This window comes from Dermacentor andersoni, chromosome 8 (genome assembly GCF_023375885.2).
Source record: "Dermacentor andersoni chromosome 8, qqDerAnde1_hic_scaffold, whole genome shotgun sequence".
NCBI lineage: Eukaryota > Metazoa > Arthropoda > Arachnida > Ixodida > Ixodidae > Dermacentor > Dermacentor andersoni.
Window position 1 is genome coordinate 30,046,056 of NC_092821.1, and position 138,145 is coordinate 30,184,200.

At 46.8% G+C, this 138,145-nt stretch overlaps 1 protein-coding gene and 1 pseudogene across 3 annotated transcripts; one reads left to right on the top strand and one right to left on the bottom strand.

Moving 5' to 3' along the window:
• Nucleotides 1-3,117: 3,117 nt before the first annotated feature.
• Nucleotides 3,118-6,894, top strand: LOC126526204 (putative nuclease HARBI1; annotated as a pseudogene).
• A 30,225-nt stretch (nt 6,895-37,119) lies between these two features.
• On the bottom strand, nt 37,120-105,307 carry LOC126526194 (uncharacterized). 3 transcript variants are annotated; one of them, XM_055068034.2, is made up of 6 exons: nt 104,904-105,307; nt 69,379-69,457; nt 58,774-59,676; nt 54,623-55,921; nt 50,948-51,184; nt 37,120-37,992 (listed from the first exon to the last, which is right to left on the bottom strand). In XM_055068034.2, the coding sequence occupies exons 3-6, from the start codon at nt 59,386-59,388 to the stop codon at nt 37,798-37,800; spliced, it is 2,346 nt and encodes a 781-aa protein (XP_054924009.1). In that variant the 5' UTR covers nt 59,389-59,676; nt 69,379-69,457; nt 104,904-105,307; the 3' UTR covers nt 37,120-37,797. The 3 variants fall into 3 exon arrangements, with proteins under 3 accessions (XP_054924009.1, XP_054924010.1, XP_050030092.2); XM_055068035.2 differs by having other exon boundaries at nt 69,364-69,457; XM_050174135.3 differs by lacking the exon at nt 69,379-69,457.
• Nucleotides 105,308-138,145: the final 32,838 nt, after the last annotated feature.

Below are 138,145 nucleotides of genomic sequence, written 5' to 3' on the forward strand. Positions count from 1 at the left end.
AGTTGATAATTTATCCTTTTCTGCGCACTGTTAGTATTTTAGGAACTTGTTTGAATAGTTCGCCGAGATAAAGACATTATTAAAGGGTTCTACAAGTATATTGGCATGTGCGCTTGCTTATCTTTATCGGGTGACCAGGTTTCACCGCCTAACATGTTATCGCACAGCGCAGGACGCGCCTGCATGTATCGGAAGTTTCTCGAATGTTATCGATGGTTCTATCGACTGTGTGTTGTCAGCGAACTTTTGTAATGTGATTTCATGTATGCGCGACGCGAATGGTGTAGAACTTTCTGGAACACACACGGTGTTACGTTTCGCCTACAACGCGCGGTAATGCCGGCGCGGATGCAACGGACGCCGGGGCTTTGTTCAAAGCGGCGGACATTTTGGCCCGTCCGACGCCGCCGCAACGCCTACCCGCCAAGCGTGTCCAGGCGTGTTTCAGTGCCACGTGTCTTCGTGTGTGCGTGTGTGTGTGTGTGCCCTCGCTTGTCAAAGCGCGGCAGCCGGGGAGCGGAGTTCCCCGAATGAGGAGCCTGGACGTCTCTCGGCTCAACTGTTCGCGCCGTCGTGTGGGTGAGGGTTGGCGATGCGTCACTACACTCGGTTCAGCAGGTCTCTCGGCTCGACAGTTCGCGCCGTCGTGGGGTCATGCTCCGCCGTCCCGTGACCTTCATCCCGTGACCTTCATCCCGTGACCTTCTCTTTTGGACCGCGACGCCGAGGGTATAAGAGCAGCTGCCCCAGGACGCCAGGAGAGAGACTCCGATTTGTACTGTTGAGTTACGTGCTCTCCCGTCTCTCCACTTCGGTCGACCTGACCGGCCGCTCTTTTGCTATGTTAGAATAAACAAGTTGTTCTGTTACCAGTCTTCTCTTGCTTTGCCGGGACCTTCGGATGCTTCCAGTGCCCCAGGCCGCCAGGCCAACGCTACCCTTGGGGCTTGCGACCCATTGGCAATAACGGGCGTCAGCACCGAGACCCCAACAACTCGTGCCAGCGGTGCGATTCCAACAACGGGCACCAGCGCTTACTTTGGAACATTCGATGACTGACGTATAAAAGCCGACGCAATTGACCCGCTGATCAGACTTGCGACGATCGCAGACTGTGTTCCCCGCTATCGCTGTTCTTTGAGCGTAACTTGCTCTTGAGTACACAGGTTCGCCGAATGAAAGGCTAGTTTCGTCATTCGCAGTTTTGCTGCCTTTTCGCTTGTTCGCATATTTCGCTTGTTTTACACATTCGCTTGTTTGTGTAGGGTTGCCAGGGTGCCTGAAGCTGTAAGTAAGGGTATCGTGTATTAGTAGTAGTTCCTCCAAAGCTTCCTGACCTGTTCCCACATCATTTTGCATGTGATTTGTTCAAGATACATACTTCTCGGGCCACGACAATTTGTCCCCTTGTCTCCGGATGTGTCGAGCTGTTACTTTAGCTTGTTTCAAGTTCGGGAAATTGCTACGCGTTGGGTATATACAGAATATCCACAATACCTTATTTTGCGGCTTTTCTGCTTCCATGCGTTCATGTGTCCACCAAATATTCAGCCTTTTTTGAACAATGCCAGAAAATTGAGGAGTTGCCTTTCCAGGTGCGGCGATTATACACTGAGTAAACACTTCATTGATTTCATCAATGCTTAGATCCATCAAAATGAACTCCTCCGACCTGGCACTTTCCGTGAAAACAGACCAGTCTGCCCTTTGTAGTTTCCAACGCTACAGTTTATGAGATTTTGTTACGGGGATGTTGGGGGTACAGACAGACTGTATTTACAATATATATAGAAGCAGCGTCAATGTGGCTAAGATAGCTAACCAGCAACAACACGCAGCAGCCAGCGTCTCACGATCTTCTTCTTCCTTTGCTTTCGTTTATCCTTCCGTAACAATATAGTGAGCAGTGTTGATGAGAATTTGATAATGGCAGATAAGTCATCGCTGCCATATGAAGTGTTCAATACTTCCCATTTAAAATTGGTAAAACGGACGGTGAGCAAAAGGCTAAATCAAGATAACTTAAGATGCAGGAGCTATAGTGAAAAATATGTTGGCCCACCTGAGTTCAAAGGACAAATGTTATTAGCTACAAAGAAATCTTCGTGAATTTGCCCTTTTTGGTCAGTTTTATCGCTGCCCCAAAGAGTAGAATGAGCATCAAGATATCTCATGAAAACAAAAGGCTCCGGCAGCGGTGCGGATATGCTTTCTAGTTCAACTGCGGGGTGTTCAAAATTAAGCTTTATGGTTTTCTTAATATAGGCACTGGGATGCACGCAAAGACCACCTGTGCAAATAACTTGTGTGTTTTGGGGGACACAGAGTGAGATGATAATTATCGCTGTTAGCAGCCCAACTAACTAAAATGGAATAATTAACTTTCTGTTGACTGTAATAAAGGGGTATGTTTGTAGTTAAAACTTAGAGGCAGTCATTTTTGTATACAGTATCAGTCCGAAGAATTATTCGAGCGTGTCTGTGCTCCGAGATATCCGACTCCAAATCTTAGTTGTTGTTCGCATGATTACACATGCAGGAGAGTTAGGATCGGCGCAAAGCTCCTCCCTGATGTGACGCGGTTGTTGCATACGGTGTTTAGTATGACAACGGGGCGGAGGAATTGGCAAATATGACAACTGTTCCCCTTCCCCTCTCGGTCACCTCTCAGGTGACGGTAATAGCACACTCCACTGTCCCAACGGTGACGGTTGACTTGTGTCACCACGAATGCTGTTCTGGTGCTCTTGATCATTGGAGGTAAAAGCGCGAGCGAAAACGTGGAGCTCTTCAGCATTTCTTGCTGCGGCAGAAATGGGCGCGCATATTCAGCTTACTCTATAACCTGCCTTACGTGGCAGAAATAAAAATAAATAATCACCCTCAAAGTAAAAGAGAATATTTCCTTTCATGAAGCGAGAAAGCGCATTCCCTTCCTTCATACTGCAGGGTATGCTATAGCGGCGCGTAAGGAGGAACGCCGCACCAGACTCCGGCACCGGCCCGGACTACAAGGAGCGCGGCTGCGGCAGTGCCACCAGCACCCCAGGTTACGGCAGCCATCTCTGCTGCGCCATCTCTGAAGGAGGGTCCACCGCTTCAGGAATGAGAGCTTTGATGAGCGAATTTTATAAGTTAGGCAAGTTTCCCGGTGTCAGCGGGTGCATTGACTGCACCCATGTGCCAATTAAGAGCCCTGGTGGGGACCACGCCGAGGTTTACCGCAACCGGAAAGGATATTTTTCGATAAATGTTCAGGTGAGTGCCCATTTCAAATACCGAAATACAAACAGAAGCGGTACAGAATACCGCTGGTAGTACGACTCTGTAAATGTAACAGACGTAACACAAAGTAAACCGCCCGAATGATTTACGACGCGGTTTCACATCGCCAGTGTACATCTGTGCAACGACAGTTGTCGATGATTCGAATTTGCTAACCCGAATCTGCACCAACGTCTTGCCCCTCATTAAAATGCAAGTGCCGTGACCAGCACTTTGAACCGGCAACATTTTCCTCAGAATCGTAATGTCGTAGTTCCGATGAAATCACAGCGTCGCCAGTATATAACTCTTTATGTTTTCACCCAGTATAATCTCGATTGTGTGTGTATATTTAGGGACATAAAAAAATATCAGTAGGTTATTAACCACAATGTAACGGAATGTAACGAGAACAAGCACGCCTGAAAATTCGGCAAGGATACATATAATTGCTAAAGTCAACTTTGTCCCAATACAGTGCTGTTATGCGGCGAAGATTGCGTCATGAAATTTGGTGAAGCATATGCACGCGTTCGTTAATTATTCACGGTCGCAAGTACCGCAGATCACACGACGACTCGGCTCTTCGCATCACCCAGCGCACTACGACAAGCGGTTCTCAACATCTGAAATTTAGCACGTTGTTAGGCTAATGTAATTGGGCCGGGACGACCCAAAAATTCGTATCGATCATGATCATGTAATCGAGATTCCACTGCATAACTCTATCACAGAGCTACACTATCACGAGAACAGGATTATTGGAGCACCCGCTTTTGTTTTACCACTCTGGTTTCAACAAGTGTATTCGCGCATTTTGCGCAATCAATATGAGCATTACTGTGGAGCTTTACAGTAACGCTCATATTTACTTACGACAAAAAAAGTCAACCAGTCTGTCGGTTAAGAATGTGATGCCACCACAAAATGCTTACCTGTACAGAATTTTCTCTATGTGCAAGTACATTTTGGATACCTACCGCCCTTATTAACGAAAGTTGCTGTTTTGCAGGACATCACGGGCCCTGACCTACAATTTTATGATGTAGTGGCCAGCTGGCCAGGGTCTGCCCCTGAGAGCAGAATTTTCGACAGCAGCCGTGCCAGAGTTCTCTACGAGACTGGTGTCGTCCCCGGGATTCTTCTCGGAGATATGGGCTATGCCTGCAGGCCATACCTCATGACTCCACTCAAGGATCCTGACCAAGGCAGCCCAGAGTACAGGCAAGCTAGCTAATTTCTACGGAGCAGTGCTGCAGAATATCAGAATTATTTTCAAAAAAAAAGTGTCCTGCAACAATGGTCGAAAAGCTTCTTGCATGCAAAGCAACATATTTGAACATGCAAGACTGGACAAAAGCCAACACAGAATTGAAACACTTTTTATTTGCTCATTTTCAATAATGTTCTCGCGATTCATTTCAAGAGCTCATCACTGAAAGGCAAAATGCGTCAAACAAAGGAAGACAAAGCACTGTTCGTATTACATCAATAGCAACTGACTGCCTTTCTTTCTGTTAATGTTTTCACGGCAAAGAAATATAATGCAGCTATTTTTTTCAGGTACAAGTCACAAGCAAAAACATGAAACAGCGTGGAACGTGTGTTTGGCATATGGAAGAGGAGGTTTCCGTGCTTCAGATGAAGCTGCAGATTGAAACAAAAACTTCACTTGTAGTTATCACTGCATGTGCGGCGCTTCATAACCTCAGCAGAATTCTGCGTGACCCATGCCCTCCCAATGTACAGCCCCTCACTGCACCCAGTGTCCACCAGCCTGCACCAACGTTGCTGAATGGACAGCCACAGATTGCAGTACAAGATTCCAGCGGCTTTAGAACCCGTGCACGTATTATTGCAGATTATTTCTCGTAAATCCACATAAACTCCGCATTCACTTTATATTACACTTTAATTAAAAAGAACAAAAATAGGCAGGTAGGTAGGTTTAACTGGTGCATTCAGCAATACAGTAGGTTCATTTCCGGGCAAACAACTGTAGTGTTATGTTCTTGCATGCCTCGTCGTGGAACGTCAGCGAGGATGCGCTCTTTGTGCGCTGCCCCAAAGCTGTCGGTAATCTACGCAGACGGTTTAAACGGGGGAAAAGATTCTCGGCTCTTGTAGCATGTGTAGTGACCTTCATCAGCGCGGCATCTGCACGCTACTCGTAACCGGACGGTCCGTTGCTCTCTGTCCGCGAGGGAAGGGGGAGCGCAGCGTCCTGGCGTGCGCCGGCTTTCCAACACATGCCTACTTTAAACTTGCACTGTGTTATAGCAGCTGCATGCAGGCTGTTTCACAACACATGTGCGAATAGAACATTCGTGGCGCTTCGCGACGAAACCAGCATCAAGGGTGGGAGATAAACATGCACCTTCCATTCAGCGTGCTAACACGAAGGAGCTAGCAGTAAATCAAAATTCAGGTTTGGGCGACTTCGTCTATTCATAACGTCTTCCAAGACCAGTTACCATCTGTCTATCTGCACCCGTCCCGTCTTTGTGTGTTCGTTGCCCCGACCTTCTCGCGGTGCGTTTAGAAAGCCTGCTAGCAGCAAGTCATCCTCTCACTCATTCTGTGGCCATATACAGTAACTACGCAGGCCAAACTGCAGGGCTGGCTGTAGCACACGTGCTGAACGCCTATAGAATGTATCAAGCTAACCTGCACTTGGTACAGTTGACGACAGGTTTTTCGGACCCTCAAGGGACCACAAAAATGTCAGAAAAATCAGGTAGTCCAAAAAAAAAAAAAAACAAATGTGCCCCCAAAAAACTCAATTAATTGCTTACTATTGAGTTAGAGGCTGGAAAAAGTAATTAATGATCTTCTGAACCATGCTTCGCTTGAGTGCAAGCAGGTCCGCCTGAATTTTGGCAAGAGTTGTCGTGTCGCCGTAAGCCGACGAAGGAGTTGCAACCGCTTGCATCAGCTCAGCTTAGGTCGGCTGCGCTGCTGCAGGCGAGTCGTCGTCGCTCTCGGACTCTGCAAGCACTTGGCGAATGATTTATTCATCCGTGAGTCCGGCGCACAGTTCCAACTCGCTGTCCACGTCCGTGAACTCCGAAAACGAAACGGTCGAGGGAATTTTGACGCCTGCAGTGCGAAGGTTGTCGATGTGGTGCTCACTGCCAGACAGCTGCTCGACGACACTATCCTCGTCCAAGAAAGCCGAGTCGCTATTCAACACAAATCCCGCGTGGAAGCAGTTGCGCAGCGTAGTGGGTGGCCACTGACTTCCACGCATCAGCGAGCATGCTGAGTGCTCCAAGCAAATCGACAGAGTAGGCTTTTCCACTGTCGAGGCACAACACCAGATGCGAAAGCAAGCGTGACCGATAGTTCACCTTCAGGTTGCGTATCACGCCTTGGTCCATCGGCTGTAGCATACTTGTCGTCGCGGCCACTGGTGTTCGTGCAAACATAGGCTGCACAGAACGCCGGTATGATTGGCCCACCACTTCAATTGACGCTGCGCACGTTGACTACCGCTCTACATACACACAAAGGAATGCAGGGTAGAGCGAAGCAGATTATGACGCCACGCACGCAGAAACAAGCACGGTCAGGCATGGTCGCGGTGACTGCGAAGGAACGAAACACCAGTGTTGACGTCACTATGCCGTGGTTTCCCGTCTCCGCTGACATCGTCAGCGCGCAGTCATTGACGGGGGGGGGGGGGGGGAGGTGGAGCGACAGCGCAATTTTAGCCGACGATTACGTCACTCCTAAATGAAAAGTCCCCCCCCCCCCCCAGAACAAAGAAAATTTTACCTGCATGGTTTATAAGGTTCTCACATCCGTATATGAGCGTCTTATTGAATTCGGCAGACTCTTCAGCTTTCCTTTGATATGCAGTTGGCAGTTGTGCACTGATTATCATCAGCAACACAGTTTTCCTAGTTGTCGTATGCCTTTTCAACAATCTCCATTAATAGCACCTAACCGTTGCCAAATTCAAGACTGTTTACAACTTTTAAATATGCTACTTCCCCACAAAGTGATCCTATGCACTTTGGCTGTTACGAATTCAAGGCCAGGAGCGGAAGCTACCTAACATTTCTTTGTTTTTTACATGTGCAATGACATTCAAATTGCACAACAGAACATTTCAGCGATACAGTTGTCTTGTCCAATGGATTCAACGCAGTGAGACATGGTTGTCGCGTACAAAGCCTTTGAAATTGGTGGTACAAAACATCACGCCTGTGTTTCTCAGGAGACTAGCATTAAAAATGTGATTCTTTGCACATGCGTGCACACAGCACAACAGCAATGTTATCAGCATGCTCTGCACAGAATGAAATAAACAGTACTCATTCTTGTTTCACATATTTCTCGACATGGTGGCTTTTGTTGCATTGAGATTCATGTATACGTGAAGCTCTATCTTGCAGAAGATTTTGCCGTGACGTGTTACATGAACTACATTTAGATGCCGCTTTCATCCCTCGGCAGAATGCTTCTTGTTGAAGCCTGTTTCAAAAACATGCAACAAACAATGCGTCAAACAGATATGAATTAGATGAATTGTGTAAGGGCCTGTACTTACTCAATCTGCCTTTTGCAGGTGGTCGGATGAGGCTGGATGGCTGGCCAAATGCCTTGAAAAATGTGTTGACTTTTTGAGAAGTCTGACAAGACAAGGCACGTGGAACACTAGTCAAAACATCCACACGTGCTTTTCAAGGCGTCTAGCCAGCTGTCTACACTTGTCTGCCTGCATGCAGAGGATGGCGCAATGAGCAATTACAGGACCTAAAATCCATGAAGTTTACCCGTGATGACCATGAGCTTCACATGAAATTTACCATTTCTGAATGGCTGTGAAAGGCACCAACGCCTACAACTGCCATTTTTCAATCTATTCATTTGTTGATGCTGCAAATACAGTGTGAGGATCACAAGAGAGAGAGAGAAAGACTACAAAGCTACAATGTACGAAATCTGAAAACACCCTTGTACTTAGGCGCACGTTAAAAAACCCCAGGTGGTCCATATTCCCGGAGTGGCCCACTACGGCGTGCCTCGTAATCAGATCGTGGTGTTTGCACGTAAAGCCCCAGAATTTAATTTAATTTTCAGCTACAATGTAGGCAAACTGGCACTAGTTCAGTGGCTATATGTTGGGCTGCTGAGCTCGAGGTTACGCGTTTGATCCAAGCTGCGGTAGCTGATCCATTCTGATGGTGGCAGAATTGCACAACGCCCATGTACTTTGATGTACACGAAACATATATTACAAGACATATCGTATTTACTCGCATAATGATTGCACTCGCATAATGATCGCACCCCTGAATTTTGTCGTCAAAATTCGATTTTTTTTCTTTCCCCTGTAATGATCGCACCCTGAACTTGTCGCAGCGATATGTCGTGTGCCAAGTCTAGCTAATGATGATCGCACTTACCATCTGTCCAATGCTACTCAAACGATTCTTGAAAACAAGCATGCACCCAACATTCTTAAGCAGATGTCCCATTTCATTTTATCGCTTTCTGCACTTCCATGGAAAAAAAAAAGCTACAACCAAGCTTGCCTCGGCTTTATTATTTGTAGGCGTCATAATGGATTCGGTCCACAACAAGAACATAAAGGGTGCCTTTCGATTCCTCTCGTCTGCACTCGTGGGCACGCAACAAAGCGCGGGCGGCAACGATAGTGGCCACGTTTACACTGATATGTTAGAAATGTACCCTATTCATAGGCCGACGCTTGTAACGCAGCTAAGATATTCGCCCACCCTGAGCGGAAACGTGCCGTATTAGGATAGCAGTGAAGACATATGTCACAGTTTCCACAGCATGCCCGCTATGTGTTTCTGTGTCACTGGCAGCTAAACGTGCCCATCTCTGTTTCTATCCCTTCAAACTGGACATGGCTATGTCGCAAACTTGCCGATATTAACATTATTCATTACTGATACGGAAGAAACTGTTTCAATGCGCGCAATGTACTCACGAGAAGAAAAATAATCGCGTTCAGCGCGTTCGGCTTGCTCCGCCAGCCGTCATTTTTGTTTTGGTGTCCCGCACTGACAACGACAGCCGCCTGCTTGTCATCGCGCTGCAAATGCGGGATCGAAAAAAAAAAGTTTCTTTTCGTGGGAAATTTAACCCGCACAATAATCGCACCCCTGGATTTGCATCAATCTTTTTGAAAAAAAAGTGTGATCATTATGCGAGTAAATACGGTATATGATCATATACGAAAACGTTTTTCTGCCTCACTCGTTCTGTTTTTGCAGAACCTTCATTTTTAAGTCAATAAGGGCCTTTTCTGCTTTAAGTTTTTCCATTACTTGTGCATGCTCTGCCTGCCTTTTCTCAAGTCTATCCTTATGATCCTCACGAGCGAGTTCCATGCGAAGTGCATGATCTTCGCGAGTTAGCTTCATCTTAAGCAAGTGCTCTTTCCTTTTTCTTTGAGCATCTTTTGTGATAGAAGCAAGCCGAGCGCCAAGTTCACTCCTCACAGCATCATCCCTTAGGCAGGATTACCGGCTTGCGTTTGTCCGCCTTTCACGGCGGGCTTTCGGCACTGGCGGCACAGCAGCTGGCAGGACTGCAGATGGTGGGGCTGGAGCTGGTGGGGCTGGAGCCGGTGGGGCTGGAGCTAGGGGTGATGCTGGCTCTGGTACAAGCTGAGTAGGTTCCGCATTTGGTGGCGCTGCACACTGCAAAGCCGCTGCTTCGTCCTGGTTTTCAATGTCCCACTGCCAGGAGTCATCATAGTTCATGTCGGCATCTGCAAAGTTGTTGCAATCAGAGTTGACATTAGTGTCGTTTCCACAGTGCTTGTACCTTTTACAATTCACTTTTACGAATGCGCTGTGAGCTATACACACATTTTTGCCTTGCTACATAATGCACCGATGTTGCTGAACAAAATACTGCACTGTACTTACTATTAGGACATACTAAAGAACTTGACACAATGTAAGCCCGTGAGCACACAACAATACAGCATGTTCCTGCTGGTGCATCCAGCTGAAGCAGGTTGAATGAAACGGTGACAGTGATAACTATGTGGTTGCATTCAAACTTTTGCATACAAGCCGCTCATCCTCATATTAGGACTCATTCTCTGTTTCATGGGCCATGAAATTAACTAAACCAATGGTGTTTATGCTGACACTCAATGCTGGCACTTATTTGCATCACAGGTAGGCTTTCTGTGTATATTGCTTTCCTATTGCTAGGAAATTATGGGCACCATTGCATGGGAAAAAGAGGCGCTTTGGAAACGCTAGAGAGGTTTGCCCGATAGCAAGTCTACCTGCTATTCCACACGCATGTGGCAACAAATGAAACACACATATGACCACAAACACACAGCATATGCACCCATGATCATACACAGCTAATCATATATCCAGTACACGACACAACATGGTCAATTTACAGTCATCCCCACAAGGCATGGTCCCTCTCGTATGTTCAGTGCAGATAACATTATGACATCTCTTCTGGATGCAGACAGTGCAAGAGCATATCGACCCATGTGTACTGTACATTGCACACATACAAGTTTGCTGATGTAACCACTCCACTGTAAAAAATAAGGGATTTCCACTTGCAACACTGACATGAAAACAATGAAATAATGCACAAATGCAACTACAAAAACCAGTTTTGGAAGCCTTTGAGACAGAACCAGTGACTGCATCATTCCTCGTTATAGTGTCCATTATACCAAAACAAAAATAAAACCCTTCCTGCGCTGCTCCAACCTCATCACCATGATGCCCAAAAGGAATGTCAGCACTCCGACGTTAAAAAGTAGCTTAGTTTCTTGCAATACTGCTGTGTCAAATGCGTAATCCAGAATGAGTTGTTCATTAGCCACCTGCAATGCCTCATTTGGTGCCTTTCTGTATTAGCAAATCTAGTTTCCTAAATAATTAGTCCAGATATAATATTGCACATTAACTCATACTCACCATCTGCATCAGTGCTTCGTCCCGGCTGTGACGAAGCCAGCAGTGCTGCTACAGCTGGCGTCGGCTCTGCGCCAGGCCCAATTCAGTCGCTGTCAAATGGTTTGACAAGGCGTGTGGCCATGTGAGTTGCCACCGCACCGACCCTGAGCAACTCATCAGGGCGCCACCACCTTTGAAAAACAAATATCAGCAGTAGCAAAATTTGACGATCACTGAAAATTCAACCATACCTCTTCAGTTCCACTGCTTCGAAAATACTGGCAGAAATGTGCACACATCATGATGTAGCTGCTTCAAGTCATTTCATTTTGGAGCCCTGCTAGATGAGCACAAAGGAAATACAGACACAGGTCGCCGTGCTCACAGGCACATAGCACCAGGCACATGCTAATGAACTGCAACTGTGCCCAAGTTTTCCTTGCCCCTGGTATTTCATTACAGCACACGACAAGGCTACACACAAAGCTAGTTGATCGCGTTCGGCCAAGGACTGCATTAGCACGCTTTGCAAACAAATAAGGTAGCGTTTCTTTCATAGCGAGACATCCTTTGAGGTAGCAAACGACGCCTTCAAGAAACCAAAACATGAGCAAATTTGCCGGTCGTGCAAGTGTGCCGCGGAAAACAAACATGCGTAGGCACATCCTTTGTTTGCCTGCTTGTTACGATCGACCAAGTTTACTGCAACGTTATTTTTGACGATGAATTTATTATGTCTTCGCCGCTGTTCCGTATGCACACGCACAAGCTGTTGCAGAGTGCGCTAGAAATCAGCTGTAGCGATGGCTTCCCGTGCTTTCATCAAATTTATATAGAAACAAGGTGCAGAAATTTCAGCACATGAGGAATAATGCTCACCTGTTTTGAATATCTCACGCGTGTCTTCGGCTTTGGCACGGCGCCACTTTTCTTTTAGGTTGTCCCAGCACTTCTTTAATTGCTTGGACGTTCGTGGCCGCACGTTGTGGCGACTGTTAAATTCGTCGGCCAACTTCTCCCACTTCTTCTTCTTCGCGTGGATGGACACCGCATCAGTCCTTTTGCACTCAAGCACATCGCGGTGCCTCTCCATCATATCCATCAGGATGGTGCGCTCTTCGTCCGTAAAGTTAATTTTGCGCCGCTCCATTCTGAACGCGGTGTACCAAAAGAAAAGTTAATACTACGACTTTTTAAACAACTAAACTGATGAAAAATGAGTAAAATAATACACAGATAATTATAAATTAGCAAGAAAAAGCGAAGGAAGTAATAACAAGGCAAAACAAGACGGACGAAGGAAATACAAACACAATGCGGGCAAAACCAATTCGAGAAGACGGTACAAAAACGTGCGCTGCGTCGAGTGGGTTAGACCAACGTGGCCAGACGTAAATGGCGGACTCACCAAAAACGGCGAGCGTTTCATCACTTTTCATCAAGCATTTATACATTATTTATGTACGGATGCTTGTGTGCATGCCATTATTGCTTTCTCATAATAAAATCAGTTTAAACGTCGTCAAAGTATATATTTCGTAACAAAAAATTCTCTAGCCTCGCTCCCAGGTAAAACACTTAACGAGTGAAGGGTGCCTTTCAAAAGGCACACTTATGGCGCGTTAAGGTGCGTTTTCGAAACGCACCTTGTTCTTTCCTTACAATTATACTTTTCTCGTCCTTTCATAAGTGACCTTATCGCGATAAGTTAAGTTTGGTTTGTGAATACGGGGGCAAAGCTATGCTGCGCAAACACGAAGTGTTTTAAAATCCCGTTTATGAAGGAAAAGGCTGTGTTAATATTCTATATTTTATTTAAAAAAACAGTGTCATCTAGAAATTTACGGACGTCACATAATGGGACCAGCGGATCATCACCTAAAATTAGAGCAGGGTGTAAAATTATGTGTAGTTGATATAATTTGTGCAAAAGTGCTCGTCTGTGTGCTTCAATATGCGTACATGCTAGTAATATATGCATAACTGTTAGTGGCTCTTGACATTTCTCGCATATTGCTGTGTCTTCTTTCGTAAGTAAATAATTGTGTGTGAGATGTGTGTGCTCAATGCGTAGTCGGCATAAAACTACGTCGCTGAACCGCTCCTGATAACATGACTTCCACTCGCCAACTATGGGTTTAGTGAGATGTAGCTTGTTGTCGGCACAATGATCCCATTCGCGTTGCCATTTTGCCGTTAAGGCTTTTCTAATCTCACGGATGCTATCTTTGTATGGAAGTGTTGTGTTTGTTACCTCTTTGTACGCTGTCATCGATGCACATCTATCAGCTGATTCGTTACCGGGTATCCCAACATGGCTTGGAACCCAGCAGAAACGAATTGACCTCCCTTATTTGTTAAGCGCCACCATGTTTAAAATATCTCCTATCAGGGGTTCACACTCAGATTTCAGTTGTAGAGCCTTCAGTGTGCTTAAAGAGTCAGTGTATATGAGTGCTTGTTTGTGTTTATCAGTGATAATCTCTTTAACAACAACCCATATAGCGTAAACTTCGGCCGTGAAAACAGAGGCGTGTTGTGGCAATCGAATACTTGTTTCCCAATTTTACATTACGGCCCCCACACCCACGTGATTTTTTGTCTTCGAGCCATCAGTGTAATAATGCATGTTATTTTGATATTTGTCCTGAAGTGCACTTAATTCTTGTACAATGTGTTCGTGTGGGATGTCTCTTTTCTTTAGATGTGTTAACGTCCAATCACATAAGTGTGTGAAATCGTACCACGGGGCCAACCGTTGTGGTTTTTTTGGCAACCTGGAGGACTTCGTGGTGAATGTCATAATCCCAACAGTATTGCTCATACTGCAGGACAAGTGGCCTAATCATGCTCGGTTTATTTGTATAGTGTAAGCGTGAGTTGCATTGTGTGAGAATGTGGTAGCATATGTGTTGCGGTGATGACTGAATTCTGAGTACGTAAGTACGCAGTGGGCGCGGCAGCGGTGCTACTATGCAGACCAACCCGTTTCTATACCTTCTGCAGGTTTCGCTCAGTTTGCTGCTTGTGCCATCGGGACCGACAGCGAACATTTCTACGCTGGATCTGCTGCCGCCTATCTTCGGATCTACAACTGGGAGCCAGATTGATAAAGCCCTGCTTGACATCAGCATTGCGGTGCCACCAGGAGCCACGCTATCAACATCGGAAACGGAAAGCGGATCATCGTCGACGTCATACTGCCATGCTATAAATACAACCTGCAACAGGCCGTCAACCAGTGGGCGCGGCAGCGGTGCTACTATGCAGACCAACCCGTTTCTATACCTTCTGCAGGTAAGAAAACGCTATGGAAAAGTTTACTGTAGTAACAACGTCTGTCTGCTCCTGCTGCCGTGCCCACGGCCCTTGATCGATACACTTGTGTACTCGATGCATGCTCTTTTTCAAACTCTTCTACTACTTAGCGGGGACGTTGAAACAAATCCGGGCCCAGATGATGTGACCATTGCAGAACAGCTGAAGTCTATTGCGAAAGATATCCAAGAAATAAAGAAAGGTAAAGCAGCGGCTAACCAAAAGCTTAATGCAATCGACAAAAAACTGGAAAAGATCGGAATGCTTGAGAAACAAGTGACTGAGAGCAATGAAAAAATAGCTGCACTTGAAGAGAATGTGTCCTTTCTGGCAAGAAAGGTTGACGAACTGGAAAATAGAAGTCGTAGGTCGAACCTCATCATCTATGGGTTGGATGAAGAAGAGGGTGAATCCACTGAAAGTTTCCGTGGGTCTGTAACTAGAAACATCTTTCAGGATATACTACATATTGAAGTCGAAGGCATTGAAAGGATTCATCGTCTGGGGCGAATGCGAAGTGACAGAACAACAAACAGGCCAGTCATGTTGAAACTTTTAGACTATCGTGATAAGGTGAAGATCTTCAAATGCTGCTCAAAACTAAAAAATTCAGGATATTCTATCAGCGAAGACTTTTCACGTCCTCTCAGGGAAATCAGAAAGAAACTATGGGACACAACTAAAACAAACCGTGACAGAAAGGAGAAGGTCTTCTTAATGCACGACAAAGTAAGCATCAATGGCCAGCTTTTCAAATGGGATGAGGAAATAAACGACTTGGTCGAAATAAACAAAAAAAATGCGAAGAAAATAGAAAAAAACGGAAATGCGAGCAATCCATCAAAAAGAACACGCAGCTACCGATAACCCTATTAAATATAAACGCGCGCAGCCTTCTAAATAAGATTGACCACTTGGAAGCTACCCTTCTCGCCTCTAATCCAGATATTGTTGTGATCACTGAGACTTGGCTGCACTCTGGCGTTCGAGATCATGAAATCGTTCCCCCGGGCTATGTCATCATTCGCAAAGACAGGGAATCTAGGGGTGAGGGAGTGGCCTTGGTCTTAAAACGTGATCTACCCTTTACGCAAATGCCTGACATTCCTGGTGTAGAAGCCGTTTGGTGCAAAGTTCATTTGAAATGTAAATCTGTTAATGTGGGCGCGGTCTACAGGCCACCAAATGCTGAAACTGTGTATTTGGATCTTCTGTTTGATTACATGTATAAATATGTCTATGGCTCTGTGATCATATTAGCGGGCGACTTTAATTGTCGGCTAGTTAACTGGAATACTTTAAGCTCAACTGATGCAACAAGTAAGGCCATGTATCGTATCCTATTCACTTTAGAACTTGTACAAATTGTTAGAGAGCCTACTCGTGAGCAAGGATCATCCAATTCTATACTAGACTTGGTGTTTGTTAGTAACTACTTCAGAATAGATGATTGTAAAGTTGAAGTGTCAAAAGGAATTTCTGACCATGAAACGGTACTGTGTACGCTGTTCTTGCCAAACTTGGGTCGCCAGCGCGGTCCGACGAAATATGTGCGCGCATTTAACAGAGCGAACGACGCGGCTGTTATGACGTATCTTATGCATGAATTTAATGATTTTTATGATTTGTATTTTCAGAGTACCGTAACTGTTGACGCCTTGTGGGTACAATTTAAAGAACACGTGATGCATTGCATCACAAATTTTATCCCTTTGAAAAAGAAGGTAACATGCAAGCACAATCCGTGGATTACTCGAGAAATAATCCACATGAAACGGAAAATTAATAGGTTAAGGCAACGAAATGGGCAACGACCAAACTCAGAACTAAAGGTAAACATAATTTCGCTAACAAAACAATTAAAGAATAAAGTACGCGAAGCTAGGAAACAATTTTGTGGCAATACACTTAACAACTTCATTAAAAATTCGCCGGCCAAGTTCTGGAGGTATTTAAACAGAAAGGATGTTACTGCTAGTTCACCTACACGTGGAAAGCAGCAAGCTGACTCATTTAACAATTACTTCCAGTCGATATTCACCGCCGATAACGGTGTTTTAGGAACATTAGCGTGCTATAGTAATGAGTCTACACAACTTTCTGGCGCTCCGGCCATAAGTGTACCTGGGATTCTTTCTCTGTTGTTGAACCTAGATGAAAGAAAGAGTTGTGGTCCTGACGGAATTCCAAACTGCTTTCTTAGGCGCTATGCCGAACCAATCAGTGAATATCTCTACCTCATATTTTCTAAGTCACTTCAGGACAGCTGTCTGCCCGCTGAATGGAAGGTAGCAAAAATTGTGCCTATTCACAAATCAGGCGACGTAACGTCCCCGTCCAATTACCGGCCTATATCCCTCACATGTACCTGTTGTAAAATTCTTGAGCACATCTTGTTAAAATTTCTTAAAGAACATACTGAGACTAAAAACATCATTCACCAAAACCAGCATGGCTTCAGAGCAGGGTTGTCCACTGTTACCCAACTGGCAGAAATCTTTCATGACCTCGCAGAGGGAATCAATCATCAAAGTCAAACTGATATAATTTTCCTTGATTACTCAAAGGCTTTTGATCGCGTGGCACATGCTAAACTGAATTTCAAACTAAACAAAATACTTGGCGATGGTCCCGTTACGAGGTGGATAGCCAGCTACTTATCGGAACGCCGACAATATGTGCAATACAATGACCATGCTTCTGATATCGTTCCGGTCATTTCTGGCGTGCCGCAGGGCTCTGTGCTAGCACCATTTTTGTTCATTTTATACATAAACGACATAACATACCACGTTGATGTGAAGGTGCGTCTCTTTGCGGATGACTGCGTGCTGTACCAAAAAATAAACACTCATGCAGACCAAATAAGGTTAAACACAGCTTTCGGCAACGTCATAAAGTGGTGCAATACATGGCAAATGGCAATCAACATGGAAAAAACTGTAGTGATGTCTGTCACAAATAAGAAAACAAAACTTAATTTCCCTTACGGTACTGGCAACGGCGTTCTCAGAACAGTAACTGAAAAGAAATACCTTGGTGTGATTATTTCGGATAATCTCAGCTCTAAAACCCAAGTACAAAACATTACCAAAAAAGCAATGAACAATTTATACTTCCTTAAGCGCACCTTGCGCTTTGCGACTTCAGATACCAAGTTACTCGCATATAAAGTCCTTATCCGTCCAATCTTGGAATATGCAAACGTCGTCTGGTTTCCATATATGCAAAAAGATGTACACATGCTCGAATCAGTTCAACGAAAAGCTGTTCGTTTTATCTACCATAGATACCGGCGCACTGATTCTCCCACAGAGCTGCTTTCCAACGCAAGCCTAGACACCTTATCAAGCCGCGTCACGCTCCATAGGCTCAAGTTTCTTTATCAATTAATTCATAACGCATTTAACATGGATCCTGCTACTTACATTAGTTTTAATCGTTCTAGAGAAACACGTCACAAGCATGACTTTACGATTAATGAATACTCTTGTGCTAACAACACATTACTTTTCCCTTTTCCCTCGAGCCATAAGAGAATGGAACGGCCTAGATAAATCTATAACTGCGCAGGATTCCTTGAAAAAGTTCGCTGAGCTCGCTGCCTTGTCAGTCTTGACAACAATCCAGACCTGATGATCACGTTCAGATTGTATTGATTTTGTGTTGTTGCCCACTCGGTGCGTAACTGGCATATTACTATACTGTATACTGTTTGTATTATTGCCTGCTTGATGTGTAACTGGCGTATTACTGTACTGCACTGTATTCCTGTATCTTGCTGATAAATCCACTCCTGTAACAGTCCCAGTGGGACTAACAGTATGTTAAATAAAAAAAAAAAAAGGTGAGTAATGCTCTGCGCTGCTGTAAGGAGTGTTCATTACACTCGACGTGTAAACTTTGAATAGGTGAAGTTGTGTAGGCACCACTTGCCAGTCGCAGTCCAAGGTTATGTACTGGATCAAGTCTTTAGATGTAGTACTGTCTGGCAGAGCCGTAAACCACAGAGCTGTAGTTTAAAAGGCTACGCACAAGAGACGGGTAAACACGTAAAAGGCACGTTCGGTCGGAACCCCAGTGCTTATGAGACAAAACTTTAAGTATATTTAGAGCTTTATTTGCTTTAATCTTTAGTGCTTTTATGTGAGTTAGGAAGTTAAGTTTGGTGTCAAAGGTTACTCCTAAAAACTTATGGTCTTGTTTCACCGGCAGTATGGCGTCATTCAATTTTAGAACTGCATCGCTGTGTAGCCCTCGTTTCTGAGAGAACAAAACAGTAACTATTTTTTGTGTGGAGAAACGAAAACCATTTTTGTTAGCCCATTGTGTAAGTTTATTTATTGTCATTTGAAGCTGCCTTTCGCAAGTTGGCAAACTTGAGGCGCGGCAAGCCACTTGGAGATCGTCTACGTAAACAGAATGCATAAGAGACGACGCTATAATCTTATCAACTGAGTTCATTTTTACTATAAACAGTGTCGTGCTGAGAACACAGCCTTGTGGAACGCCATTTTCCTGTGTAAATGTATGAGAATGTACTGTACCCAGACGTACCTGAAATGTTATATTAGACATAAAATCAGCTAGGCAGTTTAGCATTTTACCCCGGATGCCGAGGTAAAAATTCCATATCTCCACGTCGTATCATAGGCTTTTTCTAAATCGAAGAAAACTGCAAGACAGTGCTGTTTGTGTAAAAATGCATATCGAATTTCATCTTCTAGACGGACAAGATGGTGAGTAGTTGAACAACCCTTTTTATATCCACACTGGTGGGGGTCTATGAGGCTTCTTGATTCTAAAATAAATGAGAGTTTTATATTAATAATGCTTTCATATGATTTTGCCAAACAGTTTTTGAGGGCAATGGGTGTGTAGCTGCTTGCGGATGTTCGGGATTTACCGGCTTTTAGAAATGGAACTTCTATTGCTTTTTTCCACTCTTCGGGCATAATACCAGATTCCCAGATTATGTTGAAAAATTTAAGGAGAGCATCTACAGATGCCTGGGATAGATGAGCCAGCATGGCGTAGGGAATACGGTCGTGACCTGGCGCTGTTGTTTCCTCTGCAGAAAGGACTCTGTTTATTTCTTGTTGTGTGAGGGGGGAATTGGATGGTTCATTTGACGCGCCAGTAGTGGGCAGCTTGTGTTTTTCAGTAGACTGTGTGTACTGTAAAGATGCCTTTGTATAGTTCCCTGAACTGGATACAGCACGCAAATGTTCGCCAAGTATATCTACCTGTTCTTGTATTGTTGTTTGTGTGTCTAGACTTGTAAGTAACGGTATTGTATATGATGAGTAATCTCCCCGAAACTTTCCAATCTGTTTCCACATGCGTTTAGACGTGACTGAACTGTTTATGGAAGATACGTATTTCTTCCACGATGGTTTTTCTGCTTGCCTTCTGATAAATGGCGCCTTGGCTTTGGCCTGTTTAAAGCATAAAAGGTTGTTATAGGTGGGGCGTCTTCGTAACATACCCCAGGCCCTATTTTGAAGCTTTTTTTGTTTCTGTGCCCTCGGCAGTCCATTAGGGGAAATTTTTTTTGCTCACAAGGCTGGATGTTTGAGGTATTGACTTTTCTGACGCTGAAATTAAAACTGCAGTGAACTTCTCATTAATTTCATTTACGCTGAGTTCATTTAAAAAGACTTCTTCGAGTTTTGCATGTTTCATAAAAAGCGGCCAGTCGGCAAGATGTGTTTTCCAGTGACGTGGCTTAGAGTTTATGGTAGGTAATGTGGATGATAGCTTGATAAATGCCGGCAAATGGTCACTTCCATATGAAGTGTCGAAGACTTCCCACTTAATATTGCTAAAAACGAACGGTGAGCTGAAGGCTAAATCTAGACAGCTAAATTTGCGTGCGCTTGGTGAAAAATATGGTGGTGAACCCGAGTTTAAAAGACATATGCTGCTCGACAAAATAAAATCGTCGATTACTTGCCCTCTTTGGTCTGTTCTATCGCTGCCCCAGAGGCTACAATGGGCATTAAAATCTCCTTCTAAAATAGAAGGCTCCGCCAACTGGTGTATTAGATTTTCCAGTTGTCTAGTAGTAAAAAAAGTATGGGGTGGGATGTAAAGTGAACATATGATGATGGTTTGATATGATAGGACGGTGACGGCGACAGCCTCGAAAGAAGTATTCACCTGAACATTTCGCGTAGGGGTGCCGCCCTGAACGACTATGGCGACTCCTCCTGACAAACGGCTAGAGTGTTCGCGGTCCCTTCGGACAAAGGTGAAACCTTTGAGAATGTTACTATTTTTTGAACCAATATTCGTTTCTTGAAGACACACTGCAACTGGCGAAAAAGTGTTAATAATGTTTTTGATGTCACCTATATTATGTATAAGACCTCTGCAATTCCAGTGTACAATGAAAGCCATGGTTGGAAAATGAAAATTGTACTGGTGTTTGCGAACATAAAAAATTAAAGGTGACATGCGATATGGGACAGTACACGTTTAATGCGCGGTAACCGTTCAGGCTGCCTGTCCCTTTTTCTGTAGATTTATAACGACCTTGTCCTTAGGGCGCTCAGAAGAGCGCTGTTCTTTTGGCGTCAATGACACCGGGGTTTTGTTGTCGACCTCCATAGCCTTCTCTGAGGCGCTGGATGATCGAGAGCCAGGCGCCGAGACACGCGCCTCGGGCCTTGGCGTTCTGTTTAGTCTTGGGACCTGCGGAACAGCTGTCTGCAGGGCCGTCTTAGATGATGGTGGAGCAGCACTAGCTGCTGCCACCGAGGGGGCGGATGGAGTTGCTACAGGACCACTGACTGTGACCTCTGTAGACTCCTGAGACCGATGTGGCGCTACCCCCTGCCGGGCCACATTGGCATAGCTTATTTGAGGTAAGAGCGAAAGCCTCTTCCTTGCTTCAAAAAATGAAATCTTCTCTTTTACTGTAAGAGCAATCACTTCCTTCTTCCAACAGGGACATGATCGTGAATACGCTGGATGATCCGCTTTGCAGTTTACACAGCGTGGGGGAGCGTTACAGTTTTCAGAAGGGTGATCGTTGGCACTGCATTTCGCGCATGCTTCTTTGCCTCTACATAATTGTGATGCGTGGCCGAACCTCTGGCACTTGTACACTGCCTTGGGTTCGGTATGTATGGCCCCACATTTATGTTTAGGTATCCTGCGTCGAGAGAGGTGGGGAGGATACGAGTACCAAATGTGAGGATCACATGTTTGGTCGGGAGTTGTTCATTGTTTCTTCGGATTGCAATTCTTTGCACTTTGATCACATTTTGTTCTTGGAACCCCTCGAGGAGTTCCTCGTCACTCAAGCTGAGAAAATCTTCCTCAGAGATAACGCCCCTGCAAGTGTTTAATGAACGATTGGGAGAAATTGTCACTTTGATTTCACCGATACGGACGAGTTCGGACAGATTTTGCACTTGTTCTTTCTTCTTCAATTCAATTAACAGGTCTCCAGTGGTCATTTGGGAGGCTTTGTAGTCTTTTCCAATTTTTCCTATCAGGCATTTCGCCACCAAGAAAGGAGATAGCTTACGCCTACTTGGTCTTCCTTCACTATGCAAGACGTGGTAACGTGGAAAGTTATCTAGGTCGGTTCGGAGGGTAAATTAACAAGGTGCATCGGTGCGGCCTCTTTTCAGAGGCCGATCTGGAAGTCGCGGAAGCGCTTCTGCCATAATATGGTTTCAAAATACGGCGTCGGTGGTAGCCACCCACCACCGAGCCCAACAAGGGGAAGCTACAGGTTCTGAGCAACCTGCACACGCCAGCTATGCACCGCCGCTATAACCTATTGCTTATAACCGAGACTGGATATACTACACATGGTTAACCCTTGCCGCCAGGAAATTCGGGAGTAAGAAGAAGTGAAAAGAAGACAGGAAAGATGAAAAGGCTAAAGAGAAAGACGAAGATTGAAGAGGAGGACAGGAAAAGGCGACTGCCGATTTTCTCCAAATGGGTCAGTCTGGAGGTGCCGTCTGCGTGAAGCAGAGGCCAAAGAGGTGTGTTGCCTCCGCTGGGGGGGCCTTAAAGGTCCAAACACCCGTCATCGGCTCAACCCCAAGGATACCCCTTTCCCCGGACATGGCAAAGCCGCGCACGGCTACACGCGAGAGGTTCCAACCCTCGTGTGCTCGGGTACATGGTGTCGCAATACACCAAACGCCTGCTGACGCAGACGCCCCTGCGGGGATACAGAAACACGCACGAACGTACATATAAGGGGTAGGACCCCCTCGATCCCCCGAAATAAAATCCTGACTATGCCCGTGGCTCAAACAGCTCAAAAGTTCGCGTGCGAACGCGCTGCACCTCGCAAAATAACGCGGTGCAATGTTTTCCAGCATGCATATAAAGTTTTGTCACCGAGGCTGGAAAGCAAGAAATGTTTTAAAGGCTGTTTCAATAAAACTTCACACACGTAAGGTGGACAATTATGTGAGCGTAGTTTGGATGCCGAAACCAGCCTATTAATGAACGTTGCCAAGGGAACTAGCGTGCCTGTTGTAGTGTGAGGAACCGTTACCAGAGCGTCATTTATCACTAACCGTCGTTCACAGCAGCTACACATACATTTAAAAGCGTTTCAAGTGTTCACATGAACACACTTTGTGCACAGCTTATTTTTATGGTTCAGTCATACTGCAGACTTACCAGCTGCTTCGTGGCAGCAAATATTCAAGGGGAAAAAGATTAAAGATGGACGGGCGTGAAGATTAAATTTATTTGGTACAAGAGAATGGATGACCAATGGCTGCAGGCAGAAGGGCAAGAGGGCTGTTTCTTGGAGCATTGTGGGGCAGAATACAAAGCAACTGGAAAGGCAAAAAGCTAGTAAGAGTAACAACAGGTTATTTTTATTGCACTAATCACGTCAAGATAGCAAACTTGCAAAGTAATTATTCACACATTGCAGACTGTAGTATGACTAATTTTTCTTGATATTTTCACACTACTCGGGTCAATTTTCTACAGCACGGCGCTTATTGAACATACAAGCATAATTTTACATTGCTCACGTCGACTAAGGCCGATCGAACAAGTAGCGTATGGCGGGCGGTAAGTGCTGAAATGATCATGCAGTTGTCTCGTAAGCGGGAGCACGCGAGGTTTTCGCTTACTAGAAAGCAATGAATTCTAGCACATCAGTCGACGTTACATGGAAAAATCAAAACGCCGACAAAAAATTAAGCACAGTCGGGAAAAACCAGCGTGCAGCGGGCAAATTCTATCCGCTTGTACTTACTCTGTATTGAAAACACTGTTCTAGAGACGCATAGGCCGAACAATCGTACAAGCAAGACCGCAAATTGGGCTGGTTGGTATGTAACATTCTTGGCGGATATGTGCAGTGCGACACAGACATGTCGTTCATTCTTTGTCTCGCGTCTGTGTCGCGCTTCACATATACGCCAAAAAACGTGCAGGTGAACAACCTTTCAGGCCACCCGTACGCATATCAGCGTAAACAGCGGTGTTACTCGAGATAAATGTTGCTTTAGTGTAAACAAGGCAAACTCACCAATGTAAATAAGGAGAACGCATCTCGCATATTGTTGTCCCTTTCGGAGTAGGCCGGTCTCGGCTGACACGCAGTAGCCATACTCGTCGCCGACGCACGTCTCCCCGTTCGTGCGCACCGCGTAAAAAGCTTTGCCAGCTTCTGTGCGGTTTGTACACTTTGGTGCGTTACATCCCGTCATACTGGAATACAAATGTCAATGTGATGTGTTTCGTAACACTTCACCAAGGTCCTGGACATAATATCGTCGAATAGCGTAGCTACAGCCCGGAGCCGATGTATGCAACGCACGCTCGACGGTCCGCTTATCGGTATCCCGTCGGCATCCCGTCGGTAAAGTTGGTTTCGCACGGCGCAGTTGAATTTTAACGTCATTTTGTAGCTCTCGGCGAATAGCGCTGCGAGCGGCGCCGGAAAAGTTATGTGCAACTCGGCTCCCTGCGGGAGCAATACACGAACGCTATTTGGATGAGATGGATGGATGGATATTATGAGCGTCCCCTTTGGAACGGGGTGGTGGGTTGCGCCAGCAAGCTCTTGCTATTATACTGCTTAATGTCCTACCTCGGCTAAAAAAGAAAAAAGGAAGAATAAACCACTTTGAACTCCCACAACCAAATTTTCTGGCCCCGAACTTTGCTTTCGTACGTCTCCGTTTTTTGTCGTTTCCCTACTTTTCTTCCACCAATCTTCCAATCGCCTCTTGCTAATCTCTACTGGGGACATGTTTACTTCTCCCCCGCTCTCGCTGAACCCAAGGGCTTAAAATATGCCAGTTGTGCCTAAATAGACCACTTAGCGGACGTCTTCACATTCTAACAAAACATGCTCCATCGTTTCCCTAGCTTTACCGCAGCAAGCACATGCTTCTTCTTCCTTCTTATATCTCGCTTTATAGGTGCGTGTTCTAAGGCACCCCGGTCTCGCTTCGAAAAGTAATGAGCTTGCCTTTCAGTTATCATAAATTGTTTCTTTCCTGATTTCGTTTTTTTCCTCTCAAGTAGTTACTCATGTCAGGTTTCCTTTCCATTGCCGCCACCCATGAGATTATTTCAGCCTCTCTGACTTTCTGCTTGACCTTCTCTTTTGCTGTGTTGCCAACCCTACAGGCCGCATACTTGCTGGTAAACGTCCTAGTTCTTTTCCTCCACTGTGAATTAATGTTTTTCCTGTACAGATACCTGAACACTCTCCCAGCCCATTTACTTTCTTCCTTAATCCTCAGCCATTCTTCATAGTCAATTTTACTGTGAGCTTCTCATTTCAAAACTAGTCCAGCCCATATCACCCTGCACAGCTTCATTTGTAGTCTTCCCGTGAGCGCCCAATGCGAGGCGTCGCTCTGAGCTTTGGTTCCCATCGAGTCCTGATTGTACCGCTGAGTTAAACCAAACAACCGCATTTCCAAAAGTAAGTCCTGGAACCATTACACCGTTCCACATACCCCGGAGCACCTCGTACCTATTGTATCCCCATAGCGCCATGTGCTTCATTATGGCTGCATTTCTCTTCCCCTTTACTGTTATTGTTTTTTCTTGTGTTTCCATATATCTATTGCCTTCGTTTATCCATATACCATGGTGTTTATATTCGTTTACCCCAGGTATTTCCTGGCACTGTATTGCCACTGTCTCTTCACTGTTTGCATTGAATACCATAACACCTGATTTTCTAACACTAAATTTGAAGCCTAAATTGTGGCCTTCCTGCCCACAGATATTAGCCAAGCATTGCAAATCACTTTGATTTTTTGCCAGCAACACAATTTCGTCCGCATAAAATAAACCTGGAAGCTGCTGCTCTACTACTGTACCCGCCTATTTGTATGAGAGTTTAAATCGGATATTACTTCCTTCTAGCGCCCTCTCCATCCTCACCATGTACATCATAAACAGCAGTGGGGATAAAGGGCACCCCTGCCTCAGTCCCTTGTTGATATCAACTTTCTCCTCGCTCCTTATCCCTTCCCATTCAACGCAAACGGTATTTTCTAAGTAAATCTCTCACAAAAGCTGTAGGCAATCGTCACCTAAGCCTTCCCCTTCCAGAATATCCCATAAGATGTTGCGGTCTACGTTGTCATACGCTCCTGTAATGTCTAAAAAGGCCACATGTAACGGTCTGGTTTCTGCTCTTGATATTTCAATACGCTGAGTAAGAACAAATAAGTTATCCAAACGCCTACCTATTCTGAAGCCATTCTGAAATTCTCCCAAAATGCCAATATTTTCTGCCGATGCTTGCACCTTAATTTGATTGCCTGCATTGCAAGCCTGTATATTACCGAAGTAATGGTCAAAGGTCCATACGAGTGAATTCTATCTTTCTACACCTTACCTTTATAAATTAAATTCATACTACTTTGTCGCCAACTGTCTGGTATTTGTCTATCTTTTAAAGTTTCTTCCACTGTTTTCCCCAGAGCTTCCTTACTTCTTGGTCCTAGTTCATTAATCATTATACACTCTAAGAACAGTTTACACCCTTTGGCGTGCCCCTTCTGCCACACAACGATAATCGTCATCTGCCTTGATGCGTTTCCTTTCTTTAACGCTGCGAGCCCGGAACTTTCCAGTAACGAACGGCACGTTCGTTATCAGCATAGAACAGTTTACACCCTTTGGAGTGCCTCTTCTGATAACGAGCGCGCCGTTCGTTACTGGAAAGTTCCGGGCTCGCAGCGTTAAAGAAAGGAAACGCATCAAGGCAGATGACGATTATCGTTGTGTGGCAGAAGGGGCAAGCCAAAGGGTGTAAACTGTTCTTAAGCCCGGAATACATGGAACGTTTTTGAGGCGATTTTCGCCTCACGGCGACGATTTGACGCCCGGCGTCGAGAGAAACGCCCGCCGCCGCTGATCAGGACCGGCTAGATTTTGACGCGGCGCGCACCCGTCTGACGCTACCGGAAGTGCCTGTCGGAGTCACTTCCGTCTGTTTTCGGCGGGAGCGGCCAGCCGTCTCACCGCATAGAGTTAGTAGAACAACTCTAGAGGAAAAGCTGGGCCGGAAAAGTGGGAACCTCTAGGGCGCCGCCCTGTTGCTACTGGTCAATGTGGCCAGCGCAATTACTATTGACAGATCTGATAACAGGTACAGGTCACCTTATGCTTTGTCATCTAAAAACGCATACCTGATGGCTTTATGAAGATGGTGCGTTAATATTAAGTTTACAGAAAGCGATCGCTAAGTCAATGACTTATGTAAATCACGATGTACGCATTCATGCAATAAAGGATGACGCGAATTTCGGTTTCGAATCTGTTTTTTGTATGCGTAGTAGTTTCGTACAGTTTAGGTTTGACCAAGAGGCGTTGGTTTGACATGCGCTCGCGCGTCGACATCGGACGCTATGGCACACTGGTCCCTTATGTGCCACCGAAGCCCCGAAGTGCTCTGGCATATACCTTCACATGTAAGTAAACGAATGTATCTCCTTGTTGAGAATATCACGCGAGTAGGCAGCTCTTGTGGTGCATCACAATCGTTTGAGAAGCGTCACAGTAGAGCATTTTTCTACATGCGGATCGGTGTTTTTATTTGCAGGTTTTCCTTCAGTAGCAAATTGCTGGACAGGTGGACCAGCGCACCGGAATTGTATTGGCGAAGCCACAAGCAACTCATAGAATCTGTTTAATTGTTGCACTTTGAACAATCATGCTTCTACAAAGGCCACAGCAGAAAAACAGCCTGATGCCGAGTATTTCTGTGCCACGAAGTAATCAAGAGGCGAGTGCCTAATGCGAACGAAATCGAGTGCATCGAGACTTAGAACGACACAAAGCTGAGCTAGTTGGTAAGGATTCATTATGCAAAACAGAGGTGAGGCGTGCAGACAGGACACAAGAGTAGAGAAGTGGACGGCGCTTGTGTTGTCCACTTCTCTACTCTTGTGTCCTGTCTGCACGCCTCACCTCCGTTTCGCATAACGAGTGCATCAACCCACATGTTAATAGCGTAGGCGTTTTATTAACTGTGCAATATTTTCAACACTTCCTTGCATGCCATTTCATGTGGCATATCTTTTCTGGTCACAAATTTGTGCAGCGAATCTATTTGCATGATCGACTCCGAGCCTGTGGAACCGTTCACTTGCACTTGATTGATGTATTGTATCCATAAACTGCACATGTATCCATAAACTGCAGATATGCACATCAGATCCCTGCGAGCATTTTCAAAATTCAATTATTTTAGACAACAGGCACATATGCAATACTGACATAATCTCAAATACCACTAAGCAGCTGGGACACATTTTTGTTGACCATACTCGCCGGTAAAACAAGTAGATCATGTGGACAACTCCAGCTCATTTTCCTTAAATAAGTGTGTACAAGGGGTATGCAAAAATATTTTTTTTTTCTCGCGCACCGATTATTTTGCTGTATAAGCAATAGAACCCCCCACGTTAGTGTAACGTATCTTGTACATCACACTAATATGTGCTTTAATTTACCAAGTGAGCTGAGTTACTTTTATGGCTCATTCAGTCAAATCACACTGCAAGCTGCATTCATCAATCTTCAATTGGATTTTGCAAATGTTTAATGAAGCATGTTTCCCTTTTATGTAGATATGCAATGGCAAGCCCTTCTGTGTGTTCCAAAGGTAAAATTTAAGCTCTAAATTAAAGAAGACATTTCTAGTCAGAGACAAGCAAAAATGGTGAATGCAGAGTATCGGAAGCCCCAAGGTACAGAAATTATGAGAAGTGTCGAATGACTGTAAGAAAAGAGTCGTATTTGAAAATGCAAGACTCTTTAGTGGAGGTCAAGCAAGTCAATATAGGTAGAATACTCTGCAAAATTGTGCGAGTGAGGGGATGCCAAACAATGGGTCAGGAAATGCATTGTTTTTCTGCAAAAAAAAGCTGATTGCCATTACATAAGTCACTTTAGCATCATGAGACTGCTGCTTAATAAATTCAGAAATAAACGAAAAAACAAGACACGCAAAAATAAACAATTTAATGATGCCCTCTCCACACTGGGATAAATAAAAACAAACACATCACATCTAATGTGGACATATCAGACGCCTTGTGAAACACTACAGGAAAAATTCAGTTTCGAGCTATGGCACTTGCCGCATAGATGTGGGGTGCCTTGCACTAATAGTGATAGTTACCACTGCATTTAGAAATTGAAAGCATTCATGCAGACAAGGATGATTCTTTATATTTTTGGCTACCACTTCAAATGCCTCCACCAAGTGTTACAATGCTGCACGCAGCCATACTAAGGATCTCGGAGCAACACCTGCAGGTAAAAAGCAGAAGCAGTCGAAGTGCTGGTGTGTTCTGGACACTATGTTTGAAAACATTTAGGCAAGAAGAGTGCAAGAAGCAGGCATAACAACTGCATTTATTTCCATAATTCCCCATTTGAATGGCCTTTTCTTTTTGCTTAGACAATGCCTACACCTAGCCACAGCAGCTCCCTCATACAGACTCTGCAAGCCAAGAGGCCGTGGAGGCAAATGCAGGTAAGAGGCAAGAAGCAATAGCACTGGTATCGACACTCATCTAATTTCTTTCTTTTTCTTTCGTTAAGGCAGCCAGCACACCTCGAACAGCCACCTTGACTGTGGTTGTGTCACCCTAGTCGCCAAGGAAACATTTGAGGGAAATCGACAGGCAATGTGAACAGCCACTTCTCCATGTAAACGATACTCTTTCTCTCGGATGACTCCTACGCCTCGCCTCGCCAGCACACTTGTGCACAAAGATGCTGCGGAGGCACGTGCAGGTCAGAGGCAAGAAGCAGTGGTACTGGTGTCGACATTCACCGAATTTCTTTTTCTTACGCTGCGGCAGCCAGCACACCTCGAACAGCCACCTTGACTGCGGGTGTGTCAGTAGATTCCTGTTTTACATAAGCTCTTAATAAACTTCAGTAAACTTGAACTTGATAATAAACTTGAAGGCAAATGGGACATTGATGCATTGTTTTTTTGAACATTTATTGTACACATACATTATACTTTGCAGTCCTACAGAGCGTATTTTGAAGCTTCCCTCTAGATTTTACACCTTTAATTACGTATGTGTTGTGTGGCCCTCAGTGCAGTTCATGTTGTAGCAGCTGCTTTGTCTGTGTATCGCACATTGGCTTAAGCTCGTAATATCCACATACTTCTCTCACATATACAAAATAAAGTTCTATGTAGTCCTCAGTGTTACAATAAAAAATGAAAGTAAACAATCCGATCGTGGAATTGTGTTTATTACAGTGATTCCTATGTCAATTACTGACAAGTTGACAACTTGAACTGGTCAATCCGTCCATAGTCTCCTCTATTTTTCAAAAATAAAGGAGGCTATGATTCGTGATGTATGTATACATAAAAAAAGGGGTATGTGTGTGTGTTTGTAGTGGGGGTATAGGATTAGGGCGGTACGAAAAAATGTACCAACACCGTCCTCTAGACCTATTCCGTTAAGGTAGTACCGTAACAACGTGCATTATGCATAAAGTTCATACAACCAACTCTGATGTTACTACACACGCCAGGCGCCGCGAGCTACATTTGCCATGACGCATTCGCGACTGCGCCGGATGCCCTCCATATTATTCTTGTTAATCGTGCTCACTGCACCGAGGCAAAAGAAAGATCATGGGCGCAGGTGCCTTTAAAGTATCAAGACCTTGCGAGGCACTGCTGCGCGTGGCAGGGGAGCTGTCCGTGCGAACACTCCCTGGCACACACCTGCCTCGGCGGCCCCAACCTACGTACCATTCTGCTTCGAGCTTTGGTACCCCCACCGTCCCTTGGGTGCCCAGGAGTTCCTGCGCCGCCTGCTTTATTATAGTCTCAGGTGCTCTCCTGAGACTTCCGTTTGTCGGTTACATGTGCCCTCCAGCTGGATCAGTACTTATAATAATAAAAAAAACGATCTATCGTCGCGAAGATAGATCGCGAAAGCGGCTTTTGCAACATACCGCGCCCGTGCGAAGAGAATTACGGAACGCCGACAAGGAATCTGACCACAGCTTCGAGCTCGTAACCTCGTCGAGTGACACTCCTGCAACAGGCGTGACCGCTGAAAACCGTATACCACCGGAAACTTCAACAGGATCATCCTTCGGTTGCATAACTGCCACCTGTACGGCCAACATGGACCACACCCACACCGTCCCGCAACATAGAATAAAGAACCAACTTATAAAGCCCAAACACACGGCTGCACGCACACATCACGACACTACAAGCCAGACGCCATGCTGCTACGCTGCTACGGTTGCCGGATTAAAACTGACTACTGTCACCAAGTCTAGCAAGCGTCTCAGGAGCTGGCAACCTCGGCGTGTAGCAACATGGCGGCGCTCTTGCGGTTCCCGATTTCAATGCATGGGCCCTATGGGTAGCTTGTCCTCTAGAGTCAGTATAGTAACTCTATGTCTCACCGTCGCACCGCAGCACAAGGTCGCCAGACGAAACATTTCTGGCCAACTCTCTCCGCTGAACATCCACAAAAATATCGATACAATACTAAACATACCTGGTAATGTGTATAGACATATTAGTGGGGTATTTATTGCATAATTTAATAATTGTAACACAAGCAAACATATAAGCATTGTTCGTTCATTTAGGGGTAGTCAAAATATTTTTGCCTTGTCTGGCCACACTGCGGCGGCGTTCGCCGCTTGTACGCCTCATGTAGCCTGGGTGGCGTCCCGCCAGCGCGTTTCTTTTTTGGCACGCGATAATCGCAGGAGAAAAACGCCCCATGTAGCCCCCGCTTTAGAGTGCAAAATATAAAGACGCCTAATAAACGCACACACACAAAAGAAGAGAACAGTGTCCATTTATTTGGCGTCATTATATTTTATAATGAAAAGCTACAAACTAGCCGAACAAGATGTGCTTTTAAGATATTCATCATTCAGTTTAATGGGAACCTCTTCTAGCCCTGCGGCTGTACGCTTCAAAATTTCTGACAGCTTTTAGCGCCCTCTATCGGGCTGCGCAGTAACATATGTATGGTTTAGTAATTTGAAGCCTGTCTAGGTGGCGCTAAGCGCGCTGTTTACATAAGCGTGCGTGTGTGTGTGTGCGCGCCACGGATTGATGTATGCATATCCCAATGCCATTCCTTTCCGCGCGTGTACAGTGGTTGGAGCGACGCTCCGCCTGCGTTATTAACATGATCAGCCGGCCGTCAAATGTGGGTGATAAGCGGGGCAGACGAGCGGAATGCGCCGCCACAAAATCGTACCGTGCTTGCACCTGGTTCCTTGTATGCGCCAAAGATAGCTTAGCCAGAGTGTTTTTTTCGTTTTACAAATATCAGTAACGTACACTATGCTTATGACGCGTACGTTGTTTTCCAGCTGCGAACTAGCATAGTTCATAAGCCTAGTCGCATCCATCGCTTCGCTTGCCTTGAGGCAGCCATTTTGGTTTAGGAGAGGGAGGAACCGTTGCTCCCATACATGAGGAAGGAAACTTACGCCATTTAAAAACAAACACAGAGGACATCGCCGTTTCTCCCGTAATGGAGCAGCGGTCACTCCTTTTTTCTTAGAGTGTTGTTCGTACGCAACCGAGGACTGCAAGTTGTTGCTGTAGTCGCAGAGTTGTTGACACGAAACCGAGAGGTCGACCAAACGCGTTCACTCGGACTTCTAGGAAGCCTGCCGCTGATTGATATTGTCGCACCGATAACAAAGCTGAGGCGTTTCGTGCGCTTCGACTTTCCCTAGGGTACTAAAAAACCTAATAGATAAAACACTCTCAGGCTCAAATACACACATTTTAGCAAACGCTCGGTATCCGCGCCCAGATCGTTCCCCTCCACCGAAGGTTAGGCCTAGCGAACCCACCCAGTCCGTTTACACGCTATCGGCCTGCGTGGGTTCAGGAATCAACTAGTCTAAGAAGGTAAATCACTCTATATTTTAGCTTTCGCGTCGCTGTTGTGTCCACATCGTCAGCACCAGAAGCCATGAGCGCCGATGTGACGCGTTTTAAACATACGTATATGTTATGTTGCCGAAGGCTGCCAGAACTAGCCTAGACTTATCTGACGAACGTATGTGACTACACAAACGTGTCGATTGAAATGGGTCGTTGAACTAAAGAAAATGTTCCATATCCCTTGCACGAAGTACAAGAAACGGCTATCAAAATCGGCAGCAACAGCCCATACTGCGTCTCGGGTTTGCAGTTCATTTAGTGCTTTTTTCGAACTTAAAATACCAATCGCTAAAGAAAACCAGTGTTGTGGCATTTCGAAGCATACTATCGAATACGGACAACAATTTTTTTTTCTTTCTGATACAGGCGCAAGTTTAAATGCGGTACGACACCGCATCTCCGATGTCTGTGCGAGAAGCGTCTCCACAAATAAAAGTGCGCCTGAGTCTCAAAATGCAAAATTATTCATGCCTTGCCATGTGCTGGCAGGGAATAGTATGCTGCGCCTCAGCAGTGAAATAATGTCGGGGGCCCTTCCCTTAACGTATGGAAGACTGAATGTCCGTGGCCTGCGCATTAAGCGACGGCGGGGTCAGCTGTTACACTTATTGCGCAGCCGAGCGTTAGATATTATTGCAATTCGGCAAACAAAAATTGAATGCCATGACGACACAGCGGCTGCTGTAGCTTCATTTTATTCGAAGTGTGAAGTATGTGCCAGCCACGCGATTGGTGTCTCTGCAGGATACATGCTATTTGTGAGGAGAAACGCGGCAGTGCAACGTGTCGAGACTGTGCACTGATAGGGAAGGGTGCCTCGTACCGTGTGATGTCAATATGGAAAGTCTAGTTGGGAGGTTTCTTAGCGTGTATGTGCCAAGTAGACCACGTGACAGGGAGGACTACTTTCTATCATTGACCAAGCACTTACGCGCTGACCGTGTATTGGTTGTCATAGGTGACTCTAATTGTGTTTGTAGTGCCCAAGATCGGTAATCTACAAGGCAGCGCCGCGATACCAGTGTTGACGTCTTGAATGACATGCGACTACCAGCTTGTTGATGTAGGGCAACACGAAAATGTCCCGTTTCTGCGTACACACTTTCAACATACAACTCATGCAAGGCTCGATCGCATTTATGTGTCATTACCTATCCTCCATCGACTATACGGCTACAATGTGCACCCTCTGTTATTATTCAGTGATCATTGTTTAGTGTCCGTTTGTTTTGGCGACCGGCATTTTCAATGTTCGCAGGAAGAGCTGCAACTTATCAAAAAATAATATGTTGCTCTCAGGTAAGCCTTTCCTAAAGCGCATCCCTGAAATTCTTATGGAAGTCTCAACTCGCAGTTCTTAATCTTTCTTTGTGCAGTGGGAGACACTCAAGCAAGAAGTTAAAATGATAACCACTGAAGAAGCTTCCACATTGTCTTTTGAGAAAACAGTAAAATATAAAGAATTGTGCAAGTTGCTAGACCAGCTACACGAACTTGAATACCTGCATTCTAGCAAGTACGTTGAAGACATTTGCAATATTAAGGCCCAAATGCAGACAATGGACACTGAGAGATACAGAGGTGCACCAGTCAGAGCGCGTACTACACGGTATTCGTAGCACCAGCCTTGTAGCCGTTCGCTTGGTGATCTATCTCGAAGCAAGTGCTCGAGATAGGGTACGCCGGAGCGATGACCAGAATAGAATAATGAACGCGTTCACGGAGCATTAGGAAAATATTTTTCAATGTCATAAAGTTGATAATAGTGAAGCTGTAACGGGAAAAAATTGTTTCGTTGCTGCCACAGCTTACCGAAGAAGCATGTGCTAATGTTGATGGAGACATGTATCACAGAAGTTGAAGCAACCATTACTTCGCTGCATACAGGCAGAACTCCTGGGTCTGATGGGATGAGTGCGGAATTTTGTCACTGCATTTGCTCTATATTGGCTCCTTTTCTGTTTAAAGTGTATGAAGAAACTTACCGGATTTGATACCTACCTGCCACGCTCTATCAAGGGCACACACGACTTATCCCCCAAATGCAGTGATACAACTAAGTAGCACAAAGTCGTGGGATATCGCCCCATATCGCTTTGGAACGTGGATTATAAAATATTTGCGAAGGTATTAGGTATTCATCTTCAAGGCGTAATTCAATCAGTGGTGGGAGACCATCAAACATGTGGTATTGAAGGAAGATCTATCCAGATGAATATCCACGTTGCGTGGGCTGTGCTAGAGTGTGTAGCTGAAAGTGCAAATGAGGTCGCAATACTTTAGGTTCATTTGAAGCATTTGATACAGTTAATCATTGCATCTTGTTTCGTGTGTTAGAGCAATTAAACATTGGGTCTCTTCATTTTAAAACATGGCTATTTGTTATGGTAATGGAACAACAAGGCTAATAGTTCTTGGTTGTCTATCCGAATCTATCTAACTGAGGGCATCGGTAAGGCAAGGTTGTCCCTTGTCCCCTCTATTATTCGTTTCTTTTAGAACCGCTTTGCGTACGAAGTCTGAAGGGTCATACCTTTCATGGGTTCAATTTGTTAGCCAAGGAGATCTGCGCACTTTCCTATGCAGATTACATAGCCTTCTTTCGTGCTGACAAGAAAAGTGTAGAGAACTCCATTGCCATAACGCAATGGTTTTGCTCAGCTTCTGGTGCAGCAGTAAACCTTGAGAAGAGTTCAGGATTTTGGTATGGTCAAAGGTGTTACGATGCCAACCCACTTCGCAGGTATTTAGTGCAGGCAAGACTTTAAGTACGTAAGTGTACCTCTCTCTCAATATCGCAATAGTAATCCACACTGGTCAGCGGAAGTTGCAGAAGTACAGCGTAAGGTTACCAACTGGAAAGGACGGCAGTTGTCCATATTTAGTCGAGCTGAACCTTGGAATGTGTTCCTAGCAGCTCGACTTATGTCCTGCAGGTATTACACTGCTCGCGGCTTAGGTTGCAAGCTTTCCGTCGTGTGTTTGCTGCCTATGTGTATGTATGGAGCTCATGTGTTGAGGCCATGCGACGTGATGACCTTTTTTTTCCCTTATGAGAGTGGGTGTCTTGGCGTAGTTCACCTTTTCGTTAGGCAACTTGTCTCCCGGTTATTCTTCTTTCGTGACATAAACAGTCCATTTCTAAAAGGTGTTACAACTTTGAGTAATCAATTACCTTACAGAAATATTTATGTCGTCATCTGTCAGAGATGCACCACGAGCTCCTTGGGGCTTCTCGAAGGAGGTTGTGGAAGGCTTTCACATTATTAAGGCTCGCTTTAGTATGGATTACATTTTCACTGCCTCCCGCAAAGCAATTTCTGGTGCACTCATAGACGCATTGTTTCCCATTTCCCCACTATCGCTCGCTTCATTTAGAATGTCATTGCCTGGATGTACTTAAGCGTGTCCGTCGAATGATCATTCCTCAAGGGATTAAAACTTTTTTTCTTTAAGTTACGTTCGGCAACCCTTCCTGCCAAAATGTGGTTGAAAAAAAAAAGGTGCTGTTTCGTGCCGTGATGGACAAACTGCCGCTTGTGTCCACATGCTTAAACGATATATCACTGTTTTGTAGATAGTGGAGATGCCGTGTTCTTCTGATACATTCTACAGATAACTCTTAAAACTTGGTCTACATAGCCTCTGGCGCTGTAGAATGTGTGACAGGCACGCTTAACCACCGCGAAGCATTCCGTCGTTTTTTCAGGAATCTATTGCACATTCGTAGTGTGTGCGCTGCACAAAAGACAGTGCCGGACTGGATGCCTTTATTGGACGCTCCCACTTGAATGCCTGCCATTTGAATGTATTTTCAGTCATCTTAAATTTCCGCAGTGTTTTTTTTTATTTCGCTGAATATTCTGCTCCCGTGTAATGACAACAAAAAAGAAGCTGGCGTGGCGCAGTGGTAAAGTGCCGAGATTGTGATCTGTTGGTCAGACGATTTAATCGTGGTGGTAAAGCTTTTATTTTTACTTGTTTCTTACTTTCTATTGCTCTTGAACACTTCCTGGTGCTTTCTGTATTCCAAAGAAATATCTACGGCACCGTGTATTTCAAGCGCAAGAGCTGCTTTGCGCACCAGTACCCAGCGCCCCAGCATCCAGCGCGCGACACTGGGCCCGTAATCTGGCATGGCACTGCACACTGGATACTGGGTTTTGCAGTAGGGCTTTTATTGAGTCGACGTGTTCCCTTTCCATGGTGGCCTCAACGGCGTTTTGCTTTGCTGGGGTGCAAGGCACAATCCACGTTGGGCCGCCCTGAAACTTCCGGTGTTTCCGGCGATTTTGTGAGGTCCATGGAAATGCCGGGCCGTATCCTAAACCCTACGGACAAGCGTATATCATCATACGCCATGTTTTCCATTTGAATGTGCTGGTGATTTAGTTAAGTACAGGTAATGCTCAAGACAAAGCTGTTAGCGGCGATCAGCGCAAGTCTTGCATCGCAGTAGTGCAGGGGCTACCGCTGTTGGTATAGAGCGCGTAGATTTCGTAAAAGGCCGCTCTACATTAGCGCCTTACAATACAACTGTTCTATGTAGCGGGGTTCCTACGCTTTGTCAAATTTGGATTCAATTCTTTTCAAATAACACTCGCTTTGGCAGAAGTTTCTGCATTAGCGCCGTCGCGTCGATGGGGATGCGCTGTGGCGTGCCGGTGGTGGTGTTCCGACAGGCTCGTCTTGCTTAGCCCGCCGCCCTCGGATGGCGTCTTCTTCGCCCGAGTGTGCCTGTTCCCCGGAACAGAGCGTGACGTCGGCCGCACGAGTTCAGGCACGTGCGCGGGTGTTTCGCACGTGCGAATGCGCGGCTCAACGAGTCGAACCTGCGGGCTACGTGCGGCGCAGCAGCGGCTTCTGGACCCCCTTGGGGCTGGCGGTCTGCGCGGGCATCGCTCGGCCGGTGGCGACCGATGCGAGCGCCGATGACGAAGCGGACAGCGTCGAGTGCAGCGCGGTCAGCGTGGTCGAAGTGCTCCGCCGACGTCGCCGGCGATCGGCCTCCTTCGCGCACAGCCTGTCGCGTACCTGCGGGGACAAGGGGGGGGGGATGCCGAAGCAGCGTGTGACCAAAATGTTATGCGCACTGTGCATGGACAGGCTACTCTTTTGAGCATACCCCACTCTAAATGTTTCGATTTCTTGCGGAGAGGGGAAAGAAAAATGACCGCGAAAGTGGCTAACCAAGAGAATGTGGTTCGTGGACTGCTTTTATTTCATGCGTCATGTTAGAGCAACGCACTGAGAGACATGCAATACGAGAGCCCACAATGACGCTTTCCTTCAGCAACTGTTTTTTTGTGCACGTTAAAGGGGCGAAGAATATAACGCTCTGTATTAATAAATTACCCTTATCCGATGTCCAGAGAATCGCTCATATCGCGGGAAGAGGCTTGGTATACAGAGAAAAGACAAAAGCAATAAGCGGGTGACGACGCATTTTTTTGTTGCTGCATTGTATACTAAACGATCCCGAGGCTGAATGAACTTCGCCGTTCTGGCTCATTTCCTGAAACTTGCCACGAGTTAGACAATACGTTGCAATTCGTTACGTCACAGGGACGTACAGAGAAAATCTCGGCATGAAATTTTAAAAAGAAATGACTGACTATCACTTTATTTTCTGGTAGTCGAGCTATTGCTTGTAAATTAACAAATATGGACCATTTCATCAGTCTGATAGTGTCCTTTAACTAGAGTGCTTAAAGGGACACTAAAGTGAAAAATGATTTCTTCTGCATCAATAAATTACCGTTCTACAACACCAAAAACACCACTCTTACAACGATAAGACGTTTGGTAAGCCAGAAAAAGCGCAAGAACGAAATACGGGTGGCGACGCCTGCTTAAGTTCCCGCACCTGGGGGCTGTGACGTCTTGGATTTTGATGGAATCTTCTAGGGCCTATTAATTATATATAGCGGTACAGATTGACTACACTGTGTTCTAAAGGAACCAAATATTAAACCCAAGTTTCGGGAACCTTTATTCAACCAACGCGGCCCAAATGTGAAAACAGACTTTGGAATCCCTGACGTCACGCTGATGTATCGGCGCTGGGGTTTCTGCGCGAAATTCAAATACAGAAACTTCGACCTTCATTTTCTCATCTAATAATCAAACTATTTTTTTGAAATGACTGCCTACAGGGTTCTCAAACAATGCTTCATTAGTCTAAACTGATTTATTGTTTCGCTTTAGTGTCCCTTTAAAATTGTTTTAATTTAGTTACATGTGTTTTTTATTTCTCGGACGACTTAGAAAGCTGGGTCCATTGCAATCAATTTAAGCGCGACACATAAGCCATACACCGTTCTTTTTTTTCGGAAGGAAAACTACGTAGTATTTTTGAACGCAACTGTGGCCATTGTACCACACCCTCAATAAATGAATCCTGCTCAATACGGGACGAAGCATAGAACGCATTTTTCTGGCGTGGTGATTTCGAGCATCTTTACGGGCCACGCGATGCCTGTCGCGTATAGATTTAGTGAGGATAGTATTTTATCTCAGGTTTATTTAGTTTTTTTCGGTCGCAATTATACGGACGTTGAACGCGCATTTTTGCTTTTTCATTGCGAACAGCTGCGGTTGCTTAGTAACTGTGGTGTTGGATTGCTAAGGACGAGGTCGCGGCATCGAATCCCTGGCACGGCGGCCGTATTTCGATGTGGGCTAAGTGTGAAAACACCCGTGTTTTTCGTTTTAGGCGCATGCTAAAGGACACCAGGGGGGGGGGGAGGGGGAGGATATTACCGGAGTCCCCCACTACGGCGTGCCTCATAATGAGATTGTGGTTTTGGCACGTGAAACCCGATAATTAAATTTTTTTGCCTTGCTGTTCTTTATAAAGTCGAGGTTTGAAAAGAATGAGCGACCCGTGCGTCGTGTGTTGCTGGTTCCGTGATGTGTTGCGGACGCGGAGGCTAGCATGCGAGGGCGAGCCGAGAAAGGTGTTGGCTTTAGCGTGCAGCCCTTTAGCGCGCGCCAAATGTTGGAGGTGATGTGATTGTGCCCAGGTTGTATGATGAGACAGATTTTCGTCGTATTTGCCTGGTCGCGTTAGCTGCGAGATGGACATTCGGGGACTGTCGCTTCCCAAAAGGTCCCTTTCCCCCAGGTACTACAGAGGAGGACACGCTTTCCTCCGTTTGGATCGGCACTACTAAAAAAGTTTACACCCTTTAGAGGTTATCTTGTCCCACAACAATAATCGCCGTCCTGCCCCTTTTTCCTTTCTTTAACGCTGCGAGCCCGGTACTTCCAAGTCCCAAATGACATTGCCCATTATCAGCGTGACACAGCATTCCCGACAGGAAAGTAGCGAACGCTGAGTTTTTAAGAAAGGAAACGCAAGCAATACAGACGGCGCTTATTGTTGTGGGACGAGATAAGCGCCAAAGGGTGTAAACATTTTTAAGAGTGTGTACTTTTAAAGAAAGTTTACACCCTTTGCGGCTTGTCTTGTCCCGCCACAATAATCGTCGGCGGTCTTATCCGCATTTCCTTTGTTCAACGCTGCGAGCCCGGTACTTCAATATCACAGCGGCTTGCGCGTTATTGGCCTGACGCAGCATTCCCGACAGAAAAGTAGCGAGGGCCTAGATTTCAAGAAAGGAAACGCAAGCGAGGCAGATGGCGATTATCGTTGCGGGAGAAATGTACAGCCAACTGTGTGCAACCGTTTGAAGAGTGTAGCTGAGCTCCGCTACGCGACAGCCGTTAACTACTCCGGAATAAGCTCTCCCTGCGTTCGTGTTTCGTATAGCCAAGGCATCACGCTCATGACTCCTAGGTGCTCTATTCAAGTCGCGCGTTCGATTGGCTTTCCTTTTGAGAATCTCTGCATTATTTTGCATTTCCCCCTTTCAGTATTCGTTTTTTTTCTTTTTTCCTACAGTCCATCACCAGGCCTGGCACGAAAGGTTCCTGTCAAGAGAAGGAATGCGATCCGGCGCGAAGCGCTGTGCGGATGGGGTTCCGTGGGTAGGTGCCGCTTTAGCGGCCGTAGACCAATAAATAATGGCACGTTGTTACTGTGAATTCGTTTTGTTGCAAAATATTCATTTACAAGTTATACTGAAGTCCATGTTCGTGGCTGGGCGGAGTATACGCAGAGCGGACCCCTGTGGCGCGTACTGCCAAGATCGCCTGCCGTCGCTGGCAACCCTGGCAGAACACCGAAGGTGCACTCCGAAGCGGTCAACCTTATGTTGTCGTCCCAATGACACGGGCCAACCATTAACGATAAACGACTGCCGCTTCGCCATTGCTGACTGTATCGGCTTCTATGATTCCGTTTGCAAGGAAGTTTAAGCGCTGGTTAAACAGGGGAAGCAGAGCGCGTCGTTTTCCTTGGTACCCAGACTAACCCACACTAGCAGCAAGAGTCCCAAGCAAAAAAAGGCCCCAGTATCGTGCAAAAGTCTCCACCAAATGTCCCCAGATCTCTACATATCTGGGGACGTTCTGGCTCGTGCAAATACGAGAAAGAGAGGTGTCGTCGTTGTACGTCGGGTAGCCCCAAGGTCGGACAAGAACAGGTGGAGGGCGCATCTCCTAATGAGCCCGGCTGTATATAGCTTCGCGTGGCCCAAGACATGCGCGACCCGCCGTGGTTGCTCAGTGGCTATGGTGTTGGGCTGCTGAGCACGAGGTCGCGGGATCGAATCCCGGCCTCGGCGGCCGCGTTTCCATGGGGGCGAAATGCGAAAACAGCCGTGTACCTAGATTTAGGTGCACTTTAAGGAACCCCAGGTAGTCGAAATCTCCGGAGTCCTCCACTACGGCGTGCCTCATAATCAGAAAGTGGTTTTGCACGTAAAAACCCGTAATTTAATTTAAATTTAACACATGCGCGACCATCGCGCCGTAAATTGGTTAGCTGATGCAGGTACAAGGGTCGAGGGGCGAGTATGCAGGCTTCATGTGCACTGTATCGTAGCGCGCTTAGCGTTTGGAATTTCCGCAAGCCGAACTTTAAAGACGCGGCACAGTTCAAGTGGTGAAGCGAGCTGCATCAAAGACGTTCGCTTTCGGACACGCAGGCCCACATCTCGTTGAGGGGTCTCCTATCACGCCAGAGTTATGAGGACGAGTACTTGCAGTGATCTAGTGAGATCTGTTCATGTTTGTTTGTGAGCGCGACGCAGCATGCCTGTATGATGAGTGAATATTTACTACGATTTGTACGAGCTAAAGTAGGAACATATTACCTGATGTAAATATAAGGTTAACGGACGTCTCAATTCAGATGGGACACGACGCGCTTTTAATGTCGCTATCCCACGGCTTAGGTCCGGGACAGCGTTTTGTCCCGTTTGGGCCTCTCGAGGCTCCAAGTAGCCCCAAAATGCCTGCCCTGTGGGGCCGCGAACCGGCTGTCAACGTCTCGCGTGTGATGACACCACCTTCAAGGTTACTCGAAAGACAAGCGGGAATGAGATAGACAGCCGAAAGTGAGGCGGGAACTTACAATTTGATAACGGTTGCTATAGGCTGTACTTTCGGGTAGCGGACCGTTATACAATTAGACCCTTCCTAAAACGCGCGACCACTTATGATTGGTGCTTTTTCTGCAGCCAGCTACAATAGACTTCTCTGAATGTTGGCTAACGATCCTTGGCCATGCGCTGGTACACTGACCGCGACGTCCTAGTGCCGTCTTGCTTGTCGCGCGTGCAGTTTCGGAAGCTCGTGAAATAATGCCTACAAGCAAGTGGCCATTCACAGAGCACACCTAAAGGGTGTTTCTCTTCACATAAAAGAAAACCTGTAATAAATGTTGAATTTCGTTTCCTTCTGCAATCTCTCCCCCCCTCCCCCGGTGCCGCTTTGGCATCCGATGAATCTGGTCACATTATGTAAATATCTAATACTTTTGCTGTCGCTATGAATGCATCGCCCCTTTCGGGCAAAACTGCGTCTTTTGTTTGGACTAGACAGAACATTCCCTGCAGCCCTCAATTCTAGGAAGGTCGAAAGCTGGGCTATATGATATGGTTCTGTTGGTATATGACAGCGCGATATAGGAAACAGAGGGAAAGGAAAACTACAGGACGAGCACAGTCTTTCAAGTGAAACTCTAATGCCAAGTCCATGCAAGTAGACGTACATCTCAAAGTATACGTGCGCAAAAAAGGACCGCATGAAGAAGGCAATCATATGTTTTTAAGCACTGAAGTTCCTTAGAACTGTCGAAGCAGCTCGCATGCACAAACTGTAGGAAGCATGGGTCGCGAAACCTTCGAGTGTCTTGCATTCTAAGGAGCTTAAGTACTTAAAAATGTGGTGGTATGCTTATCTTTTTCATACCGGTTCTCTCTGAGCCCGCTCTTAGATGTACGTATATTCCCGTGCGCTTGGCAATGAAGTTTCAGATTGAAGTGAGTGCTCGTCCTGTGGTTTTCTTTTGTCGCTGTTCTGTCTGTTACGCTGTAATAAAACAACGGGCTCAATTCTAGCTTTTGAGTTGGCCTAATCGAAGACGCGAACATTATTACTTTGAGGAGAAATCGAGATGTATATTCGAATAATTAAAACGAAAATTGGCTAATTCACACACATTCCGATTTATGGATTGTATCCGTTGCGTTTGCCTTTGTAGCCGTTGCGTTGTGAACGAATTCTGAGGACACCAGTTTCGAGATATTCGTTGCCGAAGCGTATAGCGAAATACATTGGCGGTCGAGTTAATTATATTTTCTTTGTACTTCAATGCATAAAACCTATATTTTGTTTCAAAAAGTAAAGGGAACAGCAGTGGCTTCTGCCGCAAATTTGACAACGCAAATTTCGAAATTGGTGTCATCCTGAGAATTCGTTCTAAGTGGATACTTCTTGTCATCGCACCCGCTGCGCTTCGGAATTGTAATATGCGCGATAAATAATTGGACAAGATAATCACAGAAGTTTTGTTAAAACTCCGTTATGCATTTTGGTCCTTCCGCCATTAAACTGCATACTTCGTCATTATCTCTATCATGCTTTGCCATGCGCGTGTAAATACCGCGTCCGCGAGCAGTCCAGCTCTGTCTGCCGCAGGGAATTTTTATTCATTCAGTAATTACCCCAGAACTCTGTATAGCGTTTCCCGGCCTCCCGTATCATCCTTCACCTCGATAATGAAAAATCAAATGAATAACATTGATAGCGCGTATATACAACGACGTCAAAAAGACGTGCCAGCGCGACTCGAAAATGCGCGTTCAAAAATTGTCATAGACGCCATCATTGATGATCGCCAAAGGAATCGAATAGCTTACGCAGGAGCGTGGAAATGAAACGGAAGAACTATCAAAAGTTCCGTGGTATACTGCTCACGTCAATAACAGTGTTTAATGGTGGAGGCATAAGTTACCCTCCACATACATGATTTATTTGGCGAAATACGGCAGCGTGACGACAAGGGCGCTTTGTAGAGAGAAAAGTCACGCAGACATCGGCCGAAAGCCGGTGCAAGGGCAGGCATGTTTCTTTACAGGGTGTCTAGCACCGCCAAGTGCATATGGTAGGATTTAACCGGTAGGACGCGTCATGGGTAGCCGTAAAAAAAAAAAAAAAAAAAAAACGCCCACCACGTGATCGTGTGGCGGTGCGTATTGCCGTCTTTCACCGCCGCGCCGGCCACGTAACCTCGGCGAAAGCAGTTCCGAAAGCACAACGGGTGGGAGAAGCGAAGCGCGGTTGCCGCACACGCATATTGCAACGAAGAGGACGAAATGTATGCCTCGCAGTGCGCGACCGAAGTTGAGCAAGCATATCGCGAGAAAAAATGCCACTACCGCGGTTGGCAAAGTGCCTCCGCCCCCCCGAACAAGTTCGCGTCTATTAAAACCTACCGGTACGCAAGCGCACTGGGCCGAGTCCGCCGAAAGCAAGGTCACGCGTTCTTCTGGCGACTTTTTCGAGAGAGGGAAGGCGACGCGGATGACTCCACCGAGAGACTGCTCGCTAAGGTTTGCTGCGTGACGTAATACAGGTTATTTGCTTCCTTCATGGCCGCATATGTCTCTCGAAATTTGAGCTGCTTGACCGATACGCCTATCTCAAGAACGAAGAAGACTGCGTATGATGTCTTACGTAGCGTTGCGACGGCACTTCGTTGACTTGGCACCCAAGACAGCGAAGAGCTGCTGTTAAGAGGAACGCTCAGAATGCCGTCTGTGCAGACAGCCACAGTGCAAAGGGACGCGTTTTTTCTGTTCCGTTAGTTAACAAACGTTATCATACTTGATGCACTCAATTGAACAGCTCCAAAGTTTGATTTAGGCGTGGGAGAGGTAACGTTAAGCCCGTCGTTTTTAGTTGTTAATGTTCAAGAACAAAAATTAAATTATGGGGTTTTACGTGCCAAAACCACTTTCTGATTATGAGGCACGCCGTAGTGGAGGACTCCGGAAATTTCGACCACCTGGGGTTCTTTAAAACGTGCACCTAAATCTAAGTACACGGGTGTCTTCGCATTTCGCCCCCATCGAAATGCGGCCGCCGTGGCCGGGATTCGATCCCGCGACCTCGTGCTCAGCAGCCTAACACCATGGCCACTGAGCCACCACGGCGGGTAATTGTTCAGGAAACCGTTCACTGAAGCACACGGGATGGGACGGATAACCGATGCAGTCCGCAGACGACTGCAACATCTAAACAGCAGCTTTCTGCCTGTAAATACTTTATGGGACGCGTCAGCAGCAGACGACTGTGACGTGGCAAGGCTGGAACGAACGGCGCCGCGAACAGCTCCTCCAGCACTCAGATACATCGCGATCATCCACTGGCTATAGCGGAAATCCGTCCGGTTGTGTCAACTACAATTACTTCCATCCATTCCTATAAAAAAATAACTTGTTTTACGCAAACATTTAATTGTTTTTCTACGAATGCATTCTCCATAGTCCGAAAGAAAGTTGAAATCATTCTGCTTTTCATTCATGCCGAAATGATGTTCAAGCTTTCCGGGTTGACTTAGCACTTGTCACTATGACTATCGCAATTTTCAGCACTTGTCACCGTGCTTAATACTCCGTGCGCGATGCTGAAATTCTTCATTGTCACCTTGAGCTGGGATCGTGCTTCAAACGTTTTCTTTTATCCCGTTAAACCAGTTTAAAGTGTATACAATTTGAACGCGACACCATGTACAGCATGATGTTACAGGCGGTAAAGCTCTGTTTCTTGGTCTATTACTGCTTGGCGTACAAGGAAACGGAACAAAAGAAGATCAGTCAACCGCATTCGAGCACAAGACTGTAGAGCAATTAAAAAGAAAGAAGTCTAAGAATTTAATTTGCTAAATGTTTCAGGGAAAAACTCTCTTCAATAGGAATTATAAAATCGTTAACAGCTCCAATACTTTCATCATAAGCTCGCTTGCAGCTGTGCAAAAAAGTGACACTAATGCGAATAGAGACATTGTTGTAACTATATACTCTATAATAAGAGGTTGTATGACAAGCCGTAAAACCTTGTTAAAAAAATTACTGGTCAGCTTCGGGCTGTCCAAAGGGCCTGCGACAGGGCTGAAGCTCACGGTCTTCCGCCACTGGCGCGGGTGCGGTCCTCGACTAGGGCAACGTAGTCCCTTAGAACTAAATAATGTTTCTAAATTTTCTAAATAAAGCGAGCGCGTTATGAGTAAATAAGTGTGCATTTAGTATTCCTGCTCGTAGACTCCATTTTACAAAATCAGCTTTCCATCTAGTTAGCAGCAAACCAAAAAAGAAATAAGAAAGAAAACCAATGCCAGTGCACTGGTTTTCTTTCCAGTGCTCCTTCTATCTTACAAACGGTAGTTCCGGCTCTATTTGCCGCACTAATTTTTTCTCCTCCGAGCAGTGCAAACAACTGTCATAACACTTGCATACAGCTCACCCATTGTTTTGTTGCACTCAAAGCATTGCAGCTTCCCCTCGCGTGTAATGCTTACCTTGCAGGAGCAGGCAAAAATTAAAACAAACAGCCACTCCTCTCCCAAGTCAAGGAGACGCGTGTGAAGCAGCTTCCGGTGCGAGCACGCCTATTTTTTTTCCCCCGCCAGAATAAATATCCACCACGACTAACGCGTGAACCAACAACATTCATTGGCTCACATTGCATGACGGAAACAGTTGCGTCAGGCTGTGCTTTTTTGAAAGCGAACCTTTCTTTACTTCCCCCGGCTTGCTTCCTTGCGGAGTGTACAACATGGGGCTACTGTGAATGTGCAAATGGTCATGTGCCACTGGGTATTCGAACATTGTGAGTCAATCTGCGATATTATGTGCATGCCACCGGCTAGGTGCCCGGAAAGACATGCAGACGAGCCAAGAAGTGAAGAAAATTTGGACCAGTAAAGTATTTCAGTAAAGATAAAGGAAAACTTCTGTTATCACTGATGTGTATAATGCGTGAGACACACCTCTTCTTCTTCTTCTTATACTTATTATTATTATAGACGTGCAACATACTTCAAAACGGTCAGAGTGGTGGCGTGTAAAAACCGATGTAACAAAAGCATGCTATAGCATTACAACTTCTGTCTTTGTAGCGATACTACCCACGCATCTCACTTTTGAATCATTGTGTAGAGTAATGAAAGCACCACTGGGACATAAGCGTACATTACAACCTGGCGGCCTCAAAATTCGAGTGATAAGCACAAAAGGGGAGGAGGGGTGCGAAAAGAAAAAAAGAAAATAACACTTCTTTTCTTTCTGGGCCACAGCAACGTCACAAACAGCTCTGAATGGCTGCCAGTACAGTTATTAGACGTCTCGGTGCTCGTGCTCTTCACGGGGATGGCGCGTGACTGGGTGTATATTTGGCAAAAATACGTACTATGTCCCGTTACGGCGAAGCCTTTCTACTCTTTATATGCTTCACCATATAACAAGGCTCCTTAGCGGCGAAGCCGACTTAAAAAAGCTACACATTAGACATTGTATATACCTGCCTCACGCACAGTTTTCAAAGCTTGTCTCGATGTAAAGTGAACTGAGCTACGCTTAATGGGTCCAGTCTACTGTAATGCCAAAGCGGGACTGGAGAGGGGAGGTGCGGGGAGTTTGGAGAGGGAAACGAGATTAGACATTTACTGCAAGTTCTGTTTATCTGAAGGGAAACTCTTCGAAACTTTTCAGTAAGCTCGCACATTGGCATTTCGGCATTATACGACGTGCTTCCAACACTACACGCGACACAAGAAAGACGGCATGAAGACGGCGTGGTCGTTGCGGTTTTGCTTGGCTACGGCTCGTTAGCCAGCACATTGACAGGTCCGATGCAACTGGATGGTAAAAATGAAAGAACCAGCCGGAATTGGTCGTGCGTCCTAGGATGGGCGTGATCTGATAACGGTTCGGAAGGAGAACAATTTGCTTGCCGTCGCGTGATTGTGCTGAATCGCGCTTTCATCAGCAAAGGCCGTCATTCCTACCAATAACTAACTTGAGGGCAACTGGGCGGTTCGCTTTCGGAACCATTATAATATCGCAGATGCTGCTGCCTACTTTCCTGCGGTGTTTGGCTCTGTCGCCAGAACACCCGTGAAAGTGAACAGCCGATGTGGAACCACAGGGCGTTCGTTTCGGAATACGGAGAGGTCGGAATACGGAGAGGTCAAAGCGTAACAAAACACCGTACCGCACGTGGTACAGCGGAATAACGGCTATAAAAGCGGGACGTCTGGGCACCTTAGTTATGCCTGCACTGCCTAGACACAAGTGCCTTGAATTTAAATCTGACTTCGCTTAGCTACCAAGCGCATAATGACATCCATGATGCGGCTGAGCCGCCCCCGCATTACACGTTTTTTTTTTTTCGCTAGGTATATGGCAGTTTTTCGGGAGGTTTACGGCCGTGTCCATGCAATCGGGAGGATTTGTTGGAATACGGAAGTCTGCAGAACAAATCAGGGGCAAGAATGGTGGCGTCTGAGATGTCTCAATATACCTTGTAGGTTTGACGTAATAGTTCTGCGGAGACCCGCAAGGTGGAGAGAAGTAATCAAGAAAGGGAAAATCAGACATCCACCATTTAGTTGAAAATGCTACAAAGGAAACCTATACGGGTTCCTCGAAAGAAAAGCCTCGCAGTTGAAGAAAAATTCGTTCTGGTGCGGGACTCGAACCCGGGACCACCGCCTTTCTGGGGCAGCCGCTCTACCATCTAAGCTACCTAGGCAGCTAGCAGATGACAGGGCGAAGTCGAATGTCCTTTATGCCTAGTAGGTATAATTCAGCAAACTCTCAAACCTGTGTTCGTCACGAGTTATAGGGCCTGTAAAATGTGCAATGTGTTCCAAAAATTCGCCTATTGCGCCCTCCGGTTCGATACGTAGGGTGCAGAAATGTCGTGAAGAGGCTCAGGCAGCAGGACAGCGATTTCAATTCGCGCATACGAACTTTGACCGCGGCGGCCCCACTACGTCTAGGAAGGGATCACGACTGCAAGATCAGACCGTAGAACCGCCACCAGCTGCGTCATCATTTAGGCGCGTAGGTTTTCTAATACGTCAATAGATGCCGAGCTCTTCATTTTAGCATCGCTGTGTAGAGGAATGAAGCAATTACTCAGTCATGCATGAGTCGTGTGCAGAGGTGGCACCCTCGTCTCGCCGCGCATGACGCAATCGGAGCTAAATATAGCTCCTCGCTTGGCGTTCAGAAAGGAACGGCTCGTCAGTACCTTTGTCGATCTGAGGAAGAGTGATCGCGTTATGAGAGAGGTCATTGTGTCATTGCAGATATAATTTGTAAAACCTATAATAGTGCTCATCGGGAGTTATAGGGCCTGCAAATGTGCAATTTGCTGCAGAAATTTCACGCTTCCTCGGCCATGGGAGCCCTGCGTTGGATGCGTGGGGTCCAGAAACACAAATACGAGTATTATTAGCGCGTTTTACTACAACCGCTAACTGTTGCAGCTTGCACAGTTACTTGTGTTCTTGAATGGCACTAGGTGTCATGAACTCTTTCAGGTTCCTGCGAGAGGATGAGCAAAACGAGAGCAAGGTAAAAGCGGGAGCCATTTCGAGAAGTGGACTTGTCTTTTTGAAGGCGACATATGACTTCCTCGGCGTGGTATGTGTGGGTAGGGTTCTTCTAAAGGGCAGGAGGGGTAAGGCGGGTGAGTCAGGGAACGACCGAAGGTGTGTTAACGGCGAGGAAGTAGAATTCAGAATAAAAGGTGACATGCGCACGGCCGGTGACACGGCTGCGTGCTTAGCACAATATTTATATTTTGTCTTCTCGAAGAACTAACCCTGGAAGTGCTAGGCAGTCTTAGCTAACCTTTCTTCATTTCAATTAACACCGGCAGGTAACTTGCCCTGTGCTGTCGTTGGTGTGATTGTTTGTCGGCTTCCTAAAATGTGACTCATCAAAATCGGCCCCCCTGGTTTCCCTTCGTCTCTTTCACACACACACACACTCTCTCTCTCTCTCTCGCATATATATATATATATATATATATATATATATATGTGAAGACCGTTAGTTCAGCATCAATTGCACTTCGTTCCTCGAAGAGGCAGGATGTGTGTCGAGTGCGCTCCTAAACACCATCTTGCAGTGTAGTGTTGCACGGTTTGAAAGCTCAAAGACGTGCGACCTTATGCTCGCGCATGTTTCTCGCATTTACGGCTACATCTGTACTGAATTGTTTCATACCACGTATTTGTGGATTCACTGCAGTTAAAGACACACTCGCGTGGCAGCGTCACCAACTTTATGGAACGCGTGTTTCGCGGCAAATAAATGTTCCGTATCCGTTACGTGAACATTCCATAAGTACACTTTATAGACATTGGCGTAGACACTCCTTCCTGCTGCAGTAGAGCGCCTGCTCAAAGCGTCCCTGCAAAACGAAGTATGCGAATCTTCACAGCAAAAAAGTCTACATATGCAGTAACTAAAGAATATTTAGTGCGTTTCGCTAATTTATCGCGTTTTTTTTTTGGCCTTCAGCTGTAGTTTCTTTGTCCCAAGGTTGGCAGGTCCACGCTCACCATTCGCAGAACGCTCCTCTTGAAGGTGAAGGCGAGGAAGATGAACGCTCCCTGGAGGCTGCACAGCACGATGAACGGGTACCATAGGGCTTGCACTCCGGTCAAGGCAGCCGCGAAGCCAAACACCCACGTGAGCCCGAACACCACGGCCAGCTTGACATAGAGCGCCAGACGGCCCCGCTCCCCGCTGGCGCCGCTGACCCCTCCGCTGGACACGGAACGTCGGGCTACCTTCGTCTGTCGGACAGCGTTAAGAAATGTTTAACGTGCTCGCGGTTTTCTTGCGACTTTCTCCTCGCCTTTGTAAGCCACATCTCTGCACAGCGAAATAGCATTTATTAGAGAGGCTCAGCGCGTCCGCTATTCGGGTAAACGCAGGCGGAGGCGTAAACGGGAGCAGCCTGCACGGTGCAGCCATCTGGTGGCACAGAGATCAAACAGACAAACACAGCTAATATTTTCTTGACCAAGTGTATTCTCCTTCGCTGGTGGTGTAAATTTCTGGCACTTGAGTAATCGTGTTGCTGCCGAAAATTTACACCAGCACCGAAGTAGAATACACTTGGTTAAGGCAATACTAGCTGTTTTGTCTCTTTGAGGTCTGCGCCACCAGGTGGCTGCACCATTGAGGCCGCTCCCGTTTATGCCTGCGCACCAACACCCCAACGCCCCCACCCGCCTGCGTTTACCCCATGGTTTACCCGAATACCAGACAAGGTAAACCTCTCTATCAGAACGGCGATTAACGGAACTCGCGCCGATGTGTTTGCGTGTCGCGCCAATTAACCTTTACGTGGCCCGATAGCGATTTCCTGTCTCTTGAGCATCAAGAATGTTTAGCGTTTCACCGTTGCAGGGCGTAATTGAACGCTCTGGAATTTTTCGAAGCTACAAGCTTAGTGACCGTCTTTTAGCTGCGCCGCGCGCAATCCTCTTTGCCTGCAGTGTGCAATCAATTCCCATATTTAGCCACCCTATCGCCGCTTTGCCCTTGCGCAGGGAAGCAAACGAGACGCCTATTTGGCCGGACGCTTTATCTGCCTGTCGCAAGTATGAAAGCGACATAATGGAGATGTGGTAAAAGTAATGCAGCAGATCGAAAGAACTGGGATCTATACATAGCAAAGCTTCGTGTGGGAGCATAAAGAGCAGAAACTCACGCACACACAAAGTGTACCGAGCCATTTGTCAAGCCGAGTGGCTGACTATTAGTACAGTGTACTGGCGGTGTACTGGAATAAGGTAGTGTGTCGTCCGCTGACGAAAACGTGTCTCTTTTTGCGATGACGGCGAAGTGCTGGAGCACGCTGGTCTACTGCAGCGCCACCTGCCGCTGCAGCTTGGAGTCATTGCTGGCAACAGGAAAAATAATGGTGCAACACAAGGCCTCCGGGATTGGCAGTTATGGCGGTCGAGGAGGTTATGCATGTACGTACGAAGCTCGCTGATTGCTTGGTGTGGTTTTTCCTGCCGCGTTTGAGCATTCTTTAAGTGCGCGGGAAGCGCTGCATTTCTAAATATCTCTGTGTGTGTGTGTATGTGCGTGCGCATTTGTTTGTTTGTTTTTCTTCAGTGAAACCTGGCAACCGCCTTTCTGGCTGATGCAACATGAAAGGAATCACAAGCAACCCACCAGGCACAGTGCGGGTGCTCCTTCCGGGCTTCTTATCGTCATGTGTTTCGAAATGCTAGAAGCATATGCGTGCTTATCGAACGGAACGAGTACACGAGTGTTTGTCATCTGCAACCGAAACGCTGAGCAGACGATCAGGAACACTGCATGGTATGTGGTTGGAAACGTACAAGCTTGGACGCCGTTTTGATATATTCTAACACTTTGTAGTGTTTATTTTTGGTGAATTATGTTAATTTGAATTGTTTTGAGAGCGTTTTAGTTCATAAATGTAGCAAGTTTCACACATGTATTAAATTTCGCGCGTTCGGCACGCCGGTCGATCGCAGCGCCCAACTGGTGGCGTCATTGCAGAAACATCCCCGGTTCTGCTATTGTTATGCTGTACGGACGACACACTGCCCAATTCCAGTACACCATACTATTAGCGAGTACGTCGGACGCCTTGAAATCATCGTGGTTTCAGAGGCATCGTGCGCATACGTATGTGGCGTAATTCGAGTTCATTCTATCCGCAAGAACCGTTTACTTCCTGATTATCATGCACCCGCCGATGCACGAAGGTGAGCTTCTGATTTTTTTTCATTTCCCTCCTTGCACTGCCGAGGATGCTAGCGCCATCTGGTGTCACAAGCAACCCAGCGGTATACGCGGTGCGCGCACTGCGCTGTGATTGGTTGGTCTGTTCGGCAAGGGAACAGCCAGGCCTCAGCCACGGTCGTGAAGTCCGGCGAAGTGCGCAAAAGAAAAAGCTTCCTTTTTAAAGCGTCCTCGTAAATACGCCCACAATACTCTTTACACAAATTCAAGCGAGGCGTAGCCTAACTGAGCTTTAGCCTGTCTCATATCCCCAAGTGTTCTCTGCATTTAGTAAACCCAAACGTATTTATTGCGAAATTCACTACATATTTCAGAAGCAGCAGCGATCACTAGACGAAAACGAAGACAACAACAACAACGCAAGCACTGGCTTTTAACTAAAAGTTTGTTTGAAAACGGCATGAATATATAAACAAACGGCAACCTGAATACGACAACATACCTTGCATGCGCAGCAATAACCAACCGGGTGCAACGAAGGTCTCGATTTTGTGTCGCTTTCAAATAAACATTTAATCGAGAGTCAGCACTCATGTTGTCATGCTCTTCGTGCTCCCCGAGTTAGCGCTGCCGCTTGTCAAATATCAACTGACAAAAAGGCGTCCAGGATTCGGAAGTATTGAAATATAGTCCTATATTTACTTTGTACAGCGAGCAGTAAAACACGGGTGATGCCTTTTTAACTTTCTGTAGCTTCCTGGAGCTTCTGTTACACCAGCTGCGGACGTACACCCGGCAAGACAGCAGAAACACCAGCACGAGCGTTGTTCTACCACCTAAGGTGGTTGCGAAGATGTGCAGATACCTCACTGTTGTCGTCCTACTGGATGCCTGTATATATATATGTCAGTATGCAGCACTTTAGTTCTACACTTTATGGCGCGGCAGGTGAATGAACGTATGGACTTGTACTGATAGCCTATGTAATGCTAAATATCTATGGAATTCTACCAAGCTCCTTCATACCGTCTTTCATACAATAGCAGTCCCAAGTTGCATACTTCTATCGTTGTAGAGTCACGTGTGCCTCTCGCTCCTTACAAGCATTTTGGGGTACCTTGTTCATAATGAAGAACCGGGACATTACCATAGAAATTAATTCGTGTGTTCGAGACATGTGCTGCCGGCGAATTTGTTCGTAAAACCTTGAGCGATGTGAAAATGATGATCGAGTGGCCGCGTACCTATTTGCAGGTATCGTAACTAAGTGTCAAAATTCAAAATGTTATATCGGCACTGACGGATATTTGGAGACGGATGATGAGACACAGTTAATGTCCAGAGAAACACTAGCATACTTTTACAGTTCTCCCAGGAACGCGCCGTGCCAGAAATCTTGTCGGATGTCTGCGTGTAATTTAACATGCAAGTAAGCTGTGCTGTAGGGTGAACTGCCTAAAAAACATCAACATGTTACAACGCAGCACGAAGCATTCGCTTACCTGTTTAGTGGTGAGGTGGATACTACGCGCCGTGAGGAGGAAGAAGGCAGTGTTGGCCAGAAGCAACAGGAGCACGGGCGCGCCGAAGAACGCAATGAGGCTGAGCGGTCGATTGATCCAGCAGTACGGCGTGCCGTACGAAGGGCTCCACGCGGACTCCGGCTCGAGATACTGGAGCGTCGACGCCGCGGCCACGAGGAGCGCCGGGGCGAGCCACGCGTACGCCGAGTACGACAGGAATGCGCTGGCGGCGCGCGAACTGCCGCCCACTCCCCTGCGGAACGTCCGCTGCACGTCCATCGCCATCACGTTCATCCAGAAGAACGCCGCCAGGTGAGCGCCGTGGGACACCACGGCGAACGCGCTGCACAGCGTCGAGCCGGACTCGAGGAACATTCCGCCGGCCACGAAGCTGCCCTGCGCCACAAGCACCGATATCGCGAGGCACAACACCAGCCGCGAGGGACCGGTTCGAAGCTTGGGGACCAGCGCGTACGCCACCACGTGAAGCACCAGACACAGCACGGAAACGAGAAGCAGCGCGGTGGAGAGCACGTTCTCGAAGCCCTCCGGCCTCAGGGCCGCGCTGAAGTCCGCCTGCGGAGGAGACATGCAGGCCATCACGGCGTCTGGTCCGTCCATGTGCCAACGGTCCGGCCTGAGCTCCACCTCGGAGTCTGGACTCGGAAGCAGGGTCGAGTCGTCGCGCACCCTGACTTGGTCGCGGCGGAGGCGAGTCCACTGGCAGTCGTCGCGGCGCACGCACACGTCGGTCGGGCAGGCGGACGGCACGCACCGGTTTCCCACCGGTTCGTGAATCTCGTCGCGACCGCAGACGTTCTTGGTCGGCGCGGCCGACATGACGGACGTCTGCCAGTTGCTGAAGTCCAAGACCACGGCGTAGGACGCGCCCGAATATTCCGGAGCTCTGGTCGGAGGCCCCAGCTGTGCTTTCAGGCTGCAGCTCAGTTTACTTAGCTTGCGCTTATTGCAGATGGCGCAGTGCAGGTTTTTGTAGACGCGCATGTTGACGCTGTCCTCCAGCGTGCTCGTGTAGCTGTGGCACTTTCGTCTCACTTCTGCATTGTTGTAGCTATCCGGGCACGACTTCACCAGAGGAGTCGGCGTGCACGGCGAGACCTTGAGCTCGCGGATGATATGTTCGTCCGTTTTGTTGACCAATTCCTTGATCGCCATTTGGCAGGTGGCGTTCTTGTGATCGACACCGCCCCATAGGACGGTAATCTTGCGCGATCGGTATTGATACCCTGTTACAGTGGCATTACCGTTGTCAAGGGCCTGCGAAAAATTTAACAAAACTCTCTTATATGCTTCTAGGGTGCCATTCCGCTATGCGTTGCATGCTTTGAAAATACTATAAAACTGAGCATTTTTTAAAGGGTATCTCACCAGGCTCCATTTCAAGATGTCGTCAGACACTCGTAGTTGTAGAGCGCTGTGTAGGGAGCGTCTTGCCGCGAGAATTTTTCGAATTGCTTCATTATTGGAGTAAGCAAGAGAAATTGAACTGTCACGTTAAGATACTACCAGGGGGTGAGCTCCAATATCAATTATATACTATCTCTCCTTCTCACTATACTAGCGCCCGAAAGCAACATTCATTGCTTGCGTTCTTCTTCATAGCAGTACTGCGAACATGTCACGCCTACGTCGCGAGCCCATGCTCCTTTTTTCTTATTTCATCTCTTCCTCCATTTACCGCTTCGCGCACTACCAGTGGTCGTATTACGCGTTGTTGGAATATTGGAATATTTGCACTAGTCACGTGCCACAATCGATTTGCGGTAGGCAGTGACTCTCACGTGGAGACATGTGTGCATGCGACTGATTCTTTGGCTGCTGCGCGAGGGCTTCTGTATGAAATTACAGCTGCTTCCGCGGCGTGCAGCCGTTCGATTATTTGCACACACGATCGCCAGATATGGTCGCCAACCGTCCCGAATTCGGCGGAACAATCCAGACTTTCGCGTAAATGACCCGAGTCCTGGGCTTGACGTTGTCCGGACGGCCAAATGTACCGACTGTTGCGTTTTATTTCGTTAGCATTCTTAGGGTGCTTTAAGCACTTTCGGGGCACCAACTATCTATCTGCGTTTGTATATTTATATTTAACCGCTTTCCAGCTTACCAAGGTTACTGGGTAGTCAGTGGTCGAATGGGCACGCATCGGGTTGCTGGGCTGGGTGAACAGGTTTCCATACCGACCGTCGGACTAACTTGGGTCGCTGAGTATATGCCACTGTGTACATACGTGCCGCTCTTCAACGAAACTCTTTCACGCCAACATGGGCATCGAGCACTGGCTATGTGCCAGTCGGTCTGTGCCGGTTCTCAATGAGCGTCTTTGACCGTCAATTTGGGTAACTAGGCATGCGCGGCTGGAAAATTGCCGCTCTACAATGACGAGAAATGTCCTACAAGATTGTCCGATGCTTGGCAGAAACGAACTCATGTCACAAGGGACCATCGAGGAGTGCAACCCGACGCTTTAGCCGTCTGCACTACAAGTACACTTCTTCCTTCAAACTTTGGCACATACCCGCGAGGGGGGGATTGGCCTTGGTTCTCAGTGGAAACATAATATGAACTTCTTGCTTCCTGTTAATTTATTGTTCTGTACTATTCATATTTAATTATTAGTAAATATAAATTATTTTCCGTTTCTGTTTCTTGAATAGTGGTCACTCCAATTTTGACGGAGATGCTATGTTATGAAAATAACGCGATGCACTGTTAATAATGACGAACATGTTCTTAACATGGCAGTCTCCCTGTGGCAATGCCGTACTCGTGTACGTACTGTCTCACACACTTCCTTTCGGGCTCGGTCAAAGGTACTTCGTAGGTGCCGCTCTTCAATGAACCTCTCGCTAATTTGGAACACTGTGTATGTGCCACTGAGTGTGCGGTCAAACAAGGGGAAAATTTCTCAGCGATCGCAGACACACGCGCGCCGTTCTTCTAGTCTCGGAGGCCAGACGCGGACTCCTCTGCAGTGACGCTAAATGGAGCAGCGTGTCCAGAGAGGAGCGCGTAGAGCAGCCCGGTGGCCGCACGACGCATCTCTGAGCGTTCGCACGCGTGCCGGGCATTTCGGAGGCCTCGCACAGGCTTCGCGGCGGCGGTGCCAGACGGCGCTGAGTGTCCTTAGGGACGTGCCATGGAGGAATCCCGCTGAAGTACATGCCTCACACATAACTCGTTTCGACGGTGGGCAATATGTTGTGTCGCTACAGTGTTCCATTGCTAAACGCAATGCCGTCAGCGGTCATCGCGAGATGGGTACCGCCGAATATGTTTTTTACTACTGTATAACAACAAGAAGACTATGTTTTCTTTCTATAAAGCCTGCCAGCTCGGTTGCGCGTTCTTCTCTTTTGTCTTCTGTTGCATTGCCATAAACATAACGATGGTTTCGTTTACGTTGTGGCGCTAGTTCTGTGCTATGCCCTAACCATTCACGGTAGCTCTATCTATATTGGTAGCCACGTTAGCCAGGCATGTATGCTACAGCTTTTTGGCTGTGAATCGGGACACGGTACAGGCCTTATAAATCTTTTTCAATCTGGCTACGCGCACAGGCTAGCGGCTCCTGCCACTGAGAGGGTCGATCGTCGCCATCTGCCCCCGGCCCCCATCCTCGCTCTCTGAACTCGCCCTCACTTCTCTACCTGTCCCGACATTGGCAACCCTACTGCCACCTCACGATCTGCGCCGCGCTTCTCTGCTTGCAGTGCCCAAAGCTGGTGAGAGGTCGCCTAATATTTTATTCATATAAGTAAGGAAGCGATGCATTTGAATTCCCTGAAGCTATGTACATGCGCTTTAATGGGTTCTGAAAGTGTGATGCTTCGTTGCGCCCTAAACTGCCAGCTATCTTTCCGCCTTCCATCGAGTGCTAGTGTGTAGAAGGGTTCTCGCAAAACCTCCGTTCTCCCGTTAGGAAATTAATGAGCACGCTGACTGCGAGACGGCTTGCTGTCTTTATCGACTGAATTGCGCCGGAGGTTCACTTATAAATGAAAACCACACTTCGGCTAACCTACACAACTTCACGCTCGGTGGAGCAAGGACACCATCACGTAGTAAGCACCCACGACGATCTAACTGCATCTCAGGACGGGGCTCACCTCAGACGCTTCTTTGGGAGTGCACTCGACGACCAGCGTCCAGCTACGTAGGTCTCTGGTGTCCCCGTTGCACGAGGCGCAGTACACGTTTCTGTACAGTGTCCCGGACTGGCGACTCAGCACGGGCAGGTCGTCCAGGTACGTCAGGTCGAAGCGGCGCGGGTTCGCGCTCTCGCATCGCGCCTTGGTCTCGTCGTCCCTCTCGTTTGCGGGCGACCACGCTTCGGGACAGCGGACGACGGCCATCAGGTACCGGTAGGAGACCGCGGGAACGCAGTCGATCCTGGGAACGGCCACCTCGCCGAGAAAGCGGTCGGCGCAGCAGTCGCCCGTCTGCGAGCACTCCTGGGGCGACCGACACGCGCACATCTTCGGCTTATGGGCCGCGTCGCAGCGGTCAGTGCACTGGGTTCCGTTCAGTCCCGCCGCGACCCGCTCGTCGAGAAGCAGATCCGGCGTGATCGCCTGCGGCGGCGGCTGCGTGACGAGCAGGTACGCTTCGGCAGACGCGAGGACAAAGCAAGCAAGAAGAATGCGAACCACTGCGACGGTTGCTGCCGCCGTCGTCGCGACGCGTCCTGCGCCAAAGCCTCGGACGGTGGCGGTAGCCACCATGGCTGTGGCGGTTGCAGCTCCGGGCAGCAGCGGTTCGGAAGCGGCGCGGCGGCGGTCCGGAGTTTCCTCTTTTACGGTGCCACGCCGCTGCTGCAGGCTCCGCGGTGGTCGTTTGTTTATTTTGCTCCCGTTGCTGCGGTCGGACGATTGCACCGGCGGCCGTGGCGGCGTCCATATGGTTCCGCGTAACCGCCATCGGCGCCTTCGGTCGGGGCAATAACGGTGGTGGTGAGCTGGCTTCCGAGAGGAGGCTTCATTGGAGTCCCGGCCTGTTTCACGCTGCTGGTTCTGGCGAGGCATGCGGGGAAAGAGGGGCGGGGAAGGGAGCGCGTAATAATAAGCCCAATGACGGTGCAATTGAAGACTCATCGCCTCTGCCTCGTGTCCCTAGTGTAGCAGGCGGTGGCGGGCTAAGTACTTGGCCGCGCTCTTTTTTTCTCTGCGCGAGGCGATGGCGAGAATTGCTGGCGTCAGCCGTCATAAAAGGCAGCTGGAGAGCAGCGGGCGGCACGTCTCGGAATAGCACAATGCGTGCCTCTCAAGTTGGATCGTAAAACGAGATGGGAAGTTGCCGATGTCGATGCGAGTTGTAAATGCAAAGGAAACAAGCAAAAAAATAATAATAATACGGAGACCTGGATTACATTATAAACCGTCGTTGCTCTCTGCCCCGTCGATGAGGCGAATTGCGTTCTAAGCTATCACGATATTCGGCGTGTTGATGCAAATATCGCATTTCAGCGCACTGCAGTGGAACCGATCGAGTAAGAGTCGTTAGGTTACCGGCGCGCTTTGCTGTGTATATGTCGGAAATGTTTCACCGATGAAAATTTCAAAATAAGAAAAAGGTCGAACTGCAAAAGCTAGCTGTCTTGCCACCCCACGAAACAAGTATTTTGGCACTGTGGCATACCGCGTCGTCCGCACAAGGTATTGTTCCCGTCAGCGGTTATTCTAACGAATCCCTTAGTGTAAAATAGAGTTGCCACTTTATTGATTTTGTCTCTAGATGATCTATCACTTTGTTCTGTGCTTACTGACCCTATTTTTTACTGCTTAGCTACCAGATATTTTTTTAGCGACGTGACAGAAGAATTTGGACGATGAATTAGATGCCTGAAATTTTGAAACTGGCTTAAAGAACGTGTTTCCAAAACGCCCTTTATTCTAAAGCTCTGTATAGGCGGTCGGAATTTGCTCAAGGGCCTGTAGGCTCTGTAACAATGCTAAAGCAACGTGGATTTCACTAAAGCAAATCATGTGATGCTCGCTGAGAGTAATGGGCTTCACAATATGCTCGTAAATTTAGTTTTTTTTTTAAAATTGGGAATGCGGTAGCATTAGGAGCCAAAGTACAAAAAGTGAATGTGTGTGAAGCGTGGGAAACCGGTCACGTGATATATATTGTTACGAAGAATTGCGAAGAAATGGTTTTATGTACAGGAGATGGACGATGATCGTAGCGCAGCCCGGCCTCTCAAACTCCTCGTTTTCTTCGTCCTCTCTTCTCTCTTCTTGTGCGCGCCTTACGTATCCGTTACATTATATATATATATATATATATATATATATATATATATATATATATATATATATATATATATATATATAGGAACGGGCGCTCGGCTTCTTCGGACCACGGTATCTTGAACTTTACTCCTAGAAGAGGCAGGACCTGTGCCGAGTGAGCTCCGGAACAGCACCTTGCAATGCGATGAACACGGTTTAAATCATAGATCCTGGACCTCAAAGAGATGCCATGCAATTCTAACGCATTTACCTCGCGTTTACCGCTTATTATCCGCATACTTATTTTTTAACGACACTATGGCTCTTAGCGCTGAGCATGCTACAGTTTCACTAAGCACGTTCAATCTCTGGAAGTTCCCAAAAGCACCAGAAAATTCATTTAATAAAACTGATTGCAATATATTTTATGGAGATATCTGGAACGGGACTAATAGGACAGATCAGCTGTACATTTCTTCATCTTTGCATTTCTTCAGCCTTATGCAAGAAAGGCGGGCATATCGCAGGGGCTCGGCTTAGCCCGGTTCTGCAGAAATTCGTGCGAATCTGAACGCGCACTGGTTTCACTATTCACGCCTTTAAGACTAATCTACATTGTGAGGAGCTTTCACTTGGATTGCAGTAATTGGCATTTGCAAAGGTCACGTAACTGAAAGCGCCACTTGTGTTGACATGACCAAGGGCGCTTCGCAGGATTTAGTTCTTTCACGAGCACCGAGGACTAGAAAATCGGCAGGCATAACGCGGCCCAAGGGCATTTTCCGGATAGGAAAACCATGCCCCTTACCCGTGTTGTTTTCAGCTGTGATGGATTCGCCACCTTACAACTTGTAGCCACAGATAATTTTAGCTGTAATCACCCGTTGGTTAAACATATTAGTAAAGTTAAGGCCTCCTACATCATGCTGATAAATTCACTGCTTTAGGCCAAGCTAGATTATATTAGTTCTCCAAAGCAGCGACATTATTTAAAATTCACTCAGAAGCTTTAGCGGCAATTATTGTTGACATTGCAAAGAAATGTAACAAAAATTTAGCGACTTTTCTGTGCTAGTTTAGCGATACGCTCAAGAAAAAAAGACACGTTGGCAACAGTGGTGTCAGTTCTGTGCTGCTCATTACAGTGTTCTATTGCACGATGTTCGCATTATCTCATCCGCAGCCGCTGTGTAAATCTGAATAGCGCGCTGGTTATAGAATATTTTCAATATGGCATTGCAATTTTCAGTGCCAACGTTCTCTCCTAGAGGGCTTCGACTATACAAGGGGCGCTATAACTTAAAACTATTCCAATTCTGCAATAAGCCTTCCGCGATTGGTCAAAAACTTTTTGGACCACTCCCACTTCACCTGTCTGTCACGCGACGTCATGAAAACCGCGATAGTTCCCCATCTGATATGACGTGTACACACTGATTATGCATGATTGGACTGAACGAAGGAGGAGGAGGAATGAACGTTTATTGTGTGAAACAGCGAGAAAGTGTTCTTTCTTCGCCCTAGCTGGGCGGCTCTCTTAGTCCAGAAAAAAAAAATTATTTCGGATTCGACGCCTTTTCACCGTTAGCCCTCAGCTGTTGGTCAAGAGTTTACGGGCTGCAGCCACTTCACCTACCTGTCACGCGACGTCACAAAACCACAAAAACTCACCGCGTCAATGTGACGTGTACGCGTTAAAAATGCATTGATATGCCGAACAAAACTGAATTTTCTTCTGAATAGCCGCAGGCTGCCCCGTTCCGAAAGGAATAAAGGTTGCTGCGGCGGATCGCTCAGGCACTGGCTACTCGCATTTGCCGGAGAGCATGGGTTTGTTTGCGTGTAATAAAACTTTCTGCGTAGCTGTGTGAAGTTTTAGAGCACTTTCGGCACGTTAACGACCTCGTTCTGCGAAGTCTTCTTTGCTGAGGATCCGCTTTAGCGTCATTCTTAAGCTTCCGTTTCATGCCGCCACGATTGTCGATTGTCGACGAGCCACCACAAGCTATGTAAGGGAAAGCGGACCAATCGCAGACGCCGGCACCACCATCTTTATCCGGTTATCGATTTTCAGTACAGCGGCTCGGCCCCATCGAATCCCTCTCCACTTCAGCGTGTTCCTCGCCTCTTGTGAGCCAATTAGACAAGACAAGCCGCTCAGTGTAGGCAATGTTATTCGTTTTTGAAGCAAACAAAAGTGACCTCCTATGAACAAGGAGAGCGTTTGATTGGTCTGTTGAGACAACCCTGCGGGTGACCGCCCGATGCTTGCGTCGGCGGTTACGCAAATTCGACGTCAGAGGATAGGAATAAAAACATGTTGGAATAGCTTTTACGTTATAGGGCTCAAGGTTTCATCGTGAAATCTCTAGGATTTCGTTTCATCATCAGCAGCACTGAGTAGACACTGGCTTGCGCTATAAGTGATACCAAGTTGTGCCTGCAAATCTCTTAATTTGATCACTCCACCTAATTTTCCGCCATCCCCGACTGCACCTCCCTTCCCTTGGCACCCATTCTGTAACTATAATGGCCCACCGCTTACAGTGGAATCGAAGAACGCTTCAGACCGTGCGAAGTGAAGGCGAGAGACACAGCGCTGAACTTGCTGCGAACTGAACCGTCAACTAACTTGCGGCGTCAGCAACAGAGATAGTTAAACCGAAAGACGCATTTGTGGCCATAGTGTTAGTCAAGTTGACTGACACAAGGAGCCTTACACGCATTGAACGCAACCACGTCGGAACCCGGGGGCCGCACGCATGACACAAGTGCAGGACGTTTGTTCTTTCCCAGCGACGGTCGTTTGTGTTCCTAGAACTGCGCTACTTTTCGAGACAGGAACCGGTGGGGAGGGCGCACTTCCACTGCGGTGCCCACGATGTATGTAGATCTAATGGAGCAGCGTACGTAACGAGCGGCCGAGCAGCCGGCTCACCTCGCGCATGTCGCTACGCGGCATCTAGGCACGTTCTGGTGAGGCGAACACAAACGTAGGCACTGCCGAAGGTGGCGACACTCCCGTTGCGATGTGGGAGAAGTACAGTTTACGCCGTCGAGCATGCGCATACGTAACGGGAGGCCCGGCGTCGACTGCGAGTACGATTCTGCAGCGTGTCCGCGGTTAGTGGCTCGCGGGGCGACTTATGTGTACGGAGAGCATGCATTTGCACGGGGCTGGCTGCCCCGAGGCGTATAAACCTCGGACAAGTGGGCCATGTGACGTTTGTTTAAGTGCCCCGCAGGGGCGTCTGCGCAAGCAGGCGTTTGGTGCGTTGCGACACCACGTACCCGAGCACACGAGGGTTGGACCCTCCCGCGTGTAGCCGTGCGCGGCTTAGCCGTGTCTGGGGAAAAGGGGATCCTGGGGGTTGAGCCGATGCTGGGTGTTTGGACCTTTAAGGCCCCCCGGCGGAGGCAACACACCTCTTCGGCCTCGGCTTCACATAGACGGCACCTTCAGACTGACCCACCTGGAGGAAATCGGCAGTCGCCTTTTCCTGTCCTCTTCTCCAATCTTCGTCTTTCTCTCCCACTTTTCCATCTTTTCTGTCTTCTCTTCACTTCTTATTACTTCCGTATTTCCTGGCGGCAAGGGTTAACCGTGTGTTATATATCCTGCCTTGGGTATATATATATATTAGGTTATAGCGGCGATGTATGGCTAGCGTCTGCAGGTATTCTTCCAACCTTGTAGCGTCCCCTTGTTGGGCTCGGTGGTGGGTGGCCACCATCGCCGCCGAACTTTCCTGCTCTATATGGCAAATAACTTTCCTCCGCTACCTGATCGCTCCCTGAAGAGGGGGCGCACCGATGAAACATTCACTTTCTTCATGCAGCCAAAACAATCCTTTCCAAAGTACCACGTTGTACATAGTCAGCACGATAAGAAAACAGTCAGAATGATCTCACCATTTGTCGTTGCGAAATCTCTCACTGAAGCAATTGGCCCAGGCTATAAAGTAACTAAGATGGGAAGTGGTGATCTTCTTCTCGAACTTCGCGACAAAGCGCAATATGACAAACTCTCGAAACTTGTTGCATTTGGAGAAATTCCAGTCTCAGTGGGCCCACACAGATCCATGAACACAGTGCGCGGGATCGTCTCAGAAGATGACCTTCTCGAACTGAGTGAAAGCGAACTACTAGAAGGATGGCAAGAACAGAACGTTGTCAAAGTGCAAAGGATTAAAATAAGACGAGATGACAAAGAAATACCAACTAGGCATATAATCATAACATTTGGAACCAGCACTCTCCCTGAATCAATAGAAACCGGCTACTGCAAGCTTCGTGTTAGACCGTACATCCCAAATCCGCGTCGATGCTTTAAGTGTCAGCGTTTTGGGCATGGGTCGCAAACCTGCAGAGGACGTGCTACTTGTGCTAAGTGTAGTTCTTCTGAACACGCTTCTGACATCTGTACTTCACCAAACCACTGTGCCAACTGTGAAGGAGATCACCCCGCCTACTCGCGATCGTGCCCCTCGTGGAAAAAGGAGAAACAAATCATAGAACTGAAAGTAAAACTCAACCTATCATTTCCAGAGGCACGTAAGCGTTTCTCACTCCAAAATCAGTCCAGTCCTTCCTACACCGATGTGGCGCGCCGGGGGGCAGCGCTACATCTTCAGGCGGCCGCGCAAGTCACACGGAATGTGACGGCGGTTACGCCATCAGCCCCCCTGGCGGGAGCAGCCACGGCTCTTCCGCCCCCTACCACGAACGACCAGCAGACCTCCGAGCCTGCTGGTCCCAGGGCCACTGCTCATGCAGACAGGCCCGAAAAACCCCCGCGCGTCCCCGCTGAGCGGGCGTCATCCAGCGCCTCTGACGAGGCGATGGATATAACAAAAACTTCTCCGGCGTCTCAAACGCCGAAGGAACGGCGTTGCTCCCTGGAGCGCGCCAAGAAAAAAGAAATACCCCGCATCAAGGGGCCTGAAAAGGTCCCTTGAGCCAGTCTAAGTGATATCTCTTGACACACAGCACATAAACACAAACAATATGGATACACAAATATTACACTGGAACGTGAGAGGTTTGATCCACAACCTCGACGATGTCAAAGAACTCTTACACAAATACAATCCAAAGGTGCTGTGTGTTCAGGAGACACACCTTAAATCTACGCAAACAAACTTTCTTAGGCAATATGCTATTTTCAGGAAGGACCGAGATGATGCTGTTGCATCGTCCGGCGGCGTAGCAATAATAGTAGACAGAGGCGTTGCTTGTCGGCAACTGCAACTCCGAACTCCCCTTGAGGCAGTTGCTATCCAAGCAGTACTATTCAATAAACTAGTTACTATCACGTCCGTATACATCCCCCCAAATTATCAACTCTCTAGCACAACATTTCAAAGCTTTATTGATGAGCTGCGTCACCCTTACATAGTCGTCGGTGATCTAAATGCGCATAGCACACTGTGGGGTGACTCACGCTGTGATGCGAGAGGACGGCTTATAGAAAACATCCTATTCACTTCGAGTTCCTGCTTGCTTAATAAGAAAAAGCCAACGTTTTACAGCTCTACACATAAAACATTTTCTTCGATAGACCTAAGCATAGCGTCTAGTACAATTGTGCCATATCTCCAGTGGGATGTCATTAATAACCCTTATGGCAGTGATCACTTCCCCATCGTCCTAAACCTTAAAAAACAAAGTGAGTATCCTGCACATGTTCCTCGATGGAAAGTTGATTCAGCCGACTGGACGAAGTTTCGCGAACTAACGCAGCTGCCCTGGAATGATATCTGTGAACTTAGCCTAGACGACGCAGTAGCATACATAACAGCGTTCATTATTGATGCTGCATCAGTATGTATCCCCCAAACAAAAGGGTCGCCCTCAAGACGACGTATTCCATGGTGGAATGAGGAGTGTAGAGAAGCCAGGAAAAAGCAAAACAAGGCTTGGAATCTCCTCCGTAACTCACCAACCGCAGAGAACCTCATTAATTTCAAGGCGATCAAGTCGCAAGGGAGAAGAACGCGCCGCTGCGCTAAACGCGAAAGTTGGAAAAACTACATAAGCAGCATCAATTCATATACAGACGAACGAAACGCCTGGAACAGGGTTAACAAAATAAAAGGCCGCGAAACTCATCCCTTACCTTTATTAAATACACAAGGAGACACCCTGGAGGATCAGGCAGATTGTCTAGGAGCACATTTCGAGCACATTTCCAGTACATCACATTACACAGATACATTCCTAAAATACCAGCGACTAGCAGAGCAGATGAATTTGGATCGGAAAAGCACATCCAACGAAGCATACAACCGTCCATTTGGAATGGCTGAGTTCCAGGCCTCACTGAACTGTTGCAACAAGTCCGCTCCAGGAAGTGACAGGATAATGTATGAGATGATCAGACACCTACACCCCGAAACACAAAAAACACTACTGTCACTCTTTAATTCCATGTTCTCTGCAGGCTACATTCCTTCTGTTTGGAAAGAAGCAATCGTAATCCCTATTCTCAAAGAGGGCAAGGACCCTTCCTCACCCAACAATTATAGGCCCATAGCTCTGACAAGCTGTATATGCAAATTATTTGAGAAAATGATTAACCGTCGCCTCATCCATTTTCTTGAAAGCAGCAAGATACTCGATCCCTTACAGTGCGGTTTTAGAGATGGTAGATCCACAACAGATCACCTTGTCCGCATCGAGACAAATATCCGTGATGCCTTTGTCCACAAGCAGTTTTTCCTGTCTGTATTTTTAGATATGGAGAAGGCATACGACACAACCTGGCGCTTTGGAATCCTCCGCGATCTGTCTGAAATGGGAGTTCGAGGCAACTTGCTATACACCATTCAGAGTTACCTCTCCAATCGCACGTTCCGTGTAAGAATTGGTAACGTTCTGTCCCGTCCATTTACGCAGGAGGCTGGTGTTCCACAAGGAGGTGTGCTCAGCTGCACTCTTTTTATAGTCAAAATGAACTCGATCCAGACTGCCATACCACGTAGTATGTTTTATTCTGTATATGTAGATGACATCCAGATAGGTTTTAAATCATGTAATCTAAGTATCTGTGAGCGACATGTACAGCTTTGCATAAATAAATTGTCTAAGTGGGCGGACGAAAATGGTTTTAGGCTAAATCCGAGAAAAAGTACGTGCGTCCTGTTCTCTAATAAAAGAGGTATACTGGCGGAACCAGTAATCAATCTCAATGGAGAACGGTTATCTGTGAGCTGTGAACACAAATTCTTAGGGATCCTTCTAGACAGTAAGCTAACCTTTGTGCCACACCTGAAGTATCTTAAGGCAAAGTGCCTCAAGACTATGAATCTTCTGAAGCTGTTGTCACGCACAGCTTGGGGAAGCGACAGGAGATGCCTAATAAAGTTGTACAAAAGCCTAATATTAACACGCCTTGACTATGGGGCCATAGTCTATAATTCTGCTGGACCTAGTACTCTAAGAATGCTAGATCCTGTCCACCACTTAGGCATCCGCCTTGCAACAGGCGCCTTTAGAACTAGTCCTGTGCAAAGCCTTTACGTCGAATCTAATGAATGGTCGCTGTACTACCAAAGGACATATTTGTGTCTTTCGTATGCCTTGAAGGTAAAATCAGCTGTGGATCATCCATGTCATTCAATTATTCACGACTCCTCCACGGCCAGGCTATTCCGTAACCGCCCAGGTGTCCGGCCTCCTCTGTCCCTCCGGTTGGCAGCACTCTCAGAAAAAACAGGAGTCTCTCTTTTAGAGAATGTCTTAATGGCCCCCTCTCGGCTTCCACCGCCTTGGGAGTGGCAAACTATCCAATGTGACATCTCCTTCTTAGAAATATCAAAACAAGCACCTGAGGCTCACATACAATCACATTTTCTTGAACTTAAAGAGAAGTATTCCTGTGACGAATATTACACAGATGCTTCGAAGTCTCCTGCTGGTGTTGCTTACGCAGCTCTCGGACCCTCATTTTCAACATCAGGGCCACTAAACCCACACACCAGTATCTTTACGGCAGAAGCATACGGTATACTTTCGGCTGTTAAACACATAAGGCGCAGAAATGTCGCTAAGGCTGTTGTCTTTACAGACTCACTAAGTGTCGTGAGAGCCCTGATTAGCCTACGAAAACATAAGAATCCCGTTTTGAATGCGCTGTATAGTTTGTTGTGCTCCGCATATATCTGCAACCAAGCGATTATTATATGCTGGGTACCTGGCCATAAAGGTATAAAAGGCAACGTAGCTGCTGACGAAAACGCTACGTCAGTGAGTTTTAGCGACACAGATGGAAATATCCCCATTCCTGCCACAGACCTAAAGCCCATTTTACGCCGTAAATTGAGGAAACATTGGCAATCAGAGTGGGATACACAAACATTGAATAAGTTACACATTATAAAACCAACATTGCGGAATTGGATAAGTGACAAAACAGCACGGTACAAAGAAGTACTTCTTTGCCGATTAAGAATAGGACACACTTACAGTACTCACTCCTACCTATTGACTGGCGGGGATCCTCCTACTTGTAGTAGATGCGGCGGTGGCCTCACAGTCATCCATGCTCTTATCCAGTGCCCTGCAATAGAAACGGAGAGGAAAAAGTATTTCCCTTCTGCATATCGCGAAAATATACCTCTCCATCCTGCATTTTTTCTTAGTGACGAACCATTTTTCAAACTGCAAACAGTCTTAGATTTTTTAGAAGAAACCGACATCCTGAAAATCATTTGGCCAGGCAATTTTTAGCACGTGACTAACAGCCCTGCTTTCAAGGGCTCTCTTAAAACTCTGGTGTCAGTGTTGTTTTGTTGCACAGTGTTTTTACGACAGCCCATTGCCATAACCCACATCGCTGCCTAGTCACCCTCATTATTTTAGCAACTATATATTCTACTCCACTTACAGCTACAGATTTTAGGCCCTTTTACAGCCATGTGACACCTACCATAAGGAATTCATTGTGCACGCCATCCATAATACATCAACATTACCACTTGTCATGGCGCTCTTTGGCCAAACCTGGCCCTTGCGCCACAAAACACCACACATCATCATCTTCATCACGTTTGTTTAAGTGAGGTTGGTGTTTATTTTCCAAGAACCGGTCTAGAAAAGGGGGGCGGCCACGGTGTGTATTGTTGATGGTGCCGCCTACCTTGAAAAAGAAAAAAAAAGGCACTGATTGGTAAAAGGCCAGCGAGGAAGCCTAAAATAAAGGCACTGACCCAATTCGCGAGGGTATCTAAAGGAGTGTAGAGAGATGAGAAGGAGGAGCCGAGCGAGCTGACAACCAGCCGCCACTAGTCGATGTATGCGACTTTGTCATAATAAGCCTACGTATTTCTAAGTTGGCCTCCCTGAGTGCAAAGTGTCGCCGGACGACGACGAAGACTGTTCGAAGAATCGTCTGCCTGGAAGGCCTGGAGGAGAAGAAACTTGACTACGTCCCCGACTGTGACGAAAAAAAAAAGAACGACACGATTTCTTGGTGCGTATGCTTAAAAGAAAAACGTAATTATAAATGAACGGCGACCGCGTGCATATGATTGTTGCATCTCTCTTTACTTTCATGTGTCCGATTTATGCCATGCGTTTCGTATACTTCTGGAAATAAAACTAGTTGAAACGACAGCGGCGCCCGTGTGTGTTGCGCACTGCTCTTGTCCTTCATCTCTTGTCGCTGTTAAATGTTCAGCATAATCCATAACCTGCTAACCAACCACGAAGCCATGACAATGTAATCTACAGTCACATGGGTCACGGGTTGAGGGCACGTGGTACATGAACTTTCCGGATGTGTGGCAGGTGTGCTTATTCTCTTCATTTCTCTTCAACTCTCGTTACAAAACTAGTGCATAAGCAATTGTTTCGCGCACACACAATAACTGTCCCGTCGTTTCAATGTGGTACTGGCATATATATATATATATATATATATATATATATATATATATATATATATATATACACGCAGGAAGGAGACGACGAACTTTTTGGAAGATTTCTTTACTTAACGTTTTCGGCTGGTGGACCAGCCTTCGTCAGAATACTGTACTCTGACGAAGGCTGGCTGGTCCACCAGCCAAAAACGTTAATAAGTAAGGCAGTCTTCCAAAAAGTTCGTCGTCGCCTTCCTGCGTATGTTACGTCGGGTCCTGCGTGCTGAACTTTGAAGAAAGTCCCTACATATAAAACATATATATATATATATATATATATATATACATATATATATAGGTTGCATTAGTTTATTGTTAAATTGTTTTGAAATTACTCATGACATGTAGTATTAAGTTTGTAAACAGGGATAAGGTGCCTCAGAAAGGCTGGCCAACGTTTCGATAGGAGGACCTATTTTGTCAAAGGCGGCCTCGTCATCCTCGGCATGTTAGTTTTAAAGAGTTAGTGCAGTGACGTCGCGTGCGGATGTTGTCGCTGGCGGCTGACATGTAGGAACATTCGTTTGAGCTAGATTACTCTCAGAGGCAGACATTAAATTCACAGAAATTAAAGTTAATATCTCAATAATTAAGTATTGCTAATCAACTTTTAATCTAATTAATTTACGCCACATATTGCTATTTGCAAATTGTAGCCGGTGACTTTTAAAGCCCTATCCACATAGAACGGATACTGAGGATGACTCAAGTTTCGAGATATGCGTTCTCGAAGTGCGAGGAACTGCATTGGTATTCCAGTAAGTATCGAGCTTCAATGCACAAAAGCGCGTTTTGTTAAAGAAGTTAGTGGATCAGCAGTCCATTTTTGCGGCAAGTTTGGCTGCGCATATCTCAACATTGGTGCTTGTTTCAAAATTATTTCCACGTGTATGTGCCATGTGATATCACTGGCTTCAATTTGTCTGCTGCAATATGTTCGCTAAAGTAATTTGCTTAAATACAATGGTTGGCACATTTTATTAATTAGTTTAGTATTCGTATAATTTCCTAGTCTACGTAATGCATACCTCTTTGAGTATTCTAGCACATAAGCAACTTTGTTCAAAGTGCCACAGGGGATGTTTAAAAATTGTGTTAACGTTGCAATACCGCACTTATATAACAGTACATTTCAGTTACCACTCTTCTAACTTATCGTTAGGGAACCACACAGATTTGGGCAGTGGCGTTGCTCTTGGTCGGTTTGTCCATTTTACGTCTAGATGTAACACCGGCTAGGAATGTTCAGTAATTATAATGCTAAACGTTAACAGATTCGGACCCACAAGCCCCCGCATTTCTGCCCCAATGATTAATGTATTATATCATTACAGCTATGTGGACATTGGTGCCACAGTTTCGCCTTTATCTCTCCCTATAACGGGACAATGTTAAGCTCGTTATACACTTAATCACGTAGCGTACTACCCTGAGGAAAAGTATACGGACCACTGATTGCGCAGTAGAACCAATTTTCCTTTCCGCCTATCAGTGTAACTCGAAACTGAGCACTGCAGTCCAAATTTGACATTGTGAACTTTCCAGTGCACTCGTCTGAGTTTGCGTGTGTGAATTACGAATAAAGTTTTGCGTTTATTTTTTAGGCGAGCCTGTGGTCCTTTCACATTTGATCATGAGCGTATACACCGGTAGTTTATGAACACATAACTTTGGTAACTATTTGGCATAGAATTGCGAGCCTCTACATTGAACGCCTCCACCGAGAAATTAGCTTTATGACGACTGAATAATTCTGTCCCGGTTCTACAGTGAACTGGGCGGAGGGCGACCTTTACACACTGAAGTTGCTTGTCTATATATATAAGGAATGACTTGGGAGGCCCAAAGCGTTTGGTTAATAAGGTGTTGGACTGTATCTAGGTCTTGCGGCACTAAACACATCATCATCATTATCACATATATTTTAGCCATCTGTACAGCCATAAACATCTTTAACTCGTTTGCAGCCATCACACATACAAAACAAAACGCCATTTAAATCAATGACTCGTAGTAATTTTCCTGATGCTCTTCGGCTCAGACCTGGAGCCGAATTCGCAAAGTTTAAGTGCTTTTTGTAAATTGCGCAACAAGTTATTCACATCATTATATAGCAGCGCGCATAGCAGCTTCTTGTAAATAGAAAAAAAAACACAGGCAGGCGACGCCTGATTGTAAATGAGCTGGATATACATACGTTTCATGTTGCGACTTAATTGCTTCATATCTATCACTACATACGAACTCTTCAATGGGGGACGTTTACGTAGCAGCGTTTCAAGATATTGCGACCATGAATACTCTTATTATTAGAAACAGGTTTCTTTAGGAAAAAAAGAACAACTCGGAGGTAATAATTTTTTGTTGCATCAAACACCTTTACCAAATTGTGAAGGGCGCTTTTGCGCCACAATACCTTACATAACTATGTTTCCAACGCACTGCATTTTTTTTTTCATCGTCGTAGCAGGTCACATAGGTTTTAACGTGTTGTTGCACACTTACGGGTCTACACGTGGCATGTTATTGAGCGGTGTTATTAAAGGAAGCGACGGAGGCGCGTTACACCCGCTGACCTTGGACACTGTCAAAGGCGGGTTTTCCAAAACGACAGCCGCATCGCTGAGATGTTACGGCACGCGCACCCAACCTTGGAAGCGCCGTGGTCGCGCTCGCAAATTATCGCCGCTATCACTCGGCCCAGCGGTGCAGGGCGAAACCGAGACGACTCGGCGGAAGTGACACGCGCCCCGGACGCAGATGCGTTCTTACGAGAAGCAATGACTTCACCCGCCTGGCTGTAGTGCCCGTGGATGTGTGGCCTGGGGCTGCGGTGCTCGAGGTAGAGCGTTGCATACTGGGCACGGCGACCGCATTTTGATGGTGCGCGAAATACAAAAGAAAGAAAGCTCTTCTAATAAGATTTAGCTGCACATTAAGGAACTCCGGGCAGGCAAAAGTTTACACCGGAGTAGTGCTGGGAAGACCATGCGATGCGTAAAGCAGAGAACCGCTGGTCTATTGGAGCTGCAGAATGGGTGCTAAGGGAAGAGAAGCACAGTCGAGGACTTCGGAGAATAAGGTGGGCGTGATGAAATTAGAAAATTTGAAGACACGTGGAACCAGTTAGCACAAGACAGGGGTAATTGCAGATCGCTGGAGAAACTTTGGTCCTGCGATGTACATCAAAATAGGCTGATGATGAGGATGCTACGACATCCATGCCAGCTTCGTGGCATGATGTTATGTCATGCATGCGTTTCATGCAAGTTCTGATAGCTCTATTGCGTCGATTGCGGGAGGGGGGGAGTAGCTGCGTGGCCAAGGGGTGCACGCCGGGCACTTGTAACGCTTACAAACAGTAAAATTTTTATTACCATGGAACTGGCCCAGCTCCTTCCACCTCCACGGTCAATTTGGAGCCCCCCCCCCCCCCCCCCCCCCGCCTAACTGTCCTAATTTCTTTTGTCGATGTGGTTAAAGCTTTAGGAGCTGCAATGAACAGTTGTGGCTGTGGCAGTGCTGTCGAACTAAGGCACAAATTAGACACCTCGACGTACACAGGACACTCTGAAAGTTTTGCTACGTGGTTCTGTGTTTGCTACCTGACATTATGGCACCTTTACAAGCTGTCGCAGGTGATTGCAGCTGCTGAAGCTTTGTCAAGTAGCAAGGGGAAAAATAATGCTGTGCCGTCAGTGTGGCGGCACACTCCGAGATGTAAGCTATTTCGAATCAGGTGTTCGGTAGACGGTACCTGTGCAACCAAAACATGGTGTTTGAGCGCTATAAACCACTGCTTCAAAAGTGCACACAAGTGTGCTGTCACAACAGAAAGTTGAGAACAAGCAGCATTTTTACCGGTGTGTCTTCAAAACGTTGTTGCGTCATTGTTCAACCAAGGCTGGTTATCAGGCATAGGTATTGGGAACAGGGCATTTCTGAAACACAAGGGGTAATATATCTAAAGTTTAATTAGACCCAGTAATCTATAAGATAGATTGATAAAAGGTGTACTTTTTGTTTCTTAGTCCTCTTTCTTGCAGAGACATGACAAAGCTTCCGGCAGTTTTGACATTTTATGTATAGAGTTAGTGTGTATATTGCAACTATAACTAACAGTCAATGCTCTGTCCTGCCCAGGTTTATGCTGTTTTGTGATATTTGCCATATTTTGCAGCTACTTCAGCTGAGCCAAGTATATATCTTTATTATTACTAGTTTTCATATTAAGCTTTTGTGCAGTGCTCACTACTTATTGCTAGTCATGTTTTGTTCACATAGACACACTCAGACTTGTTCTTTCTTATGTGGTAGGTTCTTTTCGTACTTTATGATAAGATGCAGTGCTTTTCGAATGAGAACGTGTGATAGCTTGTAGTGAGGTTATTTAAATAGAAACTGTTTCGTGCTTCACATTTAATTGACCAAGCCTGTGCCATTATGCGGTGCTTATGTCTTTGTATTGGTATAGTATCACTCCTTATCTTTCCTTTTACTTTTAAAATGTGCAATGTTTATTGTGTAACTATTTCTCTTTGATGAAATGATAAATATTTTTCTTCTGACATTTTGTCGCAATTTTACAATGATTATGTTCAGTTAGGTAACCTTAGACTAGCTGATTGTTATTCTGAAAGTTTAACTTCCAATGCCTGTGGGGTATTCAGTGCAAGCACAGGGTGAAAAAATACACTAAAAAATTTGGTATAAGTAGGTCACTGGCTGTAAATGGAGCATACAGAAATTGGAGGAAATAGGGCATGCTTATATATTAATCAGCATGCACAGCTACGCATGTAGTTTTGTTTGTACATGCTGAAATATTATCCTAAGTGGAAGCCCTTTGTTGCACTTTGTTCTTTGGCTTTCAGTGCTACCTTTAAGTCATTATATATGTGAAGGTATTAGTAGAAGCATCCCGTGGAGATAAATGACAACTTTGATGAATAGGGGTATAAAATTTGTGCTTAAAACGAAAAAAAAACTGTCTGCTTTACAGGTGAATGTATGCTTCTGTAGTACTGCACTGGTTACTGTCGCCAATGCATGCATTGATTGTGCTCTATTGCATTGAACATGAGCTACAACAACGAACGTTGGTGGCTTTCCCTCCTGGTCGAGCTGGTGTTGCTGCGAAAATGTTCGACCTAGAGAAGTGGAGGTATTTCCATTATTTCAGAAATGCATGTAACATCATGCATTTGGTTGTGTGCTTTTACCATGAAGTGATAAGTACTTGTGCGCAAAGGAGCGGGACATCCTATGTCCCTAGTTCGGCATGCTTGGTTGTTGCGTTCTGCATCCTGCCGGCAGTGCATCCTGCCGGCAGTGCACCCTGCCGGCAGTGTATCTTGCCGGCAGTGTATCTTGCCGGCAGTGTACTAGAGGAAGATGACGAAAAACATGGCGTGTGCATTGCTTCAATTGTGAAATTTGCATTTCTTGCCTGAAAGGGTCGCACGTGATGATACTACCACATGATAGACCAGAAGAGCAATTTGGCGACGCCTCACACATTCTGGCTCATACTCAACAAGATAGTCCCATAGCTAAGGCTAGGCAACATTCACAAGAGCTAGTCTGTCCATTAACTACATGGCTGTATTGAACGCTAAAATACTTGCAGGGATAACACCCTTTTGAAAGGGTGTTATGTCTATGCTACTCACATATTGAAAGGATGGTGTCTGTGTTACATTCATATAGGAAAGGTGTTGTTTGTTTTACGCTCATGTCTTAAAGGGTGCTTTTTATTTTACACCCGTAGGCAAGGTGTCGTCATTTTAGGACCCTTTCCTTTGTGGGGTGTTACTTAGCACCCTTTTCTTGGGGTGTAGCAATAACTCAAGAAGGGTGTCACCCATGGGACAAGTCATTTACACCCTTAAGGGTGTTAAAATGGTTAGAGTGCATTGTTCAAAAGCTGATTTTAATTTAATTAGGAGAGAGCTGTCACGTGTCCAAAAAAACCCAAATAATCATCACAGTCCATCGTTTCTGACCAGTCACCCTGCAATTCGAAGGCGGGCAAGGTGTTACCGTTATTCAAATCCGGTATTCTAATTATTCTCTTAAATATAGACCTATAGAATTAACTAGCTCCCCTCCAGATATTTAGAACATATAATCAACACAAGTTTAATGAACTTCCTCGAGCCATTTTTTGCAGCTAAACAGCAAGGTTGTCGCAAATCATTTTGATTTGAGACGCAAAGCGTTTCGTTTACTCAGGAACAATTCACTGCTCTTCACAACGGGTGTTTCATCGACTGCATATTGCTACGCTTAAAGTTGAGCACATTAAACAACGCCCTCAAAATTATTGCTCTGATTGAAAACTTTATTTCAAACAGAACGCAGTTTGAGACCGCTAAAGATTTTAATTCCCCTTTCTCTTCAATCACTTCAGGTGTGCCGCAGGGTTGTGTCTTCGTGCCCGTTCTATGTTTAATTTATATTAAGGCCGTGACTAATGTAGCTCAGTCATCTATTGAACTATATGCTGACGACTGCGTAATTTGTTGCGTAATACCATCTGACACGCATCTCGCAGCACTTCAGCCTCAGCTTAACGCTATACTAACTGGTGCAACGCATGGCAAATGCGTTTCAATCGTAAAAAGGTGCAATGTAATGAGAATCTCCCGAAAATAGGCTAATTTTATCCCTGCTTTCTATTACATAGCTGATTCTATGCTGGACGAAGTACCCTTTTATAAGTATCCATAACTGCTACTCTTTCTTGGCAAAATCCTGTTATCTACGTTGTTAGCAATGTTAATCGCACTTTAGGTTATATAGGGCAAAATTTTTCAAGGCCACCATCAGTTCTCAAGTTAACATTATATAAAACACTTGTGAGGCATAAGCTAATATGCATGTCCTTTGTAGCGGCTATAGCCAATAATTTCTTAATTAAAAACAAGAATCGGTGCAATACCGTAGTGCGTGTTGCATTCTGTCAAATTATTGCCGATCTTCCTCTGTATGAAGGATGAAACTATCTTTGCAGATTCGCAGTTTCTTTTTGCACGGGAAAATTTCCCGCATGATATTGCACAAGATCTTTCAAAATGCACACCTGTAAAATGAACTTTTGAGTGAGCCGACTTATATGTCATACCCGATATCCTGGGAGCTCAAGCTAACAAATAAAAATTCTCTCATAACATAAACATTATATTCCTACTTAAAGAAACTTGTCTGTGTTGCTTCTTGTATGCCTTCTTTCTTTTCTTGATCTGAGAGTTTTAGAGTTTGTGTAAACTTGAGTCTTCGTTGAATTATTATTATCATGAAAGCGCTTTGTGTTCTGTATAATTGTATGCTCTTTATACTATCTAAAATTTTTGAAGCTTCCCATACCCAATGCCCATTCTTCAGTCCTGTAAGGTATTTTGAATAAATAAATAAAGATGTCGTGATAACCACCGCCATGGAGTTGACATCCCGTTATGTAACAGTAATTCGTTTTGTGATTGATTCATCCCGATCGTAGCCAAATAATGGGATCACTTGCGCACTTCTGTCGTCACCATTATCAATCCTTCCGCGTTTTAATCGGCAATTGCAGATTGTTGAATGTACTAGCCGCTTATGATGTGCAATTTTATTTTCTTTCACCACTGCCTTCCGTAAAGCTTGCAGGAACCCCTCCCCCCATTCAGGGCAATGAAATAAAAAAGAAACTCAAGGAGATACGCTTGTAGGGATGATATATAAAAGCTGGCGAGAATACGCTTCTGCCAGTGGACGAGGACAGTTTTGACAGGTTGCATAAAGTGGAAATTATGGCCAGCCCCAAGTCAGCTGTAAGCCGGTGTTGAGGCGATCTCAGTATGCAGCTTCCCAGGCTTAACTTGCTCCGCCCTATAGTTATGGCGAGGTGGGAGGTAGCAGATAAACGACGAGAGAAGAGCACATGTGATTTTCAATTTTCACAGGCACTGGCATAGTTGGCACCGATATGTTTGGTATGTTTGGTATGGATATGTTTGGTAGGCTTATCGGAGCCAGCTAAGTACAGTCTGTCAGGACGGTCACGATGTAAACCGCTCAGTCATGAATGTGCTTACCCTACATGAATTTCGGTGAGCAGTCTAAATGAAATCTGGTTTCGTCATTAGGCATAGCAGCATCCTATTGAATTGGGCTGCTTGGCAGATTTGCTGGACTTGAAGGAAACGGCGCTAAGAAAAGGGACGACGACGACAGACAACTACAGCGCTTAGTGTGCTTTCTTTCAAGCATAGCAGCTAGTTGTAGCGCGAGTATGACTGAACCTCGGCGCGCGATACTGCTCAAAAAGTTGCAGCAAGTACGCATCTCGCCGCGCGGATCCTTTTTAACATACCGCAGTCAAGTGGTACGTAACAAACTAAAGATGCTTCCACTGGTTCGTTGATTCCGTAAAAGTATAGTTTCCGTATGTGCCCTCCTCTTCTGCGGCTCTCGCAGATGCATCGTTGCTTGAGAACGTCAAACAGGATGAATAAATCAACCACTGAAGCTGCTCCAGCGATCTTTGGCTTTTCTGTCTCTGCTTTACAGTGATATTTTATGCGTTAAGAGAGCCCGAAGAGCAAGATAGCATGCCACTTGCTTATCATGCTTCTGCTTATGAGGCATACACGAATATTACTACGTGAAATACGAAGTTTCTCGTTTGCCTACGCGCGTTGCTATCACTTTTCCGTGTAGGGTATGTTTCTTGTCTGCTTCGTAGGCCGATGACAGAGGTGGTGCAATCTAAAAGTGTGGGTCAATATATGATCCCTTGCATGTGCCCTAGGGACCACTGGTCTACTTGATGTTTCGAGCATATATATATATATATATATATATATATATATATATATATATATATATATATATATATATATATATATATATATATATATATACATATATATACATATATATATATATATATATATATACATATATATATATATATATATATGTATGTACTGTCGCGTTGTAGTGAAGCTAAACAACCGGAGCGGCATAGTATGGACCGAGGTTAGGTCCTCTGGAATAATATGTGAGTCAGCGAGCCAAAGACTTCAGAACTATTAGGACCGATAGCAGGACTTGCTTACTATATATGGATAGTATAGTATAGTATGCTCATTTCTTCCTAAACTAACAATTCAGAGTGTTTATTAAAGATTTATTTAATATAAGCATGTATTACACTGATTCACGCACCCGCAGCGCCGACAAGTGGCTCGTTCCTCGTTCCCGCACGACCTATTTTTTTGCAGTCTCTTAGATTCACACTGCAGTCCCTACTTAACAAATATGAAGAGAAAGACGCCAACTTTCCTACGTTTACAAAAAAAGAAATGCGTGAATTTTTTCTAACTCTTGTCTAATGTCTTTTATACTACCCGAACAGGATCAAGTATGTTTCATTACTCTTGGTAACACGTTTATTTTCGTCATAATATGTATGTGTTCACGTGAACATTGAATATTTCAACCATAATGTACAACTGTTCTAGAGTGTACTTATATATTGACTTTATTTGTTATATTATTCCGTTGTTGTATTTGCACCTCTCTTTCATTTTCTTAAACTGCATTTTTTTACTTGATTATTATAAATTTGTTTTTGAACGTATGAATCGTAATACCGCTTTCATGTACGTGGGCCTTTAGGTATTTTCAAGTGGTGTCACTGCCGCTTTTCGCCTAAGGGACCCCCAAGTGTCGTTGGAAATGAAGATTTGATTGATTGATTGATTGATTCGAAGAAAACTCTTCTTTTATTTGTCGTTCATTCCATCTGATCTCGCAGCTCACACGTGCCGCAGTCCGCCATATATGAAATGCGGTTGAGGAAGATGACGATAGCTGCTATATATATATATATATATATATATATATATATATATATATATATATATATATATATATATATATTGATATATCTTATTGAATTAACCAAATTATCCGACGGCTGCATTCCACCAGAGAACAGCTAGCAGAAGAGAAGGTCAGTACTGTAACCATAAGACCACGGATGCTCTTCTCCCACAATGGCGTGCCTCATAATCGGATAGTAGTTTTGAAGCCGTTACGCTTTACTTTTAAGTACCATACTAAATCAGCGTAACCAAAGCTGACGGGCGAGATGAGCGCCCGACTGGACGAGAGTTGACCCGACATACACGGTGGCACGCCAACAAAGGCGCTCTCGTCGAGGCAACACAACCGTCGTCCTTCGCGGAACAATTGCCGCCACTCTACCGGAGCCTGGCCCCGACGAACGGAGCTTCACGAATGGATCACTAATTGGTCAAAGGGGACAACGTCTAGGGCTTCTGGGGGAGCGACTTCGACATCGTGTTCCCCGCTTGCCATGTCGTTGCCTAGTTTGCGAGGGCGTACGTGCAAGATTGGAGGCGGAGCCCGGCAGAATGATGCGACATCCTGGGCGGGATTTTTCGAACGGTTTAACGTTTGTGGTTGGCCTAGAAGACGAACAGTTAATTTCCCCGACGAGGTGAAGGGCAAAAAAGAAGTGCATAAAAAGTGGTAGTAAAGGCAAGGCGCAGAAGACCAGGACTCGAGAAGAAGAACACAAACGACAGGACCGGCGCCGGTCCTGTCGTTTGTGTTCTTCTTCTCGAGTCCTGGTCTTCTGCGCCTTGCCTTTACTACTTCAAGCATGAACCAACTAGCCCAAGCAAGAGTTTTACTTGAATAAAAAGTGGGATTGAGGACTACGACTCGTACACAGCACTCGCGCTAATACTCGCGCTAGTACTCGTGCTAACACAGGTAAATTCCCACCAATGCAAATGTGTAAATAAACCCTTTTATCATTTCTTAGACGTCGCCATGGACCTCTCGATCGTCCGGCACCTGGCACGTCACCAGCCACGAAAAAAATCATGACCGCTCGGACACTCGAAACGCTGCAACGTCTACAACTCAGGAAACTACTTAACATAATGAACGCATGAATGTACGTCATCAAAATGTTGGCCGATCCGAGAATACGCTGTCTAAAGATGTGTGCCGATCCAGAAGTTTGATGGAATTCAAGTGGAAGTTGAATCGCCTCCCAACATTTCTTATCTATTATACATGAAAACTATCAGATAGAAAGGTCGAGTAGCTGGCAATTTCCACCGGTAGGGGCACGATAACTACGGGCTCTAGAAGTGAAAAGGTACAAACGAACGGCGTTTCTCTAAGTGCGCTTCTACTACAATATATAAATCCGTGCGAAAGGATAGAAAGTTGGGCGAGTTGGTATGGTAACATTCTTAGATTGTAGTGCGAAGTGACACAGACAGAGACTAGAAGCAGACAGGACGAGCGCTAACTCTCAGCTAAATATTTATTGAAACTGTTAACATATATATATATATATATATATATATATATATATATATATATGTATATATATATATATATATATAAGTGATTGCAAATAACGCAGTATATGAACAAGACAAAGTCTAACGATTATCAGTTAAACATATCAAGAGGTAGGGAAGCAAAAAAAAAACAAGACAAAAGACACTACTTGAGATTAACGCATGTGCTCAGAATATATTGAAAGTCGCTTAATAAAGAGATATAGAAGCGTGGCTAACGCAAGTCTCTTCTGATTTTTTACTGTGACATTCCTCCGTTATTTCCCATGTGGCTTGGCATTTGCGTCTTGAAAAGATCTTTTGTGTTTTCAAACAAAGGTTTACAACCGAAACTGAAACAATGCGACGCTAGATGTGAAGCATTAGAGCTGTTAAATGATTGTTGGTGTTCTTCTAGTCTGATATTGATACAACTGCCACTCTGTCCAATGTAAGTTTTCGCGCACTTGCAGTGTAGACCATTTATCCCTTCAAATTGTACGGCGGTAATATTTGAAAAAAAGGTGTGATCGTTTCCTTTGAGCAGCATTACGGAAACTCGTTTCAAAGAAGTTTACTTTTGGTAACAATAATATCTCAGCCAGTTTATGCGTCCAACATTCGGTAGCCACCACCAAGTGAACCTGTTTAAAGGCGGTGAATTTTTTAAGCGGCGGCATTTCACTGGCATAACGGCTACATATGATTTCCATCGTTAGTTATCTGCCGCGTATGCGTGTGTAATGACGTGTTGCTTGGAAAAAAATTGCACTAATTAGAGCGAAATGCATCGCTGGAACCAAGCACAGTCTGCTTGGAGAGTACACACGAAAGCGGAGTAACCTTGCAGCCCCTGGGCGTGTGCGCCGGTGATTAAAAAAGCAGAGCTTCACATTTTCAACTCTGAATTTCATTGCGTGCGAGGCGGATAAAGCAGATTCCTGTGGTAATTTTTTTAGAAGTGGACTATAATAATAATTATATAGGTATTGCTCAAGGGCAATGAAAACGAGGCTGTTGTTATTTTGTCACGTTGCCAAAGTTCCTAACGTCAAGTGCAGCCTAACTAATAAATACTTTTGGTTGTTTCTGCATAAGTGATGCGCCGCGATAAATTTACAACACAGCAGTGGCAAATGTACTTCCTGTGATAGTTAGAATAATTGCATTTGAGACATAATAAGGTGACTGTGCTTATTACTATGACCTGGCAGAATCAGTTGTTATGTAATCGAGGCTTCACTAACCACAGTCCTTACAAACACCATTGAAAGAAATGCACGCGGAAAAAAGTGTGTGTGTGTGTGTGTGTGCGTGCGTGCGTGCGTGCGTGCGTGTGCGTTTCTGTCATGGAGCGTTCTGTGCATTATTAGTGAGACATGATTCACGAACTGACCTACACTTCCACCACGGAAATTGAGGCTTCTTTGTCTCTCGATTCCAGCCTCCAAGACGCTACTCATATTTCTTCACCCCTTTGAGCTCTAGTGTCTCTGTATGTACAACTCAACAGTGAACGTGTCACCACTGAAAGTAACATGAAGGGTCTCAATCCTCACAAGGCATCATCTGGGCTTCATTGTTTCTCGTTTCAGGAAGACGGACAAAAGGGATGACTGGTGTTCAAGCTGTTAACGCCAAGTCATAAGAAGCTCAACCACCACCATAATGACGACAGGTCATCTTGCACTATGTGCCTCACCATGAAACGTTTGAAAGTTTACTAGATAGAGGGATCTGAACCCTATCAGGAACGCAGAAGTCTACAGTTTTGTATCATATTGACACGTGTACTTGTCTCTATCGGGCGACACGTTTTGCCGCCTAACAAACGTTATCGCACAGCGCGGGACGCGCATGCATGTATCCGAAGTTTCTGGAAAGTTATCGATGCTTCTATCCGCTGTCTGTTGTCGCCGTACCTTGTGGTATCTGATTTCATCGCTTGACACGAATGGTGTAGATCTTTGTAGAAGGCATGCGGGTCCCAACGTTTAGTCTGGAGCATTCGATGACTGCTCTATAAAAGCCGACGCGCTTGACCCGCTGATCAGATTTTCGACGATCGCCGACCGTGTTCGCCGCTATCGTTGTGCTATAAGTGTAGCCTCTTTGTGGGCACAGGTTCGCCCAATAAAGGTTAGTTTTGTGTTCCACAGTATTGCAACTGTGTTCTTTGACGTCACGACCACGTGACATCTGGTGGAGGTGCTTTACCTTCATGTACCGGACGCCCCCGACAAGCCGTAACTCAAGCCCGGACCGCAAAGACAACACCAGCGCCGTCCCGGAACATCTCGCAAGCCGCCGTCTTCAACAGCTGCCCCCGGAGCACGGACTGTTACCTGAGACCAAGAAGATTGTGCCCAAGGCAACTCCAATGGCAGCCCCAGCGTCCCCCATCGTGCTGCAGCAGCCCAGGGAACCACCGACGTTCCGCGGTTCCACATTTGAGGACCCGGAAAGCTCGCTGGAAACGTATGAGAGGGTCGCTAAATTTAACAGCTGGGCAAACGAGGACAAGCTGCGACATGTTTATTTCGCATTGGAGGACGCCGCCAGGACGTGGTTCGAGAATCGAGAAGCCACCTTGACGACGTGGGACCTGTTCCGAAGCGACTTTCTGCAAACATTTACAAGCGTCGTGCGAAAAGAGCGAGCCCAAGCTCTACTGGAGACCAGAGCGCAGCTGCCGAATGAGACGATCGCGATCTTCACTGAGGAAATGAACCGTCTGTTCCGCCACGCCGGCCCGGAAATGTCCGAGGAGAAGAAAGTCCGCCTGCTGATGCGTGGTGTAAAGGAGGAACTTTTCGGCGCAATGATACGAAGCCCACCGACGACCGTAGAAGAGTTCCTTCGCGAGGCCACGAGCATTGAGAAGACACTCGAAATGCGGAACCGGCAATTCAACCGCCGCACGAGCTCGACAAACTACGCCGGTGTTCGGTCACTGGCCACCGACGACCTGCGCGAGACCATCAGGGCAGTCGTACGAGAGGAGCTTCAAAGGATCTTCCCTTCATCGCAACCTCAAGTGGCCACAGTCACCGAAATCGTCAAAGAAGAAGTTCAGCGATCGCTCGGAGTTCCCGAGTTACAATCACAATCATCGCAGCCAGAAGCGATGACCTACGCCGCCGTCGCCCGTCGTCAAGGTCCCCCTCCACGACCGCGGCAGGGCCCTGCAACGCCGCAATTCCGTCGATCACCGCCGCCGCCGCCAGCGCGCCCACCCGTCGCCCAGCGCAGCTACCCGAGAAAGACAGAAATTTGGCGATCCCCGGACCACCGCCCGCTCTGCTATCATTGCGGAGAAGCCGGCCATGTGTATCGCCGATGCCCATACCGCGACTTGGGACTGAGAGGGTTCGCCGTCAATGCGCCGCGTCCACAGCTTGGAGAGCGCCCACGTGACCTCGCCGACTACCTCGCCGCTACTCAATGGAGCCCTCGACGACCGTCCCGTTCGCCGTCACCAGGCCGCTACCTGTCGCCGCAGCGCCGACCATGCACCGGCCCAGCTTGGGGCCGCTCTGCGAGCCCATATCCGGAAAACTAAAAGCAGCAACCGATGGAGGTGCGGTTGCTGTTCGTCGAACTGACGAAGATCCTCCGCCGCCGACGAAGACGACGAAGAAACCATCTCGACGACCTAATGACGACACGCCGCCGTCCCAAAGAAGTCGGGAAGCCAAGACTACACCGACGAAAGACGACTTGACGACGCGACGTTCTAGCTTCAGTTCAACACGACGCAGCCGTGAACCGACGCCAAGACCCAACTGCAACGCCAGACAAAGAACCACCGACCTCGACGTGCTTCTCGACGGCCACGCAGTCACTGCCATAGTCGACACAGGGGCCGATTACTCCGTAATGAGTGGACACATCGCCGCCCAGTTGAAGAAGGTTAAGACTGCATGGGAGGGTCCCCAAATTCGGACCGCTGGAGGACACCTTATTACGCCAACTGGAATCTGCACGGCAAGAATTACCGTTCATGACCGGACTTACCCTGCCACCATCGTTATCCTCGAACAGTGTTCGCGAGGCGTCATTCTCGGCATGGACTTCCTGAACCAACACGGCGCAATCATTGACCTGAAGTCGAAGTCCATAACGCTGTCGGAAGATCGAGCGATATCGTCGGAGAGCTCTAGTAGTCACCGTGCCTTAAGTGTGCTTGAAAGTCAAGTCAGCATCCCGCCTCGCTCCAGCATTGTCATTTCCGTAGGCACCAAAACGCCTGCCGACGTAGAAGGCGTGATCGAGGGTGACCAACGTCTACTGCTAGACCGTGAAATTTGCGTCGCAAGAGGGATCGCTCGACTGCATGGAGGGAAAACTGAAGTGTTGCTGACAAACTTCAGCCAGGAGTTCAAGCACATCAACAAGGGCACGACGATCGCGTACATCGAGGAAATTCTGGAAACCAGTAATGCGTTTGTCCTCTCGGACTCCGCCGCATCTACCCCGACGACCATGGTTCCCGAACCAGACTACGACATTAATCCAAGTCTCTCCGTGATTAAGCAACAGCAGCTCAAAAGTCTGCTCCAACGATACAAAGGCTGCTTTTCGACGTCATCGAGGATTCGACAAACACCAGTCGCCAAGCATCGCATAATAACCGAGGAGAGCGCTCGACCACTCCGCCAGAGCCCTTACCGAGTTTCGCCGCGAGAACGTGAAGCTATAAGACAACGAGTCGATGAAATGCTGCGCGACGACATCATCCAGCCGTCGAAAGGCCCGTGGGCATCCCCTGTTGTCTTGGTGAAGAAAAAGGACGGCACCTTACGTTTCTGCGTCGATTATCGTCGACTGAACAAAATCACAAAGAAGGATGTATACCCCCTACCACGAATAGACGACGCATTAGATCGGCTCTGCAACGCAAAATACTTCTCGTCGATGGATCTCAAGTCTGGCTACTGGCAAATAGAAGTCGACGAGAGAGATCGCGAAAAGACCGCCTTCATCACGCCAGACGGCCTCTACGAGTTGAAGGTCATGCCATTCGGACTCTGCTCAGCGCCTGCAACATTCCAGCGCGTCGTGGACACGGTGTTAGCAGGATTGAAGTGGCAAATCTGTCTTGTTTACTTGGATGACGTCGTCGTCTTCGCCGAAAATTTCGATGATCACCTTAGGCGGCTTGCGACAGTACTAGAGGCCATCAAGTCATCAGGGCTCACTCTGAAGCCAGAAAAGTGCCGCTTCGCTTACGATGAGCTTCTGTTCCTAGGCCACGTCATCAGCAAGTCTGGAGTGCGCCCCGACCCGCAGAAGACAGCAGCCATTGCAAAGTTCCCGCAGCCCATCGACAAGAAGGCAGTGCGTAGATTTCTTGGCATGTGTGCCTACTACAGGCGATTTGTCAAGGACTTTTCACGTATCGCTGAGCCGCTGACACAGCTAACTAAATGTGACGTCGAGTTCAAGTGGGAAACGCCGCAGGCCGACGCATTTCAAGAACTCAAACGACGCATGCAGTCGCCGCCCGTACTTGCGCACTTCGACGAGTTCGCCGATACCGAAATCCACACTGACGCCAGTAGCCTAGGCCTCGGTGCCGTGCTAGTCCAGAGAAAAGATGGTCATGAACACGTGATAGCTTACGCTAGCCGGTCGTTGTCAAAAGCGGAAGGCAATTATTCTACAACCGAAAAGGAATGCCTCGCCATCGTTTGGGCTACAGCGAAATTTCGCCCGTACCTATATGGCAGGCCATTCAAAGTCGTCAGCGACCACCATGCTTTGTGTTGGCTAGCGAATTTAAAGGATCCTTCAGGACGGCTCGCGCGGTGGAGCCTAAGACTGCAAGAATATGATATCACTGTAACCTATAAGTCCGGACGAAAACACTCTGATGCCGATTGCCTATCACGCGCCCCCATTGACTCGCCACCGCAAGATGACGAAGATGACTACGCCTTCCTCGGCATTTTAAGCGCAGAAGACTTCGCTGAACAGCAACGAGCAGACCCGGAGCTAAAAGGCCTCGTCGAGTATTTGGAAGGGCACACTGACGTTGTCCCTAGGGCATTTAAGCGATGATTATCTTCGTTATCGCTTCAAAACAACCTACTCGTAAAGAATAACTTCTCACCAGTGCGCGCCAACTACCTTCTTGTTGTCCCGTCAGGACTGCGTCCAGAAGTATTGCACGCCCTACACGACGATCCAACCGCTGGGCACCTTGGATTCTCCCGGACGCTGTCGAGGATACAGGAAAGGTATTATTGGCCGCGCCTGACCGCCGACGTTGCCCGTTATGTCAGAACATGCCGAGACTGTCAGCGACGCAAGACACCACCGACAAGTCCAGCCGGATTACTACAGCCCATCGAGCCTCCTTGTCGACCATTCCAGCAGATCGGGATGGACCTGTTGGGACCCTTTCCGACGTCAACAACCGGAAATAAGTGGATCGTCGTGGCGACGGACTACCTCACCCGCTTCGCTGAAACTAAAGCACTGCCGAAAGGTAGCGCCGCCGAAGTAGCGAAATTCTTTGTCGAAAATGTCCTGCTGCGACATGGCGCCCCAGAAGTCCTCATCACCGACAGAGGAACGGCTTTTACAGCGGAGCTCACCCAGGCCATTCTGCAATACAGTCAGACAAGGCACAGGAGGACAACTGCCTACCACCCACAGACGAATGGTCTTACGGAGCGGCTGAATAAGACCCTCGCCGACATGCTAGCAATGTACGTCGACGTCGAACACAAGACCTGGGATGCCGTCCTGCCGTACGTAACATTCGCTTACAACACGGCGGTGCAAGAAACAACACAGATCACGCCGTTCAAGTTGGTTTACGGCAGGAATCCGACGACGACGCTCGACGCCATGCTGCCGCACGTAACTGACGAAGAGAATCTTGACGTCGCTACCTATCTCCAGCGCGCCGAAGAAGCCCGACAGCTCGCCCGCCTGCGAATCAAGAACCAGCAGAGGACCGACAGCCGACACTACAACCTCCGACGACGCTTCGTTGAGTACCAGCCCGGCGACCGTGTTTGGGTATGGACCCCGATACGCCGACGAGGACTGAGTGAGAAACTGTTGCGACGCTATTTCGGACCCTACAAGGTCATCCGACGTATTGGCGCACTGGACTATGAGGTCGTGCCAGACGGCATTTCGCATTCACAGCGACGTCGCGCACGACCTGAAGTGGTCCACGTGGTGCGTCTTAAACCGTTTCACGGACGCTAACGAACATTCCTTTTTTTCTCTTCTTTGCTACGAGTGTTTATTTATTACTTTCGTTTGTTTGCAGCATCGGGTCGATGTTTTTAAGAGGGGGGTATTGACACGTGTACTTGTCTTTATCGGGCGACACGTTTTGCCACCTAACAAATGTTATCGCACAGCGCGGGACGCGCATGCATGTATCCGAAGTTTCTGGAAAGTTATCGATGCTTCTATCCGCTGTCTGTTGTCGCCGAACCTTGTGGTATCTGATTTCATCGCTTGACACGAATGGTGTAGATCTTTGTAGAAGGCATGCGGGTCCCAACGTTTAGTCTGGAACATTCGATGACTGCTCTATAAAAGCCGACGCGCTTGACCCGCTGATCAGATTTTCGACGATCGCCGACCGTGTTCGCCGCTATCGTTGTGCTATAAGTGTAGCCTCTTTTGTGGGCATAGGTTCGCCCAATAAAATTAGTTTTGCGTTCCACAGTATTGCAACTTTCTTTGACGTCACGACCACGTGACAATATCTACTGGGAACGCAAAAATTTGACATGCCAGCTTAGTTTCTTTAAGGCCATTTTATGACAAACGGAGAGGCAACACGTTGTGTCCCAACTTGTTAATTTTCTGTTCATTACAACCTTGTGACAGAAACAGAAAGAAGATAGCAAACTCATACTTGCTAATGCACAAACTTTGTCATCTTGTATCCGCAAATGAGTTTACCGGGCAATACCTCCGAGTATCACGTGCTCCCAGACAACTATCATTTGTTATATGTAAATAGAAAAAATTTAAAACGATGAAAAGTGCTCAATGAAATATTGAGGAAATGACAATGATGACCGAATTTCTGGCAGCCACTATTACATGGTTCATGAAGAGTTAGCATGAAATCAATAGGCTAGACTTGCACAGTAATATAAGAGATGCTAGAAAATGGAAGCTCACAAACAGCCTACTACACATTTCACAAACATGACAAATCAATAGAACAATAGAAATTTTTTTTTATCTTCAAACAGTATATGACAAACTTGAGCACAGTGTGTTTCCATATAGTCTGAAATATACTCGCACAATAGTAAATTTGGCTTAACATTCAGCCAATGAACAGTCGGCGAGCAAGGAAAGCCTGAGCATGGTAACTTGTCTTCTTCATTGCTCTCACAAATATGTTTGCATGTCGAAACGTTGTCTCCAGGTTGAGGCTGCCTTTGCTCACCTCTGTTACTCAATTGAAGAGTTTGTCTGCTTTCAACCTCTTTGCCTTGTTCGAATACATAAACCGTGATTTTTCTTTTTCAACATGAAACCGTAAATTGCGTTTTCCAATGATCTGTAAGCAATATTTGAGCTTGCTTATATGTTTATTTAGTGCCCTTGTTTTTTTACACAATCCTTGCAGAAGTCCTTGTAAGCAATGTTGTCTTTTAACGTTCCTTGCTTCCCTAAGGACACGCCACTTCGGTTGATGTCTGTGCTGCCATACCTGAGCATTAAACGTGCCACAGAAATATGAGTATCAGATAATATATGCTGCAAAATTTAGCATTACTTTTTTGTTTTGTTTTTTCCTTCGCCACTTTCCTCTCGCTAATGTGTTATGAAAAGAAGGGGACATTGCAGCTCCAGCTTATCTTGATGATGGTACACCTCTGCCGAGCACATTTTATGTTTCTGTTTTTTAATCTAGCTGAAATCGTCGAACGCAAGCAATATACGTATCGTGCGCGCCAAGAAGTACTGGACGCAACAAGAGTACGAGGGTTGCGCAGCACAATATATTGTGGTCTGAAGCTTCCTTCTCACTGCTTTAAGCAGCCCACCGAACATGGTGGGAGAAATTCGCTCGATTTGAACTTTGAGTTCAATTAAATAGACGAGTATCTTTGTTTACGTGACTGGCAGCATTAAGCCCACCTGGCGTGTACGAAAATTGTGAGCACGCACTGCTTGTACATTAAACAATGTAAGCTTACTCATTCGAAGTGTTTTTTTTTTCTTTTGCCAGTTGAGGCATCTGGGTCACCTGGCGACATAATAAAGGTATCTGCAGTCATGTCAGGCTACCATACAAATACCGCACCGATAGCGGTAACAAAACGCCCAAAAACAGCGAACGGGCAGCGCGACCAGCCCCACCGCCGCTGCTGCGGCAGCCATATTGCTCACTACGTAATGATGATGATATCAGTTTTGATTTTGAAAGTGCTCTCTTTCGGCGGTTTAATGAATTCACAACGCCACCGCTAATGTGGATAGTTATTATGTGTTCTGTGCACATACCAACAAGTTGGCATCAAAGAGGTTTATTGAAGAGCGGCACCCATTGACCCACGTTGGCATTAAAGAAGTTCATTTAAGAGCGGCACATACTCTGTGTCACATACCCAGCGAATAAAGTTGGTCTGAAAGAGGTTCACTGAAGAACAGTAGATGCCCAGTGACTCAAGTTGGTGCAGCAGTTGGTTTGGAACTCTGTTATCTGATCACAGCAGCCCGATGCTCCCCCCATTAGGGCGTCGCCAACCATATGAGCCAAGTAGGCGCAAAAGAGGTTAGCCGAGGACTTACAGACGCGGCCGCTGTCGTTACCAATATAACACAAATCGCGGCGGATGGAGCTGGGGATCACGCGGACGCCGACTGCGATGTCAAGGAGTTTCCGGCAACGTACAGAGAGGTGCTTGGTCACTATAGAAAACAACGAAGAAAATATCCACAACCCCACGGGCGTCTAGACAGGTCCCAGGCGGTCGACCTGAGATGGTTGCAGACGGGCACTTTCACAAAGCCCTACCACCTGCACCGCCTGTGGCCCGCGCTGCACCTGTCGCCCGGCTGCCCGTGGTGCGAGCACGAACGGGCCGATATGGCCCATGTGCTTTGGGAATGCCAACGCCGCGTGGAACAAGGACAAAGAGGAAGGGGGAATACAACAGCAGAACCCTCTGAAGCGGGGCGCCTCGCTGAGAGATGGCAAGCCGCCCTCCTCAGCGAGGCACCCGAAGACCAGGAGTGGGCCGTCCAGCGGGCCAGGGCCGTTGCCGAGAATCTCGAAAGATCTTCCTCGGGCGATGGACCCCTGGCAGCCTAGCCCCGGGCACCAACATCAACTACCGTTGGACAAATAAAGTTTATTCCTATCCTATCCTTACAGACAGATAGATCGTACACCGGGTGAAGGTGCCAAAGAATATTAATGACATTAAAAAGCAGGGGGCTTTGTAATAAAATCGCTTGCCTCTAAGGCCTCATTCGAAGAGCCGTCAAATTTTCCGTAGCGTCACCCTCACGACACCAATTTTTGTCATGGGAGAGGGTTTTCCGAGTCATATTCTCCTCAAAAACGGGTTGCCGCAGACGTAGAGCAGTGTTGTATGCTCCCGTCGCCAGAACGGTGACGGATCCCTGCCCCTACAAAATGGGTTAATCAGAAATTAAGAAGCCATCGCTAAATACAGCCATTTTACAGAGCTGAAGCTGGCACCAGCAGCGGCTGCTCTGCTGTTTACATCTGCGCTCCACGTGTCCCCACGTGCGGCTCATCGAATACCGAGCTGTTCGTCTCGGTGGTGTTCAAATATGCGACATGGACAATGCCGAAGGGCGTTTGAACGCCGTATTGCTAATTGAGTCAGTCAGGCTTCAGAGATTCCTGTATAATAGCAGAGTAGTATGCTGCTGTCTACGTCACCACCGCTATCGCCTATTGGCACACTGCTCTGTTGCACCTGGCGGACGTCTTTTTCTTTTGTTTTTTTTTGACGCGACGGACCGTTTGACGGCTGTGTTACTGAGCCCGTAAGCTCGCCTCGCGACAGACGTCGAGGTCAAAGGGTTAGGGCGATCGGAATCGGAGCGCCCTGGCAGGAGGAGGAGTCCAGTGCCAAAAATACATCCTGCCTGCTTAGACTCTCCTCGGATCAAGTCCGCTTCTGGCGTTTTGACGTCGCAGAGTCCAAACATCTGTCGTGTTTATGTTTCGACGGGCTTGCAGCCGCGGAAAGGCACAGACGCATTTTATACGCGCAGGCGGTGGATACAGTTTGTACCTCTTAGTTTGACGTGCTTTTTAAGCCGGACCAGTCGAGTTGTTATATATCAGCAAAATGGCGTGAGGCGTAGGGGTCGCTGCTTAAAGGAATTTCCATAAATCTGCCACAGAGGAGCGCTTTAAATCTTGGGAGCGATGAAATGTGCAGGTCGCTTGATGCAGTGACTTTCCTTCCACATTGGGCAAGGCCAACGCGCAGGTATACTTGGTTCGGTTTGGAAGATGCATTACTACAGCGGACACATACGCAGACAGGATTACGTATGACTCAACAATGGCTATCGGTTGTTCAATCCTTTTTGTCCCTACTTGTACACGGTGTTTCCTTGAAGCGTTTTCTTCCTTGGTTGCAGGGTTGGCGCTCATTTTCTTGAAGCGATATGTCCGACCGGTGCTGGCAAATTTGAGGAGATTATGTCTCAACGACAACTAAATCCTTACCTCGAACCTCCCTTTTAACATGTCTTGTAGTCGATGCCGCTATATCCGTTTAATACGGTGTGCATTCGTTGTTACAATCGAGTATTGTATGACATTCCACCTGATACCATCAGATGTCTTTAAACGCGCAGTTGGCAGCCAGTACTACAGGGCAATTTTATACGCCCAGATAAAACTATAAACTGTTGAATAGCTCCAGCAAAGTCATAAAAGCTGCCCCAGAATTTGTGGACGAGTGGACGATAGTAAACATTTCTCGAAATCTGGCTCCGTGGGTGAAGGACTACTGCGCAGGAGGTATCCTTCTGCAAAGCTTTCTTTTTCTATTTCATTGTAACTCAACGTTGTCACTGTTAACTCCTGCTCTTTGGTTTTCTCCGTGAGCTTTAAAATAACATAGCTTGTTCACAAATCCTTTCTTTCTGCATATTTTGGCGAATTTAATGGCTTTTCAATCGCCTGGTACGTTGGCAAATTTCCAGAGTTCAATGGCTCGGAGCTTTTTGAGGCGCAGACAAAAAGCCTGCGCAAGCGCTTAATTAGGTGCATGCTGGCACCCCCTACGGGAGCTTGTAAGGACGTCTTATTGTTGTTGGGATGCGAATAGAAATTCATAATGAAGCAATTACCACGCTTTGAACCGTGCTTACAAAATTGTTATCCAACGTTGAGTAATTTTTCTTCTGAAGAGGAGTCTGCTAGGGAAACATTTTTGGATACAGGGTGCTTGTTTAGTCTATACAGATTTCTTTGAGAATCGCCTTCGGCAAGTAACATAATTCTTGTCTTGTGCTGGATTACTCGAGGAGGCGGACATCATTACTTTTACAAGAAATCGATATATATAATACATAAAAAACAAAATTACGTGGATCCCACGCGCTGTCGGTATCGGTGTGAGCGATGCTTTCTTCGCTGTTTGCGTTGATTGACGATAACTGGCGGTGATGTTTACGGCGAATATTTAAGCTCATCAGCGTTTAGTGTAATACTAGAGTGGTGATTTGATGTTAAGCATTACTTGGGTGCACAACTTTTGTTTGTTTGCACAGTACACATAACACAAAGGGAGACGTGTTTTATTGATGCGTTTAGATGTGGTGAGAGGCTGACCGCCCTCCACGTCCTCCTGGAGTGTCCGGAAGCAGAAGCTGAGAGAAACACTTTTCTGTGGCATACAGGCAGCATATCCCTCTTCAGTCGGTACTGTTTGTTGGTTCAGAAGCGCTTTTTGACATCAGAGCAGACCTAGGTTTCACGAACGAAGTTGTCCCGCATGATATTAGCACAATACATTCGTAGAGGATCCAATTCCCACAAAAAGCCGCTGTGTAGTATAGTATAGCACATGCCTGCAGCCCCTTGCCTTTCAAAGGCTCCATTAGGGCAGTAGTGGTTCTTGCAAACGTTTGCCTCTGCCATATTTCAGTATATGATCATTTTTTTTCAGGATGTATCTTTCCTGTCCATCGTACACCTCATTAGTCATTGCCATAATTTTATTACACATGAGCTTTACGCAGTTTGAGCGACTATTTTACAGCGACACCTTTACAGCCGCGTTAAATCTACCTCTGGTAATTCATCGCTCCTCTGCGAACTCAGTAATACTGACCTGGCACTCTTTGGCCATACTTGTCCCTTGCGCCTCAATACACGACATTCGTCATCAAGCTTGAGGCGTTGTTGTGAGCATTGTTCCTCTCCCGGGCTTACCCCATGAATGCGAGCGACGAGTGTCAAGGCTCACTCGTTTCATCGTTTCGTGACTGCGTCGGTTATGCCCATTTTCTGCCTCCTCTCCCTACCCTGTCACCACCATGCTAATTCTCCTCTGGACAATTCCGCGTTGGTACAAACAGGCGCGGATAGAGATTTGTACGCGCAAGCGTACAGGCCCCGTCTGCAAAATCAGTGAGATTACGTCGGAGGAGCTGGGAGAGGGAATTGGGAAACCGAGGAGGAGGGCGCCTGGAGGCGGAAAGGAGGAGCTCACGGCGGAAGTGTGGGGAGGAAGGAGGGTAATCGGAGGCGCGTTGCGTTCACCTCCTCTAGCAGTTCCTGCGGATTCTGTGGGCGCTATGGTAATACCGGGTTCGCATGGCGATCGAGAGGCCGAGCGAGGAGGGAGCAGCCACGCAAGCGGTGCCAGGCCGAACGCGAGTCCAACGAATCCGAAGTCGTCGGCAAGCGCAAGCTGAACAAGACCGGCAAAAGGCGCCGTCTAGCAGTGCTAGGCGGCTCGCGACAATGCGGGTGTGTGAGGCAAGACGACATAGCTTAGAGACTCCGTAACCTGCTTTAACGATGTGGAACGTCAATGTCATTCTTTCAAAGGCGGGCATTGTGATTGATGATGACGAAGCACTTTCGTATGGAGATTGATGATGATATTGAGTTTTTTTCGCGCTGGAAAAGTTCTGTTCAATCTTGATTGAACATTTCTAGGCTCTACAGAGCAAAACAACTGTAATGTAGAGAAGAATGACTTCATGAGTTTGCCACGTGCCGTACCATGGTGCTGCGTAGACAAATTTAAGGAAAGGGGGAGTCAGGACATTCGGACATCCCCATTGTGACCGTGCATCAGTATATAGGCAAGCGCTGCAATTTCTGCAATGTGTTGCGGGGCATCACGGATAATTACAGCAGTTTAGAGGGTACTGTAGAGATGTCCAGGGAACTCCAGAGGGCATTGTAGCAACGCAATGGAAAGGTCGAAACGAGTTTCCCACGTCGCCTTTCCTATCTGCCGTGCTCCTAAAATGTTTATACACGCTCTCAACCACATCCCGACGCGGCTGCAAGACATCGATAGCAGCAGCAGCCGCTGAAAAGTCGAAACGAAGAGAGAAAGAAAGCTTGGCCTCAAATCGCGATTTATGTTTTTAACTAACAATGTTGCGGCACATATATCAAATTATGATATGTAGCAGGGGAATTCACAAAGCATATTCATCTCGAAGGCTGTTGCTTCTCAAAATGAAAATAAGGATCTTATGGGTGCTTCCCATGAAGGGGCCACTTCACCAGCGCCCGCTTCGACGACGGTAGGGCCCACCGCTAGCTATTGATGTGCAAACAAAGAGGTGATAGCAACCGCCGCATTCTGTGCAAGCGTTAACGACCGTCAAGGCCAGGCTTCTCCAATCGCTACAAGCTGACTGACCCGGATAGCCTACTAATTGCGGCACGGAGGCAATTTCGATCAATTTAGTATAAGCAGCGTGAACCAGGCACGTAACCAAGGGGGGGGGGGGGGCATGGGGGGGTGCTTTTTTTTTTCCTCCTCACGCCACCACTCCTCACACACATTCCTAAAGCACCCCCAAATCAATCTTGAGACATGACAGCTATTCGGCGGCCAACATTTTGCTGCCTTTTTCACTACTTTGGCGGTTCTTAGCTAGATGGCGGTAGTTACCAACATCTCCTTTGGTATGAAGGCCAGTTTTCTCATCGATTCGGTGCCTGCGCGATTAACTCGAGATGCGTTCAGTTGTCACCATGTATTGCAACGGTCACGCGCATCGCTGTTCCTTCGTTAGTTCAACCTTCTTTGTTTACACTCATCCAGGGACGAGGAAAAGAATTCAGTTCGTAGTAAGCTGGTCTGTATGCTTTTGGAACGAGTTGCGGTCGGAGAGAGAGAGAGAGCGAGAGAAAACGCTAGCTGTGTTTAACCTTTCCTTTTGCCTCAGTACTTCCTCGAGTGACGGCTCGCCGCGACGCTGGCAGATCCTCGAACCATATACCGATGATATGGGTTAGAATGGTGGAAAATAAGATCATGCGAAACAGCGTCCGTCATCAAACCCTGCAACAACCGTTAAACCCATAAGCAATATGAATGTCACCCGTTACCTCGTCTGGTTTTCCTTAATTCTACAGCACTTTTCGCGCAAATGAGCAACTGGAAACAAGAGTCGCAACGAGTTTAGAAATTTCGCGATCTGCTAAAGGAGGGAGCCGAGGCAACTGCCAAACAGGAAGGAAAAGCGAAAATTAACAAATTTATCCATTGTTGCTCAAAATATTTATGGGTCAACATTTTTTTGTTTAAAAAGTAAGTAGAAAAAACGCCGCCGGAAGTGGAGAATGATTCCGTGTGTTTTGAATGACGCTTCTACCGGTACCAGTCCAGCCGTCAAACGTATCCACTTCTTTGCTGTGCATATGTGAGTGTTTTTCTAACCTTTCGCGATGGTTGCAGTACGTCTTGAACGGCAGCGTCTGGTACTCTACGTGGTTGTACGGGACCTGCGGCCTCGCATCGTTACGCAACTTCCAGATGAACGATACGAGTCGGTTTTGGCACTAGGTGGAGTAGTAAACGAGGGGTTCAAAAGGACTGTGACTGTTCTGCAGTTTCTCTATATCTCTCTATAATTCTTTCAGACCTAATTGAAAAATAGCTACTAGAAATCTTTATTTTAGACTTTCGCTGATTGACTTGTCCTTGGTAGTGTTCTTCCTGCGCGAGTCCATTTGATGTTGTTACTTGTTTGTCAAGTAAAGGAGATGTGTATATCAGCGGCATATCTGTGAGATACACCTCATTTCATTTCTCTTCTGCGGGTTTACACGTTTTTATAGCGAACAGTAGGGATTATTCCCGTTTATACTAGTAAAAGTGCCCCCCCCCCCTTTTTTTGTCATAGAAAAGTTACGTTGGCGTGAACCCCCCCCCCCCCCCCCCCGTAAAAAAATTCTGGGTGCGTGCCTGGCATGGACCCCTGTCTACCGATTGCCTCGTCATTGCATCGTAGGCGGGTTCGAAGGTTAGACATCACAGGCGGAGTCCAGCAAGGTGATGCGTCCATGGGCGGAGTGCTGTGAAGAGCGCGACCTTTCTGGTCGGTTGGGACAAGGTCGCCGAATTCTCTTATGTAAGGAACCAGGGCAAAAGAACTGCTTAAAATGGATCTTTTGAGTGTGTCGACAGTGCTCTGACTGCAATCTGACTGCTTGCTTCAATATGTAAAGAAACCTCTTCTTTCGCTCCTACTGCTGAACGTACTCATCCCTATGCCTGTAGGGTTCCTGGCCTAAACGCTAACCCAAGTCAAACAAAGCAAGACATTCTAAGGATAACACGGGTTTCGATATGCGCCATCAAATTTGCTGTACAAATGCACTATTACTCCACATTTTTTTTTTTTACAAATCCGCCACTTTATGCATTGAAGCAGAAAAATAACTGGAACGCTCATGTATTATGCAGTGCACTTTCGGAATCAATACCTCAAAACGTGTTTAATCCTGACAATTCGTTGTAAGTGGATACACCTTGTCAGCCCATTGGCTAGAACTCGAAAATTGCAATATGTGCCATAAAGAAAATAAGTGTAAAATATAATAAGTGGGTTTTGATAATTAATAGATTATGGAATTTGATTTTTCGCGCAGGTATAATATTCACCTCTTTGAGTAATGTATTTGAATGACTAGAACTATCTTTCACAGGCGATTTTTAAAAATGCTTCATATTAAAAAAAATAAGCACCAACCGTCAACATTCTTCTTTTTACAAGGTAACCCTGTACATAGATTAAAGTAAAATTATGTAGGTTGATTTCACACACTGTTTCACATCCCTTATACGCCGTTGACACAAAGCCTCAGCTTCAGTTAATGTAGCAGAGCTCTTCTAGAAACAGTTCTATGGAACGAAAACTGGCATGTTTATCACGCCTCCCAGCACACGGTCCGGGAAATAGTGTCTTGCCTTGTCTCGTAAAGATATCGCCGTGTGCTGAATGAAGCCCACGTATCAAGGTGCGCAGGTATAGAGGGGTGTTTGCCTGATAGCGTTTGACGTTGACTCACCCTCCTCGTCTTTGGCAACACTATTATTCTGCCATGTTTCTTAGTATGTCATATTTCAGTAACATTTCTGGGCTGATTCGAGTATGTGTCTGCGGCGACTGACCGGAGTGATAGTTTCAAATTCTTGTTTTCGCCAAAGCGCAATGCAGGAACCTGACACATGCTCACTTGCACATTTTTCTTAGTTGAGGTAGCCCTTAAAGGCCCAACTGGCTCCTTTGATATCCAAACAGACAGTACCTTCGTGACTGAAGGTTTGCAGTAAGTTAGAAAAAAAAACGGGAATTCGGGAAACACGTATTTTTAGGCATGTCGTTATTCGCGCCGCAACTTAGCTAATTAATATTTTCTTAATGTTAAGAGACGTGCTGCTGTATTGAAGCCTATAAAGAAAATTTCCAGTGCTTTTCCTTAAGAAGAAACTTTATCTCGGGGACTTCAATCTGTGTAAATACATGGTAGCGGAGAAATCGGTTTTCTCGGCAACTAGTGCATCGAATTTGATGAAGTTTGTTAATTTAAAAGAAAAAAAAGTTACAACATAGTGACTTTAGCAAACTGAGTTTTTATTTGTGACAACAATTGTATTGAGTGGTGAACTGCATATTTTGGTTTTCTGATATATCACAGCTCCAACTAAGGAATGAAAGGCAGTGCCACATTTCTGTAAACTGCACCTGATTTTACGTCTAAAACTGACAGAATTGATTGCACACACACTGCTACGCAATATAGGGCTAATTTGTGAGTAGAACTTTCCTACATCCTTGTAAACATTGTAACACATCTAGCTATGTTGTGAATTCATATATCAAATTTGTTCGCTTTAAATGCTGTAACAGATGCTGTTTACATAACTACGATATGTGTTTTTGGAGGACAGTGACGGATTTTGAGTAAATTTTGTAGAATATTTTTCCCTTATATCAGATCTTTCGTTGCTACGGTCGCTTCAACTTAACTTACACAATGAAATGCAACACATTTCATTCAAGTGGATTCGGCGGTTGTCTAAGAAAAGGATTTCTCTCTTTTACGTGTGCTTGAACAAGGAAAATTGGAGTTTGTTCCGAGCTAAAGCTTTCTCTTATGTCGACAGCGTACTAAAGGTATTCTAGTAGTGAAATGTACGAATCGAAAAAGAATGTTAGCGATATTTGGCCTTCGAAGACTATCAAAGAATCCGTTTCATTTAAACGTGCCAAATTCGGTTTTTATAAATGTTTATATTCAGGAATTTATGCCTGCACGTAATACCGCTCGCACCTGAACGTCCGCTAAAGTGAGGAACTTGCAAATTAGCAGCAAATTCAATTATTAAGCGCACTGGGACGACAGCGATGAAGCAAGGGAACAGCACTTCATAAGATGTACGTAAAGTGTGTTTGCTGCTACGGAACTACACGTTGCTTAAAACAATGCTAATGTGGCTGGACTGAAGCATCAATGTTATACAGCCTCCATAAGTTCGAGGATTTCTTGTTCAACTACTGGATAAAATTACCGGATCATATTTAGCAGAGGTTATCGGCCCTATCGTTCGCTCAGGAACTAATGCACCTGCGCAAAAATGTAAGCCCCAAGCTCTCCTGCGACAGAACCGTTCAGAAGAGTAGTCACTTGTATATAGCTATTTCAATGTGCACTCTAATAAATCTTGATATCGTTTGTATTCGAAGAGCAACAAATATTCCACAATTTCCAAAAGTGATTTGTCGCATATTAACCGAATAGCAATGACTATCACATTCGTCGTTGAAATTTTGAGTTTTGGGAAGCCCCTAAATCGCTACATCACAGTCGACGTCATTAAAACGTAAAACACAGTGGAGAGTGAACCGTACCAAAGAGATTTTCATAATGTCTTTGCGAGGGATTGGCATATTTAGTACAAAGTTCCGCTTTTCATTATTGTTGCCGTTGCGACAGTATTGTGGCATAGTAAACCAAATGTCAGTATGTTTTGATGCAATTACCGTGCACGTGAACACATATGATGGCGTTCTCTGAAAGTGGCGTTCTATGATGCAAAGGATGGCTGCAACATTAGAACAGCTTACCTGAAACCGAAGTGCTTCCTGCATGATTCAAAACTTTTAAGTGTTTGATGACGCATTCAGAAGGTAATATGGAGATCGGGTAAAAAAAAAAACTATAACGTCAGAGTGAAAGTCGGAAATATGGATGGATGGATGTTATGAGCGTGCCATTTAAAACGGTGTGTTGGATTGCGCCACCAAGCTCTTGTTCATATTTTGCCTAATATCCGACTTATAGAAAAAAAAGAACACATACACACACGAAGAATTCCCAGCATCAAACTTTCTGAACCATTATTGGGAATTTTGCTTTTGTACGCCTCCGTTGTTTAATTGTGGTCTCCCTACTTTGCTGTCAGCAAACCTCCAATCGCCTCTTACTAATGTCTATTGCGGACATCTTTACTTTCCCCCTGCTATCCCTGAACCCAAGGTCTTCAAGGAGGCCAGAGGAGTCTAATAAAACATCCTGACCTCGCTTCGAAAACTAATGAGCTTCCCATGGAGTTATCATAAGTTGTTTCTTTCCTGATTTACTTTTATTCATCTTCGCCAGTTATTCACAGCAGATTTATTTTTTATTGTCATCCCCCATGAGAGTGTCTCAATGTATGTGACTGCATTTGACTTTCTTTTTTGCCATGTTGCTATACCGATCGCGTACTTGCTGGTAAGATTCCTAGTTCGTTTTCTCCACTGTGAATCAATGTTTTTCTTATACAAATATCTCAAAACTCTCGCAACCCCTTTACTTTCTTTCATATTCCTCAGTCATTCTCGAGAATCAATTTTACTCCGAGCTTCCCTCACTTAAACACTTCTCCATCCCATATAATCCTGCGCAGCTTCGTTTGTAGTCTTCTCTTGAGCTCCCAATGGGAGGCGTCCCCCTGAACCTTGGTTGACATCGAGGCCTGATTGTACCCCTGACTGCAAGCAAGCAACCACATTTCTAAATATAAGCCCTGGGACAATTACACCCTTGCACATATCCCGGTGCACCTCGTATCTATTGCCTCACCACAGCACTCTGTGTTGCGGTGGATTGCGCCACCAATCTCTTGTTCTGAATGTTTTCGAAAAATTTATTTATTTATTTATTTATTTATTTATTTATTTATTTATTCCTCAAATGCCCCTGGAGAGGGGTTTTACATGAGGGGTGGGCTGCTTCAAAGAAAAATGTGTTCGATGGCAGTCCTGAACGCAGTCGCACTGGAGTGGTACACAAAAAGAACGCACATGAACGTACACAAAAAGAATTCCCAGCACCAAACTTTCTGAACCACTGCTGGGAACTTTGTTTTTGTACGCCTGTATGCATAGTGGGCAAAGCGCCTCCAGTTACGGTGGCATGTAAAATAGAGGAAGTATATTGGTACGAATGAACCTCACGTTCGTTTTAAGAGGAATTGTGAGTCCATATATAAAATGCGATATATAATTTAGGAAAGCTGAGTTGTGAAGAAAGATTGGCAACGACCACGGCGAAGCAAGCTTTTGTTGAAAAGCAATGCCCATCCACAATTTTGGAAGACAAAGATTGGGCTGGTGTATGTTGACACAGCATTGACAAAATATTGACACGCGTACATTGTTTATCATTTTTCGGTGGCTGTTTTTGAATGTCTAACCAGTCACAAACCGTTCACTCGTCGAAAGACACGCCTACATGTATCGGAACTTTCTCCAATGTTGTCGCTTGATCTACAGCGAAATAATTTTTTATGTATAGACTTAATGAGATTGCACGACGGAATGGTGTACATTCTGGAACGTGGCAGGTGCTGGAATGTAGAGTCGTTTTCAATAGGAGCTGCAACAAGGCACATGAAGAAGCACCAAAACAGCACGGTGGCGCTGAGATAAAAAAAAGATTGCAGAGTTTAGTACCGTTCCCTATACTGGTGTTTATTAAACACAATTTGTTACGTGGAAGTAGCCGTTTTCTTGGAGCCATTTCGACCACGGGCATCGTGTTGCAGGTCTTACAGAAGTTCAATGTACGATGGGCCAGGTAAAGCCGACACACTTCACCCGCAGATCATATTCCACCGATGGGGCTCGTCGCTGTCATTGTGTTTCGAGTGTTACTTAGTTTCTTTATGGACACAAATATGGCCAAATGAAAAATTAAGACGCACCTTTCGCAATGTATTAATCATCACCGGACCACACGACGGCGTGACAATTCCCCCCAAAGGATCTCAGGTCGTGATGTTATGCGTTTTCTTAAGCCAAGTACTGTTGAAAAATTTGGGGATCGAAACGAGACTACGTTGCGAGTAATTTCATTTTTGCTGCAGGTGCGTTACTGGAACGGCTGAGTATGATATGATGTTTCTAAAACTCGGCGAGCACTTAACTCGCAAGCAATTGCCGTGAGCCCGCCAGAGAATATGGCCCGTTGCAAGGATCTCCGGCTTCCAGGCACTTGAACACAGTGGATTTTCCAAAGCTACAAAGCTACGTAAACGTTCACAGCTATTCTTGAGTGTTCATTTTCCATCACCCTATGTGTTTCAGTAAACAAGCTCATCATTCAGTCTCATAAATTTATAAGTTTTACGCTCCTGAGGAGCTGCATTAGCCACGGGAAGCTATGCTGCTGATTCTTAAAGCATTCAGCCACACGTGAACTTCTATAGTCGCGTGCACTATAAGTCAGCACCTCACTTACTGCTGCCCAATCGCCCCGATATGGCATTTTGTTTAAGTCGGCGCTGGAAGCGGAATAGTTTCCAGCTTAGACGAAAAATCTGATGCTTTGACGTTAGGCCACTTTGTACACCATACAACACGTGCGGCATGATGGCGCGGCCTCGGCAAGAGAGGGTTACAGTTTATAGCCCTGCGCGGTGGTTACACGTAAGTGGCTTCCAGTGAGCGCTACCATAGCGCGAGAGTAAGAGGGGCAGCACACCATGGAGCCCGGATCGGAACGCGACGCATCGGTCCCGTGGACGTGGGAAGCGAGGGGTTGCTTGAATGCACCGTGACGTCATCGCTGACACAAGCTCGCGTTTGTAGTCACCGCGACCATTTCACCCATTTGTTTCGACATTCGCAGAGCGTACTTCTGAGTGGCATTGTTGCGGCTTACGACAAACACGCAGCCGTGACTCACCTTTCACACCTCCCGTTCCCTACGGCGTCGTCAGTGCTGTTGGCGTTGCCGGCACGGCGAGGTTCCTACACGAGATACGCGCGAGACCAATTGTCGTGACGTGCTTATCTCGACACCGTGTGCGAGAAGGAGAAGCGAGAGAAAAGAAGGAGCTGCCGAATTGTGCCGGAGCAATCGCGAGCGTGCCTCTTAAGCTCCGGTTCGCGATAACCTACGAGTCACATTCGCCGGGCTCGCACGCGTACGCGTGCTCTCCGTGCGAGGAGTGATGTACTGCCTCCGTATCAGGCTCTCCTGGTCTCCGCGTTCTTTTTGCCTTCCTTCCTTCTTCACTCGATTTCCTTTCCCTTTGCTTTCTTCTTGACGTCGCCTACTCAGACTATCGCTTTCTCCTTAGCTCTCTTATCACTGGCTAGCACGCACACCACAAAGAAGCCGTTGCAAAACCACCGGCGCCTCTTCCGCAGCCAGCGAGCGAGCCGCGTCGCCGCCTGGTGGAGGATAGCCAAGGCGGATTGGGATAGCAGCAACTTCGGGAGTTTTGTGTGATCCACCGCCGGATGAACGGTTAGCTGCGCCGCTCTTGGTGCCTTATCGGTCGAGAAAGAAAAGAGAGGATGACGTCACTCCTTCGCGTGCGGTTTAGCGTACGCAAACAAGATCAGACGCTGTGTGCCGAAGGTGTGGTCTGCTGGTGTGCTGACAAGAGAGACGTGGGCGTCCTGCCGCGGTTGTGGGCTTCGGCTTTCTGCGCGCGCCATGAAGTCATCTCGCAGAGGAAGCGGAAGGCGGTGACGGAAACAATGCAGCCGCCCAACTAGCGGACGGCGCCGTAACCCGTCCGTGCTTGGCGAGAGGTTTTCCGAACACTCCGCTCAAAAGAAATGCTCGTAGAAACCGAAAGCAAGAAATGCTCGCAGAAAGCGTAAGCAAGTATTATGCCATCGGCGAAGTGGAGGGCTCAACAGAACCTCGAGACCTGTGCTATCGCACGGCCATGATCGACCGGAGCAATCAAGCTTCCATGACGTGAAAACACATAAGGCCATGTGCAGCCCCGCTGGTTCCCACCTATAGATAATTCTTGGACTACTAAATAATCACTTTCGGCAACAAATGATCTTTATAGAAAACAAGATGCGTGTTGCGCATTGTTTGCTGTAAACCAAATAGCTGCAGTCGAAGACCGTCACCGGACCTCAGGAAAACATTGCAGAGCTGGTTAGCCGGCTTTATTAGCAGACATTTATGCTAGTTTGCTCGTCGCTGCACTGGCATTGAGAATGCATTGCTATAAGGTCTTCGTTGTTCTCTTGAATAAAGCGAGGACACAAATATATACGAAAGGAAGTAGATAGTGATAGCTGGCTATAGTAAAATATTTGAACTGTTTTCGCTCCAGTCGTAATTGTACTCAAGCGTCGCTAACCACTTCTCCTATTTCGCACAGTGTTGCAGTTAACAAGCACGTGTGCTTAATATTCAAGCAGCTTCTTGGGATTATCTATGTTACCGTTAAAACGAACGTTTGGTCGAGTTTGTAAGCCATTTTAAACAGAACAGTGCGTATTTTGACAGGGACAAGGATGGAGACACGACATGGACGAGCGCTGTACCTCGACCCTCGTCCCTGTCAAAATACGCGCTGTTCTGTTTAAAATTACGATGTTACCGCTTCTGTCGAAAAGCCGCGCGCGCTGTATTCTTGCGAATGGAGTGATCAAAGGCGTCGGAAAGCGTTTTGCGATGCATTGGAGCACTACTGTTCCGTAATTAGAACATTCGTACGAGTTCTCAGAAAAATGTTTCATTTCACGCTGTGCACAAAAGTACAACAAGCAGGTTCACAACAACAACGATAGCGGAAGGAGCCAGCACCTCGTGTTTATTTATTTTTTATTGTGCTTGTGACTAGGGTTGCTACGTTCCTATTCGAAATAAATGGCCTCCTTATCAACTACATCGCAAACGCTCGTATACATAGCAGACAATTGATATGTCTCAACAGAATTTATTCCACATTTCATAAACCTTGTGGAATTCTTATGCCACTGTAAATATTGTTGCCATTGACGTTCTAGGTATTTATTGACGTATGGCTGAGTTCTCCATAGGCTACTAAAGCATTTCTTAGGAATAAATAACTGAAACCAATATCAATGAAGACTTTGAGTTTACGCATGCCATATTTTATGTAATGACTCCCATGCAATGTTGGTGGTCGGCGTGTCTCCACATTAATTTGTTTCCATTTTGTTTCTGTTCTCACACGAAGGGTTTTTATTATTGGCGTGTTAAATATGCTAACGGAACATTTAAAAATCGCCAGTTTCATCTAGCGTATTTCTTCTCCCTCAGGTATATTCATCAAATAGACAAATTACATGAATTTCAAGTAACCAGTTATTAATTGGTCAAATCTCACGCAGTTTGTTATTTGTAGCCGCTCAGTTCACGAGGCACGTTCTTGGAAGAAATTTTAAAGCTTCCATGTGTTTTAAATTTCTGTCAAAACGCGCTAATGCGACGACTAAGTTACTGGTTGCAAGAATATGTTTAGGACACTTCCGCCCTCTTTAGCTTGCCGATTTACACCTACATATCAATTTCCGTTTTTATGACCACCATATAATTGCTTTCAAGCCACTTTTATTTAACCATGTGCTGTGTGTATGAAAGCTCACATTCCTTTTCACCATAAAATCAAGATTAGGGAGGGAGAAGTAAATTCGCAAACTGTTCTTTTTTTTTTTTGCCCTTTCATAGATTCCAAACAGAAGCGGCTGTCTTATAAAAACCACTGCGGGGCTGTCTGGTTTTTCTGGGATAAGGCTGCCAAGGATGCTAGGAATTCATCGCGCTTGAAGTTTCTTACCGTCGTGACAATCATCGTCGATGTGACAGATCCTTGGAGAACTTTTACTTTATGAATCGCTTATGCCCTTGACATGAAATCAAAAGTCCTAATGTAGGTGCACGTGCTTAACTTAGATGTACAAACGCTTTGACTGCCACACTCCCCGCGCGTAAAGGCACCGATGAAATTGCGTTTTTTTTTTGCGTACTCTCTGATCGTCTTACTCAGATTTTTGAGACCAGCAATGTCGTCCACGTATTGACACTTACCGAAAGAACAGAGCCAGGGGACACATTTAGGCAGCGCCGTATTGTTGGCTTGAGCCACTGTAGAAGCGCCGGGAAATGAAAGGAATTTCTTTTTTGTTTGCGTGTTTACCAGCACTTTGTATCCGGTATTCTAATTTCCCTACCTTGAGTTGGAGGGCATTACGCCACAACTGGTCATGTTAAGAACGACAACCAGCATGCAACGAATGCCGGGAACTCTTTACAATGAAACGCACCTTAACCCTTTATTGACGAAGGTTGCCTAAGGTTACATACAATTTTTTTTCCAGCCCAGTTTCAGTATTGCGTACGAAGTCTCTGGCTAAATGTATTCGGCCAACACTGAATGACAGGTAGTAAGCATCATTCTTTGGTTTAGGACAGTAACACTGGGCGAGGAACATAAAGTTTCGCGCACTACTTACTGTCTGTGAATTAATACTCGTGCCGTTGGGCAGACTCTACTTGCTGTCGCTCTTGAACGACTGCGCTAACTTTTGCTACGCGTTAACTGAACTGGACGGCGTCGGCGTGCGCGCGCAGGAGCCTCGACGGAAATAACTTCACTCGCTGGAATCCGTTTTCGGACTGCTTTATTTTACAAAAGACATCGAAGGGAATCAGGAGAAAGGAAAGAGAGAAGAAACACAAAGTCCACGTCCTCTGTTGGCCGCCCCGACGCCTTCGACCCTGTCGGAGGCGTCGGCGATCCGCACTCAGCAGGCGGTCCGCAGAAAACCCGGTGGCGCGGATCAGGTTTCGGGTCGAGGCGCCGGCCGGGTCGCTAGCAGAGCGGGCCACCCCTAGTCCGTTCGCCAGCTCCCTCTCTCTCTTTCTCTCTTGCGTCGTCGGGCCCCCAGCCACGGGTGCAACAAATGTGTCTGTCGCTGGCGACTTTCAACACTGTCTTTTGACAGCAAGGTCGGAGGAGACAGGCCGATGCAAGACATCCAGCTGCAGTCGTGTCACAGACTTGACTTAAAGCAAATGAAATGTACGCCTATGGTTCACATGTGATGAGAGCTGTCTATACTAATTGAAAACGAAGCCTTAGGGGGCTTGGGGTGAAGCCCACTTCCGGTTTCCTGCCTAGGGTTTGCCCCCAATAACTGCGAAAATTTCCGCAAAATATTTTTCTTTTTATTGATCATGCTTATTCTTGATATGTTTTGCATGTTTAGATAGAAAATCGAAATTTCTTCTGACATTTATACGTCTCGCCTTAAGGATCTAATTACATGCCACCCTAATTGAAAACAACGAGGGTATTTTTATGAATCTTATAGGTGACTGAATACAACCTATTGCAATACTAGGTGACTAGTTCGGGAGGCAAATGTTTTAGAGTTCTTGGGGGAGCGTGACTCTCCAAACAAACTCTAAAGAGGTGAAACTGCGATTGCTGATATGAACGAACGCAATTCTTCGTCTTGTGGCCGGCGCATGGAGCCCTGGTCGCTATGCACCATCGAAAAGAATTGCCGGCGGTGGGCGCACCACATTTATTTAAGAGAGACAACCTTGGATGGAGAAAGAGGCCAGCTTCTACGATGTTTTCTCTCTCTTTTGCTACCAGTGACGTGTAGTGCGGGCCCGAATGTGTCATTTCTGTATAACCTACGCTCAAAACAGTTTCCGGTAATTAGGAAAAGATGAAACACTTTGCGCTCGGCGAAAGCAAGTGTTTCGCAGTGTTGCGATGTTGCAGTCGTTACGCGCGACAACAACGATACTCTGAAGGGACTCATATCTCACGTGGGCGCGTCCCCGCGTTTATTATTCATCTGTCAACTGTATTCTGTGCCTGAAATCTGGCATTAATTTGGGCTTCATTCCAACTGTCATCTCCGAGCGACAAAGCTAACATCTGTCCGACCACTGCCATATATTTTTTTAAAACTTTGGCGCTGGTAGGCCAGGCGCGAGCGATGAAACACCGTCATAAATTCGACCTACGCTCTATCTGCATTGTTTTCTGGACTAAAAAGAGAGCGAATTCAGCGGCAAATTATTAGGACGAGTGCCTGGTGCGAGTTGTGTGAAGGAAGTTATCTGGCCTTATTTTTCTTCGACGTCGTATTGCGAATATATTTCGGGACGGGTAAACTGCTACCTTCTCTGAAAAAGTAATCTAGCGCGTAAATATTTCCTCCTTGCTGCCGCTACCTAGGTTATCTTCCACATCTGGCGCCAAGCGTTGTGAAACGGTAAGAATCCCTAATGACAGCGTAGGCGGAAACGTAAGGGCCGAGTGGCGTGGTTCTTGCCTGCTACTGACTGAATCGTAAAGTAACGCCAAAGCTTCTTGCTTTGCAATCGTCCTTCCTACTTCTTGCATTTTCCTTTGTGAGTTACATGGCGAAAGGTTCCGCAAACACAGCGCCAAGGAGAGAAGCCGATTGTCCGTTGAAACAGAAGCGAGCAGAATGTACGACATCATGTCTTTGGCACCAAGGTTAGAAGGGTTACTTTTATTTTTTTTAATGTTATTTCCTTTTCTCCTATTTTAACGAATGTCGCCAAGGTTCTTTTCGCTATTTAAATTTCCGCGCCTGTATTTCTAGCTAGCTATACCCATTACAGCTTTTATTTGTTCACCACTGCGCCATAATATTTCTTTGTGAGTGAAATGGTAACAATATTCCTTTGTCTTCGTTAACATTGCGGCATAAACCTCAGCAATAAACAAATGTTGCTTATTTTCACAACACTGCGGATTTATCGAAGTAAATTAGCTGAATGTCGTTTCTGGCAAATAAGGTCTCCGAATATATAAAATGCTGAGAATGGCTCGGCAAGAAGATACTAACACCACATGTACCAACAGGGAGGTTAACCAAGGTAAAGCGCTGTTGGCTACGTTACATACACTTATAGAGGCCGAACTCAGTGCGCATGGCTCAGAAGAACGTTCACTCTGATGGTCGCTGGCTGTTTCGTAGTCCTGTACTGTCGAATAAACCCAATCGGGTGTATTCAAATAAGTTGGGTTAGGCCGGGCAAGTACGCGTATACATATATATACATATATCTATCTATCTATATATATATATATATATATATATATATATATATATATATATATATATATATATATATATATATATATATATATCTATATATATATATATATATATAAAGAAGCGCCCGGTTAGTCACAAGCGATGCGCTCGGATTTTGCTGAATTCGCATTTTTGTTAGCTTCCAAAGAGATATTTTTTTTACTACTGCTTTAAAGCTATTCAGACATATAGTGCGGGTCAATAGCATTGGCCCTCAATAATTTACACGGAGCATAGCCGCAATGACTTAGAGAAAGAAAAATGCGATAGCGGGACATAGCACAAAGTCCACATCTTTTTCTCCGCATTTGTCAAGAGCAGGATTGCCAAATTTTGTCAACCTGTTTTAAAAAAAAATGTAGCTACAATTTGAAGCAAATCTCTTTGCCCTAGTCGCTACCAAGCATTCACGAGACACGCCCAAGTTTAGGCTTGTTAGTAAATTAGTGGCAGTACAAAAATGCGATGCTCGATTTTTTTATACACTTTCGTAAATTAAGCCTATTGAGTTGAGCTGATGTAACCGGGAAGAGTATTTAACATTATTGTTTTTTAATTACGAAGCGAGAAACGTGACCCAAAAATACGGTACCGCCGCTGCGACGTAGGGGCTCCGTGCTTGCTCGTGGCCGCAAGTTACTTTCGTTTACAACGCGAAAATGCTCCAGGATGGATGGAAAAGGGAAGATTGACAAAACGGAAAATTTTGGGCTGAGAGCACTCGGCACGTTCTAGAGCGATCGCAATATATCTGCACAGACCGAAAGGCGAAACAACGGTGTGCACGGGGCTGCCACGGCCACGACAAAAACAATCACCAGAGTCCGTCGATTCGCGGCCCACGCCTATGCGCCAGCAAACCTCACTATTCAGCAATCGGTCTCACTTTCACCTACAGTAGAACTCCGCGACAATTGAAAAATCTAGTAGCCCACTCAAGGTGAGGCACGACTAATCCGTGGCTAAAAACTTCTGTGAAGAAATGACTTCCTTCGCACGTTTGCTGGGAGCTGGTATGTGTTGTACTTCTTTTTCTTTTCATCGTGCTACGCGCTAAAATGAGGAACACCCACACAGGCACTTTCTCCGCGTGCCCTCTTGCGGATTCACCATTGAAACACGCGTGCGCGTGATTTGTGCGCGTGCCGCGCCTTGTGTAATCACACAGACGCGGCATGCCACAACCACGCCCCCCCCCCCCCCCCCTCCCCCGTGGTGAGTCCGCGGATGTACGTGGCGGCGGGACATGTGCCTACAAAGCAGCACAGGGAATTCACCAGGCCCAAGTGTCCGACGCCAGTGATCGAGGCTTGAGGACCGTGGAGCCTCCGGCTGACCGTTTCCCGTGGACAGCGCGTTTGGCCAGTGCTCAGTACTTCAGCTCGGAGCAATCGGCGGTGTCCGACTCTTCAAGCCCGCTGCTCCGTAGGCGCGCGACCCGCCGCCAAGCATTTCGCCGCGGGCTCGCCAGACGCGGACAAATCGTTGCACAGTACACACGTGGTCTAGCGCCGAGTGCATCCATCGCCGCATTTCGTCGTAATTGGCATCTTTTCGTTTCACTCAGAAGCCCCTCCAAATCTTGCGCTGCCATGTTGTCCTCCACTTCCTAACAATTTCAGTGAGAGTTTTCTTTTTCTCAGATGGTGTAAAACGAAAACAACAGTTGATATTTAGCTGTGCGGAACTAAAAAGAAAATCGTGCGGCTAATGGCAAGTGCCCTCCTGGCCTGGTCCTCAGATTCCTGTCTGAGAGAAGGAATGTCAGAAAGGAACTTGTTCGAATAGAAATGCAGAAACGTACCGGTACGTCGGTGAGAGTGAAAGGACTAACGCTCACAAAAGAGCTTGGCGAGAAAGCAAGCAATCGGCAGTACCTGCGAAGGCACTGCCGATTTAAACTTTTGCCATGTTGGCGCATAGGTATTGAAGATCGTGGTTGAACTTTTAGTACGTACCATCCTTAAAATTTTTGGCTCTGACTGTATATCGATCCTCTTCAAAGATGAGGGGGGGGGAATATGCGCTCACCGAGAGGGCATCGTCAGCACGAGACGACCACAAGGCACCTTACAGAGATGTGGAGAGCTTCGCGGCCGGAACGAAGCCTCTTCTCTCCGCCGGCCAATAGGGGAAAACGCGCTTTCCGATCGCTCAAGGTTGCGCGGACAAAGCATAACTCTAGCGTCTAGGAAAAGCTTAACCAGGTGCGATGGCGGCACGAATAGCGTGGGAAGCTAGCCGCCAGAATAACTATACCAAGGACTGCTGCTGACCAGGGTGAAATACCTTCGTGTAATTATAATAACCCTAATAGGACTACTTTCGAAAGAAAAAAAAAGGAAACGGCCCAGAGGGCTATACTACGAGAGCTATGACTGATAGTTTTCTATATATATATATATATATATATATATATATATATATATATATATATATATATATATATATATATATATTCACCTCATCTATGGGATCGCATGCCCGCGCTGTTGCTTTGTCTCTACGTGTAGTAGTTAAGAGAGCCAGTTTAAGGGCGGAGAAGAAGAAAGGAAAGAAAAGCAAAAACTGCAGCGCCGTGGTTTTAAAGCGCACCCGTGGTAGAGAAACGGAATGCGATATAAGCGTGCGTAGCCATGATACGCACACGAAAAACTGCCTTAAAATATTTAGACTTGAGGGAAAGCTTCGGTAACAAACGATAGCACAGCAATCAGCACTCGAATATAATTATAACCCTAATACTAATTGTAAATATTCATCTCATCTATGGGATCTAATGCGCGCGCTGTTGCTTTGTTCTGTGTGTAGTAGTTAAGAGAGCCAGTTTAAGGGCGCAGAAGAAGAAAGGAAAGAAAAGCAAAAACTGCAGCGCCGGGGTTTTAAAGCGCACCCGTGGTAGAGAAACGGAATGCGATATAAGCGCGCGTAGCCATGATACGCACACGACAAACTGCCTTAAAATATTTAGACTTGAGGGAAAGCTTCGTTAGCAAACGATAGCACGGCAATCAGCACTCGAATATAATTTTAACCCTTATAATAATTGTAAATAGTCATCTCATCTATGGGATCTAATGCGCGCGCTGTTGCTTTGTCTCTGCGTGTAGTAGTTGAGAGAGCCAGTTTAAGGGCGGAGAAGTGGGGAGGAAAGGAAAGTCTCTGAAGCAAACTTGCAGCGCCGTGGTCTTAAAGCGCAACCGTGGTAGAGAAACGGAAGGCGATATAAGCGTGCGTGGCCATGATACGCACACGACAAACTGCCTTAAAATATTTAGACTTGAGGGAAAGCTTCGTTAACAAACTATAACACGGCAATCAGGACTCGAATACGACGAGAGAAATTACTGAGACGTGGAAAATTCTCTTGAAAAAAATCTGGTTTGCGAGACAAATGCTTGTATGTATTGAACCTCTTAAAAGATGAGGGGGGGAAATATGCGCTCACCGAGAGGGCATCGTCAGCAAGCATACAAGCATTTGTTTGCATTTGTCAGCAAGCATACAAGCATTTGCATTTGTACCGAAGCTTTCCCTCAAGCCTAAATATTTTAAGGCAGTTTGTCGTGTGCGTATCATGGCCACGCACGCTTATATCGCCTTCCGTTTCTCTACCACGGTTGCGCTTTAAGACCACGGCGCTGCAAGTTTGCTTCAGAGACTTGCCTTTCCTCCCCACTTCTCCGCCCTTAAACTGGCTCTCTCAACTACTACACGCAGAGACAAAGCAACAGCGCGCGCATTAGATCCCATAGATGAGATGACTATTTACAATTATTATTAGGGTTATAATTATATTTGAGTGCTGATTGCCGTGCTATCGTTTGCTAACCAAGCTTTCCCTCAAGTCTAAATATTTTAAGGCAGTTTTCCTAGCCTCTAACGCCGCTCGAGTTCGCTCTTCTCCTCGAGCGGCTGTTTTTCCTAGAAAGTATGCCTTCCAACCGACTATCGCGGACAACATGAGTCTCTTTCCACGTAAGTGTGAGGCTCGGAGCAGGAGCTGTGGCGCTTGAAAGTAGCCTTGGGCCTGACAAAACAACCGACTGAGCTATCTTTCCGGGCAACATCGAAGGGTCACGAGTTCAAATCACCTGTTATGTTCCTTATTTTTTCGCCCCTTTTTCTTTCTTTTTTTTTCTTTCTTGTAATGTCTTTTCCTTTATTTTATCACTGTACGGAAACCCTCCTAAAAAAAAATAAAAAAAAAGAGAAGATATATATCTTCAAATATGTATGGCCTCACATGTGCAGGTCATAAATACCAGGTTCTCTAGCCGAGTGCCATCCATGCGGTATAACCGAGCTCAGATTGGTCCACCTTGACTGACCAAATAGGGCACCACTGTAGGTTAAATGAGGCGTACAACTCCTGCGGGACCCGCCGTGGTTGCTCAGTGGTTATGGTGTTAGACTGCTGAGCACGAGGTCGCGGGATCGGACCCCGACCACGGCGGCCGCATTTCGATGGGGGCGAAATGCGAAAACACCCGTGTACTTAGAATTAGGTGCACGTTAAAGAACCCCAGGTGGTCGAAATTTTCGGAGTCCTCCACTACGGCGTGCATAATCAGAAAGTGGTTTTGTCACGTAAAACCCCATAAATTAATTTTTAATTGAACTCCTACGGGGACGGTAGAGTATCCGTCTCCAGTGCAAGAGGACCATGATCCAAATCCCGGTGCCGCGCAATTCTCCACCGGAAAATACAAAAAAAAAACCGTGTGTTGAGAAAATTGCACAAACAGGCCTGGAGTGCGGCCTGATCCCGGTGACCAGAACCGGTAACGCACTCTCTCACCAGAGCAGGATTGGCCACCCTGGTGCAGTACTTGGCCACAACCTCCTATATGAATACAACAATCGAACCCCGGCCCTCAGTCCCCAGCAGCCGCGAAGCAACTGACCACGGCGGCGGTCAGATCTGTGACGCTGCAGAGGGTGCTAAGAATACCTGGCTCCGGACAGGCCGCCATTGGAATCTGAACCTGGCAACGTTTAACGTTAGAACGCTATCTAGTGAGGCGAGTCTAGCAGTGTTATTGGAGGAATTAGAGGGTAGTAAATGGGATATAATAGGGCTCAGTGAGGTTAGGAGGACAAAAGAAGCATATACAGTGCTAAAAAGCGGGCATGTACTGTGTTACCAGGGCTTAGCGGAGAGACGAGAACTAGGAGTCGGATTCCTGATTAATAAGGAAATAGCTGGTAACATACAGGAATTCTATAGCATTAACGAGAGGGTGGCATGTCTTGTTGTGAAACTTAATAAGAGGTACAAAATGAAGGTTGTACAGGTCTACGCTCCTACATCTAGTCATGTTGACCAGGAAGTCGAAAGCTTTTATGAAGACGTAGAATCGGCGATGGGTAAAGTCAAAACAAAATACACTATACTGATGGGCGACTTCAATGCCAGGGTAGACAAGAAGCAGGCTGGAGACAAGTCAGTGGGGGAATATGGCATAGGCACTAGGAATAGCAGAGGAGAATTATCAGTAGTTTGCAGAACAGAATAATATGCGGATAATGAATACCTTTTTCCGCAAGCAGGTTAGTCGAAAGTGGACGTGGAGGAGCCCGAATGGTGAGACTAGAAATGAAATCGACTTCATACTCTGCGCGAACCCTGGCATCATTCAAGATGTAGACGTGCTCGGCAAGGTACGCTGCAGTGACCACAGGATGTTAAGAACTCGAATTAGCCTAGACTTGAGGAGGGAACGAAAGAAACTGGTACACAAGAAGCCAATCAATGAGTTAGCGGTAAGAGGGAAACTAGAGGAATTCCTGATCAAACTACAGAACAGGTATTCGGCTTTAACTCAGGAAGAGGACCTTAGTGTTGAAGCAATGAACGACAATCTCATGGGCATCATTAAGGAGTGCGCAACAGAAGTCGGTGGTAACGCCGTTAGACAGGAAACCAGTAAGCTATCGCAGGAGACGAAAGATCTGATCAAGAAACGCCAATGTATGAAAGCCTCTAATCCTACAGCTAGAATAGAACTGGCGGAACTTTCTAAGTTAATCAACAAGCGTAAGACAGCGGACATCAGGAACTATAATATGGATAGAATTGAACAGGCTCTCAGGAGCGGAGGAAGCCTAAAAACAGTGAAGAAGAAACTAGGAATAGGCAAGAATCAGATGTGTGCGTTAAGAGACAAAGCCGGCAATATCGTTACTAATATGGATGAGATAGTTCAAGTGGCTGAGGAGTTCTATAGAGATTTATACAGTACCAGTGGCACCCACGACGATAGTGGAAGAGAGAATAGCCTAGAGGAATTCGAAATCCCACAGGTAACGCCAGAAGAAGTAAAGAAAGCCTTAGGAGCTATGCAAAGGGGGAAGGCAGCTGGGGAGGATCAGGTAACAGCAGATTTGTTGAAGGATGGTGGTCAGATTGTTCTAGAGAAACTGGCCACCCTGTATACGCAATGCCTCATAACCTCGAGCGTACCGGAATCTTGGAAGAACGCTAACATAATCCTAATCCATAAGAAAGGGGACGCCAAAGACTTGAAAAATTATAGACCGATCAGCTTACTGTCCGTTGCCTACAAAGTATTTACTAAGGTAATCGCAAATAGAATCAGGAACACCTTAGACTTCTGTCAACCAAAGGACCAGGCAGGATTCCGTAAAGGCTACTCAACAATAGACCATATTCACACTATCAATCAAGTGATAGAGAAATGTGCAGAATATAACCAACCCTTATATATAGCTTTCATTGATTACGAGAAAGCGTTTGATTCAATCGAAACCTCAGCAGTCATGGAGGCATTACGGAATCAGGGTGTAGATGAGCCATATGTAAAAATGCTGGAATATATCTATAGCGGCTCCACAGCCACCGTAGTCCTCCACAAAGAAAGCAACAAAATCCCTATAAAGAAAGGCGTCAGACAGGGAGATACGATATCTCGAATGCTATTCACAGCATGTTTACAGGAGGTATTCAGAGGCCTGGAGTGGGAAGAATTGGGGATAAAAGTTGATGGAGAATACCTTAGCAACTTGCGATTCGCTGACGATATTGCCTTGCTTAGTAACTCAGGAGACCAATTGCAATGCATGCTCACTGACCTGGAGAGGCAAAGCAGAAGGGTGGGTCTGAAAATTAATCTGCAGAAAACTAAAGTATTGTTTAACAGTCTCGGAAGAGAATAGCAGTTTACGATAGGTAGCGAAGCACTGGAAGTGGTAAGGGAATACATCTACTTAGGGCAGGTAGTGACCACGGATCCGGATCATGAGACTGAAATAACCAGAAGAATAAGAATGGGTTGGGGTGCGTTTGGCAGGCATTCTCAAATCATGAACAGCAGGTTGCCACTATCCCTCAAAAGGAAAGTGTACAACAGCTGTGTGTTACCAGTACTCACATATGGGGCAGAAACCTGGAGCCTTACGAAAAGGGTCCTGCTGAAATTGAGGACGACGCAACGAGCTATGGAAAGAAGAATGATGGGTGTAACGTTAAGGGATAAGAAAAGAGCAGATTGGGTGCGGCAACAAACGCGGGTAAACGACATCTTAGTTGAAATCAAGAAAAAGAAATGGGCATGGGCCGGACATGTAATGAGGAGGGAAGATAACCGATGGTCACTAAGAGTTACGGACTGGATTCCAAGGGAAGGGAAGCGTAGTAGGGGCGGCAGAAAGTTAGGTGGGCGGATGACATTAAGACGTTTGCAGGGACAACATGGCCACAATTAGTACATGACCGGGGTAGTTGGAGAAGTATGGGAGAGGCCTTTGCCCTGCAGTGGGCGTAACTAGGCTGATGATGATGATGATGATATATCGATCTAGCAAGATTATCAAAGAAACTCAGAACCTCTTAAAGACGTCTTGAAATGGCAACAAATGGCTACAGACGTTTACAAATTTTCCATTCTACAGAAATGGAATTTCTTTAAACATAGCATAAGCGCCTGAAATGTACTATTGTACATTCTGTCTGCGGCAACAACCCACTACTGGTGTCGCCAGAGTCCATTTTGGTAAACGCATTCAGTACCTTTAAATCGAGACCTTTTTGGGATGTTTCTGTCAAAAAGGGCATGAAATTTCAGCGACATTTTAAACGTACGGTGACCGTCAGCGTTAACGAACAAAAGACGCCAAGGACAAATGCCCTCATCAGCAGCAACACCACATGCTGGCATCAATGTCAAATCGCACCGGAATTTCAACAATCAAGGGTATGTTACCGTTTTCAACCCAGGGCACGCGCTTGACGGCTCGCAACCATTATTCAATGCTCGCACATTAGCGCCTGACAGCAGGATCGAAACGCCGGTGTCACAGGGATCACAGAGTGGTGGCTAGCACTGTGATTGGAGCAGTGTCAGTGCTAGCCACCGTGCTGCGATCACTTCGACGCTGCTCAAGTCGACAGGCTCTAAATTTGTCAGCAGTCTCGTTCCGTGCTGGAAACACCGGGACGCAGGAAGCTTGAAAAAAAAAATAATAAAGAACGGCCACTGGCGCACGCGATGTCTAGGTCGCGGGTTCTGCACAGCAGTTCTGTACATTCCTTGGATATTAACAGGCGACATTTAACATTTATGACGCTTTCTGTCGCGTGTTTTGTAGGAACACGTCGTGACATTGGCTGTATTGTGCGTTTTCTCCGACTGCTTACTGCCGCAATGGCGGGATCTGCGTTCACCGTTTTCGTTTTTCTTGGTGTGTATCTGTACGTTGCAGGTTCAGATACTTCATTTTGCGATAAGTGAGAAACCTCGGACTTAATTTTTCGTCAACAATGCCTCAATTGTTTCAGGTATTAACCGCGACAATTACAAATTGTTTGCCCCTTCTGCCCTGGCGGTCTTCGTCATCTTTATTTTTACACGATGGTTTTGCTTGCTTATAGTCTTTATGGTTATTACAGCGCGAAACAACCGAAGGTACTGCATTTAAAGAGGAGGCGCTGGTCATAGTCATGAACTAGATTGAACTCGCCCAATTTTGTGTCCTTTTGTTCTTGACCGGTTTACATTTTTCGTGCTTGCGCGCGCACGCGTGTGCGACCATACAGCTTGTAGTGTTCCCGCTTCACAGCAAGTAAAAAGCTTACTGTCATGGTTACTTAATCCATGCAATGTCAAAATTGCGCTGGCGCTTTGTTCCGAGAAAGCTGCAAACCTCGTAGCCTAGCAGGTCACTCGCCTGGAAGTGGAGTAACGACTGCTTGTTGTTTATTAATGTGAATCATTGTGGTTCAGCTCATTTCTAAATGCAAATATGTCTTTCAACTAACTTTATGCACTCTTATTTTGTCCTTTACACTGCATAGACAGCTGGACATGCTCCTTGTCTCTTGGTGATTGCTGGATGGCGGGACCTCATCATTGTGATTCGTTAAGCCAGTGTACTGTACCCTCTCTGGTCCTCACAGTTCTTTGTATATGAGTTAAGACTAGGGATCCCTTCACGGTAAAATAACTAGTTTTTCTTTCACAAATGGGCAATATTGCATTGATCCTTACTATTCCCGGTATCTTAGCACCAGCGTAGACAGTTTAGTTATTCGAACGTACTATTTCGTTTCCTTAAGCTTTACGAAACTTAATAACTGTAGGTAGTCATTGCTATGTAAGAACTCACAAATGAACTCACTGGTGTCATTTACCAGTAATCCATATATGAATAAAAATTTGCTATAGCAGTGTACGCTGCTCTTTGCATACTGGCTTGAATACATTGCTGCATCAAGGAGGCAATGCGTTCGGTATTTTAAAAATGTTTTTGTGGGATTTAGTTTCTTTACGGCAATTTAATGTACAGCATCAGGGATGGGGCTAATCTCATGTCTTTGAGTGTGCTGCCGAGGTATACTTTGCTGCTACGATGAATAAAACTTGGGCTGAGGTTTCCATACTACAACAAACACCAGTTTGGCTCTACCGCCATCAACACTTGGCTGGCTTCTGTCGGATAAGTCCCGTCAAGTAGCTTGTACTGACTGTTTTTATCGTTATTGCGAGGGGATTGTACGATGGTGTGTGGAGGCGCTAGAGCATGAGTTAAAGATTGCGTTGTGTTACATGTACTTGCAAAACCGGCATGATGCTTTGGGTGCCACTAGTATATAGAGGTGCTTTACAAAAAAAAAAAAAAAACCACAGGTAATATTAGAACTGCGACTAAATTTCGCAATGTATTACAATTATTACAATCTATTACAAACACTTGCGAGTGGCGCCCTGTCCCGTTCTCTTCTCTTGTGTGTGTCCGTTTATTTGGCGTCCTTATATTTTATAATGAACAGCTACCAACTAGCCCAACAGTAAGTGCTATTACAATAATATCAGTCAGATGTCGTATGACAACTTTAACAAGTTATTTATCTTGGACCTCTGATTAGGCTGCGAGGTTTTACCTCGCAGCCTAATCAGCTAAATAATTGCGCTAACCGCGCAATTATTTAGCATGGACCATTGCTTGAGTACACTTCACTGTGTATAGTAGCATCTAAATTGGGTGCTAGCAATTTTGTATGTTCAGAATTACTTGAGGCTATAGATGCACTGATTAATTTGAAACCTCTGCAAGCCACTTTTTACTTTCTGGTAAAACCGGCATGTTATCCCTTCCGAGGCAGGGGGCAATGTTCTCATTTGATCACGCCATGAGACACTTCCAATTTTGTTTAACACACAATCTAAGGTGGCGCGTTACTGGTGTAAAGTATTGCCTTAATACAGTTAGGGTAAGCTGAAAATATTGTTAAGCTGGTGTTGACGACTGGCTCCGCTTATACGAACGTGTCAGCACCAGTCACAGGTGGGATCCGACTGTTATGCTTGCCAACGTACTTTTCTACCTCGACGGAGCTCCATTGGCGTGGTTCCAGACTCACGAAGAGGAGATCTCGAGCTGGGATCTCTTCAAAGACAAGCTACGAGACCTTTTTGGCAATCCGTTTGGTCGACAAGTCAACGCCAAGAAAGCCCTTGCCACACGTGTGCAGACGTCGGCCGAGTCCTACGTGTCGTACATTCTCGACGTGTTGGCCCTTTGTGCCAAGGCTGACCCGAACATGACTGAGGAGGATAAGGTTAATCACGTCCTCAAAGGCATTGCTGACGACGCCTTCAATTTACTGGTGTTTGCGAACGTCACCAGCATCGATACCATCCTCAAGGAGTGCCGCCGTCTCGAGCATGCTAAAAGCCGCCGGGTATCCCAGCACATCACGCGACTTCCCAACACAGCTGCTACGTCATCCTGTGACGACCTCTTCCACCAGCCGTCGCGATGTGACAACTTGACCCGTATCATTCGTCGTGAGGTCGAAGCGGCACAACCGGCGGCCCCTTCATTCCCGTTACCTGAACATTCTCCGGTGACAATCTCCTTGATCCAGGCCGTCGTCCGTCAAGAGTTGTCCAACGTCGGCGTGCAATCCATTCGTCCCGTACGCTCGGAACCTTTGTCTCCACGCACGTCCCCACCGCGCTCTTCTTACTCCTCTTATGGACAGCGCAACGCCTCGGAATGGCGAACCGTGGACAAGCCGATTTGTTTTAACTCCGACGCATTGGACATGTCGCTCGCCACTGCCGCAGCCGCTGGACTTCTCCGACGCGCTATTATCCTGATTACCCCCCTCGCCCCTATACCGCATCATTTTCCTTCGCCCCTTCTATGCCCGCTCCATCATCTGACCCTGCGACACCTTTGCCACGACCCCGCTACTCCCGCTCGCCTTCTCCCTCCCGCCGCCAATCTCGTTCGCCCCCGTCACGCCGTGCTCCTTCTCCGACCTACTCGCCGCACCCCCGACCGGAAAACTAGACAGTGCAGCTTCTGGAGGTGAAGCTGCATTGACGACATTGGCACGAAATCCTCGCTGCACCTTACCCACGCACAAGAATCTTTTGGACGTTCTCGTGGACAATGTTCCTGTGTGCGCGTTGATTGACACCGGGGCGCATGTGTCCATTATGAGTGCTGCTCTTCGCCGTCGGCTCAAGAAAGTTCTGACGCCTGCCCCGAACCGAGTTGTACAAGTCGCCGACGGAGGGACTGTCGCTATTGTTGGCATGTGTTCTGCCCGACTCACCATTGCTGAGAGACACACCGTCGTTCTCTTCACCGTCATCGAGCATTGCCCTCACGAACTCATTCTCGGTCTGGATTTTCTTGCCCATCATTCTGCCCTCATTGACTGTTCCGCCGGCTCACTTCGCCTTGACTTGCCTCTCCTTGTCGACCCTGTGGACCCGCCTCCAAGCCATCTGAGCTGCATAGATTTTATTCGCCTACCACCTCACTCTGTAACCCACGTCGACTTGTTGTCCTCTCCAGCTGTACCTGACGGCAATTACGTGGCCGCACCAATCCCGGCCGTTATGCTTACACATGGTGTTACCGTGCCGCACACTGTGCTGAAAATTACTGGCAACCGCACCTGCCTTCCACTTGTCAATTTCGTGCTAACCGCGCAAGTTCTGCCTCAGGGGATCTCCTTGGCTATAATTCGCGCTTTGCAGGATGATGAGGTCGAGCCATTCACAGTGGAAGATCGTTACAGCTCAGCCCATACCGTGACGTCATCGCACGGTACTGATGTCGACATTAAGAAGATGGTCTCCTCTGACCTTACACCTGCTCAAGCTGAAGCTCTTTGCCGCGTTCTTGAAGGCTATCGCGACATTTTTGACTTTGACAACAGACCCTTAGGTCAAACATCCGTCGTGACCAATCGCATAAATACTGGCGATGCGAACCCTATTCACCGACGTCCATACCGTGTTTCTGCGTCAGAACGAGCTGTTATCAAACAGGAAGTCACAAAGATGCTTGCAAGGGACCTTATCGAGCCTTCCTGTAGTCCCTGGGCATCTCCCGTCGTACTTGTCAAAAAGAAGGATGGAACGTGGCGCTTTTGTGTAGATTATCGCCACCTGAACAAAATCACAAAAAAGGACGTGTACCCTTTGCCACGTATTGATGACGCTCTCGACTGCCTGTACGGTGCCACCTATTTTTTTTCTATCGACTTACGGTCCGGCTACTGGCAGATATCCGTCGATGACATGGACCGAGAGAAGACTGCATTTGTTACCCCTGACGGCCTTTATCAGTTCAAGGTGATGCCTTTCGGTCTCTGTAACGCGCCCGCCACCTTCGAACGAATGATGGACTCTTTGCTTCAGGGGTTCAAGTGGTCCACCTGTATGTGCTATCTGGACGACGTTATAGTTTATTCGCCCACATTCGACACGCATCTAGACCATCTTTCAGCGATTCTTGACGTGTTCCGCCGAGCCGGCCTCCAGTTGAACTCGTCAAAATGCCATTTCGCTCGCCGCCAAATCGCCGTCCTTGGACACCTCGTAGACGCCAGAGGCGTGCGACCCGATGCGGACAAAATTCGCGCCGTTACGAATTTTCCTGTTCCGAAGTCTACCAAGGACGTTCGTAGATTCATAGGGCTGTGCTCTTATTTCCGACGCTTTGTGAAGGATTTTGCGACCATCGCACGTCCCCTTACCGACCTCTTGAAGAAAGACGCCCCTTTTTCTTGGGGTCCTGACCATGCCTCATCTTTCTCCCAGCTGACTACTCTCCTGACCACGCCTCCAATTTTGGCCCACTTTGACCCGTCTGCCTCAACGGAAGTTCGAACTGATGCCAGTGGTCACGGCATAGGAGCAGTATTAGCACAGCGCCAGCGTGGACATGATCGCGTTATAGCCTACGCCAGCCGACTTCTATCACCCGCCGAGCGCAATTATTCAATCACAGAGCGCGAGTGCCTCGCTCTTGTGTGGGCTGTTGCGAAATTTCGTCCATACTTGTACGGACGCCCCTTCTGTGTCATGACTGATCACCACGCTCTCTGCTGGCTATCCTCGCTCAAGGACCCCACGGGACGACTCGCTCGCTGGGCGTTACGCCTGCACGAATATACCTTCTCCGTGGTATATAAGACGGGACGCTTGCACCAGGACGCCGATTGTTTGTCCCGCTACCCCGTCGACAAACCGGCTGATGCGGACGCCATCGCTTGCGTTTTCTCTGTGTCCCAGTTGCTTCAAATCGGCAACGAGCAACGGCGCAATCCTTCACTACGCGCCCTCATCGACCGTCTGGAGTCAACTCCTGGCGACGCCTCTCTCCGGATGTTTCTACTTAAGGAGGGGACATTATACCGCCGTAATATCGATCCACACGGCCTTGACCTTCTGCACCTGCGTTCGACTGTCCTCCAGCAACTTCACGATGCTCCCTTAGCTGGACACTTGGGCGTCTCACGCACATACGACCGTGTCCGCCGTCGATTCTTTTGGCCGGGTCTCGCCCGCTCCGTGCGGCGCTACGTTGCCGCTTGTGAGCCCTGTCAGCGCCGGAAGAAGCCCTCCACAACTCCAGCTGGATATCTCCAGCCGATCGACATCCCACCGGAACCCTTTTTTCGTATTGGTCTAGACCTGCTTGGACCGTTTCCTCTCTCGGGCTCCGGAAATAAATGGGTCGCCGTCGCTACCGATTATGCTACGCGGTACGCAATCACCAGAGCCCTCCCGACAAGTTGCGCTACTGACGTTGCTGACTTTCTGCTCTATAACATCATTTTAGTGCACGGTGCTCCGCGCCAATTACTCACTGACCGTGGCCGCAGCTTTCTGTCGGCAGTCGTCGAGGACATACTCCGCTCCTGCTCGACAAAGCACAGGTTCAGCACGTCCTACCACCCCCAGACCAACGGCCTCACAGAGCGCCTCAATCGAACCATCACCGACATGCTTTCCAAGTACGTTGCGACCGACCACCACGACTGGGATCTTCACTTACCATATGTGACGTTCGCGTATAAATCATCGCGTCACGACACCGCCGGTTATTCACCGTTCTATCTCCTATATGGCCGAGAACCCGTGTTGCCCTTGGACACTTTGCTGCCCTCGGCCACACGTTCCGCCACTGAATACGCCCGCGACGCGATCGCACACGCCAACCACGCGCGCCAGCTCGCCCGCACCCGTCTCGAGGCCTCACAGGAGCATCAGAGATGCCTCTATGATTGCCACCATCGTGACGTGCACTTTTCCCCGGGTTCTCTGGTGCTTCTCTGGTCACCCGTTCGCCGTGTGGGCCTTTCCGAAAAGCTGCTGTCGCGCTACACAGGCCCTTACCGTGTGGTACGCCAAGTGACCGATGTCACGTATGAAATCATCCCCGCCGATCTCTCAGCGTCATCATCAGCTGCAAGTGACATCGTTCACGTGGCAAGACTAAAACCCTACCACACACCTTTCACCGCGGATGTGTAGATTAAGCACCGGGACGGTGCTTCTACAGCCGGGGGTGATGCTACGGAACAGCCGCCACAGTGTGGCTGCACTGAGGAGGACGAAGACGACGTGTGCGCCGGTTTGATATAGCGTCGCCATTTTGGCCTCCGTGAGCTTACCTGTAAATCAATTGTAAATAGTATTCGGCTTCAGCTTCACGTAACAATATATCAAGAAAAGTGACTGACCCAGCCCCAGAAGCACTGAGTGCAATTAATGAATTTCCAGCGAAAATAACTAGGCAAGCAAGCAAGTATACAGCAAGACGCTGGACAAGCATTGCTTTGTGATACTTTAACACCAGTCATTTGAGTACTACCTGCTTACCCTGTACTATGTCATCTTTTAAGTAAGAAAGACAGACAAATCAAAAAGCAATTTGCATTTTGCTCTCTTGCTGCTATCAATATAACGCGGGATTTAACTTTCTAATCAAGTTAGCACATTATTTATCTGCAAAAAGATTAAGTGTTTTAAAGTAATTATATTCGCAGAAACTTCTCAAAGCCTTGCTTGACAAGCTAATAAGTGCCTTTTTAGCCGTTTTAGTCGTTTTTTGTTGCGCAATATTACCTGTGCAATATTGCGCAAGTACCAACCTGCCCGGAATGCTGCTCTAATTAAACTCAGGGGCCACTGACAACGTACGTGGCACACTAAAACACTTAATAAACTCCTCGTTATTAAGCCAAACGTAGGAAACTGGCCAGCAATGCCAGAAATATGGCAAACTGAAGTTACTTTTGGCCGTCATAGGATAGGCCATTTGTATGGCACTTATTCGTACTTATTAACCTGCATGCGATAAATGTGGCCAGATGCTAATAGTCCTTCATTTTTCGTTAAGAGTGTCGGGAACTAGAAAATAAAAGAAAATAGTACTTTGCGTCTGCATGCAGTCAACATATTTCCTTCCATCCAGCAATGGTCTTATGCATTGATCCACTATTTCACAATAAGTCAGTTTTAGTAATTTTACGAAATGTTGGAACATTGCATGCTATCATCCCAACGTACACGTAGTACATCCTCCCATTAGGAAATGCTGCTGCGATAACGTTTGCAAGGCATTGCAACGTTAACGTACAACATTGCAAGGCTTCAAGTTAGAGCTCGATATTGTTTCGCACGTTATTATCCAATAGTACGAGAACATTATGGGTAAAATGCATGCCCTGTTAGTGCTATGCTTTATGGCATTTCTTTGTGGGCTTCCATTCTTAAAATTTTGAGAACTAACCTTTTCAGGAATGTGAGACCTGGCATGAGCAACTTTAGTGATAGAATAGTGCAGCAATTTAACCCTCATAAATGTATAGATATACCATGTCATGTACCATAGCATGACATATAGCACAATAAAGACAGAAAGAGGCAAGACAAACTGCATACGTATACCCAAATATATGCGAAGCCTTACAACCATAGAATTTCTCACTATATTACCTAGAGGAAAATCTGGCGCTGCTGCGCTGTGGTATGCATGGGAATGCCGGTGTGTTGTGACATCGGATTGGCATCCTTCTCGGAGAGCCAGGCAAGCACCGTTCCGTCTGTCACAACGATTCATTTTCGACTAAAAGAGTACGTAAAAACCTGTTTTAGCTTTATTATTACACAAAAACATGTTTTGTTTAACTATGAGAACTTGTTATTGCATGTACAATTGTATGATGCGTAAAAAGTATCAGCGGGCCGCTAAAGTTGGAGGACAGACGACAAGATCTGCGCTCGCTTTGAAACAGTTTGTAGTCTGTTCTTGCTTTTCTTCGCTTGGTCATGCATTGTAGGTGAGTAAAGATGTAATATGCGTGAATTGAAACATTTTGTGATGATGTTACTTTAAGAACGCGTTGTTTGTGTAGCCATATCTACGTTCTAGACAAAGCCTCTCACAACACCAGCCAACACGAGCCTCGCAGACACATATACCATCGTTCCCAAGAGGGCACGGCGCCCCTTAAGAAATTCCCATAGACGGTGGCTCCAGATTTCCCTCTAGGTGTTATAGTGAGGAACTCTATGCTCACAACAACAGTGGCGACGAAAATTTGCTTGAAGTGCCCGTTTAATAGCTATCAGAGTAATAATGAAAATATATGTTGCGTTTTTTATTTCCAGAGTTTCCTTTTGTATCTTATGAAAGCTTAATATGGAGATACCTCCACCGGCTAAGAAGCTGCCGTGTACTACAAGTATCCCACCGAAAGAGAGGCCAAGGAAGGTGTTATTTTTATTGTTCTTTTTGTTTGTTTGTTGGTACCTCAAAGGTTCCACTGGCACAATACATGAGGGGTGAACACGTAAAAGGCGGGAACGATGATGATGACGACATAATAAAAGATGAGTAAAAGCACTCGATGGCAAATCTAAGACTCAGAAGACCACTAAATCTCATAAGACCATTCCAGTCTCGGGCAGTTCGGACGAAGAATGACCGCAGGAACGTAGTGGTTCGGGCTCGTGGCGGGATGACCGAATTCGGATCGCCTGTTCGACGAACACGATGCGCCAGCTGGATCAGCTGGTTGTCGCGAGCTTTTGAATAAAAACATCTGTGATAGGGCACAGGAGAGCAGCATCGTCGAGCTCTTGCACGTGACAGTGGCTCCTCCTCCAGCAACGTTCCAAAGCGATGGGTCGACATGCGCGCTGCTATCTCGCGTGCTGACGACCACGTCTGTGCTCGCCCTTCCTCTGCAACCGTGTGAGTTTCACGAAGACGTCGGCGAAGCTTGCCGAAACGCTGATTTGGCGCCTGCCAAGCAGGTTAGCAGCTTGGCGTGCGAGGTTCAGTTCTGGGCAATAGTCGGGTGCGTGTAACGGCATCCGTTGGTCACCACCGCGAAGAAACGACGGGTCGCCCTCTCTTTTCCCCATGGCCGTACTTTCTTCGCAATGGCACCAATCATGCAAGAGCAAAATTCGCGGCCGACCGCGGGCTCCGTTTGCAAAAGAGAAGTTTGAAGTGGGCCGGTGCGCTCCTTTTCCATATGGCTGCGGAAAACGCGAGGCAGACAGCTGCAGGCCATTAAAAAAGCGATACCTTGTGTCGTGTAAACAGCTTATATTCAGAATGTGATACCTATATGCAAAATTGTACATTTGAAGAACCACTGGTTTCGTCACCAAAGGCTCGCGAAAGTAGACTATTGATTTCGACAGCAAAAAAGAAAACGGGGCCCCTACTACATGGCCGTATGTGACACATGACAGATATCGCGGCCCCTCGGCATGACGTCAAAGATCAGGCACCGCAGCGGCTGCAGGTGGCACAATGAAAAATCTCGGAGGCAATGTGCTGGGACTAACGTCATAGCCGCTGAGCACCAGGTGCACGAGTCGTCTACTTAGGTGCTATGAAAACGCTGCTAGTAAGAAAATTAGAGAATTACCAAGCCTCAGCATTGGAAGATTATTTCAGTAGTACATGTTACTAATTCATGCTAGTTTAACCAAATTGAAATTGTGTTGCAGTGGGCCTTTAAGAGGAAGCTTTATCTTCTGGTAAACTTCGATGCTATTTATTTAAATGCACCTAAAAGGAAGAAATACTTTGGCGATACAACCAGTGGCTTGATTTGAATGAAATCTGCTAGATTTGTGAGGGAAACTAGTGTTCTAGCGATTGCAGAAAGCAGAGCTATGATTAGCGGTTTGGAATGTTTAACAATCGCAGGTCTGCACTAAAAACAGATGTCGCAGTTGTGTGCACCGAATCCGTTAGATCATCTGAAACGGACACACTTGCTGTTGAAATAGTAGCAATATCACGCAAGCTAGAAATACATCCAAAGATTTTGGAATGTCCCACTAACAAATTAGTGGTACATTTGAGAGAGCCGTATAATAGACCAATTTCGTGCGCTGTAGATGTATTATTACGTCCAGTTTACAGAATTGTATATCGTTTTGATTGCTTGGTTATAGAGTTGTAAACTTCGTAATTTCATTTTATTACATTTTTCAATTTTCCACAATCTTGATAAAGAAATTGGACGGCCAAATTAAAGAAATACGCTTGCAACAATAACTAGGTCGTAAGTTCTTATTGTGACATCTATTATATGGACACTCCAGGCGCATTTCATGATCACTCCAGGCGCATTTCTGCTGTCGCCGTCGCCGTGGGGTTCCGTGCAAAGTCCAAGGGCGATGAAATCGTCGCCGCGCGCCGTATGCTGTACGTGCGAGAGAAAGCGTGCGAGGCTGAGCCGGCAATCGTGCCTTAATCTCGCGGACGCAATGGAGGAAAGCGGGGAGCAAGCGCACCCTCTTTATCACGCGCAAGGCTCCGGTAGCAGGGCAGGGAGGGGGTGCGCGCTTGCTCCGGGCCGCTGTATTTTGAAAGCCATCAGCGATGGAGACATGAGCTGCCGCACGTTGTGTTTTCTCGGCTTAGTTCGGGTTGATGCGAGACGCAGCACGAACGTCAATTCGCTCGTCGCTTCTGCCGCGCTTCCTCACTTTTTGACAGCGAGCTGCCGTGGTTCTCAACTGACATGTCTTCATGTTTGCCGGTGCGCGCACGTCACTATGTTTGTTACTTAATATGCCTATGTTTACATGTTTGTACGGCCAATAAAACTAATATCTTTACTTCGTATGGCTGTCCACTAATTTCCTATCGCAATCGATACTTCGCCTTTCGGGCGATACTGCGGCTTTTTCTTTTGAATGAGCAAAGCTAAACAAATTACGTGAGAAAAACGATTTCTCCATTTCCCATATATCTAGATTGGAGCCCCTGAACTAAGCATTTCTCTTAAAAGGACCATGAAACAATTTTGACGATTTTGTAGAAACGTGCCCAGTCATTAGGGCAGGTCCTTGTGATCATTAATTGGCACATTTAGGCGCTCCACGTAAAGCGCGTAATTTACTATAAGATTTTGAAATGTACATCGCCACCTATCGCAGCGATACCGCTGCCCTGACTGACACGCCTCACCCAAAGTGACACGTGTTGGCTATCCGACTATCCGACTGGCTACCCAGGTCGCGTCATCGATAATTTTTTCTTTATTGTGGAGAAATGTTGTTCCTAATACTTGGAATGTTGGTTAACGTGTTTCTGTAAAAAACGTAATACATATAGAATGCAGAAGAATTTATCACTACACTCGAGCATTTCCGGCACACAGCAAATGTCGTCTGCTTGTGTTACAACATGCTCCATATTGACGCAAGCTGCGCGGTCAGTGTTGGTCTTGATCTTTCGTATAGCGAGCACCATGGTTCGCCCTTGTTGCATTGTGGGCTGCAAACGTAGCGATAGGAAATATGTCAAATTACGACATCGTGTCCTTCAAGGCAGCAGACGAGCAGAGTGCTTGCAGCGCATCGGACGGTCGGTATCCGATCTAGGCAAATATCTACGCATTTGCGGCCGTCACTTCACCGCATAGGAATGCCACCATGATAGAGAGTTTGAGCCTGCCGGTATTCGGGTAAACGTAAGCGCGAGTGGGCTAGGCGGTTTATCGGAGGAGCGGAGGAGAAAACGTGAATGGCCTGCACGGCGCAGCCACCTGGTGGCACTGAGCTCAGCCAGACAAACACAGCTAATTTCCGGCAGAAGCGCTATCATGAATACGCTGTCTTTTCAAATGTTTAAAATGCTTTAAACTTGGCTGCAGCAGTAGTAGCTCTGTCTGTAGCTGGTTAAGGCCTGCACCACCAGGCCGCTTCACCCTGCAGATCGCTCACGTTTACGTTAAAGCAACTAAAGCCCCTTCATCACAGCGGTAGCAATATGGAGGGGCTTTAGATGGCGCCTTCGCCCAACCCCGCTAGAAGACCCAACTCGACTGCGCTTACCGCAATACTGCGCACGCTGGGCGCTAGAAAGAACGGTCGCAACGCACGCTATTTGGATAGCTCTCGCAGGGGATCGACGGCCAGGTGGCTAGCGGAGAAATCGGAGAGGCATCGCGCGCTGGCTGAAGACAACCGGAAGTAGACAACATCACGTTGCATTCATGAGGCAGAGCGTGGGCAGAGCCAAGCCAGTGAAGGCGGAGCTTAGCCCCAATTACTCGGCGAACAAGTTGAGGAGGAAAAGTATGGCTAGGGAGGAGGGTAACTTGCAATTGTCTGTAGCTCTCTAGCTCTCTTAATATCGCACGCTTGACTTGCCTCTCGTGCTCACGACGCTGGCTCGCGCTTGCTGTCTCAGGCCTCCACCACGAGTCGGCGGAGCAGAGCGGGCGAAAGGGAATACCTCCTCCCCCCATACTGCGTAAGGGGAGAGGGCATCGCCGTGACGCCACGTCACCTTCGTTCCCGGAAGCCTGTGTTATTCGCGCGTTGCTTGTCCGCTCAACTTCTCGCGTGCGTTCTAACTGCGCCTGGGTAAAGTATGAACCCCATGCAAGCGATCTTGCACGCGACAGCGACAAGCGACGCGATGGAGATGGCTGTCGCCTTCGCTCGTCGCCTGCAAGTCATACCCCATGCGAGCGATGACTTCGAGCGACGTCTCCCCAGTGTTGCCGGTATGAGGGCAGCACTATAGGCGCCGAAACTAGCGTGACGCATGCTTCATTAACTTAAGTTGATGTCTTTTACTGTAAAAAGCAGCATAAAATATTTCTGAAGGTCTTGCAGTAGGTTCTTATCCTTGCACGTATAAAAATTCAATCGTTTGCTCGTACCGTGCGACAATCGGAAGTACTTGAGTTATGTACATCCAGTTCCGGCTTCGCGCTATTGGCTAGTCGCTCGGAGCACTTCCGGGCGACGAGCGACGAATTCTAGATTTGCAGAACCGAGCGATCGCGCGACAAGACCGAGCGATCTGTTCACGCGACGGCTCGATCCGTCGCTCGAAGCCGTCGCTCGTCGCTGTCGCGCACAAAATAGCGCTCATGGGGTTTAGCCTTAAGGCAGAATCAAAACACGCTAAACATCCAACGTGATCTCTTGCCCTCGAGGAGTTCATAAGTCGAAAGACCACTCAGCGGCGTTCAATTGGACATTAATGCTTGCGTATTCACAGCTCATGAGGAGTACTTAGGTGTCTTCGGACTTTTTAATACATTCTGTGGTTTAACGCTGCGAAACTGCACAGCCGGTTACGTGAGATGCCGTAATGAACAGGGGGAATAATTTTGACCACCTGCGGTTCTTTAACGCGCACTCAAAGCGCTTCGCACGAGCATTTCTGCATTTCGGGCCCCATCGGAATGCGGTCGCCGCGCCCCAGATGGTGTTTTAGTTTAGGGGTCCCAAGTGGCTTGCGTACGCAAGTACTAGGGGCGACGGTACTGCGCATGCGCTGACCGCTACGTCTGCTGGCGTCCCTGAGTTGTTGGGGCGGCCGAAAACATCGCTGCCCCTAAGCGGTCACGTTAGACTCTCACGGTGTATGACAACTTACCAGAAGCGACACCAGCCCAGACAAGCCGCCCATCCCGCCACACAGCGGAGAACATGGCTGCGCCGGCGAGTCCCTCTGTGAGTAGAGGCGATGGATAGCGATACCTCCCCTCCCGCGTCCCCTGACCACGGACACTCGGTGATAGAGGCGAGGTTCAACGCGTTGGAGGCGCAAATGAACGCTAGACTTCAGGCGTTCGAAAAGCAATTCACAGCCGCTCTCGACGCAGCCCTCGGCAAAATCCCGTGCCTTATAGCGGCACATACCTCAAAATCTACTCCTGCTACCCGACGGAGAGGCACAGTCAAGCGCCTTGTCGGTGAAAATATTAAAGAGAGCAGAACCAAAATTCCGCACGAGGAGGAGGCTCTTCCTCCGGCAGGACCGATTCCGTCGGTTATCCTGTCTACCGGGGCCCCCGGCTCAGAACAGGCCCCGCACCTGACCATGTTAAATCCCAGTACTCAACATGGCGGGACACCCTAAATCCCTTCGAGTGTCACAACGCAACTCGAATACTGCTGAAATTCTGCAGTGGAATTGTCGAGGCTTCAAGGCACGCACCAAGCGAGCTGACCTTAGACTCTTCATTACAACCCTCCCTCAACTTCCTGCTGTAGTAGCCCTCCAAGAGCCGGGAGAGGGCGTCACTTTCACGAACTACATAAGCTATCAGCAGGACGCACAGAGCTGTATCTGTGTCCATAAAAATTATACGGCCTCTCCGGTGGACCTGGACTGTAATGTAGCTTTTTCGTATGCGATGGTCACCCTTCTTCCGCTTAAAAAACATGATCCCCCGCTTCACATTCTAAATGTGTATAGCTCACCAAAACTACCAAACGTCACTTTTGCTGATCTCTTCAGCAGGGCACTAAAGGTGGCAAATAGGGAACCACTCATAATTGTTGGGGACTTCAACGCCCCCAGTCGATTATGTGGCTACCACCGCGAAGAGAAACGCGGACGCAAGCTGGCGGAGCTTGCGTCTACGCTGGGCCTCACTCTTCACACGGACCCTGCCAAACCCACCCGGATTGGGAACTCCGTGACTCGGGATACCTGCCCGGACCTAACATTTACTAAAAACATAAGATACGCAGATTGGCACAATACCGAGGAAACCCTCGGTAGCGACCACTGCATTCTCACGACCACAATTAGCACTTCACCCCTCACTCGTCCTCACCACAAGGCAACTCTTCCAGACTGGCCAAAATTTCGTTCCAACTACAACAACCCACAACCTATAGTGGAACAGGGGTACACCACCTGGTCACAACAGCTAATCACGCAACTCACAGACACTGAACAGCAGGTTCAGCTCTCTGAGGCGAATCCGGCGGTGGACAACCACCTCCTTCACCTCTGGGAGGCCCGGCACAGCCTTGTCCGCCGATGGCGCCGGCAAAAACACAACCGTAAACTCAAAATTCGCATCGCCGAACTCACCCAGGAGGCGGCAGAGTACGCGGCCCAGCTCGCCGACTCCAACTGGGTAGACCGATGCAATACGGCCGCTCGACAAATGTCGAACCGGAGTACATGGCGTCTTTTCCGCGCCCTAATTGATCCTACGAACACCCGGACAGAAACCCACAAACACCTCCAGCGAGTGATCCACAACTTTAACGGAGACACAGCCGCACTGGCTATCTCCCTCAGAGAGAAATATCTCTCTACACACCAGGATGCCCGAGGTCACGCGTACTCATATGCAGGCTCTGAGAACGTTGAGCTGGATCGACCGTTCCAGCTTCATGACCTCAAAGCGACACTTGCCAAAATGAAACGAGGAACAGCTCCGGGCAGGGATAAGGTAACGGTAAAGCTTCTAGCCAAGCTCCCCGACCCAGCCTATGAGCAGCTCCTCACTTACTTTAATGCAATCTGGCAAGGTGACACCCCTCTTCCCATTGACTGGAAAACGGCGTTAGTCACCTTCATCCCTAAACCAGGAAAAGCCATAAACACAGACAATCTCCGGCCCATCTCCCTCACCTCTTGTGTGGGAAAGCTGATGGAGTCTATGGTACGGGATAGATTGTCCACCCATCTAGAAACCCAACACATCTTTGCAGACACCATGTACGGCTTCCGCCCACACAGGTCCGCGCAGGATGTCCTACTACAACTTCATACGGAGATTCTCGAGCCAGTCGAACACCCTAGTGATGGTAAGGTAGTCCTTGCGCTAGACCTAAAGGGTGCCTTCGATAACGTCACGCACGAAATCATCCTAACCCACTTATCCCAGGTAGACTGTGGATTCAACACCTTCAACTACATTAAACAATTCCTCACAGACCGCCAAACCTTTATCCGGATACAAAACACGGAACATGGCCCGTACCAGCTCGGTACGCGAGGTACCCCGCAGGGAGCAGTACTCTCACCACTCCTTTTCAATCTGGCCATGATGAAGCTTCCTGCCCTACTGGGTGAGGTCCCAGGCGTGCAGCATGCTCTGTACGCCGATGACATCACGTTGTGGGCTACTCACGGATCGGTTGGAACAATCAAGGCCAACCTGCAGCATGCGGCGGCTATTGTGGACGAATATGCCCGTCGATGCGGCGTGGAATGCTCCCCGACCAAATCGGAATTTGTGCACTTACGACCCAACCCGAAGTGCACCACTAAACTCAACCTATCCTTATGTACAGGCCCCATCCCGGAACGCGACGAGATCCGAGTTTTGGGCCTTTACATACATAGGAACCGCAAAATTGATACCACTATTCAAAAGCTCCGTAAGGTGGGGGACCAAGTGGGTCGTATGATCCGCAGGGTATCCAATAAAAAGGGGGGCTTGCGATGCAAAGACGCTTTGCGGCTAGCGAACGCATTCGTAACCAGCCGAATACTCTACTCGGCACCCTATCTCCACCTACGCAAATGCGATGAAAACGCCCTTGAGGTGATTTTACGCAAAATCTATAAGAGAGCCCTCGATCTTCCCATAACTACGTCCAACAAACGTCTCCTCGAATTGGGGATGACGAATAGTTTTGGGGAACTGCGCGAGGCTCATCTTAACAATCAATTCTTGCGGTTGAGCAAAACACCAGCGGGAAGCCGCCTCTTGTCCCGCTTGCACATCCGATATATAACCCACACGGAACCCAGAGTCTCACTGCCAGAGGCATGGCGTCTCACCTTACAGGTAAACCCTCTCCCTTATAACGTGACACGAGATACTCACGAGGGCCGCCGCCAAGCGCACGCTACAAGGATCACCAGAACATATGGAGATCGCCCGGGAGTATTCTATACGGACGCTGCCGGCCCTCACCACGGGGGTTGGTTTACGGCGGCAGTCGTCCATCAAAACACACCCGTTAATGGTCTCACTTTCCGGGCCCCCAATATTACTTACGCGGAGGAGGTGGCCATCGCGCTTGCTGCCGCAGATCCAGCGTCTCGGGTCATCATCACTGATTCGAGGGGTGCTTGCCGCAATATAGAACAAGGCCAAATTCCATATCGTGCCTTCCAAATACTTAAGAAATGTGAGAACCAGGGATTCCAACCCCGGCGCTCCATTATTTGGGCCCCAGCTCATCAGGGAATAGAGGGGAACGAAGTAGCCGACGCTACAGCCCGCGCGCTTCATTTCCGGGCGTCGCCTCTATCACCCGTCGACGAGGTCCCTGAATTCAAACCGGCAATCACCTTTAAAGAAATCATACAGCTGTATCAGCTTAATCACTGCCGATACTTCCCCCCTTGCAAAGGCCTCAATAAGACGGAGGAGCGCTGGCTTCTCCGTCTCTACACAAATACAGTACTGTGCCCGGCGGTGCTGAAACACTTCAACCCGGCATTTTCGGGCGAGTGCCCGCACTGTGGGGAGGTGTTTGCGGACACATACCACATGGTGTGGGCATGCCCCTCCAACCCTGCTTTCCCCCCAAACCCCCACCCTACCCGAGAGGACTGGGAGGCCACCCTGCTCGGCTGCTCAACCCTCCAGGAACAACGTGCCCTGGTGGCCCGAGCCAAAGCCGCTGCAGAAGCCACGGGGGTCCCGGACTAGGGACCGCCCCCTAGACTTTGTAAGGGCTGGGCCCTTAGGCCTCAGCTCACAGCTCTCTTGTAAATAGTAGAAATAAAGTTTGTAACCAACCAACCGGCGAGGACGTGTGCATTTCACGGCCGACGTGGTAAAGAAGCTGGTCGCAGAGCGCACCGGCACGCTGTCGCCGCAACGGCGGCATGTCAAAATTTGCAGGGGGCTTTAAGTAAACAAAACACACACCACAACGGATTATGCTGTACAAGACGCCTAACTGTAGTTTACGAAACGTATGTTTGGATTGCTTCAGCTCAGTCTCAGTCGTGACT

Bases quoted from the DNA above. Each gene is read 5' to 3' on its own strand.
- LOC126526194 (XM_050174135.3), bottom strand. From the start codon at position 59,388: ATGGTGGCTACCGCCACCGTCCGAGGCTTTGGCGCAGGACGCGTCGCG. The intron at 55,922-58,773 runs GTGAGCCCCGTC...AATTTTTCGCAG, and splicing joins CTCCCAAAGAAGCGTCTGAG to GCCCTTGACAACGGTAATGC. The intron at 51,185-54,622 runs GTAAGCGAATGC...GCTGTCCGACAG, and splicing joins TCCACCTCACCACTAAACAG to ACGAAGGTAGCCCGACGTTC.